The sequence below is a fragment of the Diuraphis noxia genome, unplaced genomic scaffold, assembly GCF_037042655.1.
Source record: "Diuraphis noxia isolate RWA-SAM2 unplaced genomic scaffold, SU_Dnox_SAM2 contig0001, whole genome shotgun sequence".
Classification (NCBI taxonomy): Eukaryota; Metazoa; Arthropoda; class Insecta; order Hemiptera; family Aphididae; genus Diuraphis; species Diuraphis noxia.
The window spans coordinates 95,726,725-95,870,903 of record NW_028301711.1 but is presented as its reverse complement, the minus strand read 5'-3'; the positions used below and the strand labels follow the sequence as shown (position 1 = coordinate 95,870,903).

The 144,179-nt window shown below is 28.7% G+C and overlaps 2 protein-coding genes and 1 long non-coding RNA gene across 11 annotated transcripts; 2 read left to right on the top strand and 1 right to left on the bottom strand.

Annotated features, from left to right (window-relative positions):
• Positions 1–10,165: 10,165 nt before the first annotated feature.
• LOC107168358 (uncharacterized) lies at positions 10,166–16,462 on the top strand. The gene is made up of 3 exons (XR_001506206.2): positions 10,166–10,402; positions 12,000–12,216; positions 16,013–16,462. It is a non-coding gene; the product is annotated as an uncharacterized LOC107168358 (long non-coding RNA).
• A 33,453-nt stretch (positions 16,463–49,915) lies between these two features.
• On the top strand, positions 49,916–68,420 carry MFS16 (major facilitator superfamily transporter 16). 7 transcript variants are annotated; one of them, XM_089224813.1, is made up of 16 exons: positions 49,916–50,067; positions 51,087–51,232; positions 51,545–51,757; positions 56,081–56,250; positions 56,413–56,491; positions 56,830–56,965; positions 57,045–57,126; positions 57,203–57,423; positions 59,121–59,213; positions 63,415–63,501; positions 65,220–65,318; positions 65,385–65,475; positions 65,543–65,691; positions 65,765–65,966; positions 66,049–66,149; positions 67,292–68,420. In XM_089224813.1, the coding sequence occupies exons 3-16, from the start codon at positions 51,657–51,659 to the stop codon at positions 67,334–67,336; spliced, it is 1,656 nt and encodes a 551-aa protein (XP_089080939.1). In that variant the 5' UTR covers positions 49,916–50,067; positions 51,087–51,232; positions 51,545–51,656; the 3' UTR covers positions 67,337–68,420. The 7 variants fall into 7 exon arrangements, with proteins under 7 accessions (XP_089080939.1, XP_089080889.1, XP_089081066.1 ...); XM_089224763.1 differs by having other exon boundaries at positions 51,087–51,260; XM_089224855.1 differs by lacking the exon at positions 51,087–51,232 and having other exon boundaries at positions 49,917–50,067.
• LOC107168356 (putative fatty acyl-CoA reductase CG5065) lies at positions 68,046–115,370 on the bottom strand. 3 transcript variants are annotated; one of them, XM_089225045.1, is made up of 9 exons: positions 114,738–115,370; positions 107,493–107,612; positions 90,156–90,590; positions 81,064–81,318; positions 77,694–77,949; positions 76,885–77,077; positions 72,779–73,018; positions 68,422–68,679; positions 68,046–68,313 (listed from the first exon to the last, which is right to left on the bottom strand). In XM_089225045.1, exons 3-9 carry the CDS (start codon positions 90,399–90,401, stop codon positions 68,241–68,243), a joined length of 1,521 nt encoding a protein of 506 aa, XP_089081171.1. In that variant the 5' UTR covers positions 90,402–90,590; positions 107,493–107,612; positions 114,738–115,370; the 3' UTR covers positions 68,046–68,240. The 3 variants fall into 3 exon arrangements, with proteins under 3 accessions (XP_089081171.1, XP_089081215.1, XP_089081141.1); XM_089225089.1 differs by having other exon boundaries at positions 107,506–107,612; XM_089225015.1 differs by lacking the exon at positions 107,493–107,612.
• Between the last annotated feature and the right edge of the window lie 28,809 nt (positions 115,371–144,179).

The following is a 144,179-nucleotide window of genomic DNA, read 5'->3' as shown; positions in this document are numbered from 1 at the left end:
TGAAAGTGTGTTCAATGCTTGGTGCACACGAAGTATAATTTAAAAATCTTGAATTCTAAAATTAATTCAACCATCTAAATTTAACGAGATTTGTTACTTTTTTGGTTTTTTTTTAGAAAATGTATTTAAAATGCAACAGATTACAGCTAAATACCTAGGTATGTACTGAAATAGTCATTCGAAATATTTGGGAAAAATATATCCGTGCACATTATGGTCGATAAAATGCAGCTCACGTATATAAACACGAATGGGCGCTCGCGTAAGTATAGCCTGTTGCAGCGGACCGATGGGTGGAGTGAAGTGTAAGACGTCCGAATCGTAAAGCTATAACCACCGCGGTTTTTGTCGAGTGGAACCTTGACCGCAGTGCATATAGTGTAGAAGTGCACACTCAAAACGATCGTCGTGCAATTTGATTTCAAAATACCTTTTACATTTTGCGCGGCGACAATGATGGAAATCACACACACACACACACACACACACACACACACACACACACACACACACATATATATAGCGAAACCTTAATGACTCGAATCAATCAACAAAAAAAAATTCTAGTTTTAGAAAAAAAAATTGTTTGCAGGGGTCATTCCTTCGAGTTTTCGAAAATTCAACTTACACGGAGATTCCACTGTATTATAACGCGAGCCCGTACAAGTCCTCCTCTTGAGGAAAATGCTCGCAAGTCGCGGGCTCTCGCCAACGAAAAACAAATACAGTCGAGTGTTTAATATTTGAACATTATAACATATTGGCGATTGACGACTGCCGCACACATAACTTTGTGGTAACCTGTCATAAATAAAAAATACCTATATTATTGCGTTTAATGTAAAATATACGACATAGTACGTATACTATAAAATGTTATCTGCAAAATATAAATTCTAAATGTGTGTAATGATTAATAACAATATATTATTTAGATGCCACTATATTAATATGAAATAATATTATGTTTTTAATCTAAAATAATAACAAACTGAATATAACCTGGTTATATAATAATAATATAAGCTTTCAAACTTTAACGAGTATTTACCGACTCGACGGGAACAGTTGGCATTTAAATTATTTTTATAGTTTTTAGTTGTCCTATAGTTATATAATACTGTTATACTCATGCTTAGACGAATATATAAATATGCTTTTACTTGAAATACAACTATAAACCTAACGCTCCGCGCCCACCTGATATCCCTTAGTGATGATATAATCGTTAAAAAGGAAATTAAATTGCAGTCGTTATAATTATTGCAAGATAAACATTCATCTTGAGTATTAAATTAATTCAACTTTGTTTTATATGTTTTAAAGCTAATTTTTTCCTCGTTTAAGGTTGATCATTCATGAGATGCAAACATTGCAACCCTGCAGTGTACACAATCAACGACAAAACTATATGCGATTTAAATGTTAATTTTATAGAGCATAATATTAAGGGCTACAGCCCACAGGTAGGTATTTAATAATAATAATATAATGTGAATAGCCAAACAATAATAATCTTTTTTCAACGCGGAGCTATGTTGTACTACCCTTTATTGCGTGGTTGGAGGAACGGTGAGAGGGTAACTGTCCGGGGTTGTGATATTTTATTCGTTTATCAGAATAATAAATAATCGATGTGGCGACTGACGGCGGCGGTGGTGTGTACTTCCGCCGAATCGAGAAATCTGACGATCGCGAACGCCGTGCATTATTATTATTATTATTATTATTATTATTATCATATAACATATTATTATGCACATTTACGCGCGCATGACCCCACTGCACATGCATACATTATAACAGACGATATTATGTATTTTACAACAACGACGACAACAATAATAATAGTAATAATAATAATGAGAATAACGGTTGTCCTCCAGTGATGGCGAGCGGGCGGGGTCGTCGCGTGAGGTTTTTCAAAATACAACAGTAATACTATGTACCTATATACGTATGCGGCGTACCTATATACCAATATATTGTAATATTTTTTTCGCATCACATATTATTATTCTTGTCGTTATAATATGCGTGTACACAATAATGGTGCCTTTAAATATAATGAACATTATTCCACGAGGACCCGAGGCCTACACGACGACGACTATGCCTCATCATCGCATACTACCCCTTTCGGCGGAGACGAAAGAGTGACAGGGAGAGATCGAGAGAGAAGCTGCAGAACGGCACTGACGCTCTTATATTATATATTATTATTATGTCGCCGCCGCCGCCGCACAATAAACGTCATCTCGGCCCCTTGGGGTGCAAGCGGCCGTTGGCAGGGAGTGGGTGGGCATATTGTGTGCGTGTCGTAAGCACGGGCGCAACGCGCGCGGCTGCAGCACGCGGACGAGGCAGCTGCGCGTCACACAATATTATGTTCGGTGTTTACGGTTCCCGTTGAAAGGTCGCCCCCGCCACCCACCCGCCGACGGGGCCGACACAAGAGGCGAGCCGCTATGATAATAACAAAATATAATATTATTCGCGATTCGCGGACTGCACTACTAACCCACTAACGGTGTTTACCCGTGCACGCAGCCGACAGCAACAGCGGCAGCAGAGGCGGAACAGAGAATAAGCAGCGGCACCAGAATCAGCAGGTGTGACACTAGGAAGTTTTTCGCCCGGTGTGAGCGCGACCGGTGCATCGGTGACGTTTTGCATGCGTGTGTGCGTGTGTGTTATTGTATATATTTTATATATTGTGCGAGTTTCGGCGGATCGAGTGTGTGCTCGCGCCCGTGAGAAGGGCGAGGGGGATGGGGTTAAAAGGAGTAAAACGGTAATAATTATTTACGTTCGGATACAATAATAATATCATATAGACGTAGGCCAGACCCGTGCCAAAAGAAAAACACGGACGACACATAATATTTTATACCTATATAATAATATATATAATACACCCTGCAGCCCGGCTTAAAGTATATATATATATATACTACGGTACATTTTATATCTATATCGTATTATTATAACGTATCGGACGTTATTATTATTGTTACTATTTGGATCGCGTGTGCAAAGAGCGTTCGACTCCGGCTGCACATATATATATATATGTGTGTGTGGGTGCGTGTGGGTATGTGTGTACCTTTACCACGTGCCGCACGTTATGTGTGATGTGTTGTGCGTTTCATATTATTGTCTATATGCGTATAGGTAGGTACGTTTATCACCTGTGCACACGATCCAGAAACGGTTAAAGTCGCCGAAAAAGCGTTATTAATTCCTCATACTTATAAATACATGTGCGCACAATACAATATCGCGCTGTATTGGAATAGAGGTACCTACGTATGTTGTATTGTTGTACCTACCACCTACGCCGCGGTACACGTGTATACGACATTATAATACATTTATGACATGGCTGGTATCCTTTGAAATATGCATATTTATTATGCATGTATGACTTGATTTTGTCATTTTTATGATGATAATATGATAGATAGATGTATATGCGTTAGAAGACGATCTCATTATCTTACGGGTTGTGCGTTCATACGCGTTTACTTTATTTGTTAAACAGCGTAAATTTTATTGTTATTATAGAATTGTGTCTATTATAATTAATAATCGTAGTGGCACCTAATACCTATCATAGGTACATATTATCTCATAGCCCACACATGTCATACCTTGCACAATGTCTTAATGTGTTTTACCACGGAAAAAACGTCATCATTGTAAAACCAATATAAGTAGTATATCACTAGGTAGTATACTAGTATTGATCCACATCCACGTAGAATCTAAAACGAAGTAAGTCCGTCGTGCGGCCAACCCCTCACTGTGAGGACCTCACAAATCACAATATATTATAAAAGGATCGGACAATCGAAATGTCCATATATAGCAGTGGATGATCACGTTAGTCATCAATCATTGTCAATCAATACTTATTGTTAGGACTCTAGGGTATAGAAATTAGTCTTGACGTATCCGTGATATTAACTATATAATAATTTACACTTTCATACTTCTTAACAGTTTTGTATAGGTAAAAATAAATTATATATATATAATCAAGTATACCTATATTACAGACAAAAATCGAAATCGTGCAAACCTCGGAAATGCCCTGGCAAAACGCAAACTTTCCACGTCACTTTTGGAACTAAACGTTAAAACGTCACATCTCGGCAAACCAACAGCTAGCTTAGTATTATAGATAGTATTATTCTGATATTCGAATTTGAATTATACTTATGTATGTACTAATTAAACAATATTTTGTACATTTGTAGATTTACATTCTATATGATTGTTAAATATTTTTTTAGTACTATTTTTTTCCAAGGGAGGTGGAGATAGTCCCGTTTGGGCGTTTATCACGTCTATAATATAACACACGGCAAGTTGAACAAAATCTGAAATCAGCTGCAACCTGCACACTTGCAGCAACGCGGTGTCCTATTCCTATAAGTGAAAAGAGTCGAATACGATATTAGTTTCTGTTTTTACGAATGCTGATAAATTATGTGGCAAAATTCAATGATTTGATGAAACTAAAATCGAAATCGATATTATTATGATCATAACTGTTAGTAATACATAATTAATAAAATGTATTTTTTGTTTGTTTTTACTTTTGAAAATTTTCGTAAATAGCTGCGCGTAGAAAACCACACTGCAGCCTTTCAACACGAAATATTCTATATATAGGTCATTATAATATTATTTTATACGGGCTGAATGACATTAAAGCAATTGACCTCAAGTATAATACTTGTACGTGAATGTACATTGTATACCTATATCACTTGATAGGCCTAGCTGTTTGTTTATCAACGATAAAAACCTCACAAGCCACATTGTCGTTGAAAGGACTAAAGGAGGCGCGGTGAGTAATTGATAACGACGTACACATTATTATATTATATTTTAAACACGACGAGTGCAAACTCCAACGATCATTTAATTGCAAAGAAACGAAATGGAAATCTAAATTTTTACAATGAAGTTTCCGTCGAAACAGCTGATTGTACCTTCCTATATTCGGCCGACGGCAAAACTATAGTATCAATATTTTATACTATTATTTATTATACTTTCAAAAGAATATTTATTTAATGATAGCTGCACAGCATATAGGCACATGAATATATCATTAAAGTTTATTAAATATAAATAATGACTAAGAGTTAATATAAAAGCGGAAACGAACGAAATTGATTACCTAATGAAAAAAAAAATTGATACATATAGAAATAGATAGGTAATACATAGAGGATGAGTCAGATTGTCGATACGATTTAAAACAACCATTATGACGTTATAGATGTGCAACAGTTAAAACTTAAAATGTGAACTTTATTGTGATTTTTTCATATATTATACATAATATTTGTTATTCTACAGTAATTAAGGTTAAAAAAATATTTACGTACTTGGATATTCCTAATTATTGATGTCGAATAGAAATGTAGAAACACATTATATATTGTAATTGTAAAGAGTTTTGTTACAGTTGTTATCTATTCATGTTTTTCAACGTTTACACCTAGCTACCTAATAATATATACACAGTAATATGAACTCTGTAATAATATTAAATACGTCTTAATGTATATTATGTATATTTGTTGTTTGTATACAAAAACTGATAAGCACCAATTTTTACACTAGATAAAAAATCCTACCTTATAATAAAATTAATTAATTTAGTTGTCATCTGGCGATTAAATAGGTCTTCTTTAACAAGCCCGTGCACAATTATTGTAAAGCCATGATGGCATTTCAAAAACTTTTATCTCTCGTTTTTCTACTTAGTGATATTTATACCACAATAATAATACTGATATATTAAGCCATCCAAGTGTGGTGACAACATCTCAGCCACCACTTTTATCCACGCGTTCTTGCATTTCCAACAATACAAAATATAATAATATAATATTACAAAGTTCGAAAAAATATGGATTTAGGTATACTTACACCTATTTGATTCACTTTAATATTACTGCATTTTATCAGAACCTTTAAAAATTATATTTAAAATCTCGTATGAAAAAGATTTATTGTTATATAAGTTATAGATATTCAACGTTTATTAAAATAATTCTATACAGTATGCATGCAAATATACACATAAGCCTAAATGGAAAGATTATTATTATAAAAATTATTCTTTTTAAAAATGCATTAATAGTTTGGTTCAATAGGAATAGTTCTTAATCTATACGATTAAACGAAATATGTAGGTACACGAGTAGATTTCTTTACCAAAATATATTATGTTTTATTTTCTAATGTTACGTCAACCCAAAAAAGATCTGTTGAAATAATTGATTAGTATTTGACGTTATTGTAGAACTATATCTATTACATTATAATGAAATACGATTTGGTAAAATCGTCTAAATTCGCTGCGAAAATTAATTAAATAAACCAATATGGCAATACCTATATAATACAAATCATACTTTCTACGTATAACAGTATGTTAGTATTTTAAATTTTTATTGTGTATTTCGGATTGACGGAATCCTAGAAGAGTTTATAGTAAAATTAAAACATAGTGTTATTCACTTCTAATAGGTAGCGACTAATGACAGACATGAGCATTGAGCACACTACCTACTGCTAAGTTGTTGTTAAACGTAACGTTATTTGGTAACCGGAATATAATATATATATACTTAGTATAATAATATATGATATGCATGTATAAATAAATGCATATAAAAAAAATTGTTTTTCTAAACATACATGAATTACACAATTTATTATTATGCGTATTAAGCGAAACTAGCTATTAATTTTTTTAATAGTAGTAGTGAGATCGGTAACATATTTTGCAGCGATTACAAAATAATATATATGATTATGAATTACAAAATAAATGATTTTGACAATTTCTCACAGTTTTTGGCAGTTTGAAAATAAATTGTACCTATCACAAAATAATGTATTGATTTTAAAATTTAATTCGGATATATGAATTGCTATTATTTTTGGTTACAATAATGATAACAAGTCGTCAATTGTGAATACTTAATATGCAGTTTATAATATTACAGTGTATTCGGGACTATACTAATCGACACGAAGAATACCAACTAAAAATCGTTAATAAGTAGGTACACTTGACAACAATAAATTAAAAACCAGGGAAGTCACTCTGCTGCAGTATAATACGTTCTGATCAATGATGTTGATACCTCACCAGTCACCATAATGTAAGTCATTGCGTAATGTATATATATATATATGTATTCAATTTAGATTCAATGATAGGATAATCTCAATTCATATGAAAAATGATTTTAAGTATAGATGATTCGACTATTTTGATGGATATTTTTTAATATTTATAAGTATATATTATAGGATACAGAGTATTACTGATTAGTGATTTGTGTGAATTGGTGTAAACTCTTGATGTGTGTTTGGGTCTAATACCCCCTCAATAAAATATATTGGCGAAGGCCCCCCATGTCCCCATCTAGATTACGCCTATATATGTTATTGATATGATTTTAATAGGATACATTGAATTAAGTTTTGTAGTGCGCATATAATATAATTATGTGAAGTTAAATACGTATACTGCAAATTAGAGATGTGAGGTGAATAATGTTATTAGGTAGTACATGGTTCATTTTATGGATAAAAGTAAATGTACTACGTACATTTTTATGAACATATCGTCGTATAGATTATAGACTAAAGGTACCTACACATTTTTATAAACATTTTGAAAAGGTTAAAATTAAATCCAGATTGTATGTAGGTACTAGGTAGCCAGCCAAGTATGCATTTACTTTATTGAAGATTTCAAGAAAAAAATAGTCACTCATATAAGTAAAACATTAAATTTACCTATTCAGTGAATATTGGTCGTACATTTTATAGCGTTAAATTCTCTAAAATTAATCAGTTCATCGAAACTATAGGCTTTTTATATACAAGGTCATAAAACAATTAATTATTAAATAATATAGACAAAAAAAATACAATTACTCGAACGTAAAATAGGTCCAGATACGATTTACGTTTGAATCTTCTTAGAGGGTTACCTGGAGTTGTTGGAATAGCAAGATTACACAAAAAGGAATCGTTTGTAATATTAAAATTTAGCTTCGTCATTTTGAGGTCCGAGTGGATAGTATGATTTGAGACGTAAAGAGAAGCATCAAGTAATTTTCGTAATTCTACATAACATTTTAGAAAAGTTTATGTATTTTGTTTATATTAGTCTTCTTATGTACCGTGTATGTTGGACATTGGGCATAATATAATGGACTTCGACTATTCGGACGACATGATGGCATGGTGTTGACATTTAAATTGTTATTGTTGTTATTATTATTGTGCGTTTCCTAGTAGTGTTAAAGCATGACGTTGTAGCGTCGTAAACGATGGAAGTTTGGACAGACTTATCACGGTCTGTGTGCATTTTGTATTGTACATTTATACACGGTTATGGACGTCGGCCAATAAAAATATATATTATAGTGTCATTTCTTGCCACGAGGCATGGGGAAACGGCTGATGGTTATTAATATATATAAATGGACGTTTTCAGAAAATAAACTCAAGTCACACAGCGTTTACATTTTTACAATTAAATGATAAAATACTACACGCGCGTCGCTAAGACATATTTTGGACTTGGCGAACGTTTCGGGTGATCTAATGAAACGCGTTTTAATTGAACTATAGAGGTATCATCGCATATATTATAATTATATTCGTTTTACGTTTTATGCATCACAAAATATTTTTTTCACGAGTTAATTATAATTAACCATAATTATCACTGGTGATAACTGACGATAAACCTACAGCAACAGTATGAAATTTTGTGAAAAACCAGTCACGCGCGGTGTGCGATTTCTCGGCGATATGCAACAACAATAATCAATATTACTATTTACTTGCATCACACCTATACTTGGATATAAATGATATAATGAGTAGGCACCTATACTTGATGTTGTAGTCGTCGACGGAATCGAACTCTGAAATTTGTACATTTTTCTTGCAATCCAACCATTGATTTTATATATTATTATGTTCTCGAATTTTACCACTGCTGATGATCAAAACTGAAAATGAGCCAACACTAGTGTATCATATAATATTTAATATGGGATTGTTCCAGAGTTGCTTCCCGTAGGCCTAACGAAATTCCTATCTTGTTAACTAATTAATCGTAAAAATAAAAAGTCCACTCTAAACCTATATCGTATACTATTATACTATAATATATAGTCCATAATTGAACATTTTAATAAAAACATAATAAATCGTTGGCCTAATTTGCAGATATTGTAACATCATCACAAATTGAAGATTAATATAGTTTCCACAATATTAAATTACGAGATTCTGAGAAAGAGTTAGAATTCGCGTCGTTGCATAATAAATACTAATTATAATGCTTGTTAGTGGGTTACTAGGTTACTAATACAAATCGGCAGATTTTATTATTTTTCAAATGTGAACAACCCGTCCTAAAGTTTACGTATGTGGATCGGTTGACGATATCCCGCCCTCCTGATGGCACAAAATTATAACGTAATTTTTACTGTGGCGCACAATATGGTATAATTATCTGACCGTATATATATAATCGTGTACACTGCAGACGACACGTCACCGTAATTATGGTATGAACCATGGCGGTAGGCTTTTTTGTCACAGCAGTTGTTGTATAGTTTCGTCGCTATAAATTAAGCCGTCCGCCCTGCCCACCCTAGGCCAACCCCGTCGGTACGTTGCAAGTGACGGCAATAATATAATATTTAACATTGTTATTTGCAATGTTCGACAGACTGCCATTATATATATATATATTATTCTTATACGCTGTGTCGCGTCGCCGCCAATACGGAATTCTCATTTCGACGAACGACGCAAAAATAGAGAGGGACAGAGCAAAAGAATGAGTGTGTGCGTGCGTGCGTGCGTTCGCGCGACGTGAGTGTGGTGGGCTAGGGGGGTAGTGGGTGGATAGATGGGACGAGAGTCGAGAGAAAAAAGGTCGGCCAAACACAATAATGTACGATAATCGTTTCCGCGACGAAATATCGGTCCCCTACGCGATTCGACGATCGTCCCGCTCCGGTAGGTACCGGTTCGCGAGAAAGGGTGGAGCGATCGCACTCGGAAGGGATGATAATACAGTTTTGGGGTAAAGGCTCAATTACGTTCGCGTCCGACGGCCGTATATAATACAGATTTCTGCGCTTGACGGCTTATTGTTGAAACCGCAACAGACCGTCACGGACAACACGTCTACGTATCATTCCTGTGCAGCAGCAGCAGCGACGACGTACACACCTCAACTCGACATCCATATATCACCGACCGCAGCCTTCGCAGATTCTCGATACCCGATCCGACTTCGCAGATTGCCGTCCGTCCGTAATAATAAGAGGTAATTATTGTCATTTTTGTCGTGTCGTTTAGACGATCCCGCGTTATGTTTTATTTATAATAATAATATTATTTCGTACGCTGTATGCGCTAATTTAGACTTTTTACAAAATGTCACGTTCATCGGTAGATATGCAATATTCAAACAAATTCGTATATTAACATATTATCCTTGTAGTAGGGTACTTATATTTACCTACCTATATATTATTTTTAAAACGTTCGATTTATTATACTACATAACCATTGCGATCCGAGATAATATACTTATTATAAAACAAATATTATTAAATTTAAAAAAAAAAAACACTGACAATATTTAAAAAAAAAAACGCAGGTATACATATAATCTCGATTACAGATATAAAAAAAATTGTTCATGTAATTATATTAATAAAGTAGTAATATATTGCAATAAAAAAGCATTACTTTATATTATGTTAAATATAAGTGTGTGATTGTATGTTTAATTACTACGCAGTATTAGCCAATCATTTATAATAGAAAATATTATGATATATTATAGTTTTAAATTATTTATAATGTTTTATAATTTATGAAAATTAGTTATCATGATATGGCATATTATGCTAAACATTTTTATTTTAATTCGAACTGATTTTGTATTCGAATTCGATATTCAAGTATATACATAAATCGAGTTCGTGTTTACTGCACTCCATGCCTATTATGAATTTAAGGGGTAAAAAAACACATGAAAAACATTTTGACGTTATTAACAAATACACGTTTCTTTTACGTCAAGTCTGTTATGATTTTGCAATTTTGTTTTTGATAAACAGTGTTATGCAATTTTGAAATCGAAAATAAATTCATCTGAAAACCCTTTCGTTTTCGCGAAATAATTGCGATCCACTTAATCTGCGATCATTATCGTTGTCTTCGACATTTCCCTTGGCCCAAACGTACGTCATGATGTTTTCGAGCCACGTGCCAAGTTTATCTGTCAACATAAAATGTTCAAAAATGTCAATCAAAATAAACTATGCACAGGTATTATATTATAATGTTTGAACGATAAAGATTTTCTGTAAATGTTTTAACCATTTTTCGAATGTCCGTTTTCCAATCAATGTCGTATTGTTGTTGTTTTTACGAAACGTTTGCTAGAATATATTTCGTAAATTATACCTCTAAAATTATATTACTATGTTTATCATATTTGAAAATAAACAAAAACCATTCCGAGAATGGCTGAAAAAAACATACACATCAGTACATCACAAAGACACGTGTGTATTTTACGCTCGGAAATGAGGAAATGTCTCTATACTTCAATAGCCGGACACATCAATGGGATTCGGTCTCGGACCACAGCTCGGTAATGGGTTTTTAATGATAATTTTTTGACACCACATGACATGACATGACTGCACTGGACCCCAAGACGATAATTATTTCGGTTCATTGGCACGTCACGTGCAGTGCTTATGGTCGTGTTCGGATATCTCGACTGTATAGAATAATATTTTGTAAAGAGACATTACAAACAATATTGTGTTTTCATTTTTTCCCGAGACAGTTTTTTGACGTGTTTTAATATTGAACATTTTTTTTTCACGTTTACGTTGTTGCAGAACTAACCATGTCCTCTAGCTGCACGTCGAAAACTACCGACTACTACTACCAGATGAGGCAGAAGAACAACGAGGCGGCTAGAAACAGCCGTTTCAAGAAGAAGGTTGCTGAAATCGAAATATCCGTTCAAAAGCGCAAGTTGGAGGTGACATACGTGCAGTTGAAGAAGGAGATCAAACGCATACAAATCGTAAAAGCTTCTTAAACATCAATCAGGTCTGTTAAATATATTGTATTATATTATATTATGTATTTTGACGTGTATATTATATGGCGAATAACTGATAATTTATTTATTTTAAGTAAATCTTTGGGTTGAACAAAATTACAAAACACTAATATTGCATAATGTATAGACATATTATTTGTAAATATTAAATCGTTATCTTCGACATCTGGTTGTTGGTCTAGGACGTGGGTGGCCAATTTGATAAATGGGATATTTTTCAAGGAATATTTTCCGGAAAGGGGGAGGGGAGAGGGTTAAATTATAGTTATTGTTGTTTATTAGACATTGCGTATACGTGTAACAAATACCCACTGTAGAATTAACGAACAAAAAAAAATTAGTTTTATCGGATCCGCCAAAGTTGATGATTATTAAAATGACGTACGCCACCAACACTATAACAAATTCGATAAAATATGGTTTAACGATCACTTTAAAACCATACAGTAAAACATTAATTAAAATATACAAACGAAATTATAGTGGAGCCAAGGATAACTCGAATTCGAAGTTTTGTCAGTACCAGCATTTCAATATGTACATATACACAATTTCTTTCTATATATCGAAATTTTCAATTACCTACAAGATTTTTTATTTCGTCACCGACCGATTTGAGTTATCGAGGTTTCACTGTAATAATTTTAAACCAGACATGTCTACAATAGTTGTTGATAAAAATGTTTTGCAATAGTGCTCCACCGGGGGTAAAATAATCCATAGGTATAATGGTGGTCACCGTGGCCACGGGCGGTATTCGGATTAACGAAAAAAAAAAAATGGTCGAGATGTAAAAAAAAAAACAGTTTTTGCCGCAGTTACTATATTATTGTTTTCTTGGACATTTTTATCGATTTTCTCTCTGGATCTGTTCAAACCGCAAAAAAAAAAAACCATTTGGGTTCAATTTCCACTCTATATATGACTAAAGAGCAACGACGTCGTTCAGTATAAATTGAAGTGGATTTATTTTTATTTTTCGTTATCGTTCTATTTTTAAATATTAGGCGCATTGATACTCATCCTCGTTATACGTTTCAAATAAATCCTCAAATACCTAGAATTGAACTTGACTTGGACATTTTCGTTTTTTTCCTCATGGCATTCATTCGCTAATCAAAATCACTTCACGGATACACTCTATTAAAGTACATATTGACATACATCCCGCACAGTAAACATCTGCACGTGTGCTGATACCCTGTGCAGTGTGCAGGACAACTGATGTTATAATTAGGTCCCCTACCGATCACTAGTAGGTATATGCAACGCAAATGACTTTCAACGTTCTCATATACATACCGTGTACAATGTATAACAATTGTATACACTAATATATCTATATTATACGACGATGACGAAATTATTATTCTGCGAAATTTCGCTTTTTCGATTTTGACCTTCGAAATAGCGCTCGGCGGTTCCCTGGAGACTTGCGGCACCACAATGCATTATTGTGTGCACCAGCGAGCGTTCTCAATCGTTTTGTGTGGTTCATTTTTGGCCGATTGTACAGTAAGTTTAACGAATAGGTATTTGGCGATGACCGCGAGTATGGCATATTATATGTATAATATAATATATAATAATATATACGTACGAATTAGAGAGTGACCTGCGGCGGCGCACTAACAAATTGTGGGTATTATATTATTATTATTACACATCACGAAATCCTATTCGTCGCGAAAAATTTAAAATATTACGATAATATGATCGACGCTCGCACCTTATACCTTCGCGTCGTATTGTAATATAATATGGTGCATGACAATCGGACCGTTTCTGATCGAAACGGTAAAGCGCACAGGATGTAATAGGTGCCACCTGTTCAGGTGTGGTGTGTGTGCATAATACTGCATATATATATATATATATATATATATACACAAATATTATATTGTAATGTGAATAATAAATAATAATTTTAACCCGTACCTGGCCGTATCAAAGCGACGACAGGTATATTAGTGTTGTGTATGAGACGTCATCACTCGTGCACGGGGTATTGTCTTTTAGCGAGGTGCCCTATTTATCGCACAATAATATGTAATTAATAATTATGATTATGTCGTACGCGTCTCATAACAATATGTTGTAATAATATAATATAATTGTTATAATATCACCGCAGGATGTAAATACCGGATTATTTAACAATATTACAGTTAATTGAACGGTTTTTGTTTTATATTTCACACTACTATATTCTGTTGGTACAATATGTTAATATTGTAATGAGCGCGACAGAGGAAACCATCATGTACTGTATATGACTGTATAGGTTTTTAAATTATGTAAAAATCGTTTTGTAAACGCGGCGTTTGAACATACTACAACATAATATTATCGTGTTGGTGTTTATAAAAACGTTTTAATAAGCAACACACGCAATCGTATTTTTCGAGCAACGAAAACAGTAGGCAATAAAATTATATAAGGCCATTGTCAAAAAAATAAACATCGCCGAAACCGTCCATAACCGACATAATAGGTAATAATAATACGTCATTCGTCGCATGCAAACAGTACAATATTTACACTATTTACGCTAAACATACCAGCGACTGTTATTAGACACGGGTGGGTACACTTACGTCGGTGTATATTTTGCTGGCACCGCGTGCCACTGTCGTTTATTGTGCATCGAATGCCGATTTGTGTTCTTTATGTAAGATATTTAAGCACCTAATAATCATTGTTAAAAAACTTCCTGCATGATAATATGTTATTATTATTGTACATTTATAAATTATTAACGTGTGCATAATATTATTATACGGTATATGCAATAGGTACAATGTACAATTTATTATTGTCAAGGGAGCAATGAATTGTTGGCCCTCGATATTTAGTACTCGCGTTCCAATTGTTGTCAGCGTATTATTTACTCTTTATTTTGCTCAGGCCAAACTTTGCCACCCAGAAATATTATATAATGACGTTAAGATTACCAATTTGGACCTATAATGAGTTATTTTGACGCCTCAAATTATTGTCACATAAAACAATTCGTTAAACCTCAATATATATGACTGTTAACATGCATAAAATACATTTACCTGGTGTATGTAACTGAACGACATACATACACTTTTATTTATGCAACTTGTTTCTGCATAAATATATGTGATTATATCCGTGTATTATAGAAACTTTTTTTTAATGGTCCTAAACATTATTTTTATCGCAATAGATAACAAAAAATATGTTGTCTGGAATTTATAATGAAAAAAAAAAAAATTAAAAGATAATCACGTTTAACTATTATTACCTCAAATTGTGTAACATTTTGATAAAGTAGGTTGGTAGTGATTCATTTAAAAATAATTTTAAAACTGAAATACTAATTAAATAACTGGTCAATTTGTGGCCCAATATGTGCAAATAATTCAACAAGTACCACACTTAGGAATACTTTTTATACACTTGACTCTGAACACAATGTTAACAGAATTGTTGAACGACGTCTTGAGAAAGTGATTGAAATATTTAATTATTATTAGGAATTACTAATTAATATAAATAAATTATTGTCGCTTTCAATTGTTTATTGAATTTTTTAGTATACAAATAGAGTAACTCATTTTAATGTAAATTCTCTATCTTTATTTTTTTTTTTTTTAAATCATTATTTAGTTTGACTAGATATATACTTATATATTTTTACCAAGATTATGCATAATCATAATATTTTTAATACCTATTAAATGTTTATGTTTTAATAAATTAGTGAAAACAATTACAAATTAATATAATAATGAAATGATAATTGTTTTACAGGCTTTTCCCGTGATCATGGTTGCAATATGAACAAAAAAATTTTTTTCAACTGAAAATTTTAAGTAAAATAAATTATGCAAATGGATTCTGTTGAATTTCTAGTCAAATACATTGTACAACACTCAATAGTTTGACTGTAATTTCTACAGGAATGAAATACAAATATAAAATTTTTACTACCAATATCTATTATGTAAAAGACAATATTTTCAGGATAAAAATAATGTATTTTTTGCTTTTTAAACTTATATATTTTTATTTAATTATTATTATTATTATTATTACTTTTTCCTATTATTATTATTATTCTCTTTTTTTTTTTTTGTAACGTACTTAAAGTTTTTCATAATATTATTTATGTAAAATTATTATTTTTATTACAATTTTTTTTTTCGGATTTTGTAAAAGATGTCGGCATAATATATTATACACCGTACAGTTAAATGTAAAAAATATACATATCTATTGAACATAATTTTGCAATCACTTTGCTTTTTGTTTTTCCTTCTCTATTTATAAATCACATAATATCGTAAGATGTTTTAAATCCCAAGCGGATATAGATAATATTACTGTTATATAGATTAGAATTCTTTTTGATTTCAACACATTTTGTGAGCAATACGAGTACTTATGAATTAATATTTTCAAGTCCATATGTATAGACGCCGTATTATGATATGCCTAAAATAAATAATAGGTATGATTAGTTGTTGTTGCGAGCATGGAACAAAATATCATTTTATGGTAGAAATAATGATCATTGTATATTTTCAGATTTATTGAAGAGTTTTATAATTATACTTTTAGTTATCAGCAAACATATCGATCGCACATGCATGGCGAATAGACGTGTATACACGTGCAATACAATTATTACTATTGCAATACCAAAAAAACTTGTATGACAGTATAATATGCATATTAACACGTTTAGATTTAAATCACGAAAACTCTTAGCTATATAGGTATGTCTTAGATCGTGCGGTTGACGTTTTAAGTGGGTACTCAAAAATGCTATCTTACATAACCCTTGTCTATTATAATACGCTTAAGCAAATTACTTTTACACGCACGTTATGATAGCGAAGGTAATACTACCGACTTCTGATTTAGAATAAGACGCTATAATTCCGTTCATCGTTATAATATAATATTATTATTAAAATATTATACTGCATAGTACAAGCCGCAAAATAAATTTACCAACCCACACAACAATACCTACCTATATAATAATATAATGCCTCGTATTAAAGAGGAACATGTTATTATATAATATTATCTATAGGGCTTTTATTACTAATCTCACTTCTCTCCCTCCCACCATATCACCTAACAATATTTTATTTTTTAAGTACACAATAATAATTAACAAGTGCAGAGTAAGTACTTAATAGACAACTAGGAAAAAAAAATATCTGAAATTTGGAAAATATACATTAATTATAATATTATATTATATATCAATTACCAATACTAAGGCTCATATTAAAGGTACGAGATGCCTACAAAAAAATGAATAGTATGCAATAGTGCAATGTGTTATTAGTAGGTAACTATGCAATTATTGCAACATTTGGCATAATTAAAATTTAAAAGTTTTTACTATTAGTTAACTAGAATCAAGTTCAATATAAAATCATGCTTTTAATTTTTAATTTAAACCATGTAATTGTAAGTTATCATATAACTATTTACAACAATAAAGAAAACTTGATATTAAAAAAAAAACTGTAATTTTTAAATTCGTCTGGTGAACATTAAATTTGTTCATTAATTGCCTTATCGATCCTAAAAGAAAAAAATAGTACTGTCGGAGATAACAAATTGAACACATATTAATAACCTATAAGTACACACTGAGACATTGTACTGTACCTAATCCAAATTTAAAATACTCTTCTAGGTTTTATTAATTAACTGAAGGCCAATCGCTACATTTTAGTTATATGATATTACACTCCTAAAAAAAGTTTGGTGATATTAATTACATTTACCTATGTATTGATAAGATGTAATAAGCGTATAAGTGCTTATTAATAATATTGACATGATAAAAAATGTGTGACACGATAACTTTATTGTCATACAATCGTCTTAACTCTTAAGAAAAATATCTATTCCTTGTGTACATTTGGTATAATATCATTATTAATTAAGTTAGGTTTTATAATATATTCCACATTGTTATGTAACACACATCAGCCACTAAAAATAATTTTGTACCGCACACAAATACATAATGATGTACGAGTATTATGCACGTTAAAATTGTCAAACACGATAAAATATAGGCCTATTTTTTTGTCCATTTTCAAGGAGACAATAATTATTGAATATAGTATATCATATAATTATAAGTATAACTGTTAATTTCACGACTAAACATTTATTTATTTTAATGAGTTTATATATATTTAAAATAATTGTATAGGCATTTAGAATTGTAGAGTTTTCAACATTTAAATAATTACTGTAACCCAACAATAATATTACGATACGTATGACGCTTGATGTGATTGTTTGTTTGAACGTCTTAGTCGTAGCTGACTGGTAGCAAGGAAGCTTTATTTATTTTACAACAATGAGTTTTATCTTTTATGAAATGATAAGAAGAACTTAATATGCAATCAATGGAAATATAAAATGCCTATTTGGTATTATTATTATAGCTAAGTATTGACGAAAAATTCCGAAGAAAAAAATAATTATAATGAACATAATCATATTTTAATCTTAAAACATAATATTATAATATACTAATGTCTAATCGGACATATTATTTAAAAATGGAATGTACCTACTACCTACTAATACTACAAAAAAAAAAAAAAATGTTAAAATAAGTAATAGGTAACTGTACTATAACTGTGGCTACTATTACCGATTATTATAATCTTATGAGTTTTTTAGGAGATTAATGTAAACCAGAGTAGTATGGCTACCTATTTCAAACACATATTTCATATTTTTAGGTAAGTACATATAAAACCGGGTATCTAATCAAAGGTGTAGATATTGCAATGTATAGATTATAATAGTGTGTTATCCAGTGGCGCAACTACAACTTTTGGTGCCCTAGTGTAAAAAATTGGACGGTGCCCTACCAGTGGTGTTAATGTGTGGTTATATTACCACACAAATCTCAATATATATATATATATATATTAATATGTAAAACATAAATGATATTCCTTAAATAACCTAATAAACAATTAAATAAATACAAATATGTTGATAAAATTAAATCAATCCTCTGGAAGTACTGTGATAATTTAATATGTTTAGGAGAAAAATTTAAGAAGCATTTAAAATTCCTGTAAATTAAAATTATTAACAAATTATTTCGATAACACTGTTATCGTGTTAATCTACGTTAATGAATTGATCATTTAATAAAATTATCGTTTTAAAAATTATTCGTATTGATTCTGAACAAATTTTTTTGAATCGTTAATAATTGACCAATGGTTCATATTTAGTTATATTTCTACACAATTTAGGTACTATAAATATTATCATACGTATTATAATATGATATAAATTTAAAGTCATATAGGTATACTAGTTAAAAAACACTTTTAAAAAGTATTTTAAATGTTAGTAATCAAAAAGGTTTTAACACGTAACTATAATAGTATAATTATTATAATTCGATTAAAATAGTTATAAGAAATATTGAATAGAAAATATTGCATTGAAGGACTCCTACGGGCCTTACGTTTGAGAAATCGTTTAAAATGAATTAATCATCGTTACTGAAACCATCATTTTTATGATATTATATGCGAAGCAGGTTAGTGAGCATATTTCTATTACACAAAATATTACGAATCCCACGATGATAATTAACATTTTTAAATCTATTATGAATTCGTATGTCTGGTGTCTTAGATTTCTATTTTGTTTTTCCAATTATTTGTACGAGAGAGAGAGAGGTAGAAGTAGAGGTTATTCTTCGATTTGTAAGCATTAATATTATATGTTACATTGTATCTATCTATTATTTATAATATTATACCATATTTTTTCTCATTTACCCATCACCTTATTAAATTAAATTTTGATAGGTATAATTAGATAGTTCTATAAGCTACGTATTTACGTATTTCACTTTTTAATTTGTCTAGACGGATTATATAACCACATTATAATAATAAATGAGTTAAGTTTCAAAACTATATCTAACGATAGGTAATAATCTTTGTATTTAATACATTATATTAACTACATTGGGTGTGACTGGACGATATGAGCTCGTAGCGTATATTGGATTTGGATAATATTATTTATTTGACACTCAACGAATTAATTAGTAAGCTAGAAATATATACATCAATTAGTGGAAAATTTAAAACCGCCAAAAATTGCATTATCTGCACATAGTTACTAAGGACTAAGATTTTTTATTAAAACGATGATTTTACTGCGGTTAAGTGTTTTTTATTTATTGCATCTAGAGAAGTAAAAATTGTTAGATTTTAAACTTTTAAGTTGGTGTCTGGTAAAAAGTTAAGATCTATTATATGTTGGTAAGTAAAAAAAGTAAAAAATTCTTAAAACTTTTCAAAATAATTGGGAAAAACAACAAAAAAAAAATTGAAAAGAATGAGAATTCTTTCACAAAAAATTTTTTTATTGTTTTATTGTACTTCATGTAATAATATAGTATTAATCATAGACATTTTAAGCATTCCACTATTAATAAATTATAAATTTCTATATTTAATGAAATTTTTAAAATATTAATATTCAATTTAACTATTTATATGCATTTAAAATGTTCGGAATTTACTTAAGTTTCTGCCATGCTCATTTGTGGGAGGGTGGCTTAAAGCTTAAAGTTATTTATTGGCCCATGATTGGATCATTAAATTTTTCAAGCAACCTAGCAATAGGTAGCTTAAATTTTAACATATTAAGTCGAAATTATTAAAATCCACAAACTATTTTAATCATAATACAAATATGCGAGGAACTTTCAGGTTTTTTTTTATATTTTCCATTAGCGCATCGTTGGTTGACGTTTGACGGGCCATCACCGATTTCTGATTAGCTATACGTGCCCACACATCAACAGTTTCGTCTTTCGTATCTTTCGAAATCATGTTTTTATTGATAACTTTTTAATTAATTAGTAAACAATTTTACTGTACATTTACCTTTTATTTTTGTATTAAATTTTAGATTCTGAGCGGAGCGATGAATGTATTGATTTTACCATGATGTGTGTGTTTTTTTTTTTGTGTCTGTCATCACGTTTTGGGGCAGTAAAAATGCTTCGATTTTTGACTTCAGTACCTCGTTCGATCAGAAAGTGAATCTAGTTGGTACTTTGGGGGGTCAAAAGTAAAAAATTCTTAATGCTTTTCAAAATAATTGAGAAAAACAAACTAAAAATTAAGGGAAAAACGGGAAATTTAACGCACACTCATTTTTCGACAAAATCGATTTTGGTTTTTGATGTAACTTTAAAACAAATTATCATAGATACATGAAATTTTCACCTAATGTTTATATAAGTATATTCTATCCACCATGCAATTTTCAAAAAATTTCGACTTAAGTTGAACTATTCATAGGCATTTGAAATTTTCGATCATTATTAGTTTTTTTTTAATTAATATCGATAAAAATTTATTTGTTAGGCATAAAAGCTTGAAAATTGAATACAAGGCTTTCAACATATTGTTACAATAGCAGTTGAAAAATAAAAGAAATTCATAGTCACAACTTTTTTTATAAGCATTCAAAGTTTGAATTTTGACAAAATACGTAAAAATCACGAAAATTCACAAATTATTTTAAGCTAGAAATTCATAAAAATTTTTCTTTTTAAATCTAAGATTTAAAAATTTAATACAAGATTCCTTACAAGTATTTCAATCTTTATCACAAATAAAAATTCCACTGGAAATTCAAATTACATTTTTATGAGCATTTGAAATTTAAATTTTTACAACATTGGATTTTCACTTTTAGCGATTTCCTTATTTTGGTGTAACTCTAAAACAAATTACCGCAGATACTTGAAATTTTGACTGAATGTTTATATAGGCGTTTTATATATTTGATAAAATTTTCAAAATATTTAGATTTGTTTTGAGCTGTTTACTGACATTTTAATTTTTCAACTTTTTTAGTTTTTTTTTCTATAAATATCGATAAAAATTTATTTGTTCGGTAGAAAAGCTTGAAAATTTAATACAAGGCTTCTAACACATTGTAACAATAGAAGTTAAAAAATATTAAAAATTCGTAGGCACGATTTTTTTTATAAGCATTTAAAGTTCAAATTTTGACTAAATACGTAAAAATTACGGCAATGTTCAAATTATCTTAGATAGAAATTCATAAAAGTTTTTCTTTTTAATTCTAAGATTTGAAAATTTAATACAAGGCTCCTAACATATTTTTACAATAGCAGTTGCAAAATAAAAGGAATACATAGTCACAATTTTTTTTTTAAGCATTCAAAGTTTGAGTTTTGACAACATATTATGTAAAAATCACGAAAATACAGAAATTATTTTAAGCTAGAAATTCATAAAAAATTTTCTTTTTATATCTAGGATTTGAAAATTTAATACAAGGCTCATAATATATTTTTACAATAAAAATTGAAAAATAAAAGAAATGCGTAGTCACAATTTAACAGACAGATAAACCGTCTTCGCTCAGAATCGTTTTTCGTATACAATGATATAATATAATTGGATTCAAATTTAATTCCATCCATTACAGTAACCCACTTGTAACCTACTGTACAGCAGAGCGACATACACGACTTACCCGCTTTTTTTTTTAATTTCTTTTTTTATGCGCTTGTACATTTTTAATTACATATTTGCATACGTATACAGCTTTACATTTACTCTGTGCATGTTAACATAATTTAATTTGCATACAAATTGAAATGCATTCATATAAGTTTTTTTATAAATATTATGTGCATATTTTGATTTTCAGTGCAATAACATACCAAGCTCTAATAATTTCAGTATGATATATTGTTGTCAAACACCTCAGATAAACCTTACAATATTATATGTACATATTATGTATATCTAAATAGTGCTTATCATGTATAAAATATTTGTTAATACTCATTCGTCACATTTTTCTTTAATATTATACAAACACTCTTGGTTGGAGATCTTCTCCTTGTGCCGTTGCCATATACTCATAACACGAGTACCTATATATAAAGGGCCAATTTGATCAAATGTTTATTTAGTTATTCTATTCAACCATAATTTGTTCATTGTGCCGGGACACTGACACATAAAACATTTAACAAAACTTTATGACACTGAATGTTATATGTAAAGATTCCTGGTTACACACCTACGTTGTCCGCGTACTATATGTATGCATATTATGCCGAAATAAAATATCCGCTTATTTTTGTATTCTGTGCGGTTTCTGGATTTTAAGTGCTCGGATGCTTCGAAAGTATAAAATAATTTATTCAAACTAAGCGCTCTTTTTAAGCTTGTTTTAATTAATTTAAAAGAACTTTACAATTATAATATTATCAGGTCAAGGTCGTTTCAAGTCTGAGAGAGTTAATTAATCGCTTAGGCAATTCGTTATTTTGTGTAGTATTATAATCTTATGTGACATGCGTGTATACGACGATGAAAGCATCTGGTTTTGGCAGACAGATCCTAGGCCTGGTTTACAATGAGAAAATAAAATTAGACCAGATAAAATTAGTTAACGGAATTGCGTCTTCACATTATTTTTAATTTTTATTTGGATCATTAATTTATTGTATTATACATTTACTGTTTTCATAAAGTAGTTTAAACTGTAATATCTGCGTTATATATTATTATTTTATCAAATTCTCTAAAAACTCATGGTTAATAAATATCAATCTACAAATTTCACAAATTATTATTTATTCTTTTTATTTTAGGACTTAGACGTCTTATTATTTTTTGTTATTATTTTTTAAATTTAAATTTAATTGAATACTATTGCATCATTTATTAATTTTTTTTTCGAAATTGATAAGCTGTTATTTAAAATTTTAAATACTGGTACTTAGTTGTAGTTAAAGTAATTATTAACTATATTAATTAATTATTACACTTTTCTTCAATTTGTGAAAATGAACACAAATTGTAAAAAGATAAAAACTTGCCGTCAATTTATTTTATAACAATGTTTAAAAAGTAGGTATTATTACTTTAAAAAGGATATGTAAAAATATATATTTTTATAAATACATATATATATATATATTTCAAATATGTATTTTTGCTTTATAAATCATGGGAAAAAGTAAAAACCAAAAAATACTTAAAATAAAATATTAATGATCATCGTGAATAATTATATGCCTACTATATTACAATATAAAATACAAATTAATTCGATTTTTGTAAATTAATTTAATTTAAATTTAAAAGATACCATCTGGCATCTACTACTTATATTCTAATTTATTCATTAACTCTAAAATTATAATAATTAATAAGTTAATATCACGTAAAGTAACAATATTTAAAGAAAGAAATATTTATGGTTGTAATTCAAAAACTGATCACTATAAATACTTGACTTTTTTTGAGTTATTTATAGACCACTGAAATTTTCAATTTTTTTTTGAAATGCCGGTAAAAAAATGTTGGACGACCAAAAAAACTTTAAAATTTAATACAAGGTTCCTTATGAGTTGTTCTTATTGTAGCTAAAAAAAAATTAAAAATCGTAAGTCACAATTTTTTTTTATAAGCGTTTATAGTTCAAATTTTTACAAAATCTGTCGAAAACGCGAAAATTTGCAAGTAATTTTGAAGCTGAAAAATCATGAAAATTGTTTGTGTTTATAGCTAAGGATTAATAATACAACACTAAGTTTTCCATAAGTTTTCCTTCAAGTAGCTATAGAGAAAACTCGAAGCATCATTATAGGGAAAATTTTAAGTGCGTTTGAATTTTAAATTTTTACGAAATAGAGTAACGATAACGATTTATCCTGAAACGATTTTAAATATTTGTTATTATTCAAAAAGTATAAGTCGTAGATACTTGAAAATTTCACCAGTTATTTAGATTGGCATTTTCTTTGCGTGATTTAAATTTCGAAATATTTTGACTTTTTTTTAGATATTTAATGACAACTGAAATTTTCAATTTTTCTGAAAATTTTTTTTTGAAGTGTTGATAAAAAATTTTTGGCCCTATAAAAAAACTTGAAAATTTAATACACAGTTCCTCATAAGTTATTCTTATAATGATTAAAAAATTATAAGAATACATAGATACAATTTTTTTTAATTATTATTTGAAGTACAAATATTGACAAAAATTCGTCAAAACCATGAATATTTTTTTTGTGTCTGTCATCACGTTTTGGGGCAGTAAATGTGCTTCGATGTTTGTCTTCAGTACCTTATTCGATCAGAAAGTGAATTTAGTTGGTACTTTGGGGGTCAAAAATAAAAATTCTTAATATTTTTCTAAATAATCGGGATAAATAAACTAAAAGTTAAGGGAAAAATAGGAAATTTTACGTACAATCAGTTTTCGACAAAATCGATTTTGATTTTTGATGTAACTTTAAAACAAATGAGTAATGACCATCAAGAGCGCAGCCAAGGGGGTGGCTAACTGGCTTTAGCCCCCCCCCCAAATGGCTAGCCCCAAACATTTTGATAATTTTATTAGGTTTATTGACAATTGACATTTGACTTTAAATTATTATAAAAAAAAAATTATCAACTATCGAAATTGAAACATTAGGTATAACATAATATTATATTATATTTCTATCTGTCATTCCGGGCCCCGGGTGAGACCTCTGTATAGTCTGTTGTCTATTATTATCGTCACGACGTCGTTAGTTGAAACTGTGTACTGTGTAAGATACCGGAAACGTCTAGATTATACATTTTTATCGATACAATTTAGTTTATTGGGGGTGGAGTGGCCGAGCGAACTAAGGCGTCTGTTGCCATGCACGCAGTCGCTGGTTCGAACCTCGGTCACGGGCGGCATCGCTCTTTGGGCATTACGCGGTGTCTGGAGAGAGAGGCCGTCGCCCCCCAAACGGGCATGGCAGGAACCTACGGGTGCCCATTAAAAATTCTGCCAAAATACCCACGTGTTTAAAACCTACAGTACCTTCCCCTACAGTTCCCCCAGGCTAATGACCTCAGTTGTCGAAGCCTTAACCCTAAAAAAAAAAAAATTTAGTTTATCGCAAACCGCAGGTATCTTTGCGTTAACAAATTCCACTTTCATTTTATTACTTATTTAGTAGATTAACTAGCATTGTCGTATAACAATAATTGTTCAAGTCGACATCGTTGGTTTTTCGCGAGCTGATTTATTTATTTATTCATTTTTAATTGTTTTTTGTTTATTCAAATAAAACTTAAAACCAGAACAAAAAACAAAATTAGTTAGTAAAAGATTGTAAACAAGCTTTAAGATTTCTGTACATATTTCAAAATAAATACTACCTAATAATATTAAAATTATTTGAATTTAGCCCCCCCCCCCAAAAAAAAAAAAAAAATCCTAGGTGCGCCCCTGATGACCGTTGATACATGAAATATTCACCGAATGTTTATATAAGTATATTCTATTCACCATGAAATTTTCAAAAATTTTTGATTTAAGTTGAACTATTCATAGGTATACGCAATTTTCGATCATTTTAGTTTTTTTTTTAAATTAAAATCGATAAAAATTTACTTTTTGTGTAGAAAATCTTGAAAATTTAATACAAAGCTCTTAACATATTGTTACAATAGCAGTTGAAAAATAAAAGAAATTCATAGTCACAATTTTTATTTATAAGCATTCAAATTTTGAATTTTGACAAAATACGTAAACATCACAAAAATTCGCAAATTGTTTTAAGCTAGAAATTTATGAAAAATTTTCTTTTTAAATCTAAGATTTGAAAATGTAATACAAGATTCCTTACAAATTTGTCAATCTTTATCACAAAAAAAATGTCCACCGGAAATTCAAATTAGCATTTGAATTTCAAATATTGACAAAAATTCGTCAAAACCATGAATATTTGCGAATTATTTTGTAGTTCAAAATTCATAATATTGTTTGTATTTATATTTAAGGTTATAAAATTCAATACTAAGTTTTCCGTTTTGCTTCAAATATAGCTATAGAGAAAATTTGAAGCGTCATAATAGGAAAAATGTTTTGAGCGTTTGAGTTTTAAATTGTTATGAAATCGCGTAATGATAACGATTTATCCTCAAACCAGGTACATATATGTATATCTATGATAATATAAGGTATTATGAATTATGATAACTACATGCAATGTTTTTGGAAAAATTGATTAACCATGCCTTATACAAAATGCGTCCTAATTGAAAAATAAAATATTTGTTTCAAAATAGAATATATGACAATATTTAAATATAATATATTATCCTAGACTGACAAATCATCTCCGTTCAGAATCGTTTTTCGTATACAATGATACCTATCATTGCATTCAAATTTAACCTAGTCAGAGGTCCACCGTCCACCCCACCCCCTAATGTACAGCAGAGCGACATCCACTTACCCGCTTTTTTAATTTGTTTTAAACTGAAAAATAAACATTTACATTTCTCATTATATAAGTATAGGAACCTCAGTAGAAACCAATAACTATCAAATAATTGTTTTAAATTGTTTTAAATTGTTTTACTGAAATAATTATAAAACAAAATATTTATTGTATGTTTATTTAATTAAATTATATAAATAACCAAAAATAAGCACTGAAATAAAATTCAGCATGAAATTTATTATTATTATATTATTATATTATTATTTATTATATTATATTATTATTATTATAATCATATATTATAACAATAGTTACCTAGGTAGGTACATTGTTATAATTTAAAACTATCTCCATTATTATTTGTATATTATATTGCATGCGAAATAGTAATGTCCGAACATTTATTATTCATGTAATAATAAAATTCAACATATTATTATTACTTAACATACCTACTAAATATTCTTACCATACGCCTAATGTGCTGTTTAGGAATACTAAACAAAATTCATAATAATTGAGATTTTTTCATTGTTAATTTTAGTATTTTCAAAATTGTTCCATAAATAATTCACACTGGCGTAATACAAATATTGAATGTATTAAGATTTTAGACATTCAATTAAATTTACAGCTGCAAGCACGTATCATGTTTTAACTTTACTTATTTAAAAAATTTAGAAATTGTTCTACATCGGACCCACCCAAAACTGTATCCACCGAACGTGCGATAAACTAGATTTTTCAAAAAAGAAAAAAAAATCCCCTCTCAATAATTATTAGTGGACCAAGTTTTTTCAATGTACCCGTAACACCCGTACACCAAATTAATGTGTTTCGAAATATTGTTATTTGTTAAGATGATAAAAAAAGGCTGCAAGAACGTCTAATTACTTACATCCTGTTGTATCTTTATCTTCGAATAATTACTGCGCATATACATTGTAGACTGTAGTATAACGTTCCTACTCATAGTATAATACATTGTAACTAGGAGTGCATAATCTTTAAATTATTATGAATATCCAGGCTTTGGTAATAAATAAATACCATAAAAATAATTGTTTTAACCCACTAACCTATAGAAAAGAATGCATTAATATTTTTCATTAGATGTGAGATGTTACCATAATATCTACAACTATATACAATTCGACTATGTGGTTTCGATATAGCGTTCAGCTATTAAAAAATTATTATATCAGCTAGTTGAATTCGCACTATTGTTACAGTCTTTTAAGCAATATGTGTATATTTTTTTCAAACATTTTAAATTCCACTTTTATTAATATTTATATCTTATTATCTCATAGTTCATACAGTATTACTGTAATTTTAGTACCTACCTACATTTGTAAATTAACTAAATAACAATAATAAATTATCGCTGTACATTCTTTTCTTTTGGATTTAAGTATGAGTATATATATATATACCTATTATTAAATTAAACATATATATGTATACATTATACATACATAATATAGAAAGAGAGAGATTATTATTTATCAGAAATAAAATAAAAATTTTTTTTTATTACTTTATTTATATTTCCACAATCTGTTACATAAATTTTGAACAATAAGTGAAATTGATGAAATAGATGACTATGGCGTGAAGGACGGATTAAAGATACCTTCCAGTGAAGGCACTTTTACAGTTAAAGATTAGAAAAAAAAAGTGTTAAACAATGTTGGAAAATAGGTAAATAAAATAAAATAATTTTTTTTTTTTACGTAAATTAATCAAATAAAATTAAACCCAAATTGCTTGACGTTGACTGGGTTGAAGAGTAAATAATACTACAACGACGGTACAAAGTATACAAAAGATAATTTAAACATTTGGAGCTTACGACTTTTTCGTTCACGATTTAGATTTTATTTTATGTGTTTTTTTACCGATTACTTGTTCCTGCACGATTGCTTTACATTGACAGTATCCATAGGTATATTAAATGTAATCGGTTATTAATACATGGTTTATTATTTAGTATAGCGCACCATTAAATGTCAATAATTGCTTACTACTTACTTAGTATTCTATAATGTTAAGTTTTGAAAACATTTCTGGTTTGTTGTAAATTAATAATAACAACAATAGTGATAAACTGCGAATTCATCAAACCTATCTTGGATATGCATTGGACATTGTATCAGACACACAATATAATATTGTGAGGTCAGAGTCTACGCGACTTGTGTTATTTTAATCGTATTTATCACTTACTCGTGACTGTGTGACATAATATAATAGTACATTTTTATAATGTATATATTTTATATTATAATATAATAATTATAGCCTTATTGACTTTAAAAACATTCGTGCACACAACACAATTACTATTTATTATTAACATTAAATATCCGAATAATGTTGCTTATCGTTCACACTTTAATTTTCTGTAATTTAAAAACATCAAAGGTCAACGTTCGTACAATGGAAACCAAATAATATGTCATTTGATACTTTTATAGGTACACATCATATACATACACATGTATACGGACCCTTTCAATGATAATAATAGTTATTCATTTATTATTCGCAGACGAACTAACCGTACCATAATCTAGGAGACCTTTGATACATCAGACGAGATATGCATATATCTCAGACGAGACTATGATTTGAAACACAATATACGAATAGACTCGATAACTGTTGTCATCGCATATCGGCATTATAGCTATTAGTATATTTTATCAATATACTTACGGCAGTTTTGTTGATCCAAATAATTACATCTAATAATAAATTGAGAGAATTAACATCATCATTATCATATATTGTTTGGTATGGGTTAGATGTCTGGTAGAAGTAGGCACTTCAATTAATCCATCTTATTTTTTCTGATTCCTTCAGATTTCTTCCTACTCGTATACATTACTTTTTAAGTGTTATTACTATTTAGTAACCATGCAGGTACTGATGTAGGCACCCGTAAGATATATCAGCTACTGATTAGTTTTTAAAAATAATTGATAATTTTGTGTTTAATTACTGTTAATAGTATTTAATTTTGAAATAATTATCAAGTTGGTTTTATATTTTGAGTATTTTTAATGTATAACACGTAGTTACTCACACTTTATTTGATTTTATTGCACGTCAATAAATTTATTATAATACGGTAAAAATTATCTACAAACGATTAATATCAAACAAAATTAATTTAAATATTGTTTATATTTCAGGACTATAATACCTTTGGACTTGTACATAATATTATATTATATACATTTGTTTGATAACAAAATAAATCACATCACATGATTTTCACGTGATATACAAATATAGTAATAACTAATATTAACTATCACCAATACCTAGTTATTCATTTTTTCATTAAATCAACTATTACTTCAATGAATTTGTCTTAATATCGTGACTGAGCATTACAATTATTAATCCACTATTTACTTGGTTTAATCTTGTATATTTAATTAGGTCATGTTTATAAGTAGGTAGTTATAATTTATTGGGCATATTTAATTTATGTAATTATTGACCATTTTCCGTTTTATTCAAGTTGAATGTAAAACATACAAAACGAATTAATAAAAACGATTATTTTTTATGGTGAGACAATTAAAATACCTTCACAACACTGCGCAATTGTATAAACTATAAGTAATACCACACAAAAAGCTAATTTTAGCAATATATATAAAATTGAATTTCAAAACAAACGTATACGATGAATATTACCTATAAATACTGAAGTATTGATTTAAATCAGTATAGGTACGTGTAGTAGTATTGTCATATAAAAGTCATAACAATTATCACTGATAATAATTATTTTCATATTAATTTGTTTTCATATTATGAATTTCACTGATTATATTTTATTTCGTTGTTTCTGTTCACAGTTCAGCGTAACTACATATTTACTCACATAGTCGATAGTTATTGAGAAAAATGCCATATTAAATGTAATAGTAATAATATATAATGTGTATTGGTTTGTTTAAAAAAGATAAATTGTATATTTAACACGTATTACTAATATATCGTCGTTGACACGAAAAAACCTCCTATGTGCCAAATTTTCGATTTTGAGATATTGGTATCCCTGGATTCAGAAAAAATAGGCGGTCATTTTGATAAAAACTCCTATGTGCTATCTCCATCGTAGAATTAATGAAAAATAATATACAATTCCTCCTATGTGTTACCAACCATAAATCGTTTATGAAATACCTCCTATGTGATTAAAAATTTGGTCAAAATTACATTGGAGATATTGGCATGCAGAGTAGATGTAGTGTCGTGTATGAAATATGCACATGGGAGATTTTTCCATGTTCATAAATGATAATAACAATTTAATATTAATATCAATTGATAATGATATCATTACATTAATACATTAAAAATGATGTAAAATTAGTACAGTATTCCAAATGAAGTGACTGAAGTTATCTTGATCTCAGATGGTTGTAATTACCAAAATCGTAACAAGACACTAGCATGTGCTTTAAGTACCTTGGCTAAAACTAAAAGTATAACTATTGAACAGTTATTTCTGACAAAGGGTCATACTATGATGGAAGCTGACAATGTCCATTCTACTCTGGAGCACTACTTTAAATCACCAATATATTCTCCTGGTGATTATATTAGTAGAATGAGATTGGCAAGGTGTAATCAACCATATAAAATCAACGTTTTAGACTACTCATTTTTTAAAAATTATGATGATGTTTGCTCTTTAAATTCATTGCGTCCAGGAAAAAAAACAGGGGATAAAGTTGTGACTGATATTTGTAAAATTCAGTACACTCATGAAGGAGAAATACTATACAAAACTGAGTTTGAAGATGGTTGGACAAAATTACCAGAACAAAAAAAAGTTAAAATAACTAGAAGAACAGTAATTGAATCTCAAACACTAACAAATTTGTACAATGCACCATTGCCCATCTCTGATACAAAATTTAAGGATTTGCAATCATTAAAGCCAGTCATAGATAAAGAGTATCACCCTTTCTATGACAATTTGCCACATTCTAAAGATCCAAAAAATAATAAAATATAAGACTTCAATAAATATACTTAAATATAAAGTTAATATGACAATAATAAATTTTATTTTATTATGATGACTGAAAAAGTGATAACTATTTTTTATTTTGTATTATAATTTTCTATAATTAGTTACCTATAAAACAGAAAAGTGAGAAACTATGTTTTTTTTTCAACTATGATAAGAAAATAAGAAATCCAAAGACTGGTTACTATTACATTATTATTTTTAACTTTTACCTTATTTGTTATAATTCTAAAAAGTATATTTTAAGTATTTTGAGTAACTATAATTTGTTATTTATTTTATTACCAGGACTGAAAAAGTGGTTAACTATTTTTTATTGTTTTTTTTGTTGTAATGTTTTATATTTTATAATTAGTTATATCTTATAAAAGTTAACAATTATGTTTTGTTAGTACATTGATAATATTATAAATATGAATTTTAAAGTTATTTTGTTTTATTATGTTAAGTATTTTATACAAGTTTATTATAATTTGTTAATAAATATTTATTTCTTAGATAACACAACTTAGTTTTTTTAATAAAATCGTTCAAAATAAGTCTTATTAGTATTTCTCTGGCACCAACTATTATTCAAATAACCTCCTATTTACTGTTTGGCAAAAAAAGATTGATTAACATAACCTCCTATGTACTGTTTGGCAAAAAAGATTAATTAACATAACCTCCTATGTGATGAAATATTGACAATTTGTTAAATAAATACATATATATTAAGTTTTTTACTTCAATTTTTTGCAGAATAAAAATGTATATTTTATTACGTTTTTTAAATGTATTTTCATTAATCATTGATGATTCGTGATTTTTTAAAACGTTTTTCGTCTCTCCTGAAAAATTAGTTTTAAGCACATGGGAGATTTTTTCGTGTCAACGACGATATGTACTAACTATATGAGTTAAATGTAAAATAGTCCAGATACGTGTATATTATATAATCCACAGATGGGTTAATGAGTACATGATAATAATATAGTATAAATAAAACGTGTCTTATAATTTATATTGTATTATACAAATCCAATGATGTAATCCAAAACCAATATGTATTAATTCGTTTTCATTATACTTGTACGTTGTCTACTTTTTTATGTTACATATTTTGTACATGTTTTATATATCAATATAATTATCAAATCTGATAATAAATTTATAAGCGTCAATTATTATGACATAATAATGAGTTATGAGTACTTATAATGTATATTTTATAATCTATTGATCACTCAATTATATAGCAATAAAATATGAATATTATGATTTATGAGTATAAAGCTTATCAAGTAGGATAAAACAGAATTGTCTACAATATGACACAATTTAATAATTAAATAACGCAATTCATTTAAATATTTTTAATTTTTATATGAATAAATCATGGAAATTAAAAATCCATTATGTCCTAATACTATAATAAATTCCAGAAATAAATCGCATTATAACTACGATTCACATTAATAAGATTATATTATAGGTACTCTGATTCTATCATAACAAAAATCGTGACTATTGTATTTCGTGATTTTTTTGGATTTAACTGAATTGTATGTCTAGCAGATTTTTATAATAAACAGTCAAATTGCATACTTGATATATAATATATAAAGTATAAAATAAAATTATAAATTTTCCCTTTTCACTTTTTTACACGACTATATTATAAACTATTAAAGTTTAACTTTCAGGGCTGACTACTGGTGTGGTTAAAAATCGTACACTTTTTGTAAACATTTTGTACATAATATGTGATGAATAATGATTACAGTAAGTATTTAAAAAGAAATAATATACAATAATCATGATAGTATATTAATATATACTTTTTTTTGTTATGAGTTGCTTCAATTTTCAAACTCAATGTCTTTTCTGGTAAGAAAACTTACTTGATTGAAAATAAAAACTCCTAGTATTTTTCAAAATAATTAGGAAGAACAAAAATCATAAAAAAAGAAATAGGAAAAACGAGAATTTTTACAAAAAACTAGTTATCAAACTTAGTTATACGTACCTATCTCATATTTAAAATTTTTCTGATAGACATCACGAACAAATAAACCATTTGAAGTTCAAAATTTACAAAATTTCTCAAATCATAAAATTCCCAAATTATTCTATACCTAGTTAAAAATAATTGTAAATTATTCAATTTTTTATATTTAAGGCTTAAAAATAATAACTTTAACAGTAATATATTTGGAATATCATCAAATGGTACCTATCATCAAATGTATTTAGTAATACAGGCAAACAAGTGACAAACTATCTTCGCTCGGAATCGTTTTTCGTGTGCAATGATTTATCATTTAATTCAAATTTAACACATCATACATTATAATGTCTTACTTAATGATGAAGTAAACTTGACACCTACTATACAGCAGAGCAGTTACCTAATTTTAAAAGTTAATTTTATAAATTTGATTTATGTCTAAACTATATGTGTGTTAAATTACGTTACGTATTGTAACGAATTCAAGCCGTGTTATTTGGCTTTTATTTGACCTTAAGTCTCTATTGTGAAATTGTCTATCTCTAGTGCAGTAACAATTATTTTAGTATTTTTTTAAATACACGAAAATATGTTTTTACTATACAATTTCATAAAAAGATTGTATGATAAAGTAATTAATAAAGTAAGAACCCGTGAATCCGTGATACACTTTGATCATTATCATTATAACGTAATTCGGGCTCACCAGCTCACCTAAATAAATATTACATACATTTCTGTTGTTATTATTTTTAACCATTACCTGTTAGGTGTAGCACGTATAATTCGGATGAATCAGATTTATTGTATTGAGTTTTTGGAATCCTTGAAAAATTATTTTAACACAAATTTAATGTCATTTTAAATTATTGAAGGTCGTGATCGATTAGTATTTAGTGTACAATTTCACGGTCACATTTTTAATGCGTGCCTAATTTAAATGTTCATCATTGAATCACAATAAGCACTAAAACAAATTAAATGTTGCCTCTTGCCTACATAAAACGTTTCTTTACATTTTTGATTTTTCAAGAAAAACTTATTTACATCGTGTTTCTTATTTTTGTAATCATTTAAAGCGTTATATTTTTTATGTATCCTGTTTAAGACTACTAATGTTGTAAGTTGTCTTCAAATAAATTAGAATCTTAGAATCCTTCGATTTTTCATAAAATATTGAACACTGTCATCATACCAAAATAATTTCTAAAAAGAGTTTTGCGTATATACTTTCAATATAATATTGTATTTAACTAACGGAAATTACTCTGCAAGCCTTGCAGATTAATAATTCCCAAAACATTTATTATAATAAAGGTTTACTAGTCCTCAAGTGGAGTCGCAGAGAAAAGTCGGCAGTTAGATCTAAATACAGAACTTCATATTAAAGTAGCCAAAAATGTATCAACTACTTTACCTATACATACATAACTGGGCCCCTAAACGTTCGCTTATATTTACCAATAAACCCTACGTGGCCGAGAAGTTAAAAAACAGTACGTGATCATATTATGTCTGGCCGTCTAGGTGCATATAACCATAAGTCCATAATGCATGACTATTATCTATCATAGCGTATTTGAAGGATTCCAAAGTTTAATTAATGATTTAAATGAGCCAAATCCACCAAACGCAGTGCAGTATATATGTATATTGTATATTATATATTTTAAAATACACCATACACGACATCCCTAATGGTTGGAGTTTCGACTTTCAATCATTATTCACGTTTACCTACATATTTTATACGATATCAAATATGCAATATTATACTTGTTATAATATAAATGTATATTGTGATTTATGATAAATACATAATTTTAAATTGTTAGGTTAAACAAAGTATGTTATATTATTATTTACCAAACACAATATACGAGTACAGAGATCGGTGACTACAATACGGATATTGGATATAATATTATTATAGGAGACCGAGTGTCGGACACATGACCCCAGTCTGAGACTTCCTACGCTCACTCTTCTTACCAGTGTTATATTACTTATTATTTTCAATTTGATACATCATCGTCGCATTCATAAGATGATTCTGAGACGACATCCGTTGCAGTTTTCTCAAAAAACTATTGTGATTTCACGACATAACAGTTTTTCGAATTTATGTTTGAATAGAATAGTCAAACATTGCGAAAAAAATAAAGTATGAAATTATAATACATTAAAATACACACTCCACTAGGCAGTCTAAAAGTAGTCAGTACTCGTAATTTGGGTTTAAAAAAAACAATTTAATCAATAACAATTAATAATATAATGTGAACGCATTTTCGTGTGTACCAACTACCCACTACATATGGTTGTAACCTACAACTGTTGATACTAAGAAGTAGGGCAGATAGGTCATTAAACAATTTTTAATTATTGTTTTATACACACTACACGTCGTTATAATAATATGGGAACTATATTTTTTATGTTATATACTTGTGCTTCGCGTAGTGTAGAATAAACCGAATTATAGCTAAACCATAAACCAATGTTTCGTAATAAATAATAATGTTTACTTATAATTAATTCCGATAAAGAGATAAGATAATTAATCATCATTTCCAGGGATGGACAATTCTTGAAAACTAAGTGTCCATTTCTTCCCAAGAACATATAAAATGTTTAAAGCTTATTAATCATTAACTTGATCATTTTCTTTTAAGAAATAATATACTAGGTATATTCATTTATTAATGAATAAAATGTATTCACTAGATATTTTATCTATACTCATAACAAAACAACATTATCATCTGATTCAAATGTTGTTGTTTTATTTTACGTATACTACTTCAGCGGCTTAGGGCATTAATTTTAAACATATTTTTATAAAACGTCTAAATACATTGAATCGCATTTATATAAATATATCAAAAAATTATAAAACATGTAAAATGGAAATAGATTTCTAATTGTAATTTTTAAATTTATTTATCCAGTCCTGTGTCTTAGATAAAGAAAATGAGGTTCGACATGATTATATTCATGATATCTGTACAGTGGCGTATTTTCGCAGATAATCTGTATATATGGTTTTATATAGATTTGAGTGAATGGCTTACTTTAGTCTTGTTTTTTTTTTTTTGTACGATAAGAGAAACAAATTATAATTTTTTATAGGTTTGTAACAATACTTAAAATTAAATATAAATATTTATCATATTTGAAAACAACTAGTGATCAGTGATCACATATTTATACATAATAATTTTGCATAAATAAATCTCACTAAGTTTAATTAGTGATTAATTATTAATGAAGTAATATATCTATACCTGTAATATATGTATTACATATTATAATACGATTATTGGCACTATTTATACAGTTATACCTCAATAATAAATGTTTAATGTTTTTTTGATAAATCATATTATAATGTTTGAATTAAATAAATATATTTAATAATTTTGTGTAAAAGAATACATTATTATAATAATTTATAATATGATCAATGGTCAATATAATATTGTTAGTATTAATTACTTTATGATTACATACGGTACTTTTGTATTTTATATTTTATTAAAATATATTATATTAAGATAAAATTTAAACATTATCGTAACCGTGTATTGGACAGTGGACACGATCGAATAGGGAAATAAAATATAAATAAGCATATATTATTATTATTATCAGAACATTTCATTTCAAATTAAATCATTTTATAACCTCGCTTATTATTTTCTGTTTATACTTGCCGAAGCAGTACCTATATATACATATACTAAAATTACAACGATATTCTAGGTAGCTGATAGGTGTTTATACATTTTAAATACCAACCTACATACAATTTGCTGTTTAATATCTAAACTTTTTTAAAATCATTTGAATGAAGTCCTGTTTTTAATTTAATTTACGACGGAAAAATTGAAGAAAGAATTATCTGGCATAATTAAATCATATTTTAATATGTGTACCGTAAACGTGATAAATAAATGTATAATCATCCATATTAATATTCCATCATAATAATTTTATAAGTTTAATGATATTAATTAGAACCAAATAAATCTTTTAATTAATTGAAACAATAATCTCTCATTAGCAAATCTCTTTTTGTACCAATCACTTTTGCCGAATATAAATATTTTATTTTTAAAATTTTTCATATTAGATGTACAATTTATCGATTAAATTTTTTTTTTGTGATTTAAAAATTTATAGAAGTGGTGCTTGGAGACTTTTTACAAAATATTTATATATAATTTTCTATTCAATGTAAAAATGTACAATATATATATATATGTTCTTTTTTAGATATTTATTGTGACATTTGAAATATTCAACTTTTTTAATAATTGATGTTGGAAACTTTTCTGTTTATATCTATATATCAAAATTTTTGAAAATGTATACAAGATTCTTCATAAATTGTTCTTACAGCATTCTAAAGATATCATTAATATATAGACACAATCAATTACAATAAACCACTTACTTAAGGGACCATCCAACTCATAAAATTTTCTTTGGCTTAAAGTATAGTGCATACTATAACGAAAAAAATGATACCACTTAAATTTGCTTGTGACTATTCGTTCGCTAGTTATCGTGATTCTTGACATTACGCGTGACGTCACGGATTCATTCGCCGCGGCGGCGGCCATATATAATACACGGCAGTATTTATCCATTTTTGGTTTAATGTAAAATAACTGCTAATGAACTTATTTTTTTCGAATGAACTAATAAAATGTATTTAAGATTATCTCATAATCTTTCTATTCGTATAATTATATCATATTTTGGTTTAATATTAATAAAATAATGGCCTACATATATAATATTATATAGCCCCATACTCCCATATGTCGCCGCCGCAGTCCGCAATTAAATTTTAAGTAAGAATAGTCAGATAACAATATTATGCAAGCCCTCACCCACTTCTAATATTAGCTCAAGTTAAGTTAAAACTAAAATAGCCAGTTTAGGCTTCGAAAATCTGTAAGTACACGATGTCACGATCGTCAAAACAATATTACACACGTTTACTGTAATGAATGTATGGTAAATTCGTAAAATAATTGATTTAAGTGTCATTTTTTTCTAATAGATTAAACCAAAATGTGAAATAATGATACGAATAGAAAGATTATGAGATACTCTTAAATACATTTGATTAGTTCATTCGAAAAAAAATAAATTCATTAGTAGTTATTTTACATTAAACCAAAAATGGATAAATATTGCCGAGTATTATATATGGCCGCCGCCGCGGCGAATGAATCCGTGACGTCACGCGCAATGTCAAGAACCACCGTAACTAGCGAACGAATAGTCGCAAATGAATTTTAGTAGTATCATTATCTTAGTTAGACTCTATTCTATTTATTGTGGTAATAAAATAATAATTGATTTTTTAAGTTGGATGGTCCTTTAATGATAAGGCACACTTGACATCTACTAACTATAGATACTGCAGTGAAATTCATATTGTTTTTTTTTTACAAATTTTAAACTTTAAACATTTAATTAAAAACTTGAACAAAAATATTAATTATTATTTCTTATTTACCTGCCCACTACAAACATACACTATACACTTTAAAGTTATAACTAGGGCTTGGATTTAAATGCTGTTTCAAAAAAATGCATCAACGACTTAAAATTACAAAAAATAATTCCTTGGAATTGACTAGGATTTCTTCTAAAAATCAAGATACTTTTATGGACCATTTTATTTAAAAACTAACCTTATGTTGTTTTAATGCAATATGTGTATTTAAATATTTAATTTTTTTTCGTAATAATACTAGATATAGATTTTAAAAATTACTTTAAGAAATACAAAATACCTACTCTAAAAAACCTAAAAATGCATTTGAACATCAAAAACCTTGAAAAATGCAAAATGTTATTTTGTAGGAAGTTATACCCTCTTATAAGTTAAAACCGCTATCGATTAGTTATGTAGTTATTTTATTTTTATTTCAATAAATATTAAGTTTCTACAAAATGTATTTTTGTTATTTCTGCTCGATTAAATATTATTTAAACTGCCTTTGTTTTTTTTTTTTAAATTTATCTTCAATATATGCAACACGTTTTGAATTTCGTTATGATATGCGATAACCATTAAATATAAAAAAAAATTCGCCAATTACTTCAAACGTTCAAACTATTAGGATTCGTAATGAATACTGACAAAAACTGAAAAATGTTAAAAGGAAAGACATCATTCCGAGTATGCAATTGCATTCCGCGCCCCAGTTATAACATTAATATTACCTAAACAGGCTTAAAACCTAAACCAGTATATACATTTTCAATTATTTGATTTATATCTACATTTTTAAGTAATAGTCCTTAAAATTTACAGGTAATACCTATGACGTGATATTACTCTAAATGCCCTTATGCGTGATTTGTTTTCATACAATTATTATTTTTCTATATTTTTATGGTTTTTGGTAATAAGTAATAACTTGATATTATCTATATCAATAGGAAACTCTATACCTCATGTATTATATAATTATATTTACAATAAATGGTATAATGCATATAGCCCGATATATATCTGTATTGCTATAGACGTACGTAAGTATAGCCAATGTTTCTTCGTACTATACTTTTTACAAATTAATGCGATTATTGATTAAAATTAGTTTTTTACACCAAATTGCATATTGCCAATATTGGATTTTTTTCACTTTTAATTTTACTTAATTTGATAGTTTTTTTATAAATTATAGGCAGTGCCTTTTTTTAAGCCCATGTGAACAATACCTACTTTGTTTGTTTAACTTGTATATACTTGATATCTCTATTATTTCGTTAGATATCGCAATGTGTAAAAATCCTCGCGGGACACCCTGTATATATACAGAGTGTCCCAAAGAGATCCGACATTTTGACAAATGAAATAACTTTTGTTCTAATCAATAATTTTTAAATTTTTTTTTTTTTAATTTCTTTTAAATATAATCCATAGACACTTGCGCTAAATATTTTGAATACATTTTTATTATTTTTATTTTTTAATACTGAAAATTCCACCTCACTTCCTGGCAATGTACGCAGAAGACTAAAAAGGCAGTGGCCTAGAGACCTGCTAAAATAAAAAAATAAAAAACCCATGGCATCTAAAATGTTCTCGGTCGGGTGGTGCTGCTGAGTGTCTGCCCCTAAATGCTAATTTCTGTTATTTCATATTATATTAATTATCAAATTTGCCCATTGTACATAATGTTGTATAGATTGTAAATTACTTAAATATATATATATATATATATATATATAAAAAAAATACTGAAAATAAAAAACTTAAAAATTGATACATTTTTTTTCGAAATATTCAATATAGCCAATTTGTAAATTTGATTTTTAGAAAAATGTATATGGTAAAAACACTTATTTAAGTCAAAAGGCTGATTTTTTACAAGTTTTTTAAATATCAATACTTTCGTTAGGTAAATTATAGTAATTTATAGTTTATACATCACATATCCACATATTATTAAAATAAATACAATAAAAAAAATAATTAGATTTTAGCATGCACTTATTTAAAAATGTTCTTATAAAATATTTTTAAAAAACTTTATTATTATTTGAAATTACAAGGTATCTAACATAAACTAGATCGTAATTTACCTAACGAAAATATTGATATTTAAAAAAATTGTAAAAATCAGCCATTTGACTTAAATAAGTATTTTTACCATATACATTTTTCTAAAAATCAGATTTACAAATTGGCTATATTGAATATTTCGAAAAAAAATTTTATCAATTTTTATTTTCAATATTAAAAAATAAAAAATGTATTCTAAAAATGTAGCGCAAGTGTCTATGGATTATATTTAAAATAAATTTTTAAAAAATATTGATTAGAACAAAAGTTATTTCATTTGTCAGAATGTCAGATCTCTGTGGGACAGGGTGTATTAAATCTTAGTAAAATTTTCATGAATTATTTTTCTTAACCTTTAAAAATTATTTCATTAGAGTATATTATGACACATTTTTATATGATAACTTATCAATGTACATAAGATAATATAGTAGATTAATATGCTGTCCAACAATATAATATACCCATACACATATAGTGCAAATATTTGAATAATTTTCATGTGTGCGTATAAATAGAAAAGTGCCTAAAAGTAATAATTATAAACTAATAGTAATATACTAGGATAAGTGTCGATACTTATATTATGTTAACAAATTAAACAAAATTAGTTATGAATGAGGTTATTAACTCAAACCCGATTTAGGTATACTTATAGTTTAGACATTTAGTTATTTGAACATCTACACATAGGTACTAAAATACCAAAATAATTGTATTATATCAACACTTGAACATCTTGAACCAACTAAATATAGTTTAATCGTCGTATAACCTATATAAGTAATAGGTATATATCCTAGAACAAAGTTCTAATTAGCATACACTATCATTATCATACTTATAGTGTTCCTTCTAATTTTCTATAAATAAAACAACCAAAAACAATAAATCGAGTAGATATCTGCGTACTTAGTATTTAGTAAAAAGATAATGATGAGATAAGCGCTTTAAATCTTTATGCACAAAAACACGTTCTATGAAAAATTAAGGATCTATACGAGTGAAAAAATGATAGGAATGAAGAAATTCTTTGACTCATACCTATTCATAGGATTATACTGCTGCAGTATGCACGACATGTCATCATAGTCATTGTATTATATTTTAGTGAAATAATCGTTCATTTTATTGGTGAATGGTGTATTTATTATACGCAGTTATATATGAATAGTTATATTAAGTACTTGTTTGAAAATGGGTCATCAAGGGGATATGTTTTATTGTTAATTTAAAAACAACTGCTTTATACTTATTGTATTTATCCAGCCCTCGATGGACGAACGTTTTTAAATTAAAAGTGAATAGGTTTATCGCACTACTATAACATTCTATAACAATGCGATATGCAATGTTATTTGTTAACGTTGTACTAAATTTTGACTTTACGATGTGTTTCGATGTCGAATATTGTACTATGTCATCTATACCTATATTCCCACGACCTACGCTCCTGCCTTCCTTAACCACACGTCACGTATATCTGCACTCCGTATGTATGGGCACTATGATGTATTATGTTATAGTGAACGTTGTTGTGTATTTAGGAAAACATAAAGTCCGTGTAATATACAGTGTATGAGTGATATTGCATATTATGGTGCGCGATAATAATTAATATTCGATAATAAAGTGTGCGCGAATACGGTGTTGGTACTATAGGTATATATATACGTAGGTATATTGTATATAATATGATAGACAGAACGGCGGTGGTGGATGTCGAATAGGCGAGGATCGTGGAGGTATAATACTTTGTTGAGAGTATGTGTGGAGGGGGTGTGGAGGGAAACGAAGACTGCTGACCGTCGAAGTGGCCGACATTCGAATTTGAAATATTATATACGTTAACGGAAATAATGATTATGCAAAATAATAAGCCGCAATGGCAGCATATTGTTCCGGACACATTGCTTATAATATATTCCTACTGAAAACGAAATAAATTATAATAAAACCGATTATATATAATACAGGTGTGCGCACAAGGCATGCCCAGGAATTTTTTGAGGACAAAGAGTCTGATTTTATTAAATATATAACATCTAATCTAATATATATACAACATATAACATATATTTTATATACATAGTTATACAGTTATATATTGGTGGTTGAATTAATTGGATAGCATGAACAGTAACATGTATTTTTTGGCTGAAATGTATATGTATTGTATATATTATGCTTGTCGAGTATAACTAATACGTTTTTTATATTCTGTTTCATATTATATACCTTTGTGCAGCTGAAAAAGGTAAATATATTGATTAAAAATTATGTGCTATTATTATTTATTATTATTATTATTATTGGTACAGTAGAAAGTCCAGTCCCTAAAATATCCAAATTTTCGTACTACACAAATAGTCCCATATCAGTCCAATATAAATTGTACATAGTAGGTACCTATCAATTAATAATAATATGTAATTACAATAAATAAAGTAGAACCTCTATTTATCAAATTTAATGGTTCTTTAAAAAAAATTGTGAAATAGAATTTTTGGTGAAAAAAAATTTTTTTTGTATAAAACTCATTTTAAGTATACAAAATGCATGGAAATAATAATACATAATATGTGTAAATAAATATAAATAAATTCAAATTATCTATATTAAGTCTGTAAATTATAGTTTTTTTTTTTATTATTCTTTGTGGTCGAAGAACTTACTGTTAGTGATATCCTGTATTAATATTGTTGTTTTAAAATTTTATAGAATATTATTATAAACGTTTAATGTGAATAGCACACTTTTAAATTTCGTACTACACACTGAATTTTTCGTACTACACACAATTTTAGGGACTGGTAGAAACTAAAAAGTAAAAATACGTAGTTATTGATTAGAAAATGAACACACATACATATAGCAGTCGAAACGAAAATATTTTTGTATTTCTCAGTATTGCTTTCAAGGAAAACTTGAAAAATGTATCAAAAATAGCGAATACATATGAAGTATCTATGTTTTATGAATCTTGATTTTTTTTTCCAGTAAACTGATATCTAGTAAAAATTGTTATTTAGACCCAAAGATTTATTAAATAAGACCAATAGACCATACTTATAAAAGCGCGGGTGGGTGGTCTACCCACTCAGCCAGTAACAACACTTTTTAAATGATTATATTTGTCCATTGTTCTTGATTACTTGTCCCATTTTAAGAATAATATGTATTATTAACATAACAATTGGACCAATTGGTACATTGTTTATTAGTTAACAGTATTTCTTCGATTTGAGGTTATTCTATATCTACCATACAGTTCTGGTATTCTCGTTTATATATAATTATTATGTGTTCTGTATCCACCAGTGGTTGTCTTGGGAGGGGGGACTGAGTACCTCAACTAATTTTTTGGATACACTAGCGTACCCTTACTTCTTTTTTAAAGGGGAACGCATGGGACGGATTGTTATGTTAACTTTATGTAAGTTTTATTAAAATGCTAGGGACGCTACATTTTAAAAGTAGCAAGAGTACCTCTACTACTTTATTTCCAAGTCAACCACTGGTATCCACATCATGTGGCATAAGGATTTGATATAAAACATCAGAAAACATATTATAATAATCTCACTAAGTGTTTAATAATTTAGCTTATAAGTTATGCATATATAATTCCCAACTAATTCGCCTGACAGTCTGTCACAAAATAAAACGATAAAGCACGATCATGAGATAAGTTGCCATTAAATAGTGATGCGATTTACCAATCTACAATAAGATTAACATTATTCTAAGTACAGCACACACAATATACAACAAAGACGAGTGTTACACACTTGGATTATTGTTATCTATTTGTTGGAATAAAATTAACAGTAAATTAGTTTAAATTGTTTTAAAAATTACTTGCCAGATAGGTAGATGAGGTATCTCACTACTCGCTATTGAAGAGTAATATAATATTAATAATATTATCTATGGATATCAATATGGCGGAATAGATACTGAATATATGAGAAACAAAACAAGATAAGAAGAAAAATAATATGAAGGATTTCTACTTATTTAATGGTTTAGTAACTAATAATTAATAATATATTTAAATATTTGAAAAAAAAAACCATGAATAACAGTTACGTACATTAGTTTATATAGTTCAGTTACATATCTTCAGCAATATACTTTATCTTCCCTAGGTATTTATTTAAAAAAATTATTATTTCAATTAAAACATGACTTCAGTGCTTTATTATATAATATGTAAGTAGTTTTAGTATGATCGATACATTGTTATGAATTATGATGCAAAGATTTATATATAAAATATATCATGATCGTATGAGATTCGGAAATTTAGTTAATGAAGTATAATAATAAGAAATGTTAAATATATACGTATGTACATATTATTATATAATACATGAATTGTATAAGACAACACTTGGTCTAATAGTATAAACGTTAATTATTTGGTATTCGTATTTTATTTATCGATATACATAATTTGATACACCTATACTAGCCCAATACTCATTAACTAATTGGTATAATAGCTATAGGTCTATATTATATTATTAATTATTATCACATAATATACAACATATTATAATATAATGGGTATATTATGAATTTATGTAGATACCTATAGGTACAATATACTCATTATATATTGTGTATCATTCACTGTCGCTATCGTCTCCATAATACGCGATATATGGGTACCTAGAAGGCTAGAACTAGTAGAACTTCAACGACGCTACCGCAGCCGCACGCTTTCGTTTCCTGTATGTAGTATGTATACTATTCTACTGGATGATTATTTTAACAGTTAAAACTAATCGTCTCGAAAAAAATATATAGGTATTTAAAATGACGTTTATGAAAATTTGAAGTTATAACCAGTGTTGAGCCCAGATAAATACTTATCTAGATAAAGATAAAGATAAAAAAACTACAAATCTATCCAGATAAAGATAAAAATGAACAAATCCAAAATTATCTATTTAATAGATAAAAGATAAACGTAATTTATTTAGATAAAAAGCAGATAAATTTTTAGACTAGAAGTCTAGTAAAATTTAACAGATAACATATAAAACATTTACCTACAGCATTTGTTTAAGGCAAACGCCTAATTGTAGTGTAGCTTCTATAATTTAAAAATAATTTTTTTGTTTCGAATAAAAAAAAAAAATAGGTACATTTTGCTATCCAATATCTTTACTTTTGAATCTCATAAAAGTTTTTAATTTTATAACTAAAATTGTATATATTCAATTTTAACTATGTTTGATCTCTATTAACAAGACATATAAAATAAATATACAAAATATATATAAAATAAAATAAAATAAATATATAGTCGCAAATTTTTTTTATAAGCATTTACAGTTCAAATTTTGACTAAATACATAAAAATTACGGCAATGTTCAAATTATCTTAGATAGAAATTCATAAAAGTTTTTCTTTTTAATTCTAAGATTTGAGAATTTAAAACAAGGCTCATAATATAGTTTTGCAATAGCAGTTGAAAAATAAAGAAATATATAGCCACATTTTTTTTTTACATGCATTCAAATTTTAATTTTGACAACATACGTAAAAATCACGAAAATTCGTAAATTATTTTATTCTAGAAATTCATAAAAAATTTTCCTTTTATACCTAAGATTTGAAAATTTTATACAAGGCTCCTAAAATATTTTTACAATAGCAGTTGAAAAATACAAGAAATGTATAGTCACATTTTTTTTTTACAAGTATTTAAATTTTAATTTTGACAACATACGTAAAAATCACGAAAATTCACAAATTATTATAAGCTAGAAATTCATAAAAAATTTTCTTTTTAAATCTAAGATTTGAAAATTTAATACAAGATTCCTTACAAATTTGTCAATCTTTATCACAAAAAAAATGTCCACCGGAAATTCAAATTAAATTTTTATTAGCATTTGAATTTCAAATATTGACAAAAATTCGTCAAAACCATGAATATTTGCAAATTATTTTGTAGTTCAAAATCATAATATTGTTTGTATTTATATCTAAGGTTATAAAATTTAACACCAAGTTTTCCATAAGTTTTGCTTCAAATAGCTATAAAGAAAATTGAAGCGTCATTATAGGAAAAATGTTTTGAGCGTTTGAGTTTTAAATTTTTATGAAATAGCGTAATGATAACGATTTATCCTCAAACCAGGTATTCGTATATCTATGATAATATAAGGTATTATGAATTATGATAACTACATGATAAATACACTAATTGATTAACCATGCCTTATGCAAAAGGCGTCTTAATTGAAAAATAAAATATTTGTTTCAAAATATAATATATGACAATATTTAAATATAATATATTATCCTAGACTGACAAATCATCTCCGTTCAGAATCGTTTTTCGTATACAATGATACCTATCATTGCATTCAAATTTAATCCCATCCATTACAGTAACCAACTGTACAGCAGAGCGACATCCACGACTTACCCGCTTTTTTTGAGTTATTACTTTTTGAAGGACATCACATCGATATATTTCTAATTTCTCATTTTTAAGTAGAATATTTTTTTCTGAGAATTTCGAAGGATTGCTAAATTATAAGTTAAAATGATTACATTTACCTAGTAAATCAACATTTTGCGGAATACCTATATCTTTGCCACACCATTCCACTAGTGTAAACTTTATAAGTATTTTATAGATTATAATTATTATAATTAACAAGGTACTCGTTTGAAATTTAATTTTTTACAACGAAATTCTCAGAAAAATATTCCGCTCCGATAAAAAAATAAATGTTTTACAACAATATTAATGAACTTAAAGATTTTAACGATGAAAATGTAACTTTTTTCAAAAATTATTATAAATATTGTATTATGTAATACATTATACCTACTATATTACTATTTAAATATAAGTATGTATACTTTTCAAGTTCGCGAGTGTTTACTTTAAAATAAGCACACTGTATAATATAATATTATACACGTGTGTATTTTAAATTATATATATACGCGACCCATAGGGATATATATATAATATCGCTGCACTTACCAATATACAGGGTGCTCACTGTTCGACCCGTCACCGGTCATCCATGGCAATAATTTGCAGAGATTAGTTTGATAATGTTCTACATAAATATTATGTGTTTTGCATCCACATCGTATGGTGATCGTAGTGGTTGTATATTTTACAGACGTAGATACTACGATTCTCAATGAAATGGATACACGGTGTACTTGAGTAGGTACTGGAGTATTGAAACATGCTCGGAGAGTCAGAAATTGTGTGAAATGGGAAAAAATTATTTAACTTTTGATCTAACGTGATGAGTATAATAGTTATCGCAGAACATATATATTTACGTACCTATACATAAGTTAACCTGATACGATTGATTGTTGTAATAGTTTTGGTTTGACGATATTTTTTTCTGGTTCGTATGAATACTAAAGGTGTATAATGAAGGGTATATGGGTGATTGATGTCTTTTTCAATTCCAACATCAAAAAGCTGACGAATAGCGTTCCCTCGAATCGAGTCAAACCACACGCAGACAAAACGATCACCCTGTAGGCGTTTTACTCTGCCGCCAGCGTTAAAGTGTGAGTGTTTGAGTGGATCGCGCGCGCCCGCAGTGGCGTCGGTGCGCGCGCGATTTGAACGCGATCGCCCGGCGGTGAGTGGTCGCGCGGGGGGAAGCAGCGCGCTATAAGAGGGAAAAATAAGAAATTAAAAAGAAGCGACACGCGCTCCGTATCATTTTCCAATTGGCGCTCGTTCACCGCGGCCGTGCAGTCGATCCGACAACAGTTGCAGCAGCAGCAGCAGCAGCAGCAGCAGCCGCCGCCGCCGCCGCCGCCGCAGCAGCCGCATTCGAATTAATCGTAATAACATTAATTATTCTCATATTCATTATTATTATTAGTAGTATTTATTATTATTATTACCGCCGTTTTTCCCGTCGTTTCATACTTTTTCTGTTGGCCGCCGCGAAATCGAAAATATTTTAATATAGCCTTTTACAACGCACTCGCCTAAAAAGTATAATGTAAATAATATCGGTTTTTTTTTTTTTTTATTACGCTTAATAATTGATTAATATTAGGTATTCATAGTCGCGTAGTTTTTTAATTTAAGCGTTATACATATAGGTAATATATTTTATTATTTGTGATTATAATTTATATATAATTTTTAGTGACATATTTGGCATTATTAAAAATTTTAATTTAAAAATATGACATTACGGTAAATCATTCATAATTAAATTGCCATCATATTATATTTTCAGTGTGTACCATAGGTGCCTATAGCACACACGTCGTTGAGTCGTTTGGTATCGCCAGAATACCATATAATAATTATTTCCTTACATATTAATTTTAAGGTAAAAAAAAAAACATTCATCTTTTCAAATTTATACTATTATAGTTATAAATTATATTATAATTATTATAGTTGTCTACTTGGTACCACACGCGCCGCTACCAATACCTACGCATATATCGTAATAATATACACGTATATTATTTGTTATTTTTGTACGTTGTACCTACCTTATATATCGTATACATATTATAAATTTTTACACGGACGCAATTAATAATTATTATACAAATATATCATGATATAGTCATATACATTAAATAGCACGTAACGCGCACGGTGCACAGCGGATGGATTATTATGATTTGCCGCCGATCTTGGCCCATACCTATTTAATACTGTTGAATTAATTTTATATTTTAATACCCGTCCTACCTGCCTGTACATGATATGTTTGTATAATAAACACAAATAGTATTTAATTTTATTATTATCATTTGACATTTGCGAGTGCGGCGCCAAAAGGTTTTTATTTTTTTATTTATTTTTTCGGCCTTCCGCTCGTTCGCGCGTGCAGTCTACGGCCGCCACTATTACCACACGCCGTCGCCGCCACAACCACTTCTACGTCGCGGCTGGTACAACTGCCGTTGCCACAATTGTCGCTGACTACTGATACGGTCGCCGCTGATAACTCGTGGTTCTCACATGACGGCGATGATAGTATGATACAATAAACAGTCGTCGACCGGTTCGGCTCCGTTTAAGTTTTTGTTTTTTTTTTTTTTTTTTTTTTAATTTAAATTTTTTTCGTTTTTCGCGCTCCTCCTTTTCTTAATCCCCCCTCCCCCGTTACCACCGAGCTCAAGTCTATTATTTTCCTGCCTGCTCACCGACGCCGACAGCTTGTAGTTAGAAATATATAGGTTACTTTTTACATAAAAAATAAACGTATTTTTCAATATGCAACCTCCGTCCACGTTCACGTCGTCCGCTCAATTTAGTTCCTACAGCAATGTTTTCCGTTTATTGTAGTCGGCATCCGAACGTTTCTCATTAGAGTCGAAAAGCCTTCGACTTTACGCGCCTCCACTCGGCCGTGTTGAAACATAGCACTCGCATCACCACGAATCATCCGTCCGCCATCATGTCGTCGCCAACCAACTCCGTCCCATATGGCGTACAAATTCTGCAAAAGATTTCTAACAAGTGTCCCCGGCTCACCAGAATCGTCGACCGTGAAAATTTGTGAGTATACCTGAAGTATCTTAATACAGACATCCCCAATAGCTGTTAGGGCCAAGTTGGTGTTTTGGACTATACCTATCTACCAGCAAGAATATTCAGGCCTAAAATTATTAACCAATACATTTAAAAAACTAGAAACCCTATTAATTGTTCAAGTCGACACACCTCATACTATGCTCTTAAGTTAAATGTTACAAGACTGTTGTTTCAGTGAACCAATGGTTTTTGGAAACTTTTTTTAAGATCACTATTAGAAAATTTGTATGTTTATGGTTAGGTATATGATTGGCACTTTAAAACGCTCGCTTTTAAAATAATTATTATTTGTGTGTACCTATTTCATGGGCATATAATTTCCACTACAAAAATTATTACTTATTTAGGTATTTATATTTCTTAGGTTTGGTATAGGTAGGTTGCATTTAAATGCATTTAGATTATAGGATTAATTTTATATTTGAGTAGTTAGGGTTTCAAATTTGAGCAATTTATAGTTAGGTTACTGTCATATAGGTAATATGCTGTACGTTAAAAATAAAATAAAACTATTTCAACAATTAAAACCTGGCTTTAGTAAAAATAGTTGTGCCTCGTTGAATTGTGTATTTTTATGATTGATATTTTATTCAAAAGAAGAAAATTTTTGTAGGTGAAATAATATAGGTATATATGTATCAAAATCTGACTATGTCAAATGTAAATATTTATTACTGTTTCTTCTACTAGATATGTTTTAAATGTATTAAAAAACAAATAATGTGTCATCTATAGTTAAGCCCTTACTTAAGTAAGTACCTATCGAGGTACCTATATATTAGAATTGATTAAAAATAATGATAGAATATATAGGTACCTAGGTATTAGTACTTTATTTTTATTTAGAATAAAGTTTAGGCATTAAGAGTTACCTCTATTATTTTCTGATAATTTACAAATTTAAATACTACGAAATTGTGTGGGTTAGCTTTTTAAAATTATATTAAAGTATCTATATTATTTTGTTATACCTAGCTAGATAAATGTTTATTAAGAAAAAATGAGCAAATTATTATTTACTAGTATAAACAGTTGATAAGTACCTATTATATCTAACCTTGTAGATCATTAATTTTACTGGAATGATCTGACATTATTTAACTTAATAAACATTTTAATTTTACATATCTTGCTTTAATCACTATTACGAGATCAATTTAGTACATTTTATCTAATGAACTTATTGAATATGTTTTTGTGATTTATAACACAGTTATATTATTTTTCTAATTGAGAAACTGTTAACTATTAGTTCGGTAAATTAAACCTTATATACCTTTTTGTATATCTAATACAATTCATGTTTTGTTGCAATAATCCATTGAAGAAATTATCAGTAAATTAATGATTAGTATATAGGTGGGTCCTAAGTCTCTATTAGCTTAAAAACTAGTACTGTAATAAATATACATAAAAGTTTTGATATCTTCATCACAGATACTTTATCGAGCTTTACTTTTAAATGTAAATATGGGTCATAAGTTTGGAGTAAGTCAAAGGACAAAGATAAAGATTATGACCTCTACAAGTATCACAATGACAGTATAAATTCAATAACATAATTTTTCAACATAAAATATAAATTTCTGGTTTGTTTTTTATCATATTAATTATTATTAGTATTAAAAACTTTAGTTTTGATTACATAAATATTCAGTCACATAATATGTCTTGTGTTTATCATATAATATTTGGCAGATGATACTTAAATAATCGCATTCTTGTTTAGTATTTGTGTTATTCAAAAGTTACATTTTTCAAATACTTAGATACATACATTCATATCATTAAATCTATAAGATTTCAATGAAAATGTATTCCCAACTTTTAATTTTTATTATGTTAATTTATTTTGACATTTGTATTACATATTAATTAAACTATTGACTTAATTAATTTATAAACTATTTCAATTGAATATCAATTATTTTGATAGGATATTGAGTAATATTTGTACAATAGAAAAACATGAATATTGTTTGTGTTAATTAGTTAGTTTGTTTGGATCAAATTCTATAGATTTAATATTTTAGTTTACTTAATAAAACTTGTATGAATATTATATAGAAAATAAAAATAATATCTATTACTATTATATTAAAATACAAAATGTAGGTATTAAGTAAAATTCTAAAAAAAAAAAATATATAAACCAGTGTATATTATTGTGATAATATTTATTTAAGATTGATCTGTTTTTGATTTAGATGAAGTAAAAAGTATTTTTTAATTTTTTAATACTTGAATACTTTTTAACAGTGGCGTAACTAACAGCAAATATTTGGGGTAACAAACACTTTTAAATACTTCACCTTCTCCAATAAGCATAATGAGTGATGAGTACCACTTATACGCATAATTTCCTCCTAAATTATTTTAAAATAATCATTATACTTATATATTATTATATTATACTTATCTTTATACTATTATTATACAGTTTTATAACACGAAAATTCCGGTAAAACACGATTGCGTACAATTTTTGTCTGCAGCTTTGAAGCACTGTTGCCATTTGCTTTGAACTTATAGAACAGGGGTTACTTCCATAATTTTTTTTTTTATTATTATTGAATAACTATTTTTTATTATATTATTTTAACATTTTATTATTTTATTTTGTGTACTATATTATTATAACATAGGTATTTATCGAAAATTGAGATTTTTAAGTGGTACCATAACTTAAGTCATTTTTCCAAAATTTAAATTTTACTGATCAAAAATAAAAACATTAATTTAGCAACGATGCACAGTAAATCGTACGCAATCGTGTAACGTACGCAATCGTGTGGTACCCCGAAAATTCACAAATAACGTATTTTTTTCTTGATAACTATTTAAAGATAAATAAATAGTAAATACACACTGACGCGGATTTTTTTTACTAAATTATATAAATAATTTTGGGGTAACAAAATGATACTCTTGCCACCCCATAAAAATGTTTGGGGTCACGACCGCTACCCCTCGCTACCCCATAGTTACGCCACTGCTTTTTAATTTGTAGTATATAGTTTTTCTTTATAGATTATTAAACATATAACATGTCAGTGGCTGCAGCCCCCCCCCCCGAAATGTTAATAAAATTTAAAAATTATTTCAATGGTCTACAATATTCACTCAAAAAGTCTTAAATTGTATTTTACTAATTTTAAATTGTCATCTTTATTTTGTTAGTTTTCTATAGCTTCGGCCGTGCTAATAGGTATTTAATGCTAAAAAGTTGATCAGCCCCCCCCCCCAAAAAAAAAAAAAAATCTTGGCTACGCCACTGTAACATATATAGTGAACATATGAATAGTTAAAATAGGTACCCTAATAGTATTTTATAACTACCATATGAATTGACTAAAATGTACCCTGATGCGCTATTATTTTAAAATGATGCGTTTATTAATTTGTTTATCAGTTAATTTTTTTATAAGCATGTTCAAAGATACTGTATTCAAACAAAATATTAAAGGATTATTGTAGTGCTGTTATGTGTTTAAAGTTTAAATATTTGTATAGATATTTCATAATCATAATAATTTTTTTGACGATGAATACTTAAAGTGTTATTGTCAATAAAATAAATACTTGGTAATCCTAATTTGAAAAAAGTTTAATTTTCATTTGTATTATTTGCATTTTAGTAATATTTTTTAATTTAAATAAGTACTAATTATGCTGTTATACTTCTTTCTGATAGTTCTTAAAATGTTTTATTTTATTTTTGTTTATTATTTACCCATTCCTAGTTGATTAAGTACCTTGGCAATGATAATAAATGATTTTGCAAATTATATACATATTGTTAATGATATTTTCTAAAAATAAACAGCAAGGACTTTCAAGAGTATTATTATAAATTATTTTTGGTTTTAATATTGTCTGTTTGTTATAAGTGATACCTAACCAAAACATACATTGAGAAATGTATTGTAATAGTGGGTTAAATAATTTGAATATGCTCTAATATTTTTTAGACATCTGTAAAGTATAAAATATAAGTACACTAAATAATAATAATATGAATAATTCATATTATATGAAATCTGAATTTGTTCTATGTTTTTCTATAACAAATTAGACTTCAGAATGACATAATATTGTTGATGATAAAATTATAGTTGTGTTGGAATTATTTTTCATCTCATATTTTTAGTTTTGGTTCTAGTTAGGTACTTAATTAATATTTTTATAATTCAGCATTTATTATAAAATTAATAATTATGACTTATATATATATATATATATATGCACTACCTATCTTATAATTTAATATGTTTTATTTGGTTTTAGGTACAAATATAGTGTTCTTGTTTTGACATTCATCACATATGCTGCTTACCATGCATCTCGAAAACCCATAAGTGTTGTTAAAATTGTCTTATATCAAAACTGTTCTGAAGCTACTACTCCTGCTCCTATTAATAACACAGATCCTGATTGGTGTAACTGGGCACCATTTAGTAAGTTATATGATTGTTAATTAAATTGATGGTTTTTAATCTGGAATTATAATACTCAATTATCATATTTTGAATTATATTCAGTATAAATTAGATTTATAAAAATACATGTATGTGATTTGTACTCACTGTTGTTTTATTCACCCATTTCAATATTTACAGATGCTAAAAACCACAGTGCTTTGTTTGGAACATTGGATTCTGCATTCCTTTTTGCCTATGCAATAGCAATGTTTTTTAGGTAAATATAAAATATTAATATTAATATAACATATATACCAATGTATCAACAATTAAATTGATATTGTAAATAGTGTAAACATTTGCTACAATTAACTTAATCAATTTTTATAGTGTTAACTGAATATAGAAAAAAAGTTTCTATTATTATTATTATTATTATCATCTGTTATTTATTTAAAAAAACTAATAACCTGTAGTTAAAAACTAATATACTTATCTGAAATAGATGATCTTTTATTTTATAGTTTCATTATTCTTTAGTGTAAAATAATATTTTAATGGCTTTTTAATGATGTACATTGTACGTATCTAATTACAATAATAATTTTATTTTAGTGGTATAATTGCGGAACGTGTCAACATACGAATTTTCCTAACAATTGGAATGCTTTTATCTGGTACAGCTTGCTCAATGTTTGGATTAGCTCATTATTACAATATACATTCCATGTGGTATTTTATTGGAGTTCAGGTATTTTATTGAAATAATTGTGGTTTTTTAGAAATAAATTATTCGTAATATAATATATTATAATATGTCAAATTTTTAGATATTTGGTGGTATTTGTCAAACTACTGGATGGCCGGGTGTTGTAACTGCAATGGGCAATTGGTTTGGCAAAGGAAACCGAGGTTAAAATTAGCACGTTTTACTATAAATATTATTGTTATTAAATTAACTATTATTTATTTGTCAATGGCATTTTAGGTTTTATATTTGGTATTTGGAACTCTCACACATCAATTGGAAATATCATTGGTACTTTACTTGCCAGTTTGTATGTTGAATCAAACTGGGGATTATCATTTATTGTTCCTGGAATTTTCATAATTGCTTCTGGAATTCTAAATTATTTGTTTCTTGTGGTCCATCCATCTGATATAAATAGTGATTCTCACTTGAATGAAAAAGTCCAGAATGGTTGCAAGGTAAGATGTTTGTTTTATAGTAGCCAATTTGATCATTTATACAATTTTTATAATATCATAAAGTAATATATTGTAACATTAAATTAATTTTATGTCATGAAATCTATTGAAATTTCTGTACCAATGAGTTTAAAATGTACTTTACAGTAATATTACTCGACTTAAACTACAAATACTTGTTCCCTGTAAAATGTATATAAAAGTTTATTAATATTTATTAAATTACAATTAATAACTTACTAAAGTAGTAATATAATTTTTATTTTTATTGTAATTTGGTCATTAAGAAATTTGTTAGCTTAGGCTTAAGTAATTTTGTTTTGCTTATGTACGAGTTTAAAAAACCTAAATATCTAAATTCCTCTGTTTATATTTGTTTATATGTGTTAATAACTAAAAAACAACTATTTAAATCCTATTAAAGTGTAAAATGTTTTTGTGCTTTGTAGAATTACAATTAAGTGTGAAAATTGGGTAGCTCTTTTAAAATAGTTATTTAAATTACTATTTATTGAGGTTGTTATAATAATTTCTTAACTCGATAATACTAAAAAAAATACATCTTTTACGTAAACTTTATGTATAGAATAATATTATTAACTCTCTATATTAAACATTAATAATTATTTGCCCATTAATACTAACTCAAAATAATAATCCTGTGAGAAAATAATGGATTAAATACTTTTTGTGATCCATGCATTCAAAGAGTAGTTATTAGGGTTCAGATTTGAAGGAAAAGCCTTTTTTTAATAATAATAATATAAAAATAATTTTTATATAAAAATGATCATTTAACATTTAAGATGATGGATGTTTTTTTCCTTTTTTAAATATAAAGTTATAAATGTCTTTTTTGTGTTTAATTTCCAATTGATTTGATAGTTTTATACACAATAAACATATTAATGGTACATATCAGTAAGGTCTTTTGAAGATGGTTCATTATTGTTTGTCAATTACTTTTAATTGGTTTATTATTGCCGATATTAATCGATATCGCTGAATATTTAATCAAGTATTTGGCATGGCCAGATATTTTAACGTTTATAAAAGTACCTATACTATCTAACTCCGGTATACGTACAAAGATTATTTTCTATGTATAAAAATATTTTAAGCCTAATCTCTCAAGGTTTATTGAAGACAGGTTATCTAAACACATAAAAGTGAATTTTTCTAATTTTACTAGGGAAAATATGTAATATACAGAATATTAATTTTTTTAGTTAATTTTGTAATTGCTTTTTTATCTATATAAATTAAATGATTTTTTGCCTTTTTGACATTTTAAATATTTTTGTTGTTGATTATATTACCTTTAAATCTGAATCCTAGTAATGATTATTGACATTCTTGTCACAAGATCTAGTACAAGAGATTCAAATCATTTTGTTTTATGTATTTTAAACATCTAACCTTTGTTAAGTATGTTGACTTAGTGAGTATATAACACGAACAGTATTACGTTAAAACAATAACATTGGTACTAATTTTAAAATGGCTCAATAGAATGTAATTACTATCATAATCACAATATGTTTCTCATTAAAAAAGAAGTCATCTAATGTTTGTGATAATAATTACAATATATAAAAACCTTTTTTAACATTTTTTTATTTTTTAAATTCTTATAATACTGTCATTTCTTAATGCTTTATGTGGGCTTTGTTTTTGTCTTATTACAACATGGTTAGGCCTCAGAGAGAAATGGAATACGAAGACAATCTCCGCATCGTGACTATAACATACCAGAAGAAAATGAAATTTTGAAGGGCAGTTCAGAAGAGGTATGTTAGTGTATTGCTTTAAATTTGGGTTTGTGCTATGAATAAAAATAAGGTTCCTTCTTTTGTTATAATTTTTTTCGCATCATTTAAATGCATGGTGCATTCATTATTAAATCTTTTATACAATGGGTATAAAAGCTATGTTATTGATTGCCTAACACTGCTTTAAAGAACCTCATTTTTAACTTTCATTATTTTTATTGTGTTTAGTGAATAATTATTAATATTGTTTGTTTTTGTATAAAGTTTAAGGTAATTTTAAAATACTTTTAAATCAAAATAAAAAACCTGTTTATACCAATTTTATAATTAAAAACTATATAATAGTTAATTTATGATTACTGAACACAGTGATATTAAATTCTGAGTTAAGTTTCTGGCTACTGATAGTGAAAAAATAAGATAAATTTACATAACTTGAATTTCATATTATAGCAGATGAAATTTTTTTTAACTTCAATGTTTTTAAACTTTCTATGATATTAAAATAAATTTTTGTAAAAAACAATTGATTCATGTTAAGTACGCAGTTTTAAAAACATAAATTTACCATACAGTTTAAAATATATGAATTATATATTTTAATTTACATAATTGATTTGAATAATTTTATTTATTTTTCTAACAGCATATGAGTATCTATAAAAAATAAATTTTAGTAAAAGTAGAAAGCTAAAATATAATTAAATTAAATGTTAGTTTTTAAGTTGTAATACAAATATTTTTTCAAAATATTAATTTGTTAGTTTTACTTCCAAAGTTAATTCACACATAATAAAGAAGTAATATATTGTTGTGTTAAGACTAAAATATTTTCTTTTTTCATTAATGGTATGGTTAAAATTTATGTTATAATATTTTATTTTTACTGAATAGTACCTCCCTGGGTATTATTTGATTAAATTGGATGACGTTTTGTCTGATACCTATGAAACAAGTCATTAAAATCATTAATAAAGTTTACAGTTCTTAAAATAAATTTTTTTCATTTTTAAAATTATATTATTGTAAGTCAAATTTATCTAAAACAAACAATTGTTTATTTAATGACATTTTTCTTAAATTTAAATACAATTTTTTTTTTTTAATTTTTACACAAGATTATCAATAACCTATAAAAACATTATTATTTTGTATTCTGATTAATAACAACAATGCATTTATGGTTTTAAAGAAAGGTTATATATAATTTAAGTTTGGTAATCAAAATTTTCTATTATTAATTATTTGTTATATTGAGGCTTTTTATTTTAATTTTAATTTGACTAACTTATTATCTGAATGTTTGTTGACTTGTTGTCCATTTGTTCGTGTCATCGATACCTATCAACTCATTTTTCAAAGAAAAAGCAAGGTATTGTGATTAATGTTTATGTTGTATTTTCAAAATTGTTCTTAGCTTTTGCTGCACATTCATGCTTTAACACTTTATTTTAAATTTGGCAAGTTTGCGTTTATTTATTATTTTATATTGGTTTATAGACAAGGAGATAGAATTTATCAGATTTTTAAAGCCATTAGTAGTTTTAATTAATTTATCTATTTATATTTTTAATGCGAATTATGAAATTTTATTCTGGTTTAAGTTTAAATACATTTATTAGAATCATGTTTATAAATAATTATTTATAATTTATAATGACTATTCATAGTGATATATCATTACTAAATACCAGATTTATTTGTTGTTTCTTGTCGTTACTTAGTGTATTTGGTTTTATGAGATTAAAAATGTGGAAAATTATTTTTTTCAATTCTGAGTATTTTGTGCATATTTGAAGATATTTTTTAATGGGTTAGTTGTTAGCAGTTGTTTTCATACTGATAAGATCAACGTAATGTCCATTGTTTATCAAATATTTAAAATTTAAATGTATGTTTAAAATATTCAATTATTTTGAATATTTATTTAGATTATTACAGATAAATACTGCCTATTCTAATTTAAATGATTTTTTTATATCAACATTTGATTAAGTTATAAGAATGATAATTAATTTTGTTTTGAATACAATGTAGTTCAGTGGTTTCTGACTTTTGGTTTTAGTTTTTCAAAATGACTTGTTAAGCAGACTAATATATTTAAGAAAATATTATGTTAGTTTTAAAATACTCTTTTTTTTTTTTAAATATTCAAAAACGCAATTAAAATTTCTCATCAAGTAATGTAGCACTTATGTAAAACTAAATAGCTAAAATAATTAACACAATTATTCTAATTTTTCTTAAATTGTATTACTTTCCTAGGGCATATATCGATTCCGCTGGCTATTGTTTATAATATCTACACATTGATTCCGCTGGACATTGTTCATCCCCTCTTCCCCATTGTATATGTATTTTAAAACGTATAGTCTATTTAGAAAGTTTCTAAGTTCACTTATATAAAATACGTGTCAAAATATTATCAAAAGTAGTTACTTATATACATTTTAATTTTATACCTACATACAATTATTATCATTTTATACAATATTTAGACATACAATTTAGACATGTGACCAAATTTGACCAAAAGTAGTATCATTAATATATATTTTTATTTTGAACTATATAATTATTATCATTTTATAAAATGTAGATTATACATTTTATAATATTATATTCACATATTAATTAGATTATGCATTTTCATTTTAAATTAAGTAATTATTATAGTTTTATTCATTTAGATATGTAATCAAATATTATCAAAAATAATTACATTTATACGATTTAATTTTGAATTATATAATTACTATAATTTTATATCTACATACAATTATTATCATTTTATGCAATATTTAGACAATTTTATGAAAATATGACAACATTTGATCAAAAGTAGTTACATTCATACATTTTAAAATAGACATACAATTGAGGGTGGCGGTGATGAACAGTATCCGGCGGAATCAATAATTAGATTTTAGTAACAGTAGCCAGCGGAATCAATAAATCCCCCTTTCCTATCCCTATCTGAAATAGTTTTTTTCAGCAATGTCACAACACTCACAATATATTTAAGTTGTTAAAGACTCCTGGTCTAGATAATTATTTCAAAAATATTTTATTATTTTGATAGTTATAAATTCAAGTTATTAACAGGAGTTTAAAAAATTTCAACATCCTAATATTTTTAATGTTCACAATCTTAATTATTTTATATATTTATACAGAAATGGCTCAACTAAATATTAGTCTCACAAATATTAAACAATCCTTTTTAAAATTTTTTTTATCTTTTTTGTAGTCACGAGATTTTTATATTTAGTTAATACCCTTAATGGATAATTAACAATTTTTTTTTTTTTAACTCTTCTTATTATATTCTAATATAATAAGAAAATAAATATTAATTATTAGTTGTTATTAATTACTTAAAGCTGTTCAAAGCAATAATAATTTTCATCATTTTATTTTGATCAAATTTATCTAAGAAAAAAATGTTGGCTGGGTTAGTTATTTCATTACTTTTATATTAGCATAAATCATTGTGACAAAAATTCAATTAATTGAAATTGAATTGGTAAATAACGATTTACACCTAAATTAAATGAGATGCTGTTGATATTAAAGATGTTTTAATAATATGTGTGCTTGATTGTTATTGTGTGTTGTACTTGTCTTGTCGTATGAATATTGCTATTAAATGCTCATTCTATGGTATATTTTTTTTAGTATGGTTTATTTATACAAATTCTCTCGATGGTTTAGTTTATTTTGTGCTTTTATACAATAATTTTAAAATTTAAAATTTAACAATTAACTATCATTTGGTTTGGAAGGTTGATTTAAGAATTTAGCCTGTGATGTTTTATCGTGTAATTATTACCATTTTTCATTCTGTTTGTATATGATAATAATGGAAATAATTAATGAATAAATACATGTTTATAATAATATGATTAATAATTCTTAATCTTGTAAAATATTCATCTTAACTTTTTATTAAATAATTGTTAAGATATTTCATATATTTTTTAAATATATTTTCTCAAAATATTTTCAAAGTGACTTGAATTTAATATTAATTGTGGCTTAAACATTCAATATGCCATAGTTGTGGATTACATTTTTAATACAAAAATTGTTGACAATATTTGTAGCTTTTCTTACTCTACATTATTGCTTAACAGCATGAATCTGAGTAACATAAATAATATAATAATAATACATATTTATAACATTCTGATGCTTTTGTTATGCTTGTTTTCATTAGAAAAAACCCAGCACTTCCCCACAAGAGGTCTCTATACCTCTTGGCGATATATCATCTAAGGAGTTGTCATTGTTACCTTCTAACAAGGTAAAGTTCTATTCTTTCCTTTAATAACTATTCAATTTATTTATTTATTTAACTTTTTTAAACAAATTTTGTATCATTTTTTTTTAAAACTATAGTTCTAGCTAGTTAATGTTAGTATTATAATAGTGCGTTTTCACAAATTTATGAATTGTAATTTTTGATTATCAACATTATTTCCTCCTTTTACTTGGATTGATTTGTAATACGTATGTAATCATCATAATAAAAATAATTGCTTGATAATGCTGTTTTTTTGGGAAAACGTTCTTAATATAATAACTATATAAACTGCTCGTTATGTTTCTGTAAATTATAAATTATGATCTAATAATATTAATTATATACTATTTAATTTATGTAATTTTAAAGATCAAGTGAGATTTTTTTCTCAAATTTCAAATTGATTCATGTGAAACTACATAGTCTAAGCTTGGTAATAGACAAGAAGAGTATTATTTTTTTTTATTTAATAGATATTATTAATTACAATTATTATTATTATCATCTATTAAGATTTTATTTAAGTGAACAAAGCTTTCTATGATAAAATGATGTTTAAATATTATTCATTTTCTGCCCAGTGATGTCCAATAATGTAGACAGTGTGCCTGTTGCACATTTCTAGACTTCCAATGCTTTCAGATTACCCAAGATGCCTGTAAACTTTTGTAAGTTGTACTATGCGAATTCATTTATCTAATGAGATTTTTGTTAAATGTTTGCACATATTGCACAGTACAATATTGTTGTGGTGGGAATTACTAAATATAATATTAAATCACTAAAATGTTTAAATAATATTTTGTCGTATACATTGGTACTATAACAACAGATTAATAACAATTAAAGCTTTTTAATAATAATTTTTAAATAAATTGTATGGCGTTATCAAATGAATGGTGCAACAAACAGACAGATCATTTTTGTAGTTTTTAATTATTTTAAAAATAGATTTGAACATGGTGATTTAATTATATTAAAACATAATTTTGTTCACTTCAATTATACTTGTGTTTTTTTCACGGCAGTAGCCAGTTTTTGCTTGATAAATGTGTTACTGGGATCACTGAATTAATTTTAAATGTCTTATGATTTTTAATCATTTATAGTACAAATGCTATGTATTGCATTATAAATCATAATGTTAAAATTCAATTTCTATTTTTTCCTTCACCAGAATTACTCAATAATTATTGCAATACTTATTATTAAGTATTGATTATTAGAAGTAAATGTAACTATTATGTAAATATATCAATATTTTTTATTATACCTTTGATGTATTAGTAATTTATATTATTTAATCGTTTTTATTTCATAAAACTAAGTAATTTTTGTTTAATTTAAAAAACGAAAACTGGGATTGTCGGTCTTTGAATGTTGCATCACATACTATTTTAAGTATAATATAAATATTTTATTATTTAAATGTACCTTAATTATGTTTTACTAAAATTATGATTTATTTTAATGTATTCCTTTCATTTTTTATGTGTCATTATTTTATATAACTATTATTATTCATAGTTGATAATTTGTATTAAATAAGATAACTGTAATATTAATATTAGTATTAAGTAACTTAAGATTTTTAAACAAATATTATATTTTAACTTATTAGTATTTCAATTTAATTCTATCATTTAACAGGTGATGGTTTCACATTAGAAAACTTTGCACAAATATTATTTTTATATAAAATTTTTTTAACATTTTAGGATGAAGTAAAAGAAAAAACCGAAGGCAGTCCAATTCTTTCTCATTTAAATGGTTCACCAAAAAAAGCTGTTGGTTTCATTGGTGCCATCAAAATCCCGGTATGTAATATTAGAAATTTTTTTATTTTAAATTAATTTATGGTCATTGATATTTTTATGTTTCAGGGTGTAATCGAATTCTCTATGTGTTTATTCTTTGCAAAACTAGTCAGTTACACTTTCCTATATTGGTTACCAAATTATATTAAGTATTCTTGTAAGTAGTTTTTAATATTAATCCAATACTATGCATAGAATGTATTATCATTTTAATTTTTCTATAGCTACATATAGCCCTTCACAGAGTGCAGATTTGTCAACATTGTTTGATGTTGGTGGTATTTTTGGTGGAATTGCTGCTGGAATATTCAGTGATATGTTTGGAAAAAGTGCATGTACATGTGCAGTTATGTTGTTTTTGGCCATTCCATCTGTGAGTGCATTCCTTAATTTGTTTCGTCCTAATGACTAATATTTTGAAGATTAAATCATTATTTTTTCTTCAGTTATATGCCTACAATTTGCTGTCATCGGTCAGTTTAATTGTGAACATTGCCTTGTTAGTGGTTGCTGGTGGACTGGTTAATGGACCATACGCATTGATTACTACTGCAGTATCTGCTGAACTAGGAACACATAGCTCTTTAAAAGGAAATTCCAAAGCATTATCTACTGTTACATCTATAATTGATGGCACTGGATCAATAGGTATACACATAAATATTTTTAGTTGTTCGGTGTTTTTACATTAAATGTGATCAAATCATTATTTGTTTTTATTTAAAATTAGGGGCAGCTGTTGGACCTCTTCTAGCTGCTTATATATCCAACCTATTTGGTTGGACAAGTGTTTTTTATATGCTTATGGGTTCCAATGTACTTGCAATATTGGTAAGTTTTTAAAATTATTTTTTAAAGGTTTCAATCATAATCAGTTATAATGGTTAATATTGTGAAAAAGTATCCATATAAATGTAGAGGCCAGATTTTTATGTTATTACTTATTTTTACTTAGGTTATTGAATATTGTTTGGGTGGTTAGGTTTCTCAACTTTTAACTATCAATCAATATATATACAAAATTTTATTTTGCATTAAAATGCTTTATTAGATGTAGACAATATTTTATACGTATTGACATATTTTAAGAATTTTTCTAATATTTGAATAATAAAAAGGCACTTTTAAAAATAGAATAGTAAGTAGGAAGTAAAATTTTTTTTACATTTTAATACAATACCGCACACTAGACTAAAATTACTAGAAAACAAAATTAGTTACAGTAAAAATCTTTTTTTGCCCAATGGCCTATGCTGCCGAGGGCTCTTTCCTAATAATAATAAAAAAAAAAAAATTTCAAGTTTTTTTGGTCGTCCAACATTTTTTTACCGGCACTTGAAAAAAAAATTGAAAATTTTAGTGGTCTATAAATAACACAAAAAAATCAAGAATTTGTGAAAATTAAACCGTATATATATAACACTAACATAAATATTTGGTGAAAATTTCAAGTATTTACAGTGATTAGTTTTTGAATTACAACCATATAAAAAAAATCGATTTGGTCGAAAACTGGTATTGCGTAAAAATTCCCGTTTTTCTGTAATTTTATTTTTTTTTTGAAAACTATTGGAAAATGTTTACTTTTGACCTCTATAATGCACCAAAGATATTCACTTTTACATCGGAAACCACCCTCAAAATTTGAAATTGAAGCATTATTTCATCTAGTTATGCTGTACACAGACACAAAAAAAAAAAAAAAACACATCATTGAAAAATCAATACATCCATCACTTCGTTCAGAATCTAAAAAATATTAAGAGAATATTTCTCTGTATTTTTAATGCATTATATATCTGATTTAAAATATAAAAATCTGGTCTCTAAATATTATAATCTTATTGGCTATTGGCAATGGCATATATTTTTTTGACTGTGGCTGTATATAATATCATGTATTATATCCATGCTAAATATTTTGATTTTTATCTAATGTATTAATTAATATTTGAAATATTATCATTTTTTAGTTGCTTACACGACTGGTCAAGCGAGAACTCCAGAATGTTGGCTAGCTCCAAAATACTCTAAAACTGATAAGACTTATAATGAAGAATGAAACATATTAGTTAGTAAAATGTCCTTGCTATCTTGCAATTGGTTAAAAGAAAAAGAAATACACAAGAGTTAACTTTTTGTATGGTTGTAATATATATCTTAGCTCCTAAGTAATATTTATTTGTATTAATATTAAGTTCTTCGTTCCATTTTTATCTCTTAGAGATTTAAAATAGTTTCAATTTTATTATGATTATAACTTTCTTTTTTTTACATTAGTGTAATTTTTTTTTAAAATATTTTGTCTTTCCCTAAGATTAACAACATGATTTACTTTAAAAAAAAAATTTATTATAACCGATTGAATGGCAAGATAATATCATCTATGCAACTTAACTTTTTTATATACTATACGTTGTGATCTGTGATCTTGTAACATTATGTATACTGCTCACTGGTATGATATAAAGATACCATTATAGTTATTTAGAGTTGTGCTTTGTATGACATATCGTTGGATTGTTTAAATTCTATTGACGTGATTCGTGCTAAAAATGAAATATATTTTATTTTATTAAAAAAAAAACAAAAAGACTGTGGCTATTAATTATTATTATTGATGTCTTTTTATGATACCCCGGAAATTATTATCTTATATCAATAGTAGGTATTTTATTAATATCTTAAATGGTGTATATAAAACTTATTTTACATATTGTAATAATATAACCGATAAAATTAATTTTATTACTAAAAATTATACTATGCATACCACAAAGTAATGAAATATTCCATCAATTGTTATGTAACTCTAAAAAATTTAAATGTTCAATTACTTAATACTATTTATGTAACATAATATAATATATAATTATAATATCTGTAGTTAATATTATACAAAAAATAAAATCTTGTTTCTGATCACTTTGATTTGAGGACATGTATTACCATCCCAATAAACACGCACTGTGCCATCCTATGCATCCAATAAAATCTGAAATGAAATAGAATGTAGATATTGTCATAATATATTTTTTGAGCTAACTGTGTGTTCACTCTGTTTTTATGTTATTGTAAAAATAAACATTTTCTTCAATTATACCTTTGGAGTTTGCTTAACGCTTGAGGGATGGTCGATGGTGGATCCTTGAGTACATAGTTCCGTATGCCAAACACATAGTCCTTGACATATGTGTCCCACACCACTTGTGTGATGTCAACGGGAAATGTACGTCGATCAACAAACGAGATGTCTTTGTTGAGCTCCTGGATGTTCTTGCTGATAAAATCCCACTGATGAAGTGCAAAAAATTCTCCAGTCCTTGCTGCCATTTTGAAACGTCTATAAATTTTCAACATCCTGTAGAAAAAAACAGATTGTATAAGATACTACATTTAATATTGTCACTTGTTAGCATCACCCGGAGACAATCCTACATACTTATGATGAAGAAAATTTATCTCAATAATTGTTTATAGAAATTAAGCGGGGATGAGCAGAAGAGACCCACCCACATCAAAGAAATATTAATAATAATAATTTTTAATTAATCACATTACTGTAAGTAGTGTAAGCTATGTATACTGGTGTATAAGGTCTAATGATTACTCATATTCCAAATATGTCACTGATAACTAGCTTTGGCCAAAAACTATAGTTAAAAATAATTAAAGCAAATAAAAACCTAAGTATAGTTTAAGATTGATAAATTTCCATAAATGTAGTTGCATTTTTAAAGTAGGTATTTAGAAGATATTGATGTTTAAATGGATATAATTTAAAACCTATAAAATTATTGATACTACAAAAGAACCAATCACAGTTAAAAATTCAAGTCTTGTCCAGGATTCATTTTATTAAACTTCATTTTTATGTGTTATAATATAATATTATCATATTATATTGATCCTTATAATAAACATAGACAAATTCAAGTGTACGAATGCATTCTAAAATGTAATCTGATTGATTTTAATCATAAATCTTGATCATCATTTATTTTCTCAACACTGACTTTAGGCTTTTAAGCTTGATGTGTACATTGATTACGAACATCAAGGCTAAAAGGGGTGAAGTATATTATCATGTTCTAAGGAGTAATATTTAGGCAATTTAAATGACATGAGCTATGATTATGTACGAGTAGTAATAAACATTAATATTGTGTGTTTCCGAGTTTCACTGTCGCGCCGTGTCGGGCGACCACCGCCGTATGTAACTATCACACGCGCACTCACGTGTCAATACATCGCGAAAAATGAAATATATTATTCTTGATGCATAACTAAAATCTACTATGCTCCGGCCCACCAGAGATCAGTACCGTCACGCGCATGCAGAATAACTGGCAGTGACGGAATTTCCCCCACTATGTGCCGTAATCATGGCGCACTATACATAGGGGATGCGTAGAATCTAACGAGTTTTGGTCGTATAGCGGTACTGATCTCTTGTGGGCCGGAGTATAAAAGTGGTAGTAAATTAAATATATAAGTCCATTTTGAATTTCCGAAAAATTGTGAATTCGTCAGCTTATAGACTATTCACTATTCTATTTAGGAATCACCTTTTTGATTTAAAATCAGATACGCCAAAAATATGCACAAATGTAATGCAATTATTTAATGGGATTATTGGAAAACATCTCAATTTCAAAGTCCTATAAAATTGAAAATCGAAAAATCCTAGATATTTTGTCAAAAAGTTCATATACATATTAATAATAAACAATTAAAAGCATTCTTTAGTATGTGCAATTTACCACCATTTATTGGTCTGTATGTATAATGTACAAAAAACATGTTTGATTCGATCCGCTTAACAATAAATTTGGCTAGAAAAACACTGATGGTGAAATCATATCATTTTTAAAGAATAAACCAACGACCATGAATATCGTTTATTAAGGGGCTAAGGATAGGCAATTTTTTTACATCCAAATTTGTTCGACGTGTTAGGCATTAGACATTACTACATTAGTGTTAGTACTATAATATATTTTATGTAGCTGTGTAGGTTGGTAATAAATATAATCCCTATAGCAATAATATTAAGGATTATGATTGTGTCGGTATCTACATTATTTGTCGAATTCAATTTTGAAAGAAATTTTCGACATTATATACGAATGTTAATAATAATCTAAAATGTTTTTTGTGCGAAATTAAATGCTGGGCAATAAGCATTTAGAAAACGGTTTTAAAATCTCCAATTTCTCGTATCGAAACATTTTTACAAACTAGATATTATAATTTTACATTTTAAACGTCTAATATAGTAACACGATTATAATATAATATTATGATCGGCATGGCCAGTGGTAACTCAAAGCTGGGAATTAACTAGTTAGAAAGTTAACAAAATAGTAACTTTCTAACTAGTTATTTTTCAGTTTATCGGAAACCATACACAAAATATTCCACCTATAACAATATAATATATAATTCTATTGAATTTCTTGTTTAACGTTTTAATTTTGGGTGCTCATGTCAAATGATTATTAATTAGTATTGGTGATCAAATTTTTAATGAAAAACCTTGTTCGACGGGTAACAAAGACTAAAATATTACTAAAAATCAAATTTAATATTGGTAGCAAAAAAGCTCTAAAAAAGTTTTCACCTTGTTAAACTTATCATTATTTATATTAATTCACTTATTTTGACTGACTGTTTGGAACGAAATTATACTTTTAAATGCCAGTAATTCAACTTTTGGTAACGGTTTTTGATAGTTAGTTGATTTTAAGGTTGCAATAGGAGCTTATAAAGCCATAGTAGGAGAATTGTGTAAAACCTATTTGTAAGTTGTGACACTCAACATATTATTATCCACCTTATATCTATAATTTAGTAGGGCCCCAGAGAAAAATTTTGGCGGGGCGGCACTTACAACAATCGTTAAATTCGTCACTAGTATGATTCCAAATTGTTATTGTTTAATATTCATCAATACTGATATATATATATATATTTACTAATATAATTTCTAATTTTAATCTTTAAATTTTAAGTTCAAAGTATTAATTATAAAATGCTGCAGAAATTTTAAGACACCTATTAGCCAGTAACTTTTTTTCTAGTAAATTTTTCTATATTTGTCATCTCAGACATAATTTGCTTTAAATGAAAATTTCGAAATTTTCGGACATATACTTTAAATTGTATTTCAATGTATTATGGCTAACTTCAATTTTAGATTTTGAGCGGAACGATTAACAATTGTCAATTTTGATGATCTCTTCGTGTAATATATTGAGTAGATAATTTTTCTTTCCTATTGTCCATCTTGTTCTGTAGTCCCTAATTTGTTATTTGGACGTATTATTATTATTTAGTATTTATTTTCAATTGTTGTTTGAACAAAATTAAGTATAAAGGTGTAATACATAATGTATAATATATACTACACATATACACATACGTCATAATGTATAATATTAAGGAGGATGGAACGTGACATGTATTAAGGAGTAATATTTAGGAATTTCATATAGCATTTAAATTTGATCTGTGTTTCTGTGTGAAAAGTTAGTGAATGTTAATATGTTTAATTCGTTAAGTCGAGACTCACCGTCACCACCCACATATAAATTGAGAAGGTACATATTATCAAATACCCATTTCCTCATAAAATTAGAAACATTTTTCTTTTCGATAAACAGTGTTAGTGACTTCAATCACCACGCTCATGTTTCTGATTTTAATTTTGAAAACAGATTTTAATTTTTTTCTAAATTCACTATGCTTTAACTTTTTTCCTATTCTACACCAATGTATTTAAATTTTAATTATGAATATGAAGCATAGATCATTAAGTAATGAATTAAAATTTATGTTAAAATTTATAGTCGGAATATGATATTGGGAGTTGCGATTGAAGTAGTGAGTTGTATTTCCAAACGAAAAGAAGTGACGCTCACTCAATAACACTAGGTAGGTACATATTATACAAACGAGTACTTAAGTTGTGTTAATATTTTTTCCAAGATGAATACGATTATTTTTATGTTTACATTAATTATCTTAATAGCAATATAAGTATCATGAAATATTCTTACTTCTTACCTAGATATATTACTTACTTTGGTCTTTGATTGACAGCTAGTTTTAGCTGAGAATTGTTTTTCGCATGCATTGATCTAATCATTTTGAATTAAAATGTTCAACTCATACCGCATACTATGCGGCGCATAGGTATATACACATTTCACAGTGACTTAATCAATTACCAAAGGTACACTCGATACCTAGGTTTATAACCTAACCTAACCTAACCTAGGTACAACAGAGCAGTTCCCTTCTTTCTCCCGATTTTTTTTATTTCAAGTTAAAAAAAAAAAAAAAAAACACCCGACTTTCCTGGGCTTGTCGTGACTCGTAAGCGGCAACCGCAACGACATATTATTATTAGGTACTATGGATAACTTCGTGAAGTTATTGCAATGCGTAAGACTCACATGGGCTTGGAGCCGGTGAGCCGCAACACGATGTCCAGCACGAATGCGGGAACGAAGTGGAACAGGATCTCGCACAGCCTGTGCACCATGCGGTTGGTACGGAACGAAAAGCCCGGATACCACTGCAAGTACTTGGACGGCGCGGTCAGCGAGTGGTACTGACACAGATTGCCCAGCTCCTCCCAGCGGAGCGGGTTCAACGCTCCGGACGTGCAGTTGTACACGCGGACGGCGTTTTGCCTGAAACACGGACGGACGATTAGTTACCTATGTCCAGCGTTTGACGAGTTCCTTATAAAAAGGAATTCAATCCTTTCAAAAAAAAAAAAGAAAATCATTCATTTGAAAAACAAACGAGTTCCTCTTCAATTACGAATAAAATAAAAATTCCTATTTAATCATACATTTTTTTCATACGAACAATATTTTTAAAAGACCACTTTCCGTTCCTCGTTCTTTTTTAATAAAAAGGAATTTGTTCCAGAAATCAGTTCCTTCCAAACACTGCCTATATCGGTTAGTATTATCATCTCATTATCGGCCGAAAGGCATATAGATAATAAAGAATGGATAGGCCATGTATGTGCTTATAACATATAAGGTGCTTCGTTCTTAGAGATCAGATATCTTCTTTCTCACAAAGGTGCCTAATATCATGTATTAGAAATCATAACCGCACATAGATAACAGAACAAAAAAGAAGCACCCACGTAAGTTTATTTGAGAACGTACGTGTTTAGGACGAACGGCCTATCCATCATCCTTAATTATCTAAGTCGACAGTCATACCTAACCTAGCTCATCTGTGTTCGAGAAATGTTTTAATGCATTTTCTATAATAATTTCGTAATCATACATCATAATCAACGACAGCGTATGAGTTAATTTGTATCGGCATAATAAAATTTAAATGATTTATTGCATACTTAATTTGAATTATGTGGTATTTTTTAAATATCAATAAAATTGCCTATACTAAGCTCCTTAAAAACCTATTCCAAAATGTACTAAAAATCAATCAAAAGAGTGATAATATTATAGTTCCATCTTTGCACAAAATTAAAAATAATTGGAGTCAGATCATAATTTAAGGTGCTTTTGCTATTAATAAATTATTATCCTAAGATTGTTTGATTGTAAGAATGCGTAAATGTAGTTACGAATATCTCGGAGGGGATACAGGTCTCTCATAAAGCCCTTACCACAAGGTCTGGTTTGACCGAAGATAGGTATACCAAAACATTTTTTGATAAATTATTTTAATTCTTTATTTTTCATCACATGATGTTTCATATATTTTTGTCGAACGTTTAAAAATTAATTAAATATACTGTATTTGTATTAAAATATCTTGAACCTTATTTCTATGTTTTTTAGTGAGTAACTATATTAAAATTAATTTTAGTGACGGTGTCACCATTATTCTTTGATCGCACCAATTATGTGTCACGTCTATATAAGTTTCTGATATTATAATTATTATCAATGCATTATAATTGATTTTAAATAGAAAAGCCTCACTAAACGTTTTGGAGCCATGTAGTGATTTTATGCATCGCACGATGGTACGGGGAAGACAGCGGTTTTGAAACACTGCTGTCATCCAAAGCACTTAAAATGGATGGACGCTTCTAGAAAATATGATAGGTTTAGCTATATATATAATTTTTATTGTAATATTGCATTACCGACGCCAGACTGCCTTGCTTTTATCGGAGAACAAAATACCGTTTGTTTAATACTAATATATATATATACGTACACTGACAGGGGACCACTACAACTCACTAGACATGTGTTTGGGGACGTTCATTGTAGGTGAAACTTATACATAGATGTCATGATTACAGCTCGTGCCAACTTATAGGTTCATATTTCTATTAAGTGATTTAAATTTTTAATACAATATGAACGTTACGATTTTTAAATTTCTAGTATAATCGAAAATTTGGGCGATTATTTTTATTATCATTATTATTATAGGTACACCAATAGTGTATTTGAAATTTTGATGAAATCTAAATTCGTGAAATTTCAGTTTTAATAATTTTTATTTTTATGGGTAATTGGCATAAATGACCTTCATAATTTACGATATAATTATACCTAATCTTTGGTATTACATTTAAAATGGTGCTTAACATTATTTTCACATGAACAAAAAAATATACAAAAATGTTTAAATGACATAATTTTATTAAGCTGAATATAGTGTAATAAACCATATATATATTATTTTCTTATTAACTTATACGTAAGTTGTAACGTTTAGATTGAAATTAAGATGATAAAGTATTGATCGAAAGATAACGGTGTAATAAATAATACAATTATATTTAGTCACAATTAATATCATCATTGCATCAACATTCGTCAATAAACCAAAAACCTAGTCGAAAACAGGACCTAATATACGTAGTGACACGCCAACCACAGCACTCATTGCATTGATGTAAAGATTTTACTAAAACTCAATGGCTATATAATTAATAATTCACAAATAATTATCCTTAATATTTATATTTAAAAAAATTTCAATGTTTCACGTTTTCGAGAAATATTTTGTACTTAAAAATATACTAGTTACCTATATAATATAAAAAGCAAGAGAAACCAAGTTGAGTTGAAAGCTGTTAGAGAAGGTCGAGAAGTAACATTTTGTCGGTTATAAGGAGAAATAAACGAAAACATTGAGATAATAAATGTATTATAATATGGTGACTGTTGTCAATATAGTATTTAAATGACAATATGTTGATACCCAGTGGCATAACTGAGTAAAAAAGACTAGGAAGGAAGAGAAAAATAATTTACTTACTTAATCAAAACAATAATGTAATTGTTTGGTTTTTACACGAGTTAAAGCTCGTTTAAGGCTTAGAAACAAATCATAGGAAAATTCCTTCCTTGTTCCCTATCCCCCAAAAATATGAAACTATTGATACTAATAATTTGTGACATTAAAATAAAGAGGAATTTAATCAACCGTATTCCTTTACAGCCCAGCGATACAAATGCACATATATGAAGGCTAACTGTAAATATACGGAATTATTGAAAAAAAACCACCGACAAAATATATTAATGTATATAATAAGAGGTATTGGATCAATTTAATTTGAGAGATTACCCGTAGGCATCATATTATAGTAAGAAATTTTGAATTTAAAATAAATTTTATCACAATATTGAATATATACGACGCACCTTTTGTACATTTCAAAGTAAACGTCAAAAAAGAATCTGTTGCTCGGAATAAATTAAAATGACTACAATGTGAAAATAAATTTTAATATGAATAGTTTTTTATATATCTGCATGTCCAATTGAATGTCGTGGAACATTTTGCTGAATTAAAACTATATAAAGGAGGAAAAGTCTTGGGAAATCGACATAATATATACGAAGTAAATATATTCATAAAATCGCTTAGCACAAACTACTATTGAAAAAAATAATATGTGCGATGCCTTTTACCATGATATTACTTATCTACTACAATCATAATAGCAATAAATATTATGGTGAAATATTACTAATATTTTATTGGGTATTGGCAATCTAGTCTCAGGAAATTCAAAAAACTCGGATGATCGTGAAAACTGTTATATTTATTTAGAACTTATCAAGTATTTGGGTAATTTTATTGATCAGGTATCTTGTTGTCAACACATGTATTAAAATTAAAGAATTGAAAACTTTTTCATTTCGTTTTCAATTTTCATTACAATATATCAATATTATTGTACAATGTACAAAGGTTGTATAAAATTTGATCTAATTATTAGGTTCTTGTAGAATAAAAGTTTCTTAATAAAAGTTTAATAAAGGATAATTAAATAAAACAGCACACGGTCAACATTCAAAAGTACGATTTCTTGATCCTTAATGTTGTTTTTTTTTTAAAAAAAAGTGCACATTTTATCGTTCAATTTTTATTTAGATGAAAAATACCAACACTGTAGACAAGAAAGAGTATTTGAGCTGTGACTAAGAATCGAACTGCACTCTACTCTGGCGCAGTGAACCAGTTTTTTCTCTCGATTTTCGCTAGACCAACTACTAATCTATTATAAATGATCTGAGATTTTTATTTTGTATTTTACCTGTATGTGGCCGTGTGCCAGGCAGACGTTATTAGCGTGTTCACTAGAATGTCAACAGGTATGATGTCCACACGTAGTTTCTGATCACACACGATACTCCTGATTGTGCCCCGTCCTATCTCCATCATGATGCCCGTAATGCCACTCATGTTGTCTACCCACCCTTCGAACGGCTCTCTCCAAGCAGCAGTCACTTTGAACATAATTTTAAAGTAAACACCGTCATTATTGTTGCATAATATTTATTTTTATTTTCAAAGGTTTGGATATTGTCAAACCACAGATCGCAGTTTTACCACGAAAAATGTAAATCACTAAACTTTTAGATATATACGTTAAAAATTTAAATACCATTTAAATAGTAATTTGCTGTTTGTTTAAAATCATTGCCGTTATTTATTATTACGTAATTTATTAAACCAATTACGTAAAACAAAAAAACATAATAATATGTAGGTGCAGATCAATTGTTACTATTGCTTTAAAGTGCGTTTTAGCACTAATACAATTTTCATTATTCGAAAAAGGACAATATTATAAAAATGACAAATATGTTTTTGAATAATACATATTTTACAATTATTTAAGGAACACCATTTTTTTTTCCAAACAGCTGTCAGGTTTTAATTTCTGCAAATAGGTATTCCTTCATTTAGATTACAAAATCCGTCTCTTCACGCTTTCCTTGAAAAATACGCTTCACGACGTAAATTATAACACAATCGCTTAACTCTTCGATCGGACATTTACAATTTTATACAGATTTAGTATACATATATCAGCCATCACGCACGATCCATAATTCATACCTATGCTGGGCCTGACGATTGCAGCTGGTATGTCGTCCGCTTGTTCGGCGACCACCCACTCGGCCATGGCTTTGGTCATGGTATACGTGTTCGGGTGGTTACCCTGCATCCGCCGACCCATCTCCCGCAGGTCATCCTCGGACATCTTCTGGCAGCAGTTGATCACGAACCCGGGGTCGGCAGGTGGCTTGTACACTGACTCTTGAATCGTCATCTTGTCTGCATTCGAGTACGCTGTCGATACGTGAATCATAGCCTGCGATGACAATTATTATTATATTATGGCCTATAAGTACATATTATTATTATTATTTTGGTATATTATACTGCCATTATTAAAAAAAAAACAAAAAAAAAAAACATATTATAACATAAATCAACGGTCATTATCCTTTTGATTTCGTGTGTTCGTGTGTAATTGTCGTTGACACTTTACCGGTTATTTTTAACTACCTACACGGTCAATGAATCTGTTGCGACAATGTAACTATTTCCAGTTAGAAAAATTATGCATTAAATTGAAATCATATTCATGTTAAAACAAATTAGGTAGAAAATGATTTTTTTTTTGTTTAATAACTGTTAAATCCTTTTAAATGCATAAAAACAAATAAATATTCATTGATTTAACAATTATGTTAACACCAACATCGAATTACCTAAACGTCTTATACTTCTGAAGCAGTTTTGCATAATAAGCTTTAATATTAGAATGAATTGACTTAACGTCCAATTTAAAAATAAGAACATTGTTAGTGTTTTCTATACAATGGATTTTTTTACGATATTTTAATTTTAAAAATTATCAAAACTAACTAGTGCTTACAGTACTTTTACTGTAACAAAATCACGAGAAAATTGGAATAATAATGTTGTTTACTTAAAAAAATTGGAACTGCAACATGCTGTACATATTTTTTCATGTTATACGCTGTAAGTCAGATGAGACCAGACATGGTGTCCTAGCTCTTAAGTTTATTGAACTTAAAATAAGTTGTAGATATGACTAGATGAACCCTTAATTTGAAAAAAAAAAATTAAAGATTTTTTGAGATCGTTTTGCTGCACCCGCCACCCACACATCAATGCCGTCTATGAACACACGAATAAATTATTATTTGTATTTATACATATAGGTAACATAAATATTCTGGAGTCTGGACCTTGCAGTGAAATCCGTGTAATTGGTACATAAGTACCTACAAATATGAAGTTATATTGTTGTTACTCACACATTGTCAATATTAGGTGAGAATATTGTCAGTGTGAGTGTTGCTGTCAAGTTAGGTACTTATACTTAGGTTAAGTCCACGCTTCACCGACTCGTTTACTGTTACTGTGTTCGAAGTTTAAAAAAAAAAATGCAATCGATTGTGACTTATGATCAGTCGAATACTACTTTAGTGGCAATCGTCAAAACCGCACTGCTCTTTCAAAATATTTAAAAACAAAATATGACATCATCGTTCAATATTTCGCGCACATGGATAACAACACCACAACGTGCCTTACTACCGTGCTTTACTCGTATTCCCAAAACAGGCGATCCAATAACTTTTCAAATGACGGCTGCAATATCAATTTGATCTTTATCGTTTTATTGTTTTTTACTGTTAATATTTAATCGTTATTATCACGCGTAATGCTCAGTAGATAGTAAGTAAGTTTACTACATATAAATTTTACACAGTTTATTTATAAAACTGTACCTACTCAATATGGTAAACGCTTATTACGTTCTATGTTTTACATACCCCAGTGGTGTATTTATTGTGGAATGAGTAGAAGAGGAGAAGGTTTCCACTCCCAGGAAACATATTATTATATTCCTATTATATTTTCTGGAACTTTTGTAGAAAAAAAAATACCAAAATATTAATGTTATTGAAATGTAATCGGAACGAATTGGACAAAAAATAATAATAATAATAATAATAATAATAATAATAATAAAGTGAGTCGTCGTGGGACGCCTGGCAGATGTGAAACATCGAAATTATTTTATAAAGAAAATATGCGTTAAAATTGAAAAGGATGGTTTATTAAAGAAAACACACGTTGCTTAATCAAAAAAAAAAAACATTTTAGATTTTTTTAAGAAAAATTATTCTTTATTTTAAAAGGCGGACCCAATATAGATGTTTCGTGCTTTCCAGTTTCCGTGCACTATAGAGCGTATCGATGACACGCCAACAGCCGGTCTCATCTGCCGCATTAGATGTTTCACATCAAAAGCCAATATTTTAATATTTTTTATTTTCTAATCGATAAAAAATTTAAAGTAGAAAATGTTCTACAGTAGATATCTAATTACGTTTTTGAAGTTTCAAATATTTTCATAAGTTCGTGTGGCCCATATGCAACGGGATGTTTAAATCATTTATTAAGTCTACTGAGCAATTTTCATACATATTAATCTTTGGATTAGTTAAAAATTTTTTTTTTTGAATTCGTACGCTATATAATTAAATATCATATTATTATATATGTCTAAAATATACAAAATGTGTTATTACATAATTATTATGTTACCATTGGGTGGTCAGTCACTTTTTACAACAATAGAACAAGAGAAAATTTCTCCTTTAGAGTTGGCTTTTGAATACTTTGTATATCAATACAAAACCGATGTACACGTGAGGAAACGGAACTGCCCGTCGCACAAACGCTGTAGACGAATAATTCATTGAAATACTATCGAATATAAATACAATCGAAAAAGCTGTCACATAGCGTCACGAGAAAGTAAGATCATCATCAAGTGCGATTTGCAGATTTTATAAAATTTAAAAAAAAAACTGTATTATGTGGACGTATAGTCATATAGACATAAAAATCATAAACGAATGATCGTCTACACTGCTATACAATTATAATAATAGTATAGGTACATTAAAGAGAATATTATTAAACACAAAAAAGTTCCTTGGCATTAACCAGTTAATAATAAGTCAAGTTTATTTTATAATATATAAACGTCGTGCAAAATTGGTTGTACACAATAATTGTCAACTCGACTTTTACCACTTATTTTATTTCTATACCGCGTTGGCTCAAAACTATCGCAATATTTTATTTTTTCATTTGTTCTAGATGATTAAGTTAATTCAAATTGTTTTTACTTCTAAAGAAATAGTTTTTCGGTTTTCTCCTGAGTATGAAAATCACGTTATTTTATGTTACTGATTTTTAATTTAGATAAATATAATAATCTGCCTTTTCCCGAATATAAAGGACTGTGCAGCGCATTGTCTAGAGATTCCACAAAAGAGACAGCGTTTTCAATTCATTTTCAGACTTTCAGTAAGTTTTCGCCATTAATTCGTCATCGACGGATGTATATGAAAAAAATCTTCTTCCGGGTACGTACCTTTAACTTTGGCATCGACCGGCACAGGTCGACGACTCGTTGCGTGCCTAACGTGTTGAGTGTGACAGCGGTGCGGAGGGTTTCGTTGAACTTGACGGTGGCCGCCGAGTGAAAGACGATTGTCACGTCCGAGCACAGCCTTTGCCTATCCTCAGTACTCAAGCCCAGGCCGGGGTCGGATACGTCGCCATTGATGCACACCACTTTCTCGAACGCTTTTTCCGCATCGTCTGTGGATCGAATGCGATCAAACACCTGCGCAAGAAAAACCACAAATCCCGTAAATATAAAATATGATATTAAGTGGATACCTAGCTACAATCTATATTACACATTATCTTAAAATACCAAATTAATTAAATGTTCAAAAATATTGCCTAACACACTTTAAAATAATGACCATGTTCTTGGCTTCAAGCTAAGCTGCAATCTGGACCCAACTGCACACATCGAATACGTATGTTGTAAAGCTTTAAAAACTCTTGGTCTTGTCATCCGATTAATAAAGGACTTTCGGCTTGTATCATCATTAAAAACACTTTTCTGCGCTCTTGTGCGTCCCATTTTAGAATATGGGACCGTACTTTGGAACCCACATACAGCGGATAATGCAAGGCAAATTGAGCGTGTTCAGCGACGGTTCCTGCGCCACGCTAGTCATATTCTTAAGATACCTTGTCCACCTCACGACTATACACCGATTGCTGTTCATCTTGGTCTGGCCCCCTTGGCCGAACGTCGTTATGTTGCAGGTTTAAAATTCCTTGCGGGCCTTTTAAACAACAATATAGATTCTCCAGTCCTTCTCTCTCAAATCTCCATTAAAGTTCCATCCCGTCAATCCCGTTCAAAGGATTTCTTCTATGTCCCACACGCCACCACCAACTATATGGCTAATAAGCCTTTAAGACGCCTAATGTCGTCTGCCAATGCAGAGCCTTCCTTCGACGATTTGCTAAATTTGTAAAATATTTTTTTTTTATTTATTTTTTTTTTTCAACATATTAAGCTATTATTGTCATCAGATATACATATTCTATATTAATGTAAATTGTTTAGATCTAAGTTGCTTTATCTGATTGTAAAATGTCTAATGTAAAAATATATATTGTAATGTAAAAGGGCCAAAGCCCGTATAACCAATAAAATAAAATAAAATAAAATAATACAACTCTACTACCTATTCGGAGTACTCTTAAATGCGTACATCTTTATTCTTGAAAAATGATATGATATAAATTAATAATTTTTTTATTATTCATTTTAGCAATTAAACTATATATTAGTTTGTATTAAAATGTAATTTACACATAATAATGTTGATGGTTGAGAATCAAATTATTAATGTATATTTTAAATATTTTATTCCCAATGTATTATATGCTTTGAAAATTACTTACACTTCTTTTTTTACATATATAAATGTTCGTATTATAGCTTGTTGAAAATTGTAGTTCTAAAGAAGTGCAATATAAAGTTGATTATGAAACTGCGTAGCCATTTGATAGAACTGAGTATTAAAAGTTTAACGATGTGTAAGCTATAAAAACTTCAGTACCTACTACACAAGGTGTACTTAAAAAGAAAAACGTGACACATAAAAATTAAAAATTAATGTAAGTTAGATCTATGAAAAAAATATGAAATTTACACGGATAATAAATAATTTAAGATTAAGCTATATAGATACCTACGTCTGAAAATTATCAAAACAAAAAAATAAAATAAATAAATAAATACATTTTGCAAAAAGTATGATATTAAAAAAAAAAAAAACTATATGACTAACATCTTATTAGATCATATACACTGGATAGAGCTATGATTTAAAATCTTGAAGCATAGCAGTTCGAGCCTGAAGTCATCATTGAGCATGCGCAAAACTATTTTATGATAAGAGATTGTCCGTCGTGAGATTAGGTTAATACCAGTACCTAATCAGTAATCACTAATCAGTAATCACACATTACTAGTTCCTACCCCGTCCCGCGCGATCTATTTCATTTTTAACGCATGTGCAATAATTACATCGGACCCGAAGAGGTCTGCTTCAAACATGGACTCGCGAGATATACGCTATACCTTTATCCAGTGTATATGATCTAAGACTAACCCCTAACATCAACGTTTTCACCATCAACATTTGTCTAAATATCAGATTACAAATAGGTAGGCTATTTTTAATTTATCAACAAAAATAAAAAATTTAATACAATTTAAAATTAATTTTATTTTCTATATCAAAAAATAAACAAATGTATACTGCACATGTAACATAAGACTCTTTTTTATATTAATTACGACAAAATTTATATTTTTTAGGTTATTCAGTCACACCTTGTATAGGCAATTTTATAGCTGCAGTAATATTCGTAGGGATATAAATTGGTGTTGACTATGTTCCAATTCACAACAGTCAATAAAAATGAGTTTTCGATTAAAATCAATTGAAAGTCGATATAAAGGATATGTACCTCGTTTGTTCGTATATATTACATAATACATGTATGCACCAATGCACCCTCTCAGGATGGAGAAGAAACCGAGACTCTGGGGGTGCGGAACATTAAATTAAATGTACACAACACAAACATTTTTTATGTTGTATATTTTTTAGATACACCTATTATCACTTATCATTCACAACTGTATACCGGATGATTAATTTAATGTACGACACTTATTAATCAGAAAGTATTAATGTTTTTGAAAATATTTTTTTACACGGTTTCAAATTATTACAACTACAAAATATTATATGTTTATTACTCTTGTAACTTTTTAAGTTTTTTTTTTACTTTTTTGAATATTATAGCATACAGATTTAATTTCATTATAGAAAGCAGAATACTTTTCCTAGTATTTGGATACATAAAAAATGAATTCTTCAGGATGAGTAATTTATAAGTTATAAATTTATAAGTATTTAAAATACAGATGATTCGATTGGTGTGCTAACATTATGCGGGATATTATCACTCCACTCCACTCATGTAAATTTTAAACATTGAAGACTGAATGTTGCCATTTCAACAAATAAAAACCTAAAACATATCGAAGATATTGTTTTTAACAACTAGAAGAAAAATAGTAACTATAAATATATTTTTTCAAAAACAATTATACTTTTTAAAATAATTAGTGTTCAATGATTAAAAAAATAGCCTGTATAAGTATAAAATATCCATCATTTCTTAATGTTAAATTATCATTTAGGGATACATTAATATATAATAATATTATAGGTATTCAATAAAAAAAAAAGATAACGTGATGAATAAAATTATCTTCAAAATCGTATATTATGTCTCTTAAGACACTATATTATTACCTAGGTACCCGGTTACTTTGAACGCAACGAACTAGAAATTCACAATTTCCAAAGAGTAGTAGTAAGTACTTATATGATTTTCCTCTTAATTATTTACAACTTTTAACTAGCAATGTTTATAATATATAATGATCATAATATGTTTCGGATTTTGTCATAAGTAGTTGGTCCCGCTGTCATGTAGGTATAGCGTTTTGCATGCTGCGTGCCAGCGTTATTTAATGTTTCGAGGGCTGCCTTTACAAACATTATAAACTTCACTTGAAACTTCTTGCAAAATGTGCGTCTGACACCGATCATCAATATTTATGTAATGAACATTAAACATACTTGATACACATAACACAAGACAACATGACGTGGTAATACTTTTACGTATAACATATAATATTTTATGCCGAAATTATGTAAACAATATAAAAAATACTAGCACGTTCGACCTAATCGCGTGATTATCTAATCTCGGCTAAATATCAAAATATCTAATCAGGTCTTACGCATAACGCATACATAATATTATTTAGTATTGCAGAACAATGTCGGTATCGTCGTTTCGATGTTATTAGGTACCTACATATAGATGGAAATATATATAGGTTGGTATTATTATTAATATTTCGACAATAAATCAATTAAACATTTTTTTTTTTAGTTAGCACTAACTGTAGGTACAGCAAATATGAATAGCCCAGTATAACTTATATTTCATTATTTTATTTCCACGTATTTATTTTAATTGTTATTTATTATTTATTGAGCTCGTATAATATTAAATAATAAAACCATACAACTTTTTATTATGAATGTAAACAAAATCGCCAATGAACTTATTTTCATTTATACGATATTGGTATCGATATAAATGTATGAAACTATATTATATATCGTTACCTAAAAAAAATATCGTACTGCATCACTAATAAGATATTATACAACCAATAATCATAGCAAGCAGTTTCACCTCAGCTGTCCATTATAGAGACACTACATATAATATATATATATTTAGTATTAGTCCTTGCATTGCATCTAATGGGCATTATATACACCCTCTGCCCACCATAAAATAATAATGCGTCGGTTGTTCTGGAGTCTGGATAATACCAAAATGACGCCAACACTATTTGGGATTAATACTAATATACATTATAATTTATAATATAATACACAATAACAGTGTGATGCGATCGGATTACGGTGCACTCTCGTCCTAATAAGCCATAATGATACATGTAGGTATTCGGTTCTTCCACCCACGCCTCAATAAATTTTCCACGGAAAGTCGCGGAGTCTGAAAAACTGCGAGCGTCTATTATATTTCACCTATCAATTGTTGTGTTTTACTGTTTATTGAAAACATGCAGCGGTTTACCCTGAGAGGGGTGATGGAAAGAACTTTTTTCGCGGCGATGTTTTTGGTCTTCTATAGCCTTTATCGATTTAATACATACATTAATTTTCTGTGTTGAATATGTAATACAGTGCTGTTTAAATATGACTACAACTTGTAGACAGTATCGTGAACAGTCATAGGTCGATTTATCGAGCTGGGTGACGATGTGGAGTTTCTATAATACTCTATATCAGGGATGGCAAATCCATGGCCTTGCGAAAAGATTTTGAGTCGAGTACCATGCGGAAAGAAAAATTCGTTATACTGAGAAATGAATTAGAAGAAATTCAGTGTGATAGGGCGATAGGTAAATTGATCGTAAACATAGGGGACAAGATTTTGAAAGTGTGGAATGAAATTCCAAAAGATTATTCCACTTTAAAAATAGTAGCATATGCTGTTTTGAATATTTTTTCTTCAACTTATTCATGTGAGTCATTATTTTCAGAAATGAATTTTATAAAATCTGATTTAACAAACCGACTAACTGATGAATGCAGTGCCGCATGTACTTTATTAAAAGTTACTAATTATAAACCGAATATCAACGAATTGGCATCAAGTGTTCGACAACATAAATCACATCAAAATAAATAATTAAAAAAGCAACATAATTATAATTATTATTTGTTATATATATTATTATTATTATTATTATGTACCTAAACTAACTTTTTTATACTAATACATTAATCATACAATCAAATTATAGCATAACAAAATATTAATATTTTTAATATTTTTTTCATGGCACGCTCTTTAAAAAAAAAGTTAATTTTGGGCACGTCGTGTTTAAAAGGTTTGCCATCCCTGCTCTATATATACTTAATAATAGGTATATATAGGTTATTATTAATATGGTTATTTCTGAAGTTGTGGTTATGGTGGTTAAAACTAGAAATCCCATGGTACCTACCACAGAAGTAAACAAGGTGAGTGGCCAATGGGATCGTGTTCTCAGAAATTTCTTAATGTTTTATAAATAGGGCACTATATAATATATTACCAGCAGTCCAACTGCAACTGTAACCTATATGCCTAACATCATAATAACTGCAGATGTTCTGACTATACTTACAAAACTCGATGGCTTGTACAAATCCCTGTGTGGGTAATAACTACAGTCATAGTATATATGTTACGGTCCAGGTGGATAAATCAGTCATTGTAATACAATGCCCGGACATTGTAAACAATGTCTAAGATATTTGGGCAAAGTAAATCATGCATATTCAATTCCCATATAGACTAGTCATTGTAATACAATGTCTAGTCATTGTATACAATGCTAAAACTGGTGTGGGCAATGTGAATATTAGTTATTTTAAAGTATTATCTAAGTAATTTATCTTAAGCCGGGATCCCACGACTCGTGTATTTGACGAATATCCACGAATACTCAAATAATCGGCAAGTTATACGAATATCCACGAATACTAGAATAGGTAATAAGATATAATATTATAATAATATAATAAGATCTATTTTGGTAATTAAATTCTCTTTGACTCGTGTCACATTTACCGACGATCCGCGGGAAGGTGGCGAATGACGAATAACGAATAGCGAATACCGAATATTCGTACAAGTACTCCATTCCCACTACTTGGCGAGTATCCACAAATACCGAATATTCGTCAAATACACGATTCGTCGTGGGACCGCACCGTTTAATGCTGTATTATAATTGTGTAGTATAGGTATTTTATGTGTGTAGTTTTTAAAATGGAAAATACATTTATTAATCGTTTAAATAATATTTTAGATTTTAAAAAACCTAACAGTACGTATTTAAGTAAAATTAAATATGATGAACTTATATTACATTTGAAAGAATTAAAATCAAAAAAAACGAAAATTCCAAATGATTATAAATTGATTAAGAAGTATGATACAATGAAAGTCTGTAATGTGGAAAGACTTGTTGTCCCAATAAATGAAGGTAACCAAATTAAATATTACGTACATAACGAAGAACTTTTTAATATTCTCCATTTTGTTTACTAATCAAATTTCTTAAAAACATATTAAATAAAATTATTATATAATGTTCATTATAATATATATTCATCAAAATAATTGTTCACTTGGCACCTGTAGTACTGGCCGTTGTATGCAATGCCTGGTTTATGTGAATAATTATCTACTTGGCTTGAATAACTTGGACATTGTAAACTTTGTCCGGTCAGTGTTTACAATGACCATTTATCCACCTGGACCGTAACATATACATTTATAATAAACAATAATTGACACTACAAAGTCGAAAATATCGATATAATAAGCAGTGTGCGCAAATAAAGTTATCTTCTATTATTAGGTACTACAACTGCAGGTTAGAAATTCGTATAAATTAAAAATTATTATTTCCTTCTCTTCAATTTTTTACAAAACGTATCTCAGGTACTAGGTATACTGAAGGATCAATATATGTATATATATTTTAAAACAGCTTGCTCGTCTTATATATACGATCGGTAAAAATATGTAATTTGTTCCTAAAATCAAAAAGGTGCATGAAATGGTTATCTTTCAGAGTTCCCGTCGAATAACAACGTGACGAACAACAAACCCTACTGCAATATCGTAATATAAGTATATAATGTAATTAAATATTTATGTGTATAGCTATCAAATACGTATCAAATAGGTCCATATTGAGAGTGTTTTATAAGTTCATAGCTGTTCGCAACGTCTCTAGAAAATGAGATACAAACAACGAATCAGGAAGTTTTGTATTGATATATTCTCCATATTTTCACGTAATTTAATAATAACGGGATAATAGTTTTAAAGCAGATTTAAAATATTATTTATGTACAGTACGAGTATATCGCATAATTATTTCGATAGTCAACTCATTTTAAATATTATACATTTTTACATAATGTAGCGAAACGTCCGTATTACAGTCTCGTGACGAAAAAAAAAATCGCATTAGTTGTAGAGAATTTCGTTCTATAGAATTAAATAAATTTGATTCTAATTTGATTTGGTCCATAAAAATATTTCGTTAAACAGAAAATATCGATAGATGGAAATTTGTTGTATGCAATTTTCACGGTAGGTATAAATTGAACTATATATATGGACGAAAACGTAGGTAGATATTTCTATATAATATGTATGGTATAATAAATCATATCTATATTACAATAAGTATAGAACTGTTCAACGATAAAAAATAGATTTTTGAATATAAAATACATTAAATTATTATATCAGGACAACTCGACAACGGAAATTTAATTTGGTCGGTATTTACGGCACGCGCGTGCAATTATAGCGGACACGAGAAAGTCTAAATGAGAGTACCCTCTAAAGTACGTGTGCCCAATAGATAAAATATATCTTGTATTTGTACGGTGTCAAACTGTATATTATGCATTATAGTTTGTACCTAATTCACAAACTACTTAATTGAAACAATATAACCGTTTTCGTTTTCCAGTCGTAAATTGCAATAACGCAGCAATGGGTTCGAAATAATTACTATACGTACGTATATTATGATGATAATATACGAAAACAATAAAGAAACGACCAGCGAATAAAAATGATATTATACGTATAGCGTTATCGATGTGCCTTGTTGCGGTGTGAATATTGATTTATCGTAGAGAATTTTTAATTTTTTTTTTTCAGTGACATAATAAATGTTAGGTATTTTAAATTTGTGATGTAGATACTTATTGGTAATGCACTAGATATAGGTACCGTGTGCCATGATATAAGTACAAATTAAATATTAATAATGAAAGTTCACTTGCGCTATGTATCAAAATTCAAAGCGTATCTATATGTTATTATGCATTAGCTTGCTATCCTTTAACACACAACAACGAATGCTAATTTTTTTTAATGGACGTGTAAAATCATGATAAAATTTTTTCATATCTATCAAAGCAACGTAATTTTTTTAATGTAATTTTTTTTTACAAAGTATAAAAAGTATTATATGTTATGGAACAATATTACCAACTGCTTTTAATATAAAACCGATTAGATTAAAACTCAGCATATAATATTTCAAATTAATAATTTTAATAGACTTTCATAGAGTAAGAATTTCAACTCTCTATTATATTTTTGAATTTCAACAAGAAAATAAAATGATTTTTTCGAAAACTGGTCTTGTGTATTTTCATTCTTTCCTAATAAATACATATAATGATATTTGGTTTTTCGCTTTCCTCAATTATTGCTAAAATTAGTGAACATTTCCATGTCAATTAATTCTAATTTTCGAAGTCAACCACACAAAGATTGATTCTGATGAGCGAGCCTCATCGTGTGCCAGGGACAGACAGACAGAACAAAAAGTGCGTTCGCGTATCGTGTGTTAATTTCGGGGGGGATATTGCTTACCGGATTTTCCAACAGTTCCTGGAAACGGCACTCTATGTCCTTGCCCCGTTTGGGCCTGATCAGCAGGTAAATGTTCTTCAGACCGGGACACGACCTGAGCAGCTTCTCGATCAATGCCTTGCCCACGAACCCCGTGCCACCGGTGACGAACACCGACGCGCCGTCGTAGAAGTCGACCACTTTCCCGTCAGCGGGGCTTGCGTTCCAGTCCTGGCAACCGAGGTCGTTGTTGTTGTCGGCCATCATCGCAATCGAGTGCAACGGTGTGATGTATTATATTCAATGATATATAATATGTCGTGGATCACTGCCGACGTCCCACCGCGGTTTTGAGTATCAGTACAGACCCTGTGTTCGGTGACCGTTGCCGTTAAACCCTGACGACCGCTGAACGACCGGACATTGTGTGCCGATATTCGTATGTTTATGACGACGCTGCAACGATAGAAATTCAATAAATTATTTAAAAAGTACAACGACTGCTTACGACTATATATTATAATATAATGTAAAACGTTCATTCAGTGAGTGAAAATGGAATAGAATATTGTACAAGGTGACGGTGGCGTGGGTGGTGGTGGTAGTGGTGGGGGTAGGGGGTAACGAGAGGAGACGCGGCGCATTATTATGTCACGGTTTTAGGCACAATGGACTGACGTAGTCATAATGACAAGTGGGGTAGAAGAGAGTCGTTGGCAAATGTCTCTTCCACGTCTTCTACCATAATTTACTGTTTAATAGTGTATATATTATATTATCATGTAATTAGAAATACTGAATTATCGCATTGATTGATGATGTGCATCAGGAGACTAGGACAGGTACTACGATTATTATTTTATTAACTTCAAATAATAATAATGTCGTGGTACCGTACGTTGTAATCTTGATACGTATTTGAGAAAGATTAAATAAGTTTAACTACTCTTTACTGTATGTTCTATTTTATTCATAATATAATTTAAATATCAAAATAATTAAGCGCACAGTCGTAACCTCACTAGATTTTCGACTGGTGACGCAGACTATAATACGTATCTTCTGATCTCCTCTATCCGTATTGATAATATACAGTGCTGTAGTCCAAAAAAAAAGCAGAGGGTATATTATAAGTTATAATATTAAACATTTATATAGGTATACTAACATTATGTATCACTTTGGTAGAGGGTAAATAACACAACACACGTACATTAATTGTACAAATTAAAATTAAAACTGAACATTTTACTAAACAAATATTACAGAAATTACCGCACTAATTTATTTTTGATTGTTATATTATTATCTAATAATCTACAGCACATTGCCGTCAATCGCCCAATATATGCATTTAATTATATACATATATATAAATTATGTTTTAAAACAAGTTGTCTATCTTAATAAGTGATTCTTAACATTCTTAGTTTTTCTATCAAACATATTAATAATAACCTAATGACTTTTATCTTTATATTGTTTGGTAATTTCACTATAACAGAGAGTATGTACGACCTTAATCAGAAGGTATACGGAGTTCTTTTAGAAATAACCAGAAAGTATACGGCGTATACCCTCGTTATACACTCCACGACTACAGCAATGATAATATATATGGATTGTAATAGGTAAAAAAAAACTTTTTTTTATCACCTTTGCTCTAGGCTTTACGCGTTCACCATGCATTGACTACAAATACCAACATTACATGACATATATCATAAAAATTATTATACTGAATGTATACTTTCTTACCTAAAGTCCATCGAAATAATCATAAAATAAGACGTATACTGGCATACTGCGTTTTGGGTTTACCGTTCTATCAACGCGTCTGGCGGCGGTGGCTTAACATATAGAAACTAAATTTTTAAATTACACAGCTATTAAGAATAGTTTTGTAAAAATGTATGAAATTATTCAATCTTTCATTTATATAATCACATATTTTTACATTTGTATAACTTGATAAAGCTATATACACTTTTTTGTTTTGTTTTGAGGTTGAGCAGGAATACAGTAATCATATTATTTGAACAGCGCTCTTCAATTACGTAGGTAAATAAAAATGTTTTCACCAAAATATTATAACGGAATTAAATTTTCGTTGATTTAAATTATTAAATTATGTGATTACACTTATTAGACTAATTTTCTTTACATGAAAATATGTTAATTACAAATCTGTAAAGAAAAACATAACATCGCGGAGACCGTAGAAAGTATAACATAATATATTATATATGAATAGGTATACATATTCTGAAAATATTCATTGTGTCCCGGATGATTGTGTTTTTTTTTTATCGATTTCTTCGTGCATACCTTGAGCTCCTTTCACGGCCACTAACATTTGGAAGAGTGGGAACTGCGCTCAGTGTGATTGAGTCTATAATTTGATGATATAATATTATTATGTATCATTATTGGCCCCCATCGCATATGCCTTAGGATTTATACTTTCGAGCGGTTTCTTGTTACCGAACAATAATATATATGTCTACGGAATTCCGTGTTTCGACCGCCGCCATTAGATTGCTGCGATTGCTTCCCAATCGGAAATTCACTTTGGTTAATAAATATAGTATTGCACCAATAAATGTTGTGGATATTTCAAAGCTATATGTATGCTACTTAAAGCATCATCTGCAGTAAGTGCCAATTTAATGCCTCGAGTAGTTGACAATTGACGCTTGATTTGACGTATATTATACTGGTACCTACAGTAGTTTATTTCATTCACTGACTTTTCAACAATAACCATATAATACGGCAATTTTAATTTTCTTTATTCTCTTTATTTTGGAACATTTGTTTGCGTTATATAACATAATACCATAAACAGATACAGTTTCTCGAACAATTATATTTATCGTTTTCCCGACGGTGCCGCAGAAAAACACACATTTTCAAATTCGATTCAGTCCTGACGTCCTGCATAGTCTTCCGGTCATTTGTACCCATTGAAATCGGACTTTGAGTTTGATATTTTGGAATGTTTCTCGTTCAACTTGTCGTCTTCACGTTTTTAGAGTTTTCCAGTGTAGCTGTCTGCCGTAAAATTATTTATGTCTACACGTTTTTACTTTTTTTAGCGTTCCAGTGTAGCTGTCAGCCGTGAAAATCATTGACCTTGTTCCATAATCTGGTTAGTTGCGCCTCTTTAACACACCGTAACAAGTTTTTAGCACTGGAAACACGACAATTCGGGACTTTGACCTACAGACTGATATTGAAGTAGGTTTTTTTTTTATAACAATCTTTCGGCGATCCGTGATCATTAGTTTCATGATACTATAATTAGCATATTAAATGTTTCAGATGTTTATAATTTATAATATTTATATAGTCTTATATATCGAGTCTTGTTACACATTATACGAATTCGGTTGTATATTGTCATAATGTGAGCGTGTTACTTGGATGACATTTACAGTCATCGCGACACGTTTAAGATATTCGATATTTAGCGCAGGTATAGGTACTGAGAAAAGATCGATAGGTAACCTACTCCTAAGGACCAAATAAGGCTTACTTCTTGTGTTCCAAAGTTAATCTATATACTCGTAAAACATGCAAAGCCGTTTGTGTATTGCATATGGACAGTGTACACGAATCACTGATTTTGATTTCGAGCAATAACTATAATATGCTACCTACTCGAAAAACAGTGCTTTGAGACATGCAGAGTAGGAGTATGATAGCATTCGTATGATCGCCATTAATATTACGTATTTTTATAGATCACCCTATATAATATATTTATGTACACCTTTAAATGTATTAAATTAAATACTTAAGAGGACGCCACATCCGTATTTGTCTTACAAACGCGTAACATAGCAAATTTACACTCTGCAGCAGTTCACGTTTTATTCCGTTAGCTTAAAAATTAAAATTAATAGACCTATTATGACCCTTGATGGTAAGAATATTTTTTATGTTTTGTTGAAGTTTTTTTACGATAGTTCAATTTTTAAGTGAGTTATGCGCGTATAATAAAATGTAAAATACAAATGCTCATATAACCCATTTAAACTGAACTATCGTAAAAAACTTCCAACAAACTGCAGATAGTGTTCTTACCATCAAGTTTCATAATAGGCCTATTCACTTTAATTTTTAAGCTATCGGAATAAAACGTGAACTGCTGCGCGTAAATTTGGTGTGTTACGCGTTTGTAATACTGACACAACAAATACGGGTGGTGCACACTCTTAAACGGACCTCTGATCATAGCCTAGCTGATATTCGTCGCGATGGTGGAACGTATTCTCTAGTATAATAATTATTGTGCGGCGATATCGATCGAAACGTACTTATCGCATGAGTTATATATGCGAGATAGGTGCTGAATAAGTCAAAATGATGTTATTACAAAATATTATTTTTATTTATACATAATATAAATTTCGACGATAAAAAAAAAGCCAAAGTTATTAAGTATTATTATCAACAAATTTACCAAATAGTTATCAATTACTGGTGTATTAAATAACATTTTAAATAGTTTGCTTTTTAAAAATTGTTAAAATAATATCTGTTGAGTTAACTTTATTTTCCTTTTATAATCATTATAGGTACACTTAGACTTAGTTACGAGTTTTTGTTTTGTGTATTGTCTTATTCTTATGAAAATTCCGAGAAAAATAATGATCATAATATGATATCAAAATTTGTATAAAAGTACAGTGAATCCAACAAAGATGAAATATGTTTATTTTAGAAATTTCAACTTATGAGGTTTTGGCATGTAGCCGATGTTATATTTGAAATATAAATATGGTACTTCATAGCCTTACGAACCTGCACGAACTCGAATATCCATCGCAATTTGATTACCATTTTAATAAGTAAATAGTTTTGTAATATGATTTATAGTTAGAGTAACACAAATATATTAGTCACAGACATAAATACTATAATCGTTATTGAAGTACATTGTAATAGCTACAACACTTTTTTTGTTAATTGATGTTTTAATCATATAACAAAATTATTAATAAGAATGGCAAATGTATGGTTGTATAGCTACAGAAAATTTTGTTCAAAACTTACACTATTTATCGCCACAAAACATTTGATTAGAATAACTTAACCATTTATGAATTGATACCGGTGTACTTTAAAAATAACTGTTCGTTTGGTAAAAACCACTTAACCGCTAGGCTGATGGTACACGTTTTTGTTCCTGCGACAGTACGACAAGCTAAGCTGACAAGTTTGGTGTTCTGCATCTGCATGTATGGTGCATTTCCGTAGTGCCAATTATATTATGCTCTGCATTACTCAATGCTGCGTTGTTGTTTACCACGAGGTTCAAAGTGTCATATTATTTTAAACTGTGCCTTTGAAGTCTTGAACTGTTTTTAAAAGTGTTTAATTTATATATTATATTATGCTCTGCTTTGCTCAATGCAGCGTTGTTGTTTACCACGAGGTTCAAAATGTCTTATTATTTTAAACTGTGCGTTTGAAGTCTTGAACTGTTTTTAAAAGTGTTTAATTTATTGTGCAAAATGGCCGATCAAGATGTTACAGATATAAGCTAACGGTTTGGGGTTTAGAAACCTATGTAAACATATTTAAATGTAAGTCGTTAAAAAAATAATAATTTTGATTAAAGCGCATGTTTTTAAATTTTAACACTAACATAAATATTAAGTATGTAGGACGTATACTTCCAAGTTAAATAATAAAATTATGTCCCTAACCCATAAAAATTAATTCAATTTGTTTGAAGAATTCAGAAGTTTTCTAAGATTCTAAGTTATAGGTATTAGGTATACCTAAGTGAATCTCAAATATTGTTTTCTTATTTTTCAAATAATTAAAATGTACCTATATAAAATATTATGTAGGTTAGGTTATTAGGTAGGTATGTATCATTTTGATTAAAAAAGTACTATATTAAATACCTAGGTTTTTTTAAAGAATTTGATTAGGTATTTATTGCCACCCATTGTTTATTGGCTCATGTACTTTTGTTTTCTTTATAATAGAACATGGAATAGATATATCTTGCTTGACAATTATCACCGAAGAGATGATAAAAGAAATAATACCAATGGTTGGCCATAGGGCAAAATTTAAAGTTAATCTAGAAGAATGGCGTAAAGTGATTACCCAAGTTAATGATTAATCGTTTAATAATAATATGGTAAGGATGTTTTACCTATTTTAATCATTTTTCCTGTTTACTTAATTGATTACAACTATAGGCACCGGGTTACCAGTTTAGCTAAATAGGTATTAGTTTGTTTGCTCAAACTAGTAAACAATTTGCTCAAAACAGATGTATTAATAATAATTGTAACTATAAAACCATACTGTTCTAAAGGGTTCCTAATTTTTACCAGTTTATAAATAAATAAAATAAAATAAAGTCGATAGGGGATAATGGGGATATGGTAACTAGATCTGTGTTTCAGATCCATTTTGTTATTTGTTCTTCCTTGACATAGAATTTACAATAGCAGAGATAGTGTCAATACTTAATATTAATAATTACACACTACATTCCTCAATCTAAAATATTTACTGTGACTTCAGCTTTGTAGACTATAAATTTAATTTTGATTTTATATCTTTTATTGAAAATTTGTACGGTAACATTAGCAATATTCGAGGCAATATTAATGCATATGCACTTGCCAATTAACATTTTGTTTTTAATAAACACTCGCTAACTGCTTGTCCATTACTTATCCTGTTATACTCTCATCTAAAATATTTACTTTGCTTTATAGACCCTAAATTTAATTTTTTATATTTCAAATTTTATTTAAACATTTTTTATTGCTTCTTGCTACCAAACACATTTTAGTTTTAGTTATTTTAAATACACATCAGTTAACTTACATTTTGAGTAAAAAAAGCATAATAGCTTGTATTTTTTTTTAGGACAATACTGACTGTCATAATATAATTATTGAAATTCCATCTACATCACAAATATTGCCCACTTCTAATTCACCATATTCAGAACTTCCTAATTTGGTAAATCGCGAATCAGTAGCTCTTACACCAGATTCAGAGAATTCTAATTTGTTTGGAAGTGAACCATCAACATCAAATTCCTCTGATTATAGCTTGCATTATTGTGAAGAAGCCACTACTTCTGCAAACATTAAATCTGCTCAAACATTAATGTTTATAATTTTATTGTTAGCACATTTTAAACTTTTTTTCATAAATAAGCCCGCGATTAAATTAATTTTCAAAATTTTTTTTTTATATAAGTGCCTACCTCATTAGGTACCTAGGTATTAAGATTTCCGGGGAAATGTAATGATTTTACGAACAATTGACATGGAACCTACTTGTATTTTTACTTTCGATTTTAACGTTATTTTAACCGGTACTTTTTTATCTTATTAATATCAATACATTCCGTCGTCCAAAATCTCATGCCTATTGGAATAATATTTTGTATACATCGTGCGCCTATAGATAGGTAAGCGCAAAAGCGCATTTTGTGAAACGTTGATATGACGTCATAATATTATGTATGGGTATAATATACTGATCGGCGGATCGATTGCAGTGCAAATTGATAAATCGTTGTCGACGATGAAAAACTCGGGGGTGCCGTTATCGCCAAAAAAAGAAACCATCTGACGTTTGATCGATTATTGTAGTCGTTATTTCCGGTCATTTATAAGACTTCGGCTAACCTGCTTAACCGACGGTGAACCGTTCCACGATCAAGATTACGACAATAACATAATACACAATACATTATAATATATAGATAGGTCATATATGTATATTTTATACACGGCGGAGACAAACGAGGAAACGGTAATAAATTACGCCTAAAAAAACAAAATATACTTCCGGTTCGACGTGATCTTCTGAAACGGTTTTTCGTTTTCGCGTAATAATTGTCAACTGTAGCATATATATTGTTATCAGGTCGTATTTCTACACCGTCAGTGGTGTAATTAGGAATTTGGTTAAGGGGGGATTATATGTTTTTAATAAAATTTGTAAGCCTCTTACAGTAACCTACACCACTATAAATATAAAATGTTAGCAGAAAATAAGTGTTTTTTTTTGGGGGGGGGGATCTACCCCCTCATCGCTACATTAATTACGCCTTTGTAAAAAAAACAAAAATTTAGTATCGATCAAAGTGGCTTATTTTTTGTGAACATTAGTCAAACTTTTGGCTAGACGAAAACAGCTGGCACATCTTGCACCCCGACTCCCAAAATGTAAAAAAAAAATGTCAATATTATTTCATCGATTATAGTTAAAACGGTATATTAATACATACTTTCTAATAACGTTAAGACAATTCTTAAAAAGATGAAACAATAAGATGTTTTCATTACTTAGCTTTATATCCCTATATATTTTCTAAATATTAAAAACGAGTAAAGCATTTGTAAACAATATAATATGCACTATACTAATTTACATTTTTCTTGTTATTCTTGCGTATGATTTCCAGATCTCCAGTTCATATATTTTTTTTTCTCAGTAAATGATAGAAAATATTATGATATTACCTAGTTTGAAATTGTATACCATAATAATATTACGAGAAACATCTTTTCCTACGTTTTATGTTATTTACTTAATCTCGTATAAACTTAAATTTGCAGTAAACCATTGTTATAAGTCAAAACATTGTGGATGATAACTATTATTTTTTTACAGTAAAACCTTTTTACTTGCGTATATATATTGAACAACCAATTATTATGTCGGACGAAATCGATAAATTTATTTTGGTGTGTAATATTTTTCCAAACGTTAAAATTGGTTCAAAGTTAAAATCCTCCGCCATCGGGAAAGATAGGAATTTGATTGGGTATTGGTATATTCTTGGTTATATGTATATTTTTATTTTTTATACTACACACAGGGGTGGCGATGAGGTGAAAAACGTCTCCGAAACAGAGCACTTTGCTGTGAGTCGTCGATCGACGTAGGTACGTGAGACGACTGCATGACACATTATCAACCATCACCTGCAGTTGGGACCTACGTGTGAGTATACATATTATATAGACAGCTTTACGAATTTTATAATCTGGAAGACTGTAGATATGTTTTTCAATATATTTTCTACAATAAAATTTTGGTACACGATATTTGATAATAATTTGATGATTCATTTGAAACACGTAAACGACGACTACCCAAATCGCAAGACTACCGTCAGTTATAATAACGATGGTAGCAGGTACATTAAATTATTATTGTTGTTCCTAAACGGCTAAACATTATGATTGCGACGATAATACTATTACCCGTGTACGTGGCAATCGCGATGATAATAAACAATTCTCGCGTGTCCCTTCAACATTAATGTCACATGCAATATATACCTAATATTGTATTATTGAATACTTACCTATACTTGCGTACGTTTTTATATTATTATACTGCTGTTGTTGTTGTTACGACAGTTTGACAAAACATCGCCTCTCCGGGCGCTTTACTCATAAGAAAACATCGTTAAAAAACCTAATAATATGTTTATATATACAGAGTGATTCGCCAAGCATAAGCTTATTCCGTTTTCCTTCTTCAACAGCCCATTTATTCAAAATCTGAGTTTTATTTTTTTTTTTAAATATTCATTTAGTTTAAAATGTTTTAGAACTTAAAATCCGTATTTTTGAATTTTCGAAAATTCGTGTAGGTATTATACTTTAATACTTTAGGTAGTTTGTAAACCCACAGGAGCCAACCCCCCTCCCCTTAAGTAATATAAAAATCTCAAATATTTGAAAATATGGAGTAAGTATATTTCAAAAGATAAAATTTGAATAAATTCGTTATTAAATGAAAAATGTGAGTGTGAGCATGTTTGGTAAATCACCTGTATATAATATATTCGTAACCGTTATAGTTTATAAACAGTTTCATGTACGTCATACGATATAAAAAAATGTACATAGATCGTTTGACGTGGCTATTGTTCGATTCCGACTGAATACAATTTATTATAATGACTATATATTATTATATGCGGTGGTACCTGTCTATTCCGCAGTACGACCGAGAAATGCGAGCAAATTTCTCCCTCAAAATAGGTGATATAGGCGGACTGCTGCGTTCGAAATTTGTAAAGGTATATCTATAGTTTGGACACAGAATAATTATGTGGTTTCAATATTCCTATGAGCAGGACTATCTGCAAATGATCGGTCGAAATTTTAACCGCACAATACCATGCCGTCAAAACTTCAACAGTTGTGTCACATACAGTGAACACAGAGTGGATACGCTTTATTATTAACACGTTTTGTTATGTCAAAAAATATTAACTTTTTTTATAAAAATTTTAAATCATGTAATAACAAAAATTTTCAATGAAAAAACTAAGTCATATCGTTATCATTAAAAATAAAAAATGTTTAATGACGGCATCCTTAATTTCATATTCCAAAATTAAATATTTTTTTTAGAAAGGTAAGTAGATAAAAATACAATTTTCAACTTGTAGTTATACCACTTATACCTCCTACTTGTTAATTAGTTATAAACTTATAATAGCAATTATAGGTTAGATTATTAGAACGGAGTATGGAACCACCAACCTATATTTTGCTGGCTATATACCTACACATTGAGCCTGTATTATTACACCTATAGACACTTCTGGGACAGTAATTATAAAAGTGTAATTGTTGTGTTTTTGTTTAGTATATTTAACTTAAATATTATATTATCGCAGTTGTAGTCCAAGTCTTTGGTCATATTTAAGAAGCAATGACATCGACTGGATATCAAACACTATTAGGGGTCGATGGTCCAGAGTCCAGTATAATAATTTCTTTTTTGTGAAATACATATTTTTCATGTTTGGCTAAAAAAAATATACATTATTAAGGCTAATCTGCTTACAATGTCACATTCTCACATGGTACCACCACCACTATTTATTTGAAGTTAAAAAACGCTTGCTCTGCAAAACTTTTTAACTGATGGGGTTCTATGGGGCTTACGCATCGCTTAAGGGTGCGATGTGAAGAGTTTTACTCCCCATCTCAGACCATCACTTTATTAACATAAGTGCATACATATAGTCAAATATATTCACAAAGTCTGCAAAATTCTTAACCTATAAAATAATATAATATATTTTAGTTTAATATAAAGTAATCAGCATTATTAAATTATTACAGTTGCTCGAGGGGGAAGGGAGAAGACGTTGACCTATTAATTATTATCAGCCCCAATTCGCTATACATTGCAGCCACTGCGTATACCTATATATATATATATATACCTATATATACCTATCTATATGTACGCATTTAACCTATATATGGCTATACAACATAATACATTTCATATTATATATAACATTATCATCGCCTAGGACAATATAATAGGAATATATTACTATACGTTAAACCGGAATAGGGTCACAGAGATCCATTGTGCATTGTGCATAAAATATTAAACTGCACCCAACGTACCTATTACATACACATAAACATTGTAATTTTGTATAAAACATGTATGTACATATGAATTTATTTTAGATGTTCGATAACTTTCGAAATGCAATAGAATTTTAGTGACTTGCAGTGTCTGAGGTCCACACACAACAATAATATTATTGTTCGTGATTTGTACTCGTAGTGCATAATATTCACTTCCGACTACAAACCGCAACAAGGTAAAATATATTTTATTTTGGCGACGAGAAATCTTTTCCGTTCTCCCGCGAGAGAGGTTATCCGACTATCTCTCGGCATACCTATTACTTATATATAATGTAGTTATATAATATCATAACACTATAACAGTAAGACAGTTATATAATATACATAATTGCAAATATATTAATATATTGAAATTGAAATTTACTACCGCAAATAACTTGATAATAATCATAATAATTATAGCATTTTAGTTGCTATAAGTACCTATATATTATATGATGTTGACCATATATTTTCAACTGACCGTTTTTTCTACTCATCGACCCATCAAACTATTAGTGTAACTGTTAATAGTTATTCTAATAATAATTGTGATTTAATGTTATACCTATACCTACTAATTGTTAAATAAATAATTACTTTTATTTTTAATACAATAAATTATTATTTTATTTGGCATTAATAATGATATCGCGTGAATATTGCACGTCAAAAATAATGTCTGCAGCATTACGGCGTCTCGTTTGACAGTCTGACATTAAGCGATTTTATTTTTCGAGTTCTATACGTAATACCGTAACACTGCGTTCATTATATAGGCATCTCAATACATACTCACTCAGTGCCAACTCTATTGGCTTATAAGTTATAGATGATAATAAATGCCACTTTTTCCGAAATAAAATATTATTGCTCTGGTAGACTATCGAAAAATAAAACGTACCAATAATATAGGTAGATAATAAAAAGTAACTATTATTGTATGTCGGTAAAAAGATATAATACTATTGCGTGGACCTGTGCTTCCTGTTGCATTAATGTATTATAGTACGAGGGAATAAAAATACTCAATACCATAAGTGTAGTTGTGTACCTAAGTATCTAATACCCAATAACTTAATATTTGAAAGCGAAACATATTACGTGGAGCGATGCGTTTAAAAAAGTCGTTTGCTATGAATTAATTTTTTAAAATTCAGGCGAACATAATATATGCGTTTCGAGAGGGTACAAATAATAGTTACACTATATCGAGTACCTAACCGCGTAGGTACCTATTCCACGGTACAAAATTGAACTACCAATAATTTTGTCCGCCACTCGCTAGTATCGGCAAACAGTACCTATATTATATTTTATTACCGCAATAAAATACCTACACTTTCGGTTTCTGCATGCAGAAATATAAAAATATAAAAATAAATCGATCACCGATGTTACGTACACATTTTTATACAATATATCTACTTTATAATGAACAAACGACATGAAGTATTTTTGTCTGCTGTGGGGAAATCGGAGTGACATGTGGAAAACGGATTAGAAACGAGTAAAGAACGTTCCCCGCTCAACTAAGCATGTGAAGAAAAAAAAACATTAATAAACAAATAAAAGTTGCATGAAACGCGGTGACGACGGTAGAGATATCGCGTGTCGAATTTGCAATCGAAAACATTAGACGACAGACGTGTACATAATATACATTTTATATATATACCAATATACATGCGTGCGTGCACAGCTTTATGGTAGTAGATATAAAAAACGAACAAAAAACTTAAACACGACACGCGCTGATGTGTGTATATCAAACGCTTATAGGTATATGTTGAATGTATGTTAAAATGAAATTTTTCCACTTATCGAGCTGTCTACTGCTGTATAGTTTGAACGAGAGCGCAACGTATAATATTTATTACCTACACAGCACACAGAAGTGTTTATAAGAAATTGATTAATTCTTGTTTGCCTCTTTATTTAAACTACCTACTTAACAACAGTTAATAACCTACGAACATGACGGAATCGTCATTGGCTGACCGTGTATATAGGAGTAAACACTTAATTTATTAGTTATTAATTAATATTACGGTATATCACTTATTAATATAAATATATATAATGCATCAACATCGAGGATTTCTGACAAATTTACCTATTAACACGTGATCGTCATATATATGGATCCGAATTTCAATTTAAAGTTAAAATTATTTTTTGGATGCTTCAGGACAATTCATTCCGCATGCACATGATTTTTTGATTCAACAGATTATCATTTAAAAATGAAACTTTTACATGCTTTTTCCGCTATTTTTTCCATTTGCAAAATATTTTTTTTTTAAAGTTAAATCATATTTTATTAATTTTTTGTACGAGCCTTAGTGTAAAATAAGAAATTTAAAACAATATATATGTAAAAAAAATAAATAGTTTTTATAATATTTTCTTTAATGTAGTAGGGTACCTACATCCCGATCGCGTTTATTTCGAGTATATACTGATTATGTTTTATTATGTATGCCTAAATTTGAAAGTTTTTTATTTTTATATCGCTAGTTTATTTAACTTAAAGATGTGTTAAAAAATACAGAAAGTTAAACTGTTGTTTTACTCACGCTCGCGTGACGAATTTGGATCATTTTTTTTCGAGGTCATTATTACATTGAAAATTTTAAATACATTCATAATTAATTTTCAAAGCATTTTTTGAGAATGTTTAGGGCATCTATATCTGGGTCTTTATCATCATAATTGATGTGGTGTGTGTTTTTAAAGTATAGAAATCTGCGGTGATCACTTATTGGTCGACCACAATGGTTTTTTCCACTTCTGAAATGAGCTCTACGTATATGAATATTGAGGAAACAGTAATCAGAAAAACAGAAATCAGTTATCAGATTCTGTATAGTAATTTATTTCAAGAGTGGGTCAAAGGTGTAACAGGGGATGACTAATAAGATTTTTTACATCACCTGTCTAAAATATTTAAAAACTGTGTCAAATTATTTTAAAGTTATGGATTAATGATTAAAATTACATTTACAAATCACTATTCTGCGATAAAAGAAAATAAGCTATGTACTTATTCTCATAGTCCGTGAGTTAGTTTACTAAAAATGGTATACGTATAATATGTACTTATCAGCTTAAACAAAATGGATTTTAAATTCTGAACGGAGCGATGAATGAAATATTACTTTTACAATATTGTGGTGTGTGTGTGTGTTTTGTGTCTGTCATCACCTTTTGGAACAAGAAAAAATGCTTTGATCTAAATTTAATTAAAATAACGACGATATTAATTACGCAACACTTATTTTTCACAGAATAAATTTTATTATTTTGTTCTAAATTATAATTCAAAAAGTATTGATTGAAGAAAAATTACACTAATGCAGCTTAATTACGAAATCTGTGCGGAGTAACCATGTTATTTGCCCTTAATCTACCTGTCTCAAACATCAATATTGATATTCAGTTATTTTTAAAACATTTATCTATTTTTGTAAAAATATATTATTATTTATTAAGTATTATTATTTTTTTTAAAGTCGATAATAATCAATATGATTCAATTTTGTGTATATTTTGTGTACTTATAAAAAATAAAAATAGACTGCACGCATTAGATATAATCTAATGTATACAAAGAACTTATCTATATGAACATATTATTATATAAGCCAAATATTGATAGGTACCCTAAAGCAATTGCACATCCTCGTTGAAACGCAATCGTCCCGAAAAACGATCATGTCAACCCTTTTCCAACTTGGCGTACAGTCCGATTGTCGTGTATAAGTATATATTATTGGCCATGCATAAAATATTCAAATATTATTCAGAGTGATCCACTAAACATTCTCACCACTTTTTTTCTTCATTTTATAGTGAATTTATTCAAGTTCCAGTTTTTAATTCCTAAAAGGTATTTACCTTTTACTTAAAATCCATATTTCAAAATTATCAATATTTGTTTATACATTACATGAGTATTATCCTGTAGTGATATTAACTTATACTTTTAAAATGAAGACCACCCTCATTTTTAATGTTAATTATTTTCAAAAATGTTGATGCACTTAATTCGAAATTCGAACCGATAGTTTCACAGTTATTAATATGTTTATATACTCCTTAAAAATTATTTAAAATATAAAATTGATGTAACATCGGACATTACTGCCTTAGTACCTATACAAAGCTTAATAACTCAAAGACCATTCGTTCGAAATTTTATTAGTCAAAATGTTCTGAATCATTGTATTCACAAAATTATATAAGTAGGGACCTATACAGTAAAAAAAGGAGTTCGGCATTTGAAAAATAGAAGTTTGAGTGCCCACGAACACTATATACTTTTGTAGGTAGTAAAGACGCAATATCCAGAAAATTTGAAAATATGGTCTTATAATATTTATAATATATTATTAACATATTAATACACAACGCCGGCAATATTATATTTGATTTTATTTCGTTCACAGCGGTTCGTCTGGAACTCTGGACAGTTCGAATTTCCCCTTCCCCTTGCTCCTTTTTGATGGGCGGTGATCGCGCAGTACAACACGCGCGTGATGCGCTCAAAACGAAATAATTGTGTTGATTACCCGCGTGTTGCGATGCTCGATGAACGAAATCGTTTCGTTTACGTCCGGCCGTGGTTTTATTCGTTATACCTACTTACTTATACAGTTGTGTAATAATATTATTATTATGTCAAATGTATATAAAAGTGTTGTTATACTGGTGCGTGCATGCGACGGGACGGAAATTATTTTCGCCCGTTTACTGTAATATTATAATTATGACGCATAAATTATAGCTATCAAGTTATATAAATTTGGCTCTACAAACGTGCACAATAATTGACAAATTAAAAAGTCAATTTTCGTCAACTCAATAACTTAACTAGGCAGCTATTATAGAAACCCGCCGTGTTAACTACTACTTTGCTTTTCCCAGTAACTTAATTTGAAAAATAATCCGTCAAGTTAAAATCGTGTTAATATTTAAGTACTTCATAAAATCATAACTCAAAACTATAGCTATTAGTTAATACATAGCTATAATTATCAATAAATTTAATTAAAACTAATTATTAATCATTATTCTGTATTTGGGTATAGAATTATTATTTTAAATACAAATAAACAAATACATAATAATATTGTATGCCTTTATTTAATATACGTATTATTCGATATGAACATCTAATTGCCTAAAGCTTACATCGCTACGATAAAGCTTGTGTTGATTTAAAATACATTTTTCCTCGTATAAGCTTTATGCAATTTACACTTTTAAAGTTAAATAGGTATACTGTTCGTCAACTATATAAACTTAAAGCATTATGTTTTCAACGTATAGACATAACTAAACTTACTCAAGTTGGTTCAAAATTTGTCATTAACTTGTCATTTTCGTTTATTACAATATGTATCACATATAATGTAATTTCAAAGATTCAAAATAAAAACAATTTAAATTTAAACTGGAATTTTCATCGAGCACTCCCTTTATAAAGTACCTATATCGTTATAATGTGTTATTTATTATCGTCATGCTATATAATATACGTTATTGTATTAATACCATACGTTATCCCTGTTGGTGTTTCTGAAGGGTACACGCGGGATACCAGGATACATAATCGTAAAAATCCATATACATTTTTTTAAATGTACACCGACTATGCCATTGCATATTTCATATTTCATTTATTTTATTATTTTACACATAATATTGTAATAAATATACAGTAATTTATACTAAAACAAAATTAGGTCCTCTGGGTTGGGTAAGTGACACACACGGGTTACGGGTAAGTACCTATATGAATATTTAACTTTCAAAACTGCGATAATACCGGATATGTATTGCATCACTAATAGTATAATGAACCAAGTTCGAATTAGGCTTACTAAGGCTTACTTACTAAGGCGTCTTACTCAAAAACTGGTCGTTTTGTTTAGAACCATCATATCGCGTCTGGATAAATATTTTCTGGCCAACATAACTTTGCCCTTAATTGTATATTTTCTTCAAAATCTGTAAACTGAGAATAACATTACCTTTCTATATCTATTTATCCGTTAAGGTCTACGGAGTGAGCGGCTTATTGTTATTAAAAATATAAAAATTATGATTAAACATATCACACACCGCGTTGCACTTCCGCCCCAACTATTCCCTGCGATTATTGACATGAAAAGAGTCTTGAACACTGCTTATCACTGCCTGTATAGTGTATACACTGTTATTATACTAATAATTGTCAATACAATCGTTGGAAACAAGGGAGAATTGTGTAACCGTCTCGCGGGTGTAAAAAAATAGAACAAGATTGGTGCTGGACCGACGCGTGTGATCGAGAAATCTTATACTAATCACTTCCTACTTTTATATTTTATATTACAGCATTATGGACTAACGTCGTGCCGCCGCCGTTACACACGAATTCGTGGAATCGAAACTTTCTAGACGTCACATCCGTGGTATAAAATATATAATACGTAAATATTTTACACATGTAGGTACACATTATTATTACGACCCACGTACAGGTATAAACCAGAATCTCGTTTACGACCGGAACGACACATTATAATGTAATATAATTATTACATGCGAGTGTTACGCGTCCATATATATAAATATATTTGTGTAAGTATGTGTGTGTGTGTGTAATATGTATATTGCATACGAATATACGACGTAGGTACGTGTGTACAATAATATAATATAATATACCAACAACATAACATAGTACGATGATATGCGTAATAATGACTACGTAATAAAGTGCACCAGAAACATTACACGTGCCGCCGGGTGTCGATGAGACGACGACGGCGTCGGAGTCAGGAGACTACACGGGTCAACCAGTTCCACGTGTATATACCTATATATAGGATGATTCTTTTAAAAGTAATAAAAATAAGCATCCCCCACTAATTACCTCGAAAATCACCGACGATATTGAAAGTATTTTATAAATATCATCATGCGGTAAAGACGTCATGAAATTTTTTTTCACTAGTTATTTTTTTTATCATCGTTATTTATTAAATAGATACGTTTTTACTTTTATAAATGACAGGCACCACAGACTTTTGATTTCATGAATAGGTACTCAAATGTGGAATGTTTTTCTGAGAACTTTGATGAATAAAAATCGAATATCTAAAGTTTCGTTTTATATTATTCAATGAATTCATATTATTATAATAGTTAGTTAATTGATTTCTTTTAAAAGGATTTCTATTTTTTACAATTTTCGATTGCATTTTCAAGAGATTTGTCCAACCACCTACGGCTACACTAATAGTGAATTTATATGGACATGTCACGTGTGGCATAGGCGAAAACCCCGCAAATGTTATAGTCTCGTATTTTTCCGATTCCGAATATTTTTATGTATAAAAATCGAACGTCGAACTAGTTAATTTGCTATCAAATTTTGTTGTTGTATGTGCTTCAGTATAGATTAGACATTTGTTTGACATTCGATTTTTATACACAATTTTTTTTTGGAAAATGTTTCTACTTAAAGATATATATATATATAAAAAATGTGCGTTGCCAGTCACAAAAGTATATACCAATACATATCTACTATAATTAAAAAATTTAATATGATCTTTTTCAAAAGAGCTGTTTCGTTATGTCATAAACATAAAACTTACATTAAAAAAAAAAAAAATATTTCCAAAAACGTTAATGATATTTGAGATAATGACCATATAATGATGAATAACTGTATAGTGTATATTATATTATTATTATTATTAATTCATGACGCCCCTTGTCGGTGGATGGATAAAATATAACGTAATCACTTCCGCAGAAGTCCTCCGTTTCGAATCGATCGCTTTGAGTAGATAATATTATATACATTATACACACTACACGCTTTTCATCTACGTATCTCATATACCACGTACAGGGAGATTTAGTTACCTTCGTAATATATACAGTGGACTATTTCATCTATCACAGAATCACATAATCAAAAATAATATACAATATGTTATAAAACATTAAAGCTAAAAAAAAATCTGTAGTTATTATAATTTTACATATCCCTCATCTGGATCTTTGGGCACAGTAATATTAAAGGTAATAAAAAAGAAGACGAAAATTCCAAGAAAGCAACAAAATCCTCAGACGTCCAAAAGCTAAACATTATAACATATGCAGATTTAAAAAACCAAATCAAAGAACGCATACTTCTCAAATGGAAAACGCACTGACTTAATCAAAATACTAAGCTAAGGAGTATAATAAACAAAATCTTGAGCTGGCCTAATTTCCCCCTCCCCGAATATAGAAGGGATAAGACAATCATAAACAGACTTTACATCGGTCACATCCGTCTTACACATGGATACTTCATAGAAAAGGAAGAAAAAACACGGCACATTTCTTGTGGAACTGAACTAACAGTCTGCCATCACATAATCATTGAATGCCGCCAATTTACGGATGAACGAAGAAATTCAAGCGTACCCATCACGTTGGACACAGCTATCGGACCGGACGCTACCACTATCGCGCGGGTTTTCAAATAATTCTTAGAAAAAACCAATCTATATAATAAAATCTAAAAAAAAATTGTGTCTACTAATTGTGAGTTGTGACTAATGGCCTTTACTGCTGATGTCAAATATGATCAATAAAAAAAAATTCTAAAAAATATAAAGGATAAAAATCTATTGAATATTTTTTTAAATAATTAACATGATAATATAATATATGACATTATGATATAGAATTTTAAAACTCTCCAACAACACACGGCTACCGTTTCAGATACCCAAAACCCGTGAGCACCACGACTGAGTTCTACGATCTGTCAATACTGTGTGTATTTGGGCAAATTTTCAAAATTTTGGACTTAATTGAGTACTAAGCAATGTATTTATAATTATCTTTATTGTATGATCGATTATTTTTTTTTTTTTAACAGCTGCTACAAAAACAATAGGTAGGTACCTAATTCCGAAACAAATGGTTTAAACACAAATAAAAATGACAAATCGTTTCGCTATACTGCAAAGTGATATTTTTAAGAGTCTACATATAATTATTTCAAACAGTTTTTCAGGATGTTTATTGATTATATTATGTCATTGAGAAACTAAAAAAAATTATATATTTTTTATGTTCATATTTAATTTCGTATCCTAAAGCAGAACATTTTAAGGAGTTCATACTAATAATCCATATTTCTAACGAGTTTATAATTAATTATAACTCTCATTATTATACTCGCAAGTGCTTAAATTACTGCAGATCAGTAGGTATAGCAAGTAGTATCAAAGGACCAACATTTTGATTTTTGATGGATACTCCTGTGTCGCTATATACATATCAATGGTATAATCAATAATTATGTAAAAAAAGTTAAGACTTTTAGAACTAATTAGCGTATACACTTAGGCGGATCACCTTGTACAATATTATAGCATAATCATAATACTATGATGTATACTATCGTGCTGCTGTATTGACCGAGATGTCAAAGCAGTCTTCCCGTCGGTCGTTTATTCGATTACGTTCGGAAGTAGTCCTTAGAAAATATATATTAATAAGTATCTATACTTAAAGGGTGTATTATATACGTCGTAGTTTCATTGAAAATGGCCATTAATATGGGGGTGGTTGTTAAGGATCGTACGAATTGAATCTAATCCAACAAATGTAATTGACGATAGTGGTGCGCGTGGAAAACGCGCTGCAGTTAGAATAGCTGATGTTTGTTCGATAAAAATATGCCATAACAGTATTATATGCACACCGCACTACTGGCTATAATAGCGCTAACCATAACGCACGAGTGTTAAAAAAAATAATTAATAATATATTTCTCTAAAGCAATTACATGGTAATGACACTATGAATATAATAAAGGTTTGACTACCTATACGCGCTTATAATATACCTATCACCTATATTATACTCGCAGTATACTTTAGTAAAAACAAAAACCACTTTTATACACCATCCACTGATGTTTGGTGGCGTTTTAAAATACGATTTTTGATCAGTACCAATAACATTTAATTTTTTTTTTTATTATTATTCGATTTTTCTAGGTATTGATATATATTGCCATTGAAGATTCGTCCGTTCTTATTTCTCATGGTATACGCACCAGTTCATACAGTAATTGACCAATCTGGTCAATTACACACTCCGGCGACCATAAATATTATATCTATATGGTAAATTACCTATTTCCGAATACTTTTGCCGCTGAGCAATAGCTCTCACTGTCGAATCATCGCGTGGAAAAAAATCATACACCTACACAAAATATGATACACATAGGTAAGTATAACAGTTAGACGAGTCTTTGTAGTGCAGTATTACTTTAGGTCTGAAATGGAATTATTAAATCCAACCTAACTATTTAATCATTAACATCGGCGTAGGTATATAAGTGAGGAAATCGATTTTTTCAAAATGTCATTAGAGCTGAGATTTCGATGAACTTTTCTTATTGTACTGTCCACAAAGCCTACGCAATGTTCGTAATATAATATATTTTTATGTTACATACGTGTTTTTAGTTTGTATTTTTTGAGAATTTTCCATCTCAAAGTAGATAGTGTTTTTAAGTCATTTAAAACTAAAATCTTCGTTTTTTTGATATTTTCTTTGAAGTAATTTTGTAACGTGGTAACGAGATTTATTTTTAGGGTTTAATTATTCAAACGGATCTGCAAGACGTAAAAATCGATATTACGAGTGATGATGGCACAATTCAACGAAAATAATAATTTTTTTAGATTCACGAAAATTCAGAAGTCCGCGTCATAGACTTTAAATTAAGCAGTCCAGCGTTGTCACTATCGTACGCATGTATGTTAGTTGTCCATTTCTGAAGACAATCTGGCGCCAGACGGAAAAGTGTATAAATAGTTTTGGTGTAATTTTTAGTCTAAAGAAATTCATGAAAAAACCCGATTAAAAAAAATTGAAGAAAACCTATAGTGACGGTGGACGTTGAGAGTGGGTAATAAATTCATTATAGAAATCGTCTTTATGTTCGTACCACATAGGTGGTACCTACGTATTTTTATTAATTGTCATGTTTTAAAACATAATATTTTTAATGAATTTGTTTGATTAAAAAAAACCTATTGCGACAAAATAATAGATATAAATCAATTACGTAGCATATTATTAAATTTGACGTAAAGAACAAAAGCGAACTTTCATTCAATCTTGTTTAAAATCAGTCTCTCTATACACGGAAAACGAGTTTTTACTTCTGTGAATGTGATACATGGCCAAAAGATCTTAGTTGAATTGCTTTGATGATACATACCTATTGTGTTTAAAATATATTTTAATATATATCATAACAGTGGAACATAAAACAGAAGCGTCTGTATGATCGCTGTATGAAACGAAATTATTATTATTGTGGTATTTAGTATGCGGCTGATTATATTATAGATCATTTTATACGCTTTCGACTAAATGATTTTAAAAACTCAATATACATGATATCCTATAAAAAATTATTTTATAGTTTAAGATTATTTATATATTCATTGGTGTAGTGAGTATACTGCAAAAGTATACATTATGTAAATATGGAGGTTTACCAATATGGAGGGACGGGTCTTACTCAATAAACGATATATAACATATATCATATATATTATACAAATTAAAATATTAAATCCTATATTATTCAATCGTTCTTTGTGTACGAGTCATATTTACTTATCAATAATATTATTTTCGTACACACATGATCTCGGTTCGATCAAATAAATTGTTTTCGGAATATTTTCGATGACAGGTATCTCCCAGCTGCTTGCGGGCCGTTAATAGTTAATACGAAATGTACATAGCAATATGTATTAAAATATTATTATTATTATGTAATGACTAATGACGAGTGAAAACAAAAAAAAAACACCCTTAGCGCTGAATGACGAAATACCTATATTTGTATATAAATGGGGTGTCTGGGCTTGAACAAACACTTGACTTGACGCAAACAAAACTATATATCGAAAACAACGACGACCTGCACTCCACCACTATTATAGTGATCGAAAATTGTAACCCACCGTTGTTCAGTCTGTCGCACAGTATCATTGCGCTTTTGTTGGTGACGATAAACTCGTCCGTTATTATTGTCAGATGCACTGCGAATATTGCAATATACCTAGAGGTAATTCACGGATTAGAAATCGCAAATAGCCGCCGTGGTTTGACATCTAACCAAATCTCCATAGGTGGAGATTTAAACACACAATAAGGGAAAATAATTTTTACATTTTACAATAATAAAATTAACAAATGCACATAATCATCCCCCTCCAAAAAAAAAAAAAAAATAATATTTTTATTCCTAAGCCATACTATATTACTGATTACGCAAAAATCATGAGAGAATTGTGTGTTTAACTCCCTCACCCCTAAAACAAAATGGCACGCCTATGTTAAAAACCAACGCGATTCATAATATAATAAACAAATTGTTTTCTTATTATAGTGACAGTTGGTGTATTGTATTCAAACATCACTAATCAAATAATTCGAACAATATCACGACAACAGTAAAAACGTGTTGAACTTTTTAATCTTTATCGAATAGTATAATGCTTTAATTTTGAGATAAATATATAATCGAATATAAATCATTAGTAAAAATCATTCAAATACTAATATACTATGCCACCACGGTATAAAATAATAGTGTTCATCAAATGTGTACCTTTTTTGGGTATGGGTTGGAGGTGGCTCATTAATTATTTGAGTGGGTTTATCCCTCGTAACCCTTCTTAATCTATGCCTATGGACAGTTTTAAGATATTATGTTAAATTATATGAAACCATCGCAAAATAATATAATCGACAGACCTCTGTTCTACGCCAGCCGTGTGTGCTTAAGCAGGTATACAGTTTTCCTCAAGCTGAAAAATGTTGATAATGATTCGAGGAAAACCGTGATCGCGAAAAACGAAAAAAAAAAAAAACTATATTCAATAAATAAACGCGGTGGGTAAACAAAAAAGCGTAATAATAGCGCATTGCTTGGTATATGTTATTGTATATATTACAGTATAATGTATCGGTAATAATAGAAATAATTGTATATTTATAATATAATCGCAAAACGTCGTCGAGATGTGACTACAATGCGTGTACGTACCTGGGGCGCACTGAGACGGTGACTGGTCTTCGGCTAAAATACAATAAGTTCAACCGTCGGCGTTTAATTTATATATTATGATATGATATATAATAGGTAGGTATCGATAGCGTAGAAAGCAGAGACTAAAAACGACGAATAAGCACCGGTGGTGACACTTGGCAGCGAAGAAAATTTCCGGTTTTCCGCAGCAGCGATCGGCGGGTTGTGCGGGATAAATGGGTCGAAATACTAATTCGAAAAATTATAATTACAACGAAGCGAATAAATGACGATTGGGACAGTTATGTTCACGGATTCGAGTTGAAATCGCGATGTTTTCACGAGGTCGCATATAGGTGTAGTACCGGCTGGGTTCGCGAACTGCCGACACTCGTGATCGCGTGCGCTGTAGTGGTACGTTCTTCGCGCGATTCTGTGCGTGTGCAAGTGTGAGTGTGTGAGTGAATGTATAAGTGGTGTGAGTGTGTGCGCGCACGCGTGTGTGTGTGTGTATGTGTGTGTGTTGCGCGGTGCCCCGTTGGGTCGGCCGGAAGTAAATCGGACACTGACGGCGACAGCAACGGCGGCAACGACGACGACGACGACGACTACCACGACAACGACGGCAGCGGTGGCGGCGGCGGCGACGTCCGGAGAAGAAGGACGCGCGAGAAAGTGTATAATATTTTATACCTATACGCGGTGAAATGAGTGTTTCTCTGTGGGGCTGACTACAAGTCGCTGTCGTATCCCAACCACTGAAATACCACCACCGCCGCCACCACGGGCCATCGTAATATTATACATACTTGCATCAGTGGCACGATTAGCACTTGTGGCGGAGGGGGGGGGCTAAGTCTCCCCACTGAGTTATTAGCCGGAAGGGGCACCACCCCCTTGACATTTTTCGGTGATTTTTTTTTTATTCTATGATATGATTTCATATAGGAGAAGATAGAAACTTAATAGGTGCACGCGTAATATTTGTTTTACAATTTGAATTGAGTTGTAGGTATAGTCGGTTATATTATATTATTTTAAGTAATATAATATAAACCTACGATTTTCGATGAATCATTTCATCGGTAAGAATTACTGATTTTATTTGACATTATGTCCATGTAATTTCTACAAACAATAAGAGATATGCATCTTATTACTTGACATACTTTTGAAGAATGTATAATACAACGTACAACGTAATTAATTGTGAAATGAGCAGTTGCTAAATTATATTATAGTTAAGCGTTATTATTATTATTTACTGTGTGAATTTTAAAGGAGAAAAAATTGTAAAGTTATGAAAGAAAAAAATGTCTAGACTTTTTGTGAAGAAATGAAAAAATGCAATATAAACAGAAATGTATAAATGTGTCAAAAGTGTATTACTCAAAGCAAGCAAAAATTAAATTATAATTGATAAATTAAAAGTGAAATAGATTTTAGAAAGAAATGGGTGCCGTAAATTGGAGGATTTCTCATAATTTTTCAGTGGTTACAACGCATTAATATAATATGTGAGTAATAAAAACGTGAGATTCTCATATTGTATTAAAATAGGTGCAACCGAAAACAATTTCACAGACTTACAAAAACAATGAAAATTTTAAAAACATAATGTTTAAACTATAACAGACACATTGCTCGTTTTCGTCGTGATTCTAAATAATAATAATAAAATATTCACGAGTACCTACGATCATCGTAAAGGAGGGGAAAAACCGGACATGATTATAATGCAGCATAGTATAAGAAGACTCGCCGAAAATGGTACCGATACAATTATAATTTGAAAGTGTTACGAGTGGAAGACAGTGAAGACAAGACACCAATCTTTTTTTCCAAAAAGACATTTGAACGATTCTGATCGGAACTTGTGGAAAATATATATACACGCCATACAGAGATGATAGAAAAATACAATCGATAAAGGCGGCCCTTAAACATCTATATGCTATAGAGTACACGTCATTATTCCGAGCAGAAAAAAGTATACAGAAAACGATGAAAATAAACATCATCATCATAATCATCACGTGAAACCTAAATGTCTCTCACATCGCTACCAGCATTACACTTCAAACAGTTTGCCAGCGTTTTGATCGTTATTAGTTCAACATTTGATTATTATCGAACACGAGCTTTTTAAGGGGTTTAATATAGGCAATATTAATGAAATTTTGAGAAAAATTAAAAATTAAACTTATATTGTACCTATTATATTTATGTAAGATTGCATAAAAAATGGATTTAATAGTTTAGTAAAATTTAATGAATCGATCATGTTTCAAGTACCATGTTTTGCTCACTATTGATTTACCAAACTTTTAGTAATTGTTTATGTCAATCCAGCATCAATGACTTATCACTTTCTATACGTCTTAAGTGATCTCGCAACTGTACCACATCTGTTAGTTGTTGTATATAATAGCGAAATTAAATAGAAAAAAGGCTTCATGAAGGAGTTTAAACTGAAAAATGCCATGTATGTCTTTTAGATAATAAATCAGTTTTTCGCCATAAAAAGATTAGAACTTTGACTGTGAAATATCGTTTTTATTTTTTCGATATCACATCCTATAAGAAAAAAAGTATTCAAGTTTAAAAATCGTAAATGTAATGTGTTTTAAAATGATTTAAAAATATTAACGTGTTTTAAAACGATTTTTATCAAACGTTACAAATGGCGTGTGATGTTTTGAATATTTATAAGTTATAACGCATTAACTGAGCATCGACTGAAATAGTTGAGTACTCGCCTGACATATTGTATATTTTAATTATTGTTTGTTATACAACCAAAACCATTTATTTATTTATTTTTATCGCAATATTGTTTGAAAATAAAATCAATATATAATTTCTAGTTTTCAGTATCTCCGTCATTTGTTTATAACTATTGTGTACACTGCAGCACAGTTTCTCGAAAACGTTTTCAATGTTTTCATATTATATAAACTACACAACATCAAGGGATAAAAGTAATAAATTTAGGTATAAAAATAATTTTAATTTTGCATATATTTATGCGATTATTTTCAAATCAATGAAAGCTTTAGCTCAAAATAGATTATATTTACATTGTAATGGCCTTAACTTTTTTTTTTGGTACACGAATAAAGTGAATTTAAATTTGATAATAATCAAACCAATTTAGAATATTATATTGCTTTTCTTTTTCAATAAATCCGAAAATGCTAACATTTGGTCTACTGGGAAATGTATAAATATTTATATTAAAAAAAATCGAATATTTAGTTAATTAATAAGGGATGTTAAATTTGTTTTTGTCCATGTATGATAGTAAATGGCAATGGTTATAATATCATTATATTCGAACGAGAGGTAACTTATATAAAACCTTATATTTATGTATATGTAGGTACTAGATATAGGGATTAATAAATTTTCAATTAAATTACCCAGAATTTGTATAGTGCAATCAATATCCTTACATAATTTATATATATTCATGAGTTCCGGTGGATGACATTATAACAATGAATAACACTTAACCCATCTTATTCAAAGTCAATTATTCAAATTTAATTACGTATCCATTTTAAAGTAATAATTTTATTAAATTTAGAGTTCATCAAGCATTGTGTTATGAGTTATAAGTTATAAGTTGTTATACATTTATAATTAGGTGCCAATTTTTATACTTTTTAATTTAAAATTTGTATTACATATTTATTATTATATATAATTTAATCTACACAAACAAATCGAGATTTCTACGTTAGTACATTTTGGGGCAATGGAAGGTAAGTGTTGTATATATATATACAAATACGCACCATGATGTATAGGGTAGTTTAAGAATATTAATGAGTTTTTTTTTCTGCTAATATAATTGATTTGATTAATTGAGCGCAAGAGAGGTTTAAAATAGTTAATATAATTATAGGTAGAGTATAGAGGTATGGAAAATACAATATTGTTTGTAGGATAACAATCATCACTATAATATGCTAGAAAAAATTATGCTAATAAATTCGGGCAATCGATAATATAAAACATAAATTAGAAATCGAATGATTAACACTTATTGTTTAAAATTTGCGTAGAGTACTTAAAGTTCACATTAATAGTTGTAGATGAATAGTTGATGCTTACTTTAATACTGATCACCATGCAGTTGTGTAGATGACCGATAATTGGCTGCAGGAGTCAAGGAAAAAAGCCAAAAAGCTCAACTATAATACTCGAAATTAATTTTTGTGGAAAAATTATGATATTCACGACTGTTTTAGAATACGTGTGACTGCAGTGTGAGCGGATTCGTCCGTTTTTGGCATAGTCAACACGAGACGTCGAGTGCGATCGTTGTTTTTATTATTATAATATCCTGCGTGGTTAAGTAGGCATAGGTAAGATACAAGGTGCACGACCAACTAGTCTGCAGTATTAATAATAAGTCAAAGGCCAAGGCTTCAAAATCGACGGAGATTTGCTTGCTTGGTAGAGTTAATGTTTTAAAAAAATAGTGAAAAATCACAAACAATTAAAAACTAGGTAGAGGATAGCAATTCGTTCGGTATCACACATGGTGACGGCAGGTGATTTATAGATAAATTAATGGTTTTCTCGAGCGCATTCATAACTTTTCTTTCCTCGCCCGTTTGTTTGAACCTGTATAATATTGGTTTAATGATTAGCGTTATAACATTCAATGCAATTAACAATAATTATGCGACAACCGTGGTACAATATCGGTACATAATCGCTTCAAAGTCAATAATGCGATATATAGTATAATAAAAATAAATGTAATACATAGAAACTTAATCTGTCCCTGAATGGTTTCATTCTATAATATTACTCTCAGTGTCAATATAAAAACCTTTTAACTTGAGTGATAATCGTTAATAACCTTCAAATGAAAAAAAGAACTTTAGAAAAGTCGCTCTCAATCGTTATTTTTAAAATTTTAAAATATTTATATGATATTGATAATCGGTTATGGGTAAATTAGTCATCAATTGTTGTGTTGTATAATTATTATTATACCTCGTGCAGAACATCCGTCCAGTTCGTTTTGGTACTCAGCAACCGTTAGGATCTTAAAAAAAAAACAGTAACTATATTATATTGAAAAAAATCTATAGTTTTCGGATCATAGTTTTTTAAATCGTAACGGTCGCCGAGTGCCAAGATAAACTGGTCTGGTTATATCTACATTTTATTTAAACAGTTACTGCAGATCGAGCCAATGGACGTTTTTAATTTTTAGTAAGTATCTATATATATAACCTATATCGTGATACGAATGAGATTTATTACCCCTCCAATTTATGCCTATAATTTTGCAGTTATGCTAGTTTTTATTGTTTTCATCAAACAAACCATTTTTTCTTTTTTTTTATATCAGGCCATTAACTGGGCCTACATTGATGTATAATGTGCTGTATCGTCTTTTTTCTCTACTTCTGACATAATTTACTTTAATAACCGTTGACCACTGCAGCAAGTGTGAAATAACTGTACCAGGCATATACCTGTGAAACAACGGTGTTTATTGTCGATAACCGACGACCACAGTTCACAGAAATTACAATAAAAAGTGGCATGCTCAAGAATTTTCAATGTCGGGAGGATGATATAACTTGTAAGAAATTAATTATTATTTCAAATAATGTATAAAATTACATTGTTATAATATTACTAATAATACATTAAAATTAAATGTGTTGATAGAACCAATGACAAAAATAAGTGGGGGGGGGGGGTATAATCCCTACCACATCTGAGACACGCCATTAACAATAAAAAACTTATTATAAAATACATATAATACATCTCAACAAACTTGTAATTTTACCCATACAATACAATTTAAACCTTCTGTTAACGATAACCATAATATATAATATGTTATAGTGTAATACTGTAAATCACACAGAATTAACACCATATTAACTGTATAATTTTAGTTCTAGAAATCACTCATTACATCTTAAACGAAAAACTAACAACCTTTGCTGTTGATGTTTTTAAATTCAATAAAAAAAAAAACCCCTGTAGCTTATTGGCACACGTTGATAGCGCATTATACTTATAGAACCTGTGGCGACAAGGAGCCGATCAGTGTATTGTATTCCACTGAAAGTGCAAAATTCCGTGCGACTACGCCTACAATTTTATAATAATATGCAGAGCTCGTTCAATATTCTGTAGAGTTGATCCTAAAAATATATTTGAATTTATCGATTTAAGTGCGTCTATAGCCTCGAAAGTCAAGAGCAGGTTACTGTATTGTTAGTGTTTGTGGATCCCTTTAGGCTTTCAACGCACAATCCTGCAGTCTCAATTAAAAAAAAACTACATTACTAAATTCCTTATTCTCCGTTTTAATATCTAATCTCATCCAAATTTAAACAAATATCAATAATAAAATCTGTGTTTATACATTTTTAAGATTTTTTGATTACAGTATGAACTACTAAAACTTTGTTTTGAATTTCACTGTATGTATATTTTTAATTTTTCATATTTATTTTTGCATTTTTAATTTATTCCAAGAAAACCATGAAATTACTGAGGGAAAATCTGGAAAAATCTGGAAAAAACTATAAATAACAGATCGGTGCAAACATATTCTTTATAAATTCAAAACTAAAACCAATATTATATTCCATTGAACAGAAATTATACAAAAATCTTACAAACTTAGAAAATCTATTTCAACTTCAGATTTTATTTCACTTAGGTACCTGCGTATTATATTACATATTCTTATCACAGATCGTAAATTATAATGGTCGTTGGTTAAAATTCAATAAAAATTTATCATCTGTGCATCGCAATCTTTTCCAATTAAAATAAAAATATACAGGTCACTTGGCAGCAGAGAATTATAGTATTTTACTCGTTTAAAATCACATTTTATATAGTCTTTAAACCATTTCTAAACTACACAATAACTATTACAGTTACAAAAGCACGACTTTAATTGTCCATAGAACGATCGAACAGACGGTGGAAAATATTTGTTTCTGTTATTTTGCTCTGTAAATACACTCGTAATACCATTTCACACCAAATGTTGACTTAACCCATTTACCGCGTATACCAACGACCAATCAAATTAATTATTCATTTCGAGAAATTCCAATGAGAAATCAACAGAACTCTCATATTATGTGTATAATAATCTAATATTATAATATAATACATTAAGAGTCATGTGTGATGGATAAATTTCCATGAAATTATCATTCATTTTATTCGCATAAAAAATATGCTATATATAATATAATAGAACACTCATATAATCAACTTTATAAAATATCATAACATTGTGACGTAACATCTATATCACTCGCACACAAGTCAACAACCCTTTGCACAAGTATGTTGTAAAGGCGCTATCGGGCGTATTATATGTATCACGATTTCTATATATTTATTATTAATCTCTCATATGAAGTGATAACCACAATTACTGGCCAATACTGACAAAAACGTACTAAATTTGTGAGGTCTTAGCTATATAATACATTTTATATCTATTATGGTATTATATTTTTTTTATTAAATCGGTGAACTCGGTATTGAGTCTAACTCATTAGGTTGGTCGGTAGGTTGCTTAAATGGATGTGTTAAACTTGAACATGAAATGCCTAGAAAAAAATTAGTTTTGAAATTTTTTAGGTTTAGCATAAGACCACTAGCATAACTTACGAGACGTATTGTATTATATTTTCAAATCATTCATATAACCACGGAAAATTGAATTAATTTTAAACTATAAAATGTTTAGCAAATTTCTGTGATTTTTATTCCATATGATTATTTAAAAAAATGTTCATATTATGTATATTGTATATTTAATATCTTTTAATGTCTATAAGAACAAAACTTATGTAGGTAATGATAATTTTTTGCTTTTGAGTAAAAAAACCTGTACAATTTAAACAAGGCTCCTCATAAGTTGTTCATATCCCAATTAAAAAATATTGAATATTATGAAACATAGCAATGTGTTTTATTAGTGTTCCAGAAACCACATTCAGAGTTGAAAATCTAATAATTTTTACTGCTCCTAAAGGTGACGTCAGACACAAATATAAAAAAAAAAATACATATCATTGTAAAATCAAAATTCATTCACCGTGGAATCTAAAAAAAAAAAAATGTAGTAAGTCTTCTAAGAATAATAATAATTGAATTTGTTAAGAGGGAGTTAGACAAGTACAAAGCCAAATGATAACTTCTACCATCTATGGCACTATCTCAGACAGTAGTATTATTTGTTATGTACCGAATGATAATATTAAAGTTTAAAATATTATTTGTATAATATAATATTTGTGTTGGTAATGTAATCGTAATGCATCATAGTGCATATGATCTAAAGCCGGTCTGAAGTATTGATGTTATAATATTGTCATCATAACACTACATTGCAACTATCTGGGATTGTATACGAATATAATATCGTATTATGTAGAGTAGTAATCATAAGCGCATTATAATACACGTATTTGAAAAGACGAATTAATTTATCGTATCACATATTTACATAACATTTAATTTTTTTTGTATTTATAATACATACTTAGGTACACGTTTCTATACATGTTAACGTGTTCCGCATCCGCCACTGGACGGTTCCGATCGAAAAGATGTATAGGTGTTTACGTCTTCTTATATGGGCGGACGTGAAAGAGTTGATCACATAATAATATATATATATATACGTATATAATAACGTTTGCGTAACAACTAACAGTATTACTATTATTAAAATCATCGTCATCATCTCCTCAATCCTGATCTAGCTATACTGCCTCCGTAGCTGTAAGCCGATATAATATAATAAAGGCGCATAATCTTAAACATGAGTAGGCACTCATTCAGATATTACATGTTATTTCATTAGTACGCCGCCGTAGACAGAGCCAGATTTCAAGAACCACTTCCACTTTCTTTTCACTCGCGTCGTAATATAGGTAAGTATTTCGCTTTTATTGTCTCTGCAGTCTCCTTCCTCACGCTCTGTCTGTCTACTTGTCACTCTCTCTTCTCTCTCTCTCTCTCTCTCTCTCTCTCTCTTTATCTTACTCTGTTTGAACATGAACTACCTATGGGAAACATAACATAACGATGAGTGATGACGTACATAATATGTACAATTCATCGACGACGACGCGACGTTCCGTCTAGCTGCTTGCTAGCTGCTATCTCTTTCTGTATATATTTTTGTTATTATTATTATCATTAGATATTATAAAGCCGCATATAGCCCGCATGTGTATAATCATCGCGCAATCATCTGCGTCGCTGTCTTATTCCTATGCGACTATATAATCAGTGCTGGATTAATGGTGGAAGGGCAAGTAAAAATTCTTGCCCCAGACACACGACTATACGGGCACTTTTAAATTGTACAAAAAAATCAAAGAACATAATAAAAACATGTTTAATGTAGGTATGAGTATGTTTAGACTAAAAACTGTATTTCTAGTTATTTATATTAATTGAAATCTTATCGCCTGTCTACATGCATAATATTATACTATGTATACCGTACCACACCACCGTTAAAATCTGTAAGTATATATATAACTATTAACTATATAAGACAAGTAATGATTAAAAAATTCCTTCCAATTATTTTGGCATAAACAACTAAAACACCAGAATTACTCACCTGAATGATAATAATACTGTAAAACAAATATTCTGATACTGCAGACTTCGATAAAATATAATTCATTTCTCTAAAATTAGAGAGTTTTAAGATAATTTTCACAAACTTGGATAGGTATGTACCTATTCATAAAGGAATAGAAGTATAAAACACATAGCTAATTATGTAAGAGTTAATTTCAAAATATTATACTTTATCATATTATAAGTTCAAAAAAATATTTTTAAAATATTAACTACTTATCATTTTTTTGTTATTGTTATAGCCAATTAATTTAATACACTATCATAGTGTATATTCATAATCACTAAACAGTTAAATATATTTTTTTTATTCCTGATATTTATAAATATGTCTGTTTTTTAATTTCGAAAAAAATCGTCTCTACTTGCAGCAACTGCAATTGAAAAGGTTACTAAAATCTACAGACATTTGTAAATAAAAAAATATTGTAATAGTTATTATATTGTCGAAAACTTATCAATGAAGAGCGTCGATAATGAATTCTCTTTTTACGTTGATTATTATACTTATTTATCATCATACGTTTGATTATATATTTGCCACGTTATCAGTTATTTGAATAGCTTCAAGCAGATCTACTATATTATGTATCTGATGGAGAGTGGTTTACTTAATGGTAAACTTGCACTCAACACTTTTTCCCCAATAAATAAAATGCTAATATAATTTATAAATGCTGGTTATTTTATAGCAATTGTTGTGGAATGCATACGAGCCAAGGAATTATTACTATCAGAACCGTGTGTTGTGATTAAACCGTAGCTCTTTTAAAATAGTTTTATTCTGTTAATATATTAATTTTTGATCAAGATTAATAAAAAAAAAAAACATCCATTGCTCCGCCCGGAGTCTAAAAATCAATATAGTGTTGAGCTATCAGTGTCGTATGCAGAAAAAATGTTGAGTCGTGTTTTTGAAAATAAGTGATTAGAAAGTCAAACTTTTTTTAATATATACATTGATATATAAAAAAAAAATTACAATACTAAATCTAATTTTTATGAATTTTCAGCCACTATGTTAATAATATCTTCACTATTAACTTCTATATTATATTAATTATTACATTTTTATTTTGTTTTAGCCAGGTTTTCACTGCAAGCACTACGTAATATTATATTTGTCTAATAAAGTATTATACGACAAACAACATTAAAATAGAATAAGTAAATAACCATACAAAACCAAATATTTCGATGGGGGGGGGGGGTGTTTTAACACCTAAAACACCCCCTGTGTATGTGCCTGGTTATAATGAATTTATACTTTAAATTAACTAAAAAGCAAAGGTGTAACCTAACCATTCTCTCCTCTTGAGTAACCACTGATAACATTTATAATTTAGAAAAAAATATGCATAGACAAATTCAGGCTTTAATATTACACAACAATAGGTACTTCTTGTGACACGCATATTTTGCGAGCGCGATGAATAAGTCATAACAATAAAAATGTCTATTAGAATAATAAACGTCTTTAAAATAATACGATAGAACCTAAAACGTTTACACCGACTTTTTAGGGTTGTAACATCATTCAATCATACACAAATAATATACGTTTTAAATATCTATTACAACACTATAAATACACTCATCGACCATATTGTATCATAAATTGTAATTTATTATTATACCTAATCAAAAAAACAAATATTTGTACAATTATACAGTTTTACTAGTAAGCATTATCTAACGGAGAAGACGTCGGGTGGGGGGGGGGGTGAAGGGGATCAAAACCAAGTTGACCCCTCCCCCATTCAACAACATTAAATATGCCTCTGCAGCGACATACAATATGCCGAGAAGAACGATTGTTTTCGAACAAGTATTTCGGATTTTTTATGCGTCCATATACGAGTTTTTAGAAGAAATAAAATAAAATACGCAGTTTCAAACAACTATTATAATATATAACATAGTAAACGTGTTTATGAGATAACAAATCGTTAGTTTCGATTCGATTTTCGAAACTTCAACCTACTGTTTGTTGCAGCGGAACTCCCATTGGTTTATTAATTTATAGCATATTATATATACCTACCTATTAAAATAATTATAATATATTTTGCTCCTTAGACATTCCGCCCAACACACACATGATATAAATAATGTTACATCGAAAATGTTTAGAAAAAAAAAAAACAGTTGTCGTTTTTGAAAAACCTTTTTTATCGTCTATTTTTAAAATTTAATCAAGTACCTGATCTACAGTAGATAGGTATAGTGTAATAACGTCTAAAACATCATACTCGCAATGTATTATACGTGCTTCATACACATAATTTATAGTTCAGTTCTTCGATGTATATTTTAAAAGTTTTCATGTATATAAACGTAAAACAGTGTTATCTGAACACAAGTTGGGTTTTAATTATAGTGAACTAAAACTATACGTGAACATCCGTCATAACTTATAATAATTTAACATTCATCTCAAATCGAGTTCTGAAAGTTATTCAACATCAGCTATAACAGCGTGAGAATGTTTTAACTGCTATTACATTATTATGACCGTCTAAGCTACAACGATTTAAATCATTTAAAGCAAAACAGAAATATAATTTGCTAAAGTAAGTTGTACTACTTTGTACAATACGATGAAAATTGAAAAAGCTAAGTTCCTCACTAAAAAACAATTCCTTACCCATACAAATATTATAAGAAAAATATAAAATAAATGATGGCAGTAAGATCAATAGAGATTTTATTTAAATAGATTAAAATAATATTTTAGATTCTGAGCGAAGTGATAAATTTATTTGTTTCACAATGATATGCGTGTGTATTTGTTGACATTTTCGATAGTGGAAATAAAATATTAGTCTAATCTAGTTTGTTTTTGGGCGGGAAGGAGGGGGTAATTAAAGGTAGAAATTTCCATTTACTCGTCAAAATAATCTAAAAAAAAAAAATTATAACCAAGAAAGTCAAGTCGCTCTATAGGTGTCGACTGAACCTTCTCATTAAGTAGGCCATTGCAATGGATATCTTAAACTTGAATTCAACCATAAATTATTGTATACGAAAAAAAGTGGAAGATATTTCTACGGATAATTTATTATATATTTATATTTCTTTGATAATAATGTATTTTTCTATTAGTCAATGCCTATATTACCTAGTAAAACCTATGTTCGCAATTCGTTTTTTCCAAAAACAAATCGCATACACTATTTTGGGGCTAGGTAAATTGAGTCCGAGATAAGTTTGGTACATTTTGAAAGCGGTAAATTGTGTCCCGGGGAAAAATAGGTAGTAGGTAAGTTGAGTCACGGAAAAAATAAGGCAGTAGGTAATTTGAGTCCCAGGGAATAACGATTTATATACATTTAAAATTTAAAAATGTGCACTATAAAATTTTTATTTCATAAATTTTTATTTAATATATCATAAATGATGGCGTGAATAGGTTCAATATGAATTTTTCAAAATCAGCCTAAATATTTTAAAAACATTCCATCGAGTATAATAAATGTTAATATAAGTACGTAAGAATAATGCTGAAAAATTATTATTTTTTTTTTACTAAAATTTGGAAAAAAAGATAAGCGTAAAGCCAAATAAATTGTTCATTTGAAATTTTTATTTATTTTAGCGAAATTAGATTTTTAAAAGCGTCATAACACTCATAAGTAGAGTCCGGATTTATATGCATTTGCATGTTCGTACTAAGTGTATGCAGGTCTATGGGGGTTTAAAATGTGCACGGTTCATATCACACCGAATATAAATACCAAATTTTATATTGCATATTTTGCATATTTCGAGGGTTTTTGCATATTTGTTCATAAATACATATGTCATGCATATTTAATAGGTTTTTAATAAATAAATAATTTTAATTTACAATAAATTTTGAAATTGTCTCAATGTATGAGAATATGAGATCGGAGCACGAATAGATATGATCGGTATTAACCATTGACCTTATACTAGTATATAGACCACGGTTATTTAGATAACCGTGATATAGACCTTATACTAAACATACGTAGTAGGTACGTACACGACTCGGGTCCCGGCATGCCATGTTGTTATAGTTCTATAAATAATCACATCATGTATTCGCGTATCGTTATAGTCGGAAATTCCTGGCCGATCGTACGTCAATATGTGTTTGTCCGCGGTAGTGCTTGTTCATACCGTTTTAAAAAAAATACAAAATGCCAAAAACTTAAACTTTCAAAAATGTTATTTTAAAAGATTTATATATTTTTTTTAAGTTTTCTATTAGTTTTTTAAGAGTAACTTAAAATGATCTAAAATATTTATTTTATATCATATGTATATATTTTATTATAATATTTATTTTATTTATAAATGATTTGAAATAAAGAGCAGTGGATATAATCATTTTTTTTTTGTTTTTGATAAAATATTTAGAATTTTCTTTGGTGTAAAAGTGTGGTTTTTAAAAAAAAAACACATTTTATAAGTGTAACATAATGCATATAATAATTGCATATTTAGCCACTTTTTCTTTGTATATTTGCATCATATTTGACACTTTAATGCATATAAATCCGGGCTCTAAATGAGTAATAAAAAAAATCCAACGAAAAAGTTTGGATGTGTGAAATATACTAGTATATGAGTTTAAGCAGCGAACAAAACTGCAGTTACGTAAGCACACTATTATTGTAGGTATTATTATTATTATTAGATGTCTATACTAGTGGTGGACCTAGGATTTTTTTTTGCGGGGGGGGGGGGAATATTTTTTTACATCAGTATAAGGTAAGACGTTGCATTACAGCAGTTTTCACGGTTGACTTATAAATATAAAGTATAATATAATAAAAAATAAAGTATCAAAATAAAATCAGAAACCTGAATTTTTCGTGAATCGTGCAGATTATAAGTTTTACGTCACAGTTATATTCTTACACATCTTATTGGCCAAGAGGGGCCAGGCCCCTCTGGCCCCTCTTTAATCCACCACTGGTCTGTACGTTTTAACCTAACCTGACAGTTATATGATTAACTCCTTAAGGCAGTGGCGTAACTATGGGGTAGCGAGGGGTAGCGGTCGTGACCCCAAACATTTTTATGGGGTGGCAAGAGTATCATTTTGTTACCCCAAAATTATTTATATAATTTAGTAAAAAAAATCCGCGTCAGTGTGTATTTACTATTTATTTATCTTTAAATAGTTATCAAGAAAAAAATACGTTATTTGTGAATTTTCGGGGTACCACACGATTGCGTGTACGATGTTTCTTTTTGAAAACACGATTGCGTACGTTACACGATTGCGTACGATTTACTGTGCATCGTTGCTAAATTAATGTTTTTAATTTTGATCAGTAAAATTTAAATTTTGGAAAAATGACTTAAGTTATGGTACCACTTAAAAATCTCAATTTTCGATAAATACCTATGTTATAATAATATAGTACACAAAATAAAATAATTAAATGTTAAAATAATATAATAAAAAATAGTTATTCAATAATAATAAAAAAAAAAATTATGGAAGTAACCCCTGTTCTATAAGTTCAAAGCAAATGGCAACAGTGCTTCAAAGCTGCAGACAAAAATCGTACGCAATCGTGTTTTACCGGAATTTTCGTGTTATAAAACTGTATAATAATAGTATAATGATAAGTATAATATAATAATAATATATAAGTATAATGATTATTTTAAAATAATTTAGGAGGAAATTATGCGTATAAGTGGTACTCATCACTCATTATGCTTATTGGAGAAGGTGAAGTATTTAAAAGTGTTCGTTACCCCAAATATTTGCTGTTAGTTACGCCACTGCCTTAAGGAACTATGCATAAGTACCTCATTACCAACAAGAGGAAATAGCCGGAGCATACTATACTTGTGTCCGAATATTTCGGGTTTAACCAAGGGTTTAACTTAGGTACTCGTTTTATTTATTGACAGGTTATTTGCGTCCAGAGAAATAATTTCGTTTCGATATAAAATTTTACGGCTATACTTATGTATATAAAAGAAGAAAAAACCATATAGTTATGTAGGTATTACATTGTCGTATTAAATAAAATTTAAAATTATTGAACATCGTCGTAAGTCAATATTGAGTATAAAGTATGACAGACATTAATATTATGAATGTCATTAATTTGTATTGTTATATTTTCTAATATTTGAGTAAATTAAAAAAAAATGTAACTACGTCTTTTTGATTACTTTTATAAATTTGTACAATTTTATAAATACGATTATTTTGGTGCGAAAAATTAATTTGGTTTGATAATGTTTAGATGCAGCTTTGACGAATTGCATAGTGGTAATATTGTTTGCCTTGAATGACGAAATGATGGTTTTTAAATATTTTTGGCGTGTCTTTGATTGTGAATTTCTAAGGTTATTAGGTTCATTAATACTGTTTAATTTAATGTAAGTGAATGATTGAATATGTAATAGAGCTTTTGTAATGTATATTTGGATGTGTGTTAGCAGTGGCGTATTTTGGGTGATTTCTCGGGGGGTGTCAACATTTATTGAACCTCACAAACAACATTTGTAGTATTATTTACTAATGTAAAAAGACATTGAATTAATTTTTTAACAAATTAATATGTTAGGAATTGACAAGAAGTTTTACATTTGATAAAAATAGTATACTATAAAATAAGTGACAGCACTAATGTCCAATATATTAAGACTTTTTTTTAAATGCCGGGGGTGTCAAGACATGGAGGACACCCCCCCCCCCCCAAAAAAAAAAAAAATACGCCACTGTGTGTTAGCAAAGGATTGAGCTAAATGTGAGTGAAACGACTCGCATGCATTCGTAAATTCAATTCAATTCTATTTATCAAAGCGCTACATTGAGCCCAAATATTTGGTGGAAATAATGCTTCTTCTGTAATATAGGTATCTAAAATATAATCTGCGAATTGTGTTAATTTTGAGTTTTCGGTCTTTATAGACATTAATTCAAAAATTTGAAACATGAAAAGTTGATGTATGGAATTTACGTGATTTCAGGTCAAAATACATGGAATTTACAACGTGGAATTTACATACTATAAATCCAACCCTAAAATCGACTACCTGTAAATCGGTGGAGTTTACAATCGCCCAATAACTAAGAGTTTGTGACGAAAATAACCCGGCAATACTCAATAAACACAATAGGTGAGCTACGTCCCAAGAATGTGTGGGTTGTGTCCTTGCCGTAATTATAGAAATTCTTATCGACAATTTGACGGACAACATGCAGTCACTCTAGCACCAGGAAATGAAGAAAAAATGAGTTTATCGATATATATAGAAGAAACTATGGTTTATTGATTTACGATTAAGTATAAATGTATAATATATAATATTATTTAACATATTAGGTTACATTATGATCTCTATGTTGAATGCATTAAAATATTAAAGAATGGCCTGTGTTGCCAAAGCTAAAATGTTCAATAAAAAAAAGCGGGAAAATGGGCATCGCTCTGCTGTACATTAGGTGGTGGGGTGGACCTCTGATTAGGGTAGGTTAGATTTGAATGCAATGATAGGTATCATTGTATACGAAAAACGATTCTGAACGGAGATGATTTGTCAGTCTAGGATATATTATATTTAAATATTGTCATATATTCTATTTTGAAACAAATATATTATTTTTCAATTAGGACGCATTTTGCATAAGGCATGGTCAATCAATTTTTCCAAGAACATTGCATGTAGTTATCATAATTCATAAAACCTTATATTATCACAGATATACATATACCTTATGATTGAAGATAAATCGTTATCATTACGCGAGTTCATAAAAATATAAAACTCAAACGCTCAAAACATTTTTCCTATAATGAGTAATGACGCTTCAAATTTTCTATATAGCTATTTGAAGCAAAACTTACTGTTGAATTTTATAATCTTAAATATATATACAAACAATATTATGAATTTTGAACTACAATAATTTGCAAATATTCATGGTTTTGACGAATTTTTGTCAATATTTGAAATTCAAATGCTAATAAAAATTTAATTTGAATTTCCGGTGGGCATTTTTTTTGTGATAAAGATTGAAGAATTTGTAAGGAATCTTGTAGTAAATTTTCAAATCTTAGATTTAAAAAGAAAATTTTTTATGAATTTCTAGCTTAAAACAATTTGCGAATTTTTGTGATGTTTACGTATTTTGTCAAAATTCAAAATTTTAATACTTATAAAAAAAAATTGTGACTTTGATTTTATTTTATTTTTCAACTGCTATTGTAACAATATGTTAGAGCCTTGTATTACATTTTCAAAATTTTCTACACAAAAAGTAAATTTTTATCGATTTTAATTTAAAAAAAACTAATAATGATCAAAAATTGCATATGATACCTATGAATAGTTTAACTAAAGTCAAAATTTTTTGAAAATTTCATGGTGGATAGAATATATTTATATAAACATTCGATGAAAAATTCATGTATCAATGGTCATTTGTTTTAAAGTTACATCAAAAATCAAAATCGATTTTTTCGAAAACTGATTGTACGTAAAATTTCCTGTTTTCCCTTAATTTTTAGTTTGTTTATCCCTATTATTTATAAAAATATTTTTTACTTTTGACCCCCAAAGTACCAACTAGATTTAATTTCTGATCGAATAAGGTACTGAAGTCAAAAAGCGAAGAACTTATACTGCGTCAAAACGAGATGACAAACACAAAAAAAAAATTCATGGTTTTGACGAATTTTTGTCAATATTTGAACTTCAAATGCTAATAAAATAAAATTAATTAAAAATAATTGAAAATTTCAGTTGTGTATGAATATCTAAAAAAAAGTCAAAACATTTTAAAAATTATATCATGTAAAGAAATTGCCAATTTAAATAACTAGTAAAATTTTCAAGTATCTACGACTTATCCTTTTTTAATAATAAGAAATATTTAAAATCGTTTCAGGATAAATCGTTAACGTTACGCTATTTTCGTAAAAATTTAAAATTCAAATGCACTTAAAATTGTTCCTATAATGATGCTTCGAGTTTTCATTATAGCTACTTGAAGGAAAACTTATGGAAAACTTAGTGTTGTATTTCTAATCCTTAGTTATAAATACAAACAATTTTATGATTTTTCAACTTCAAAATTACTTGCAAATTTTCGCGTTTTCGACAGATTTCGTAAAAATTTGAACTATAAATGCTCATAAAAAAAAATTGTGCATATGTATTCTTATAATTTTTTAATCATTATAAGGATAACTTATGAGAAACTTTGTATTAAATTTTCAAGTATTTTGATTGGGCCAAAAAAATTTTCAGAAAAATTGAAAATTTTAGTTGTCTATAAATACCTTAAGAAAGTCAAAATATTTTTTGAAAATTAAATCATGTAAAGAAAATGCCAATCTATATAACTGGTAAAATTTTCAAGTATCTACGTCTTATACATTTTGAATAATAACAAATGTTTAAAATCGATTGAGGATAAATCGTTATCGTTACGCTATTTCGTAAAAATTTAAAATTAAAACGCACCTAAAATTTTTCCTATAATGACGCTTCGAGCTCTTTCAAAATTTTATGATTTTTCAACTTTAAAATTACTTGCAAATTTTCGCGTTTTCGACAGATTTCGTTAAAATTTTAATTATAAACGCTTATAAAAAAAAATAGTGACTAACGATTTTTAATTTTTTTTTAGCTACAACAAGAACAACTCATAAGGAGCCTTGTATTAAATTTTCAAGTTGTTTGGTTATCTCAAATTTATTTACCGACACTTCAAAAAAAATTCTCATAAAAATTGAAAATTTCAGGTGTCTATAAATAACTCAAAACAAGTCAAAATTTAAAAAAAATTAAACTGTATATAGATATCACTAACATAAACATTTGATGAAAATTTCAAGTATTTATAGTGATTAGTTTTTGAATTACAACCATATAAAAAAATCGATTTGGTCGAAAACTGGTTTTGCGTAAAATTTCCGTTTTTCTGTCATTTTTTTTCTCGATTTTTTTGAAAACTGTTGGAAAATGTTTACTTTTGACCTCTATAATGCACCAAGGATATTCAGTTTTACATCGGAAACCACCCCCAAAGTTTGAAATTGAAGCATTATTTCGACTAGTTATGCTGGACACAGACAAAAAAAAAACATACATCATTGTAAAATCAATACATTCATCACTTCGTTCAGAATCTAAAATAAAAAAATTAAAAGGGTAGATTTCTGGTTTTATCGTTTTCGTATTATGACTTATCACGTAATACCTACGTAATATTGTATTTAACAGTTCAGACTCATTCAGAGTTGGAACGCTTGCTTTAGGATTTTGATCGGATATGTCATCGAAAAACTTTATTGGTTTCATTTCAATATATATTTGATTTAATCGAAAGAATATTTTTAACATGTTGTAGATTATAATACCATGCGAATGAACTATGATTTGAGCGCAATTGACCTGAGTGAGTTAAAATATATTATACCTACCAGGAAAATAACTTGAAACACGAATTTGCGATATGATTTCTAAAAAAAGAGACTAAATTGCGATTTAAAATTGCCCCCATCTTTCTCCTAAAAAAACCTACTCTAAGAGATATAAAAAATTAATAAAATAATTTTGAGACGGTTCAGTTAGTCCACTGATCTTCAAATACTGATCATTTGAATTAGAATTTGAGGGAAAAGTATTCAAAAACCATTTTTTATGAGACTGGTAGATTTAGGTTCATCTTACCCTATCACGAACAGATTATATCAACGTTTAACTCGTTCAAATGCATTCAGGTAGTTGAAGTCGGACAGCGAAAATAAATTACGCTTATAATGACGACAAACAAGAAAAATATATTATTAATTATTATATTATTGGCATTCACTCCTCAGAAATTATGTTATACATATTATTTGAAGTATCCTAACCCAATATAATAAATAATTGATATTTGCAGTCAATCCTATCCACGAGTGGTAAAATTTGAGGCGTATTTTAAGAGAGGGAAGGTAATCAAAACAAATTAGAGTAACGAAAAAATTCCAACTTTCTAAATTAATGCACAGATGTACCTACGATATATTATTTTATAAACCACGTGCACATCAAAACATACGTTTAATATTAATATTGATTGTAGAACCTACCTATGTACCTACATGACAATTTTATTTTACTTTTTTCAAGCTTAACAGAGCCCACAGATACGAGTAATATGTCAGTCAGCCAACATAGATAATGTTAATAATAATAAATATAATAATTATCAACAAAAACTATCGCGAAAATAATGTTAGGTATTAAAATAATAAAAGACACCGAGGATTAATTTTGTAACTAAAAAATTTATTGGATAATATGCGTATACACATAATGTTAATACTTAATATTTTGTTGCAAAATTTTTGAGAGACCATCTACAATCGTAAATTCTATAACGTAACATTACCATCCCTGATTACGATGATTACATCAATTGAAATCAAATTTTTATAAATATAAATTCTTAAAAAAATATTTTACTTCAAATTATGAAATTAAGTTAAAAATCAGTTGCATTAGTTGAATCCAATGTTTGCAGTAAAAAATCTAATTTTAAAAGCTTTAAACAAAAAAAATAAAAATGTATTTCTGTATTTTGATTATTGTTTATTGTTGTAAAAATAAATTACGTGGAACTTAATGTTCCATTTTTAAGCACTTTGTCAATACGAATTTTAAAATTATACAATATTTCAATCGAAAATAGAACTTAAAAAAAATCAAATATTTTAAATGTCTGTAGGTAGCTATAGTATACAGTGAATGAAAATATTTTTAAAATGCATTCGTTTATAAAAGATATACATATATACATAATATACGTACCTATATAATATTGAACATAAATATTTTTAATATTTGTTGAAAATTACAAATCTCTCTAGTCGCTTATGTATTCATTTTTAAATTACGAAAAAAAAATATTTTTTTTTTCTAAAACTATATAGGTATTTACATACTATACGTCTATTCCCGTTTACCGTAATCTTTTTATTTTTTCCAATTTTTTTGATCAGCGTGGTTCTCCCCAAAATAAAAACTAATTGAACTATTTTTTTTTCGTCGCCAATTAGTGTCTTCAGTTACAAGCAGAATTAAAAATACACACGTCATTTTACTTTACCAACACATTCATCGCTCCGCTTAATAATCGCTGCAGATGCCTAACCTACCTATTACGCGTACCTTAATGATATTATATTATCAATCAGAATCGAATAATGTTGAACACAGTGTGTCTGAATTAAAATTTAAAAAATCTATTGTTTTCCAAGACGATCGCCAGCTATAGATGTCGTTCGCCTCTCCACTCTGTTCTCGTTATGTCAGGCCAGTTTCAACAGAAGGCTCCCTCGCTGAGCTGAGATACTTTCGATACAGGAACAGCTATAAGCAATTATTAGGCATATAATATAGGCTGCAGGTATTCGTATTTCCAATATAAATAACTCGAAACATCGACCAGACTTTGAACATATATGCGTTCATTCCATTCGCTGAGACGATGGTTGTGATAATAATGGACCACTGACCCGCTTTCGGACGTTTTGTATCGACGGCGGCGGTCGATGCGGACGAAAAGTCTATATATATATGAACACGAAATAATTATATTACAGAGTAAGGTCGAATCTACGTGTACAGGGAAAAGCAGAGCACACGTATTTTAAAATCAGTTACACCGCCGCGATCGGTGGAATAATGTTTTTCGTTTTTTGTAGTATGGTACAATAAATTATTAATATCATTATTCTGCTAGATAAGAAATAAAAATGACACGAAACTGTATTTGTTGTGATAGTTTATATTATATGTGACTCGTCTGAAAATTGAATGCATTATTATTATAAAATACATATGTCCAATTGTCCAGTGACCGAGAAAAAATGTTATACGTATATAGCACAGAGAAAATAAAACGTTTTCATGGTCAACAATGAACATACATTTCTGAAAAATACTCGACTTTAAATTGTGAAATTAATAATATATAATTGCCGTCATTCATAAAGTAAAAGCTTAAAAAATAGTAACAACATAATTTTAATGTAGTATTGTATTGTCTCCAAAATATTTCTATAACATTTTTTTTTTTTTAAAGAACCAACCTGTATCTATGTGTACCGACACAATAAATTTGGTTTGCAATTTTACACACAGAGGCTCGAGGCTGCAGAAACCAGTAGGATATGCATGTGGGAATAAATTCATTCCACGAACATGGTCTACTTATATAGGTACCCAAAACCATAATTATTAATTTTTGAATACAATTTTAATTTTTCCAGTGTATAAATGTATGATATGCATTAGTAAATGTTAATTATCCGATTACCTAAGTGGCTGTGTATAACTGTATAGGTACGAAAATATTAAAATAGATGAATGATGTTTATCGTATATGAAGGTACATAATTAAAATTAGGAAATTTTTGTATTTTAATTAATCTAACATTTATAAAAAAAATTTAAGAAAAAAGAGGGAGAAAATAGGTAACTACTTACTATTATAATATGCAGGATCGTGTAGTATAGGTGTCGAATGTAACTCACTGTTATGTATGTGTTAAATTTGGATTCAATTTAAAATCAATGCATACGAAAACCAATCCTGAGAAAATATATATTACTATATCTAAGTATATTTTACGATATACTTATTATTTATACCTGCAGTATTATGCATTTATGCCATCATTTTAATTATAATAGCTAATTTACATTACTATTAACAATACTGGAGTTGAATTGATTTTTTCCGAAACTTTGTATTTAGTATAACATTATTTTAATATTGCGTATTAATCAAAATATCACTTAAAAATATCATTGAAATTAAATATTGAGTTAGTACTGACTTACCATTGAGCGGTGATAATAAGTTCATGACATAAATAAGCAATAGTATATTATTACATTAATCTATAAATATTTTGAAAATTTCATTGTGTGTGTGTGTGTACATAAAATAATAATACACTTTAAGTTTCAAATTAAAAAAAAAATTGTTGAATCATATACACTCAACATTTTTTTTCTGGTAACAGTAGCCTATAAAGAACTATTCATATTTAATTTTAAAATCTTAAGTATGTAAATCAGTAAAGTTAAAAATGATATGAATTTTAACTAAAACATAATTTGCAAATTTTAGCGATTTTGAGGAAATACTTAAAAAATTGAAACGCTCATAAAAACATATTGCATTTAACAAAGATAGGTAAAACGTTATTAATTTAATTCATTCATTAGCAACATATTTAGAATATTGTGTTAAATTATAAAATTCTTTGAGAGTTTCGGTAATTAAACTAATAAATTATTGAATTTTAAATATATCATTATAATTAGTTTTCTTTAATTGAATTATTTAGTTGCTTTTTCAGTTTTACTAGTAAACGTAGTCCATTTGCATAATAATTCCAATAAATCACACGTACAATTTTAATAATTGCTCGATATTTGTATCGGGACTTGAACTTCTTCACCATTACGTACATAATAAAATTATTATTGTTATTAATAGTTATTACATAATACTTATTATAAGTAACTTATATGTGATGTTTATATAAAAATTTGGTCCAATTTATCAAATTCAGGAAATTGTGACTTTTAACTATAAATACGTAACTATAAGTAACTATAAGTTTGTTAAAGAGAACATATCATATGAGTTAATAGGGCAAATGAATAAAATAAACTCAAAATAACAAATTAATTAATGAAAATTGACTGATTTTCTATCAATCATTTAATTAGCCTATAGCATAATAATACTATACATAATATCGCAGTGTATTCGTATCCGTATGATACCTAATGGTTGTTATTATTATTATACAATAAATTGTCAATTATTATCGTATATATATATATCATACAAGTACGTTTAGAGTATAATAACAGTGTTAGCAGGATTACTCACTCACTCACATACACATACACACACACACACACACGCACAAACATTCGTTTCGCTTTCACTTCGGACGGGTCGTATAGTTTTCTCCTTTTGCTTCCCAAACCAGTTTCGGGTGCACTAAACATCGACAGCGGTTGCATTATTTATAAATATTACGTACTATTATATCTATATCTATATAAATAATAGCAAAGCTATGCGAGCACCGAGCATCACCACTACCACAAGTACGTCGCTTCCCCACGCTCAGCTGCTGCGATTTTTCGTCTTTCGCAATCCTAAGTATACATGGCGTTAATTTCATAGTCAGTGCCGTAGAGTTCGCTGATCACAAGAAGACCGTATACAATAGGCCCGACCCGTGGTTTATGGGGTCAGGACCGTAGCTCGAATAAATTTCCGGGGGGGGGGGGGGGGGGGGTTAAATCAAATAATATTTTCATTTTATGTAATTAAAAAAACATTAATGCATTATAATTATTTTAAAGTAAATTTATATTAGGTATATACAATTATTAATTTAAAAAATATTTTATAGCATAAAATCTATTTGCCGTTTTTTTTCTTTGGCCAAACGATCAATAACTTCATCCGGATCGATATGAATTTGTCTACGAACACTCAAAAGAGCTAAACCTGTAAGTCGTTCTTGGCCTGCAGATGAGTTGCGTAAATAGTTTTTAATCTTTTCATGGCTGAAAATGTACGTTCTGGCGTAGAAGTCGAAACTGGCAATGTAGCAGTAAAAGCTCCAAAAGAAATGATATGTTTCGAAAGTATTCATAATTACATTTAATGTATACTTCAATATCTGAATTTGTTTGGTTAGACCATTTTCTTTTCCAAAGTTGAATTTCTGTTGGCAGTATATCCAGAAATTCAGAATATATTTCGAAGTCGTTTGCATCTATTTCAAATTTGTTGCATATTTTTGGTAACAACTTGTGCAATGAAGAAATTTGTTTTTTGTGATAATTAAACCTTGCTTTAAGTTGTTCAATGAAATCGTTGAAAAAAGGAATAGCTATTGTTATGCGGTAATATTCTTCAGGTGAATTTGTAATGACGTTAATTTGATATTTTTGACGTACAACGATCTTGGTATTTGTATGTCTCTTCTCTTCACCATCGACTAATTTTATGAAATCCTTTGTTTTTTCAAAAATCTTGGAAAATGTAGTGTCCATATTATTCCGCATATCATGTATATTGTATTTCGTGTAACACAGTATCAACGTATTCCATTGCTTCGGTCAAATCACAATTTACACTATTTACAGACTGTAAATTCTTACACAGACACACAGTGATAATGTTTGGGTAAAAAGTATAGAACCTGTGACCATACTTATAACTACCTAAGTCGCTGGTTATAATAGTTTTTCCTAATTGTAAAGTTTTCGATGACGTTTCAATATCAAGTTTTAACTGTAATTCATCTAATGTATTTACAATTGCTTTATAAATTTCTGTAAATCGTATAAGTCCGTCGTGATTTTCCATCCAGCTGGTCTCACACATTGATGTTTGGTCCATTTAGATTCAGGAAACTGTTCTTTAATATATTTTTTTAATAATTCTGTTCGCATTGCAGATGCTTTAATAAAATTACGTATCGATTTAATGGTACCAATATAGTTACGAATATGTTGAATACTACACTAACATAACGGATTGTTATGTAAACTTTTAACTTACCTATTAATTAAAATTAAATACAAAAATGCATTTGAAAATGTGAATTGTAATTTTATTTTATTGATATTTGATATCTTATTCTAATATTAAGAGATAATTGATAAGTAACATTGGTTTATAGCTCTATTATGGTATACGTGATAAGATTATAATTAACCAGTAACCAGTAATCGCTTGAGCCCACCCATAGAGTAATATACTCTACGAGCCCACCACAGCAGCTGCTGGTGTATAGATAATATATTTTATTATCAATATTATCATTGTACAATGTACGTTATTTTAAACAAAATTGTTCATGTTGGTTTTGTATTGTTCTACCAACTTATGAATTTTGACGAGTTGACGACGAATCTTCATATTTTCTAAAATGAGTGAAAAAAGAAAAAAGATTGCGGGACCCTAATGTCGTCATATTTCATAAAAAAAATCCAACAATGATGATGATCCAGATAATACTCAATCTAAGTTCGAAATAATATCGGTATAAGTACACAATGCCAACTAATAATTACTGTTCTGTTACGGTAATTCTTTGTAATTCAACACCACTATGAATGATCGACTCCTAAATATAATATACAAAGTAAACCTTTTTTGTTATAGAAATCCAATCTTAAACCGGAAGATCAGCAGTTTGACAGTTGTAATAGTGATACTAACACTCAAACTAAGGTTAGCTATTTAACTTTTCAGTGAATTATATAATAATAGGTATGTTTTGACGACGCAGTTTTAAGCAACCAGTTTTAACCTGGTTATCAGTTTACCTAATTATTAGTTTGTGTTCACTCAAACTAGTAAACTATTTGCTCGAAATAGCATTGTAAAAACACCTAATATTATAAAAGTGACAACAATTTGACTAAATAAATAACAAATAACATTTTTTTAGAAAAAAAAAACAGTACCTATACAGTCTTCGTGATTTATCGACCATGAAGTTATTCCACCACATTAGCCATTTAACTATGTAAAAGTGTAACTTAATGACTATTAAGTTTTGGTTAGTGGTCATTGATTTAGGTCTTGCAATCAATATAATTAATGTTTATCTACAACAATAAGATAAGTAATTTTAAATAAAGCATATTATTTTATTTTAAAAATGCTTCTGCTTTGTAGTGTTTTATGCCTTTAAACCCATTAGTGATGGCCATCAAAACAATTGCGATTTTCTCATCCGAATGTGAAAGGACTTTCAGTGCTATGAATATCACAGTAACATTTAAAAGAAACAAACTAACTACACAACACATATCTTCACTCCTCTTCATACAATGTGTTGGCCCCCCAGTAATAGCTTTTAATCCAGCAAACTATGTAAAGTCATGGATCCTCAATGGAAGAAGAGATGCAAATGAGGTATGCTGTCCAAAAGACAATTAAAAAATAGTGATAATTATTCTCAACTATGGAATCTTTTAAATGAAGATTGAAGATGTATAATTATAGAAATAATAATTATTATTATACACAGGGTGATTTTTTTTATCATGAACCACTCATTATTTTAAAAAGTATTAATGTTTTTGCAAATATTTTTTTTACAAAGTTTCATGTTGTTAAAAAAACAACGTTTTTATTAAAAAATTATGTTTTTAAATATTTTTTATCCTTAAATTTTTTAAGTTTTTTACTTTTTTGAATGACAACCTAGAGTTTTAATTTCATATTCCAAAGCAGAATATTTTTCTAAGTATTTTGATACGTAAAAATCGAATTTTGGACGAGTAGTTTATGAGTTATAAGTATTTAAAGTTTAGATTGGCAGAGTGGTGTGGTACGGGATTACCCCGCAAAATGTTTGTCCACTACTCCACTTCTTTAAACTTTAAATACGATTAATTTAATTTTTAATTTAGTTTACACCTAATAAATTATGATTTATATGTTATGATTCATTGATACGTGTTTCTTAATAATTTATTAAGCTTCTTAAAAGGAACCATAAAAGGTGGTGTGGGTGACCCCCCCACTACCATGGTTATGTAAGTTTTATTAAAATGCTAGGGACGCTACATTTTAAAAGTAGCTAGAGTATAGTTCTTCTAGCTACTTTAGTTCCAAGTCAACTACTGGTAACTCACTTGTTAACTATACTGTACAGCAGAGTCCATTTACCCGCTTTTTTGTGTTAGAAGGCACTTTTTTTTAGCAGAAAAATGCTCCGGTAAATATTTCGTGAAAAGTTTGTGACAGCAAGTTAGTAGTTTTATTTTTATAAAAAACCTCAACGATCCAATACAAGTATACTTTCTTCGAAAGTTTTTCTTACAGAAAATAAAAATATCAAAACTACATATAAACAAGTTTTTTATAAGCAGTCAAGGTGAACATTTTTATAAAATTAAGAACATTTGCAAATTGCGTTATAGTTATAAATTCATTAATTTTTTTATGTTCATACCTAGAGTTTAAAAAGTTTTCAAAAAAAAAATTATAAAAAAAGTTATAGTTGGGCGTGATTGCACGATTAGTTTTATGAGCGTCTGGAATTAAAATATCAACAACATAAAATATTCACATATAAAATAAAAATTTCTAATATTTTGTTCTATATTTCAAAAAATATTAACTGCGGAAACATGAAACATCCCACTATTACTGGTTCTCATGTGTTTTTGGTCCATCACAATGTAATGAAATAATGTAATGTTTTCAATATTTTTTACCAGCATAATTACAAATATCAGAAACTTTTCGAGGTTCTGTAGTGTGTCGTATAGCACACCGGTTGATAACTAATAATTTAATAACCTGGTCTTGAGTAATTATAAGCTATTAATAGGCATTTGAAATGTTCAACTTATTTGCTAGTCCAAGAGACTTGAATATTAAATACAAGTTACCAGATATAATTACCTAAGTTGTTCTTAAAGCAGTTTAAAAATATTGAAAAATACAATATATTCTAGGCAAAATTTTTAATTTATAGGCATTTGATGTTCGCTTAATCTATTAAACTATTTTTTATAGAATAAAACTTTCAGTTTGTATATATAACTATGATTTGAGAGTATAACAGAAAGTTCCTCGTGAGTTGTTCTCACAAATACTTAAAAATCTCAAAATACAAATATTCATAGATTTTTTTTAGACATTAGAATTTTAACATGATGGCGATATCTGTTATTGTCTAAAAAAATATACGTAGTGATTTGTCGTTAACG

Bases quoted from the DNA above. Each gene is read 5' to 3' on its own strand.
- MFS16 (XM_089224813.1), top strand. From the start codon at position 51,657: ATGTCGTCGCCAACCAACTCCGTCCCATATGGCGTACAAATTCTGCAA. The intron at 65,692-65,764 runs GTGAGTGCATTC...TTTTTTCTTCAG, and splicing joins TGTTTTTGGCCATTCCATCT to TTATATGCCTACAATTTGCT. The intron at 66,150-67,291 runs GTAAGTTTTTAA...ATCATTTTTTAG, and splicing joins CCAATGTACTTGCAATATTG to TTGCTTACACGACTGGTCAA.
- LOC107168356 (XM_089225045.1), bottom strand. From the start codon at position 90,401: ATGATGGCCGACAACAACAACGACCTCGGTTGCCAGGACTGGAACGCA. The intron at 73,019-76,884 runs GTAAAATACAAA...TCCGTGTTTCAG, and splicing joins TGGCACACGGCCACATACAG to GCAAAACGCCGTCCGCGTGT. The intron at 68,314-68,421 runs GTATAATTGAAG...ATTTCATTTCAG, and splicing joins GCGTTAAGCAAACTCCAAAG to ATTTTATTGGATGCATAGGA.